General features: G+C 44.0%; 1 protein-coding gene and 1 long non-coding RNA gene across 15 annotated transcripts; one reads left to right on the forward strand and one right to left on the reverse strand.

Moving 5' to 3' along the window:
• Positions 1–20,554: 20,554 nt before the first annotated feature.
• Positions 20,555–109,956, reverse strand: Tle1 (TLE family member 1, transcriptional corepressor). 14 transcript variants are annotated; one of them, XM_087184152.1, is made up of 21 exons: positions 109,778–109,956; positions 108,947–109,047; positions 107,449–107,512; positions 107,290–107,334; positions 82,649–82,711; positions 81,246–81,350; positions 65,761–65,965; positions 65,021–65,037; positions 52,457–52,573; positions 49,119–49,172; positions 48,105–48,257; positions 46,647–46,791; positions 45,958–46,059; positions 45,445–45,635; positions 44,050–44,126; positions 29,082–29,331; positions 27,049–27,296; positions 24,128–24,275; positions 22,418–22,568; positions 21,462–21,538; positions 20,555–21,340 (listed from the first exon to the last, which is right to left on the reverse strand). In XM_087184152.1, the coding sequence occupies exons 1-21, from the start codon at positions 109,799–109,801 to the stop codon at positions 21,233–21,235; spliced, it is 2,445 nt and encodes an 814-aa protein (XP_087040278.1). In that variant the 5' UTR covers positions 109,802–109,956; the 3' UTR covers positions 20,555–21,232. The 14 variants fall into 14 exon arrangements, with proteins under 14 accessions (XP_087040278.1, XP_087040281.1, XP_012934247.1 ...); XM_087184155.1 differs by lacking the exon at positions 45,958–46,059 and having other exon boundaries at positions 45,445–45,632; positions 65,761–65,962; positions 81,276–81,350; XM_013078793.3 differs by lacking the exon at positions 45,958–46,059 and having other exon boundaries at positions 65,761–65,962; positions 81,276–81,350.
• A 1,268-nt stretch (positions 109,957–111,224) lies between these two features.
• On the forward strand, positions 111,225–117,911 carry LOC101723548 (uncharacterized). Its single transcript, XR_205999.3, has 2 exons — positions 111,225–111,462; positions 115,712–117,911. It is a non-coding gene; the product is annotated as an uncharacterized LOC101723548 (long non-coding RNA).
• The last annotated feature ends 26,268 nt before the right edge of the window (positions 117,912–144,179 follow it).

The raw sequence follows: 144,179 nt of genomic DNA on the forward strand, positions 1-144,179 counted from the left end.
TGCACATGAACTGTGGGTCAATACTTGGGCTATTATAATGCTTAGACTATCACCATGGAATTCTTCTCTAGGCTAAAGGGTGACCCAAGGCAGGGTCTCATGGTCACAACTAGCCTTGATAGATACCACTATAATGGATTGTTCCTGCTTTAGCTGATTTGATTGCATAGGAATAATCCTGACTCAGTGGACAATATTGTGCCAGTGAACCTGTCTGCCAAATCCACCATCACACACACAGGGAGAGGGACAGGAAGAATTCCCTACCTAAGAACTCAGTCTGGATTAGACTTTGAAAGAATGCTTGCGACCTGCCTGGGGGAAGTCCTGAGTCTGAGTTAGCTTCAGTATTTCAGTGGAAGGATCAGAGGAGTTACCGGGGTGTGAGCACTCAGACGCTGGCAAAGGAGCTGCTTGGGAATCACATATGCAATGTCTCATTGGAATATTTAATCTGTGCTCCCATTGGGCATCTTATAGGTTTAAGTTTCTGTATGTTTCTTGATTTAGTAATCTGGGGCTATTTTATGTTTTTAATGATTATGCTTTTAATGACTGTATGTTTTTAATGATGTGTTTATTAGGTTGTTACTTTTGTGTATTCTGCCATTGGCTCTGATTTCACAGGTGGCTAGATTCTCTCTGTCTCAGCTCCTTATCTAGCTTCTTCACCTCAAACCCCCAAAACAAGATTATTAACATATCTCTTTATTCTTTTTCCAAACACATAAGCTTCTCCTCCCAAGTCTTTAAATTCCCCATACTTAGCTCCCTCACAGCCATTCCTACCCTCTCTAGCATTAACACAGGATTGTCCGAATCATAAGCCTTTGGCTCTCCTGTGTCTTCTTAGGCAGCCTATGGTCCCCCCATCAGCAGGTTCTGACAGCCACGTGCTTTCCTCGATCACAGAGTGAACCTCTTTCTGCCATATCTTGCCCTTGAGCCCACAGATGTCTTCCGGTGGTTCAACACGAACCCTTCAACTCGACTCAAAGCATCACAGTAGAATCAGCCTCTGCATCAACCCGCATCTGCCTCTATTCCTCCTTCAAGTCTCCCTAGGGTCTAGCACTCCTCACCCAGCCAACTCCCATTCTCAACCCACCCCACCGCCTCATCACAGAACAATCACGAGCACTGAACTGTTACTGTGTGCACAGAGGGTAGACAAAGGGGGCAACCCTAACTGTAAGAACCACCGTATAGAAGTGTTGTATGATTAGCTGGGAGTGTGGCACATGCCTGTAATCCCAGCACTCAGGAGGCTGAGGCAGGAGGATCGCCATGAGTTCAAGGCCAGTCTGGGCTACACAGTGAATTCAGGGCTGGCCTGAACTACAAATGAGACCCTGTCAAAAAAAAAAAAAAAAGAAGAAGAAAGAAAGAAAGAAAAGAAAAAAGGGTTGTATGAATGCTGTTATAATTGGAAGTAATTATTTTGGCCAAACATAGGGGGGGGAGTCCAAATCACTTGAAATACATAATAGAAGGGATAAATACTAGTGCTGGACGTACAAAGCTGAAAATTATTTACAGGGAGGCAACATTCAACTAAAAATCTCCATATAAACTAGAAATTCACTTCTCTAGTCCTCAACTTATAGAACCCTCCCCCCAAAAACAAGGGGAAAATATTCACAGGAGTGGGGGGAAATAAGAAAACAGAAGATCCTTGAATTTTCCCAACACTCCCAAAGCAGATCATGGGGTCACAAAGGGAAAAGAAAACAAATACTGAATAGCAGAAATCTATGAAAAGTTCATAGAAAGGATGAAAAAATAGATGAGTTCAAATAGGAAATGAATCAGAAGTTCCCAGCAACCTCACTCAATACATCCATAGTGAATTTGGGGGAAATACATAAAAAACAAAAACAAAAACAAAAACACTGGATGAACTAACCAAAATAGTTTAAAATTTGAATGACAGATTCAACAAGGATATGGAATCCTCAAAAAGATGTCAGACAGAAATACTCAAAATAAAAAACTGTACAGAATACATAAATTGCAGAAATGACCAATACGAAGACAGTGTCAGATTTTTATTTTATTTATTTATTTTTTTTGCAGTACCGGGGATCAAACTCAGGACCTTGTGCTTGCAAGGCAGGTGTGGTCCCACTGAGCTAAATCCCTGGCCTCAGTGTCAGATATTAAAGACGAAATAGTGAATTATGATGAAGAGTTCAAATAAGTCAAAAAGAAGATAAGAGAACAACAGATTATTATCATTAACATACTCCTAGACAACCAATGAGTCACAAAAGAAAATCAAATAAGAAATTTTAAATGTTCTGAAAGTTAATGACAATGATACAACTTACTGAACCCTATGGGACACTATGAAGGCAGCTGTAAGAGGAAAATTCATCAAAATCAATGCTCACTTAGGAAAAAAAGAGTCCTGCTTTTTTTAGTTGGTAGATTCTTTATTACTATGACAGTCTCATTGCTTGTTATTGGGTTATTATGGCTGAATTCTATAAAAGCTTTAAGGATGTTATATCACCAGTGCTCCTCAAGCTCTTCAAAGAAATTGGAAGAGATGGTATGCTCCAAAATTCCTTTATGGAAACCAGTATCACCCTGACTAAAACCAGGAAAAGACTGAACTAAGAAAGAAAACTAAAGGCCAATCTCCTTAGTGCACATAGATGTAAAAATTCTCAACAAGATACTAGCAAATATAATGCAGCACATTATCAAAAAAGATTATATATCATGATCAAGTAGGTTCTGTCCCAAAGATGCAAGGATGGTTCAACATACATGAATCAACAAATGTACTACATCACATTAACAAAAGCAAGGTAAAAAACCATATGATCATATCAATAGATGCAGAAAAGGTGTTGACAAAATCTAATGCCCCTTCATAATAAAAACTCAGAAGAAAACAGATATACATGGATAAGGACCATGCCTGTATATGATAAAAGCTATTTATGACAAACCAATAGCCAGCATCATACTAAATGGGGGGAAACTAAACATTCCTCTAAAATCATGTACAAGACAAGAATGTCCACTACCACCTCTTCTATTCAACATAGGACTTGAAACATTAGCCAGAGAAATTAGGCAAGAGAAAGAAACAAAAGGGATACAACTGGTCATGAGCCAAATTAAACTTCCCTATAAAGGGCAACATTGAACCTAACTATTGAATTTGATTAGGTTTATGCTCAACTTGGTTTGCAACCAGAGTCATGGAAAGAATTAAATCAGTGAACCAAGGTACCACTGTATAGGAAAGGAAGATCTCAAATTATCATTATTTTCAGATGACATAATACATAGAAGACCCAAAGAACTCCACCAAAAAACTCTTATAATTAACCTCTTTCCAGTCCAATTAAGTACAGAATGACCAAAAATTGAGTTTTTTCATTAATTTTTATCAGACAATATAATAGGAAATAAAAATGACAGTTTTGTCAAATTTAATCAATTTTTCTGTGTATGGTATATCTTAAAATATTCAATACACAATGCAATATTACAACCTGTACAGTAGTATCTACTCTCTTTCAAAATTCTTTTTGCATCATCTTTCTTTGAACAGCACACTTTACACTGTCGTGTTGGCCTTTCCTTTCTGTGGGTTGTGTAATTTCAATAAAATGTCTGCCCACTAAATGTAATGGTAAAGACATCAGTGATGGACATTCTGGTTGGCATTTCACTATCCTGTATTTTTCAATTATTTGGTCTATTAGACCTAATTCAAATTTGAATGACTTTTGAACTCTTGTTTTGAATAAATAACAAACAAGTTACATGTTGTTTGGTCTAGAAGGTGCACAAATATTTTATAATAATATTTTTTCCTGTTTCATTACAGTATAGCTTGTTAGATATTGGTCAACTCTGCCAACACCACCCATAGAATTATTTTAAACATTGAGACTACTTTTGGAATATTTTTAGTTTTAGAATGTTTGTTTTAGTTTTGTTTCTTCTTTCAAGTTCTATCATTCCTATATTATGAGTAGTTGATGATAAGGACATGTCTTTTTTGTCTTTCCATTTTATAGCACAGACTTTTCCTGTATGACGAGCTAACATTTCTCCCTTTTCCAGTTTTTTCTGTTGTAGATGTTTTGGCACTTCCTTCCTATTCAGTCTTAGGGTTCCAAATGTGTCTGTTTTGTATTTTAAAAGAATATCACTGAGTTCTGTAGAAGTATAAAAATTGTATCTAATGTACTTATGATAAAGTTTTTATAGTCTACACCCATACCACTCCGAATGCACCCGATCTCATCTGATAGAAACTGCAAACATGTACTACTAACATTTTTAAATAAGAATTGGAAAAAAAATAAAGAAGGATTTTAAAAAGATAAGTAGCCAAAAAAGTCTGTCGTTGCTCAGAGGCACCCGGGGTCACCACATGCTCCTCTCAGTGGTTGAATGCACAGTCCTCACAGTCTTCATTTTCCCCACTGTATCTTAGGAATATTTTTTATTCCAGGTTGTGCGAGACTTAAAAGAGACTGGAAACTTCTGACTTTAAAAACGTTGAATGGGAGTCAGAGTCAGACCAAGACTTTCCTTCTAACCTGGGGGCTGAAGCCAGGGCCTTGTCCTGATAGGCAGGCGCTATGCCACTGAGCCACAGCTCAGCCAACGCCCAGCTTCCTTGCTCTTCTGGCTCCTCCTCGGTGGTCTCCAAGCAGCCTCCCATCCTCATCAGCCCTGCTTGTATCCCTTGGAGAATTCCTATTCTTCTTTTCCAGCTTCGTAGAGGACAGCACTATACTTATATTTAAGGTTTCTTCCGAGAGAAAGGGAGTAAGCGAATAAAATCAGTGATCCATACATGTGTTAGTTCATGTCAGTCTCCCTCATTGCTGAGTTAGTGGGATCCCCACTCCTGGGGCAGACAAGTAGGAACCGAAGACCCTAGCCAAGAGTCCACCCTCCAAATTCTGCAAATGCTCCAAATATTATCACCAGAGGGTTCTGTGATTAGCAGAGTGATCTTAGATTTAAACTGTTTTAATTGGAAAAACAAGTCCTTTTCAAGACGTATGCTTGTCTGCAATGATCAGGCATGCACCGTTATCCCACAAGGAAACCGGCCCAGGGCTGAGTAGTATCACAGTCACAGGACTCCATGCAGCCCAGGACTTGGTCCCTCAGCAGGCATAGACTGTGCTGCCCAATCCAACGAGAGACCCGGGGCTCCTCCCAGAACACATGAGAGGACAAACAGCAGGAGCTGCACCAAGCCTAGAAAAAAGCAGATGTTTTCTTTCAAAAGTCTATACATGTTAGAAGAGTTGTGTCTGAAACCAGCTTCTGTTTTTGCCTTTTTCAGTTACATTTTGCTTTGGAAGAAACGACCCAAAAAACTTAATACCTTCGAGCAACACTTTGCTAATTTTCACAGTTCAGGTTGATTGGCAATCTGGGTTCATGCCAGATTCAGGGCCACCATGAGGGTACGGGGAGTGAGGTATTGTCCTGGGTACAAAATTGAATGAGGCACCAGCAACTCCAGAATCAAAATACATACTATTTGATGCAATATTTTAAACAACAAAAATGAATGCAAAAAAGTCTCGGATGAACACAGCAGGAAAGTCCCAGGTAAAGGCTGATCCAACAGGACCAAGACTATGGTGAGCAGAGGGAGGTAGTGCTGTGGGGGTTCAGGGGGATCCTGGTTTTCTTTAAAATGCTGTGCTCATCATAGGTTCTTAAATAGCTTATATTTTTATAAGTTTTAGGTTCACAACAATATTGAGTGAAAAGCACAGAGTCCAGATACGCCCCCTGTCCTCCCTGGAATCCTCGTAGTCTTCCCTCCATCAACACCCTGACTCAAAGTGGTGCATTTGTCACAACCAGTGACTCCACACCGCCACAGGATGATCGCCGCAAGCCATTGTTCACACTGGCAATCGTTCCTGGTGTTGTGTATCAAATAGGCTTGGGCAGATGTATAAAGGCATGTATCCACCATTGTACTATCAGTATTTTACAGTCCTAAAAGTCCTCTACATTCTGCCTGTTCATCCCTCCCTCTTCTACTAACCACTGGTAACCACTGACCTTTTTTACTGTCTTGAGTTTTATGTTTTCCAGAGGGTCAAAAGTTAAAAACCTGCAATAAGCAGCCTTTTCAAATTGGCTTCTTTTACTTAGTAATATGCATTTAAATTTCTTTTATGTTTTTATGGCTTGATAGCTTATTTACGTTTAGTGCTTAGTAAGATTCCTTTGGATGAACCACAATCTATTTACCGACAGAATATGAGTGTATGTGTAAGGTCAGGAACATTGCAGGGCATGGGGGTCATTATGAGGACCTGGCTTCTGCAGTTGTATGGACTGAGATGTCTGAAGACCCTGTGGTTAGCAAGCTGCAACTCGGGCTGGAAAGTTGATGGCACTATTTCAGTCCAAAAGCAACACCCCGAGTATCAGAAGAGCCCACGGTGTAAATCCCAGCCTCACTCTGCGTCCAAAGGCAGGAAAAGACTAACATTCCAACCTAAAGGACAGAACAAATTCTCGCTTGTAATCATTTTGCTCAACTCAGGTCTTCAATGGATAGGATGAAGTTGATCCACATTAGGGAGAGTGCTCAGCTTTTCTCAGTCTACCAAACCAAATGTTAACCTCATCCAGAAAAAATCTGGGCATAATCAGAAAAACATCGAATCAAATACTGGGCACTTCCAGGCCCAATCAAATTGACACAGAATTATTAGCCATGAAATCCACTCATCTACTGTAGGACATTTTTGTTGTTTCTAGGTTTTGACAATTATGAGTGAAGCTGCTATACATATCCATTGCAGGTTTTGTGTAGACACAAATTCTCAACCCACCTGAGTGAACATCAATAGCATTGCTGCTGCAGCACACAGTAAGAGTATGGTTAGATTTGTAGGCAGCCACCAAACGGTCTCCCAAAGTGGTCATGGCATGTTCCATCCTACCAGCGATGAGTGGAAGCCTGGTTGTTCCATATCATTGTGTAGTTTTTGCATTAGCTTTGATATTTTAAATACTGCTCCAAACTTAGCTCCTTCAGGGCAGAAACTATTTTCTTTAAAGAACTATGGCAAGAAAAATATTTAGTAAAATGCCTGATATATATAAGCTCAATCAATGTTAATCACAGAATTATTGTCACGTTACTCAGATGGCATCTACCAGTTAATTTCACATAGCATTTGTTGAAGTAAAAGTTTTTTAGATTATTGAAGTACAGGTGCTCCTAGACTTAAATGACATTATATCCCCTGCAGCCCATCATAAGTTGCTGAAAATGTGCTGAATACATCTAACCTACCGAACACCAGAGCTAGGCCTAGCCTACCTTAAATGTACTCTGACACTTCCATTAGCCCATAGTTGGGGAAAGTCATCTAACACAAAACCTGTCTTATAATAAAGTGCTGACTATCTCATGCACACACAAAGGCAGTTTGTAGACATGATGGGATAAGAAACCAAAACACACAACATCCCTAAAACGCTGGCACACGGCACACTGGAGAGGGTCAGTTGTTTACCCTTGAGATTGCCCAGCTGATGGAGAACTGTGGCTTGCTGCCACTGCCCGGCTTCAAAAGAGAACATTGTGCTGCATAGCACTAACCTAGGAAAAAATAACAATTGAAGTACCCTTTCTATCAATCGCATATTGCTTTCACAATCATCACAAAGTTTAAAAGCCATATTGAAGCATGCATGGTAGCTGCAAACCGCCTAACTTTCTCATCTCTCACCTACTCTGAAAGCACACTGCTGTTGTTTCATCAGGCTCAGCCAATCTGTCAGTGGGGACCCTGTTCCTATCCTGTATTTACCTCCAACCCTGCAAAGGTGGCATCCAGAAAAGTCAAGTCTTAGTCGAGGTGGTGGTACACACCTGTAATTCCAGCATTCTGGGAAGCTGAAGCAGGAGGATCACACATTTGAGCCCAACTTGGGCAACTTAGCAACTTAATGAAAACCTGTCTGAAAATTTAAAAAAAAATTTTTTTGGAAAGGGATGGAAGCTGAGTGAAAAGGACCTGGGTTCAATCACCAGTGTCCCCTCCTCTCAAAGAGTCAAGTCTCGTGTTTTTGATAGCAAACGCTTCCACTGGATCCTGGATAGAGAAAAGAAAAAATTTTCTATTCAGGCTGGAAAAAGGCCAGTTTTCTTTGCCTTTCTGTGATGGCGGGTGATGAGGATTTGCATTTGCTGAGATTCTATTTAAAATAACATTATGACTCAATAAAAACAGTGCCAGGCAGCTTCTCTTTCACACGACTATAAGTCACTGTGGTTGTTTTCTATTTAAAGTTCAGAAAAATAAAGTATAATTCAGTACTGACTTTAGAGTTTGTGCCAATGTTTTTATCAGCTCTAGTTTTATTTAAAAAGATCATCATTTATTTCTTCTGTAATTTTCCTCAAATTTTTACAATCCTTGAAATGTTGATCTGAATGACTTAAAAGATTTCATGTGCTGGCAAATCACAGAATTGTAATTCTCAACACTGAAATAACCATATACCAGAGTAGCTCACAATGCAGACAGTGACGACGATCAAAGCTCAGGAGACAGCCAGTGGAAAGGCTGGGAGAAACATTCCCCATTCTAATAGGACAGTCACTGGTATTTTTGTGGCTGTGCCAAGAAGCTATTCCAGAAATTCTCACAATTTCGCAAGGCAAGCCACTTAATAACCTGCTTTTGAACAACTGTCAACTGCTGACATAAGGAACCACATTTACTACATACAATGAAATCTCTGTTCAAATCAAATCAAAGGCCTCTTTACACACATTTCAGCGTCTCCCAACCTAACTCGAAGAAATCCTATGTGCACCGGGGGGCTTGAGCCAGGCCCAGGTGGATTGCCTGGCTCATTTCTTGGTCAATCTGAGGAAAGCAAGATGACAGGGAAAAGGGGAAGTAGTGTTTCCTACCATTTAGCTTGTCGTATTAGCTAAATGGTGATTTCTCTTAATGTCTTTCTGTACTCAGAAAGGGGAGGAGAGGCCAGCATCAAATCCGTCTCAGCATTTCCCTCGTGTGAGTCATTTGGTCAGCTGTCTCTTCATCATCTTGCCCTTGGGAACCCCGTGAGTTTGGCAGGCGCAAAAGCTTGCTCAGCTCTTGGTGCTCGAAGGGACACAGCTGACCTCAAGATAGTGTGGCCATGCACGGAGCTCCTCACACCTAGGCATCCCATTAGATTCATCACACAGGCAAGCCTGGTGCTAAAGCATCAGAGTTCATATATTTTGTCCACTATTAATAGATAGCAATTGATATTTACTAAATGCAAATCATTCATTGTGGCTTAAAATGTCAACAGTGAACCTTTAACAGATTTAATTTACATGATTTAAATCTAGGATGTAGTATTAATAGAAGAGCTCAGAGAAGAGAGCATGCTTAATTGTATCTTTATTTTAACAAATGACAACTGGCAAGACTAAAATTTATGAGTGATCCACATATCTCTATAGCAAATTTGAGGATGAAACCCCCTTAAAACCCTCAGACCTTTTTGTAAAATCTGATAAACAATGTTGGATAAAAAATGATTTCCAACTATTCCATTCTGAGAGCCCTTTAAAAGTCAAACATCTACAATGGAAATAAGTTAGTAAACAATGTGATCAAATTTGGGGGGACAAAAAGATTAAAAAATAACACCACTACTGGTATTTAGCCCCTATGTACTGAAGGTCCACATCTTCCAAATCTGGAAACTTGATATAATAGTAAGTTACTGTTCAGAGTGGACGGTTACCATGCTGCTAAGTATTAGTACAAAAATGATGAAGGTAAACACAAGAAAAGGAGTATTGCATATTAGTAAAGTAGGTATCATAGAAAGCAGTAAAAAATCACCTGGCCATCAGAAATTGCACTCCCTTTGATAAAACATTAGGAAAAAGATCTTGGCTAGGTGCGTTCCATTTTATTCACTCTTCAAGCCCAGTGGTATGTCATGGCTTGTACAAATTGGCATTTGCAGATATCAAAAGGACACCTGGCACCTAGACAGACACGTGAGTTTGCTGTCAGCTGCTGGCTGTCAGTGGCCTTTCTCATCCTGTCTCCATGGAAATTGACATTAGATAGGTGGGGGAAGGGGGAATTATGGGTCATGTTATCTCATTATTTCAAATAAAATGTTGGAACCCTTTTCCTTCTTTGCACCCATCTGAAACCTGTTTCCCTGGCAACAGGATCAGGGATGAAGCCTCCAGGAGCTGAGAGCAAGAACTCTTTGCTGGCCCAGAAGAGGGCTACCACTCCTTCAATCAGCCAAAAGGTGCAAGAAAGAATTAGAAGTGGCCCGAGACTTCCTAAGAAGGCTTAAAAATACAAGGTTTTATTTCAGAATCTAGTTATTCAAGTAAAGCAAATATCCAGGTAGTGAGGTCTCCGCAGACCCTAAAAACCGCCATTAGATGGATAACTACCTAATCCCACCAGGGCCACACAACGCCTCTTGCCACAGCTCAGACCACCTGCTGGTGTATTTTCTTATGCATCATGCTCACTTTTCTTAGGGGAGAAAAAGAAAGAAGGAAATTCCAGACAAGGGCTCATTAGGTCATTTTTTCCCATAGATCATCGTTTTTTCATACTGAGTGATTTGCTTTCCAAGGGACTATAGCTGTTTTTAAAAGGATTTCACTGCAGAGGGTATGTTAAATGGAGAATGTGGTGGCACTGAAATGGCTGTCTACTAAAAAAAATAATAATATACAAGAAACCATAGGGGAAAGGAAAAAGTGGCCATTAAACTAAACTATTAAGAATGGCTACACTTTCCATTCCAAATGTGAAGTTATGTATCAGGGCTATTACAACTGCAGAGGGCTGTGCCGTGGATTCAGTAGAGTGGCCACGTAAATTGAAAAGCAAACTAATATCTCTTCAAGCTCTGGAAACCACAGGAGGAATTTGCTCCCAAGTGGAAAACTCGAATCACTCACCTGAAGAACAGGAGTTTTCTTTGTCTTTCTCATCAACTGTCTTTTATGCAGAGCAGGATATGGGTTGCTTCATACAGTATCAGAAAACTAAGGGGATATAGGCTTGGGCAGGGACCTAGCTCTGGAGCTGATTATCTGTATTTTGGGAAGGGAACCATTCATTCCCTTCTTTAATAGTGCCATATAAAACATTCTCTATAAAAGGTTATACCTGAAATGCTTGATCAAAATGAAACTCTGGATTGAGATGCTTGTATTAGGTGGAGGAAACGTATTTTACTTATGTGAAAATAAGAAAATCAACCACAGATATGAAAAATAACCTTATAATAATACACTCGCATCTCTGATCTGGCAGTATCTATTCTTTTTTTTTTTGGTACTGGGGATTGAACTTGGGACCTTGCGCTTGTGAAGCCAGCACCGGAACCACTGAGCTAAATCCCCGGCCTGCAATCTCTGTTCTTGAAAAAGTTCTATATGTGAAGATGCTTAACATAGTATCACTTATTAAAGTTAAAATGTGGTAAAAATAACCAGGCAACATCACACCACTGTCTAACAAACGATGATGTGTCATTTAATGGGGTCAACAAGAAGACCTGAAGACAGCAGAAATGGGAGATAAGGGTATATGATAACTAACGAGAAGGGCAGAATACAAAATAGAATGTATGTTGTGCCTACATATGTATGTTTGTGGAAATAAGGAAACAGAAATATTAGGATGAAAAAGGTTTTCTTTTTAAAATGTTTTGTAGCCTCATCCTTCAGTCATCTATAACACAAGGCAGTAATTCAATTTTTGGACCCACCCTGCTTTTGCAAATGGTTTTGACTGTTGACTGTTGCCAACTGCATCTATTTCAGAGCATAAAGTAACACTGGGTCATTCCACAGGTTACCTCTCTAACCAGACCTAGACTTCCAGAGCCAAGGGATGCTCAGCCCAGAGTGGACAAATCAGTCGTCAACAGACCACACAAGGCCTGAATCATGTGTGTGGCTCCCTAGTCTGGACACGCTGCAAGGCACTGCAGGGTCCTAAGGAAGGTAGCTGTGAATTCGGCTATTTCTAGGAAAAGACAGCAGTCTACAGGTCCTGGAGACTGGAGTGGAGCCTGCCCTCTCTGCAACCACCCAGGCCACTGAACAGACTGAGCAAGAGTCACTAACAGCACCAGTCCCATGATGTCCACGCTTGAGCTAACAGAGACGGCAGGGGTAGGTCCAGTGGTCACCCAACCTGGGCCTAACTGGAAACTGCTCAAAGAAATGCACATTAAATTCTCAAAATGCAGTGTCCCGTTTAACACCTTCCACAGCCCTGCGAGGCGGGCCGCGTCTCCACTTGTGCAGCCGAGGAAGCTCCTGCAAGGGGCTAAGGAGGTGCCCGGTCCACTCTGAGGCACCCCATGTGTGTCACTCCCGGGACCTGGCCCAGGCTGGCCCTGGCTCCACACACAGGCTCTTCTAACACACCAGTGCCACTGGGCAGCTTCCACCGCAAGTGAGCGCACTGCTCACCCAGCTACAGAGCTTTATTCTGATAGCACAGAGCAGTCCAGGTCCTAACCATCACATGTTAAGAAGGCTTACTCTCACTGCGGTTTCTAAATACTGTAGTTCAGGTCGAAGATCACAAGGGCCCATGTGTCAAAGGCTTGGTTCCCAGCCAGGCACTACTGGGAGATGGAAGAAACTAAGAGGTGGGGCTGAGGAGTCTGCCAGTCACTGGGGGCATGTTCTTGAGTGACAGAATAGGACCTGCCCTCCAGGGCCTCCAGGGCCTCCTGCCAGTGTGCTACATATGCATGTGTGCACACAGACATATACACACATACAAACACATACACACCCAAAGCCCTAAAAGCAGTAGGTGTGTCAGATCATCAACTCCATAACTATGAGCTGAAATAACCCTTTCCTCGTGTTACAGTAACAGAAAGTACATTAAATTACTCCTCTGAGGCAAGTAAAAGATAATCGTGGAAAATCTGTAACATATTAATTTTGAAAATAATAGGTTCTTAATACTTTAAATAGAATGCAATTGATACAACAGAAATGTGTGGAGAAAATCAGACATTCAGGTTAATTGCCTAAACTATAAAGTCTACGAAAGTTGGGTGTCACGCTACATGCCTGTAATCCCAGCACTCAGGGAGGCTGAGGCAGAAGGATCACAAGTTACAAGCATAGCCTGGGCAACTGAGACACTGTCTTGAAGTGAAAGTATTTAAGGAGGCCTGGGGTTGTAGCTAAGGGTAAAGGCCCTGGATTCAACTGCCAGTACCCCACATCTCCCCCCAAAAGAGGTCTATGAAAACATTTCCAGGAACCTTAGGACAAACACCTACTGTTCTTACAGATGGGGACAGTGAATGCGCTGACTTCTTCAAGATCCTTTAAAAGAATAAATCTCATGCAAATGAAAACGCTGATTCCACCTCACTCCAGAAAGAATGGCTGCTATCATGAAATCAACCAACAACAAATGCTGGCGGGGCTGTGGGGAAAGAGGAACCCTGCTCCACTGCTGGTGGGAGTGTAGACTGGTGCAAGCACTGTGGAAATCAGTATGGAGATACCTCAAAGAACTAGGGCTAGAGGTCCCATTTGAACCAGCTATTCCCCTGCTGGGGATCTTCCTCAAAGAATTAAAAAGAATCATACCACAGTGATATGTGTGCACCCATGTTCATAGCAGCACAGTTTATAATAGCTAAAACTTGGAAACAGCCCAAATGCCCATCAACTGGAGACTGGATCAAGAAAATGTGGTTTTTTAATAAAATGGAGTACTACTCAGCCATAAAAAATGAGAAATTTGAAACATTTATAGCTAAATGGATGCACATTGAGGCGATACTCTTAAGTGAAATAAATAGGACACACATGTATAAATACCGAATAGTTTCTCTGGTGTGAGAAACTCAAAGTGTAAATAAGGACTAAAACGTATAACAGATAATGTGAAATAGGAAGAAAAGGGGCAAAGGGGAAAGGGAAGTGGGAGGGGTAGGGGAAAGGAAAGAAGGGAATGGAATTAATATGAGAAAATGGAAAAATGGAAACAAAATCTTTGTAAATAGGGAGGGATGGAGGGGTTGAAGGGAGGGCAGGGGGATGGGGAAAAGTAAGAACCAATGGAGATTATGTAAAGGTGCAAATTTCCAATGATGAATGTCATTATATTGTATACCTAAAATGTACCAATGATTAGAATGAATAATCGATAATGTAAAATAGGAAGAAAAGGTCCAAAGGGGTAGGGGTAGTGGGAGGGGCAGGGGAAAGGAAAGAAGGGAAAGGAAAAATGATGAGAAATGGAAACAAACTCTTTGTAAATAGGGAAGGGTGGAGGGGGTGAAGGGAGGGCTAGGAATGGGGAAAAAATAAGAACCAAGATGCAGCATGTAAAGGTACAAGACCCCAGTGATGAATGTAACTGTATTGTATACCTTAAACGTACCAATAAAAGAATTAAAAAAAAAAAAAAGAATAAATCTCAGCTGGAACAAAACAAAATGGGAAGAGGAAATATCATCTATTGTTATTAATAAACGTTTTAAAGAACACTAATGAGGTGGACCTGAGAGAAGCCACCATTGTCAGGATTTGCTGAGGAAGTACATCGGGCTTGACGTTTTCAGAAGACAATTGGTATTATATAGTATCAAGGTTTGGAACCATTTTATCTTTTGACACAGTAATTCCATGTCTTGGGGTTAACCCCAAGGACAGGAACAGAAATAGAGAGAAGTGGCACATAAACATTTTCTTTTTATCTCAATATTCAAAATAGCCTAGTTTTGAACCTAATAAATCTAATAAAGGAACAATGGGAAAATTATTATATACCCAACTTTGCAAATTGTGAATAAAGAAAAATAAAGCAAGCTTATAAAACTATGTGGAGAAACGGGTGTGGTGGCACACACCTGTAATCCCAGCACTAGGGAGGCTGAGGCAAGAGGATCACAGATGAAAGAGAGCAAGAGAGAAAAGAGAGAGAAAGGGAGGGAGGGAGCAAGAAACTATGTGAACAAAGATGTAGAGCAGAAAGAATGACTTCTAACTTTGGAGTCGGACCATCTGGGTTAAAATCTGACTACCAACAAGCAGCTCTGCCACCTCAAGCCAGTTACTTAATCTGTTTGCTTCAGTTTCCTCATCTGTTAAATGCAAACCCAGTAAGTACTTCATGAGGCTTTTGTGAAGGTTCATTGAGAAAATACAAGTGCGTAACTGCCCTTGGCATGTAGTGAACACTCGAATGTTAGCATTCAGTCAGTATCCGTATTATATCTGATGTGCCTGGCATAAAAATGACAGCACGCTTTCTAGGTAGACCAATGGGTTTTTATTTTCTTCCTTGGCCTTGCTATATTCTCTAAGTTGAAAACCAGGGGTATAGAACATATTTATGACTTTTTAAAAAAAGTTATCAATTAAAGCAAATAGGAATATTTTTCTTAACACATGGGTGCATCCAAAATTTACATGCAATTATGTGAGAAAGTATGGAAGCCCTTGCCTGGCATGGTGCCTGACTGGCACACAACAGCTCTTCCGATCACTTTTAAAGGACGGTGCTGCTGAAGGCCAGTCAATGTCAAACTGGTAATTCACATCCAAGGCTGATGAGTGTGGCTCACCCGTCTCTTCCTGTTGATTTTCCCAAGCAACCTCATGCCCCAGTTCTTCCCTGCCTGCCTCACCACAGTAATTCCACCCAAGTTATTCGCCCAGAGGCTGCCTTGCTGAGGCCACATTCTCAATTCAGTCTGCATGGCTGATGGAATCTAGTACGATCATCTTTAGAGTATAAACTCCGAAGCTGGCAGCTTGGCTGGGCATAATGGTGTATGCCTGAAATCCCAGCTGCTTGGGCAACTGAGGCAGGGGGATCATAAGTTCCAGGTTAGCCTGGGCAACTTTGTGAGATCTTGTCTCAAGGTAAAAAATAAAAAGGGTTAGAGAAGTATCTCAGTGGTAGAGTGCTTACCTAGCAGGCATGAGCCCCTGAGTTTGATCCCCAGTTCTGCAAAAAATAAAAACAAAGTCGCCAGCTTTGCTATTTTGTATTCAGTCAGTATTCCGATTTTCACACAACGATTTCTAACTTTTAACTCTGCATCACCACCCATTATACCCCAGTACTGTCCACTTCAGTAGTGTGTACATTCTTGAGGGCTCCACTACATTAGGTCATAGAATGTGTATCCCAAATCTTCAAAGATTTGCAGTGCTTTGGGAGAGGCCTAAGCAAAAAGCAATTTTTAAGAGTTCAATTTTGCTTTAGACCTATTATACATCAAGTCATTTTTGAAAATTAGGACTATCAGAAGAACAGATGTCACACAACCTCAAAGCAGTAAGCTTTGCATTTTAAACCTTAGCCACGAAGCCTAAAACGTGGAAGGGTTCCAGGCTTAGAACATGAACATACTCAAATACAGTTTATTAAATCAATAGATCCACTATAGAGGTTACTAGCAGTTCTCCCAGTGTGGTCCCAGACCAGCAGCCTCATGACTACCTGAGAATTTGTTTCAGAAATGCACATTCCCAGGCCCCACTTTGACCTACAGAATCAGAAACCCTAAGACTGGGGCCCAGAAATCTGAATGTTAAGTAGTCCTCCTGGTGTTTCTGATGCAGACTAAAGGTTGTCAACATCTCTAGAAACATGAACCCAAGTAAGAACAAAACATTTACAATGGACCCTTGACGTACGAACTCAATTCATTCTCGAGGTCGGGTTGTAACCCAAGTTGGTCAATTGAAGGCTCAGGTCCCTCCTCACCTTCAAAGTCTCTTTGCTGTGTACAGGCAGATCTCAGTGTCCTTAGAGAGACATTGGCCCAGGATTTCTCAATTAACTCCACACAAGAAAGGATGTTGTAATGTTCCTTCCAGGACTCTTAATGGTTAAATCTGTATCTGAGACCATCTGGAAGCATAAGCAGCCAGCATTCGGGCCAAGTAACTCAAAACTTTGTTTCTAAGTTAAAACTAAAACTCTGGTCATAACCCAAGTTGTTTGTATGTCAAGCTGGTCATAACTCAAGGGTCCACTGTAACTGTTTTTAAGTGCTAAGATAAAATATGTAGCCAAAGAAGCTTTGGCTATCTGTATAGTTATGTTCTTTGGGGCAGAAAATGACTCTAAACCAAGTTGCATATTGCTTGAAGAAGAAACTGTGGTGATCCTAGGATTTCCTTAGACATTATTGAGAAGTAACCAACCCTAACTAACCAAACTAGAGCAGAGTTTGAAACGGCATCATTCAAGCTCCTTCCTAGGACAGTGTCGAACCTTCTTGGTGGAATCAAATGATGTGCTGAAATTAAGACTCTATAATCTATTGGGCAGCATTGGGAAAGCTGTACCACACCAATAAATTCACAGTGCGATGTTCAATATAGCTATTTGAATGTTCTTCAGCTTTGGAGCCAGCTGCTGCTTGCCAGTCCTGATGTCTGAAAGAGTTAACCATCAAAAGTCCCAGCTCTTGGGCCGGGGATTTAGCTCAGTGGTTCCGGCGCCTGCCTCGCAAGTGCAAGGTCCTAAGTTCGATCCCCGGTTCCAAAAAAAAAAGCCCCACCTCTCAGGTGCCAAAAGATTATAATTTATGTCAAACAATGACCTGATCACCTCACAAATTACAGGAATTTAATAAATGTTAATTATTGTATGTATAAAATATTTTCCTCTTATAAGTGCTAGAAATATTTAGCTATAGAAAAATACTACAGAATTATTCTCATCGTGACTGTGATTGTATTTAGCGGTCTCCATAGAAGTGCTATAGGCTAGAAACTTACACACGAAGAATGAGACAGGACAAGGAGAGGCACATGCTCCCAAAGTCTCATGTACTCAGGGGAGGGCTTGTGGAGGGTGGTTAGATTATGGGGTCCTCCAGATGACTTGCTGCTAGGAGGTGGGCCATTGAGGGTGTGATCTAGGAGGGTCTATCTTTCTCCTCAGCTACTCCCTTCCTGGCTTTCACTTGCTGCTTCCTGGGGCCATGATGTGAGCAGCTTTTCTCCTAGGCAGGCCCTTCTTGCTTTGGAAGTAGCAACTACAGACCAAACATTGAGCCAAAATAAACTTCTTTAAATTGTGGGTGTTGGGTATTCTGTCCCAGCAATGAGGAAAAGTGACTGAGACTGGATGTCATGTAATGGTAGATGCTTGCCTAGCCCATGCCAGTCTCTGGGCTGATCTCCAGCCCAGGGGTGGGGGTGCTATGGTTAGAAAAGCCAGGATATGATTTGTTAATGAAAAGAATGAGAAAAAATATTTAAGTTATCTGAGAATACAAATGTATATATACACATGTAACACTGCATAGAAGTGATACTTAAGAAAACTACACATACTGTAAATATTTAAGTGAAACGAAGAGAAAATCTGGAAACTAGAAGGAAAACAATCACAGCCCACTCATGAAATATGAATGAATACAGCGGTCACAGTAAAACCAAACTTGGTTCTATGCATTTTGAGGCCATAGAGACACAGCTTCCTTGCCTTGAATAGGGTTGATTACAACCATTTCCTGGTATTTTATAGGTGAATTTGCCTAGCACGGTTCTTAGCACATAAAAGTGAGCCACGTGTAGGTGGCGGAGCATTGCTGAGCTCTGCCTTGTAACCCCTGTTCAAGCCAAGGGGTAGCTATACAAACATATGGCTTGCCGGGTCTCAACAATCCCATGCTACCCATCTCCTGGAGAGGTGGGTGGGGACTTTAAGGTCACAGTTTAGGAAGAAACCCCTCTCCCTCAGGCCATCTCCCTCTGTCAGACAGCTGCACTCACAATGCTGCGCACAGCCATTTCTGATCCTCAAGATCATGACAGGACAGGAAGGCACAATTTTTATCATTTTCATTAGAAGTAGGAAATTCTCAATCATCTGGACACTTTCCCAAGATTCCAGACCAACCCCACCCCACCCCAGCAATGGGGTATGTGCTGCAACACCTCTTACAGAACTCTTCCCCCAAACCGGTCTCACCCCTGAAGTCAGGGCTGGAGTCGGGCTCTGCAAAGCACTTGCCCAGAATAGAAAGGAGGACTATTTCTTTAACTCAGAATTCTTTGAAATGAGTTTCCCCTTCTCTATGAGCTCCTGGCTGTACAAGGAGCCAGTCTCCCTCTTGGCCGGATGTGCCACATGACTTTGCCTCTGCCAACAGACTGGCAAGCGGGTGACCTGCTCTTCCCCACTGGTGGCTGGAGGAAATGGGCAAGAAGAGCAACCTTGGAAATTTACAGGGCCACACTGCTGGCCTGGGTCCCCGGGTCTTAGGTGGGACAGAAGCAAACCCTACTGATTTAAGCTACTGATCTTTGAACCTCTGTCACAGCAACTGAATCTCTAACCTACTACTGGAGAAAACAAGGAAGGAAGGGAAGCAGAGAGAATGGAAAAGGTAAACACATTAGTAAGCCACCAGAGCCTACTTCATTATACTAGGAAGGAAGGAGAGAGAAGTCAGCTTTAGTACTTAGTGGTTGCCATTCTCTTAGTGAAAATATTTAACAAATTCTGTATATAAACAAGTATTTTTTGGCAAAAAGTAAACAAAGCAATATTCTTAAAAATATAAAAACAAGAAAGTCTTGATGAAAAACAAAAAATATTAAGACAAACTGCCAAAAACTTGCTGTCTGGTAAGGAAACAAGAACATTAAAAATCCTTAGGTGTTATTTTTAAATAGCTAGGGGAAAAAGGCTTTAAATTATGAAGCAAGTTCTTTTCTAAAATGTAACAGTAAATAACAGGTGTACAAGGGATGTAGCCCTTGCAGGAAGAAACATGCTTGTTAACCTAAAAGCCCAGGGTTATAGATTCCATCTAACCAAATTAGTAAAAGCTTGTCCACGAAGATAAAGACCAAAGACAGATGACAGGTCGTGATGGCTGGAGCTGCTCGGACAGCCCTAATGAGGAGAGCAGGGCTGAGGGCTGGGCTGGCTGGACTATCTGAGTTAACATAATGGATTATGGGAGCACTAATGAAGACAAAACCAGCTCACTTTCACCTTTCTTTTACAAGGCAATGAACTCTCCAGCTTTCTGGACATCATAAATTATAACACCAATAAAACCAAAAGTCACCTATATTTCTTGAAATGCAAAGGTTGGAAGAGAATATAGACTTGAAAAGACTGGGCTTTCCTAGAGAAAAGAGATCCTGCCTCCTGACACATCACCAGGAAAAAGGAAAGCTTTAATTTGTGACCTGAATCACGAGAGTTTCATAACAAAGAATGAGTCTTAAAATAAATTTAGCTTCCTAGATTAAACTGTCATTAATATATCTCCAGTTACTTCCATTTTGTAGTCTTGAGTTTCTGGTAACTCAGAAGTGCTTGCTAGGTTGATTTTTTTTTTCTTTCTTTCTTTTTGTTTTCTGACACAGGGTCTGGCTCTGTAGTCCATGCTGGCCTCACTATGTAGCTCAGGCTGGCCTGGAACTTGTGGTGATCCTCCTGCCTCAGTTTCCTGAGTGCTGGAATTTCAGGCAGGCACAACCAAACCCAGCAGGTTCATGTTCCAATGTAGCATAAGTCCACAGCCAAATTTATTTATAAAATAACAAGTGCTTTTTAAAACTCTCTGAACACATGCACAGACTTTGCTTATACAACCTTCATCGATGATCCCAAAGCTGTGATATAAACAGTAAAGGAAAAGGAGAACAAAAGAGAACTACTTATTGGTACTAAACCCTTTACTGTAATAAACCAAATATATTTACAATTTATACAAATGTTTAACCTTCAACAAAAATACAAAAAAACATTTCACAAGATGCAGAATCAGGAAACAGGTTCATCAGAGATACCACTGCTCTACAAGGATGGAATTTGAGGTGAACTGGACAGAACAGAGAGCCTCACACCATCAAGGCGCGAGCAACAGGCCGGAGGGAAGGGCAGGCATGGCTCGAGTGAGCAGGTCCACTCCTCAGTCCCATGCCCTTGGCCCCTGGTCCATGCGGTCTCAGCTACTTCTGGTCTAGGTAGGCAGACAGGTGACTTTCTGTTGGCAGACTCATTGCCTCCTCTTTGTAGACATGGGGTAGTATTGTGTTCAGGTTTGGAAACAGGTATTTTGTTTTGTATGTATTTTTTTTTTTCATTTAAAGTTACAACTTCTCTATTTCTACAAATTCAAAACATTTGGCCCAATTCAACTATAAATGTTAAACCCTGTTATGTTTTCAGTAGATGACTTCATAGACTGTGGCCTTCTTGTCACCCGAGCCAGTGACAATGTACTTGTCATCCACAGAGATGTCACAGCTCAGCACAGAGGAGGACTCTTTGGACTGGAAGAGAAGAGAATAGGCATGTGTTTAAGGCAGAGCCAGGACACCAGGGCCCTGCTCCCTCCGGCACACCTACGCTCTGGTTTCAGAGGTGACAAGGCCACCACACTGCCATACTGACCTGGAAGATACTGGCTCCGTAGGGGGTCCGCCAAGCATTGAGGAGGTTGTCTTTTCCAGTACTCACAAACCACTTACCTAGAATGAGCACAGCATACACAGCTTTAGCAACACTGAAATTCCTTCTACATTAGCAACTTGGTCTCAATCAAACAGCATTTGTAATGCATAAACCATCTTGCCTAAGTAGTTAGTCTACACCCTAAGAGGAGGTTTTAAGTCTGGGCTCCCCAGTGAATGAATTATCTATGTGATCTTGAGTAGAATCCAAGGAGTATCAGCCTCACTGGTCACTGGACAGATGACCTGCAGCATCACCCAACATATGATGGTCCCTCAGACAGTGAATCAATAAAGCTCTCAGTCTCCTAATAATGAAGTAGAAGAATTAAATGTTGGCCTACATGAAATGCCAGTCATGTTCTGTGACATGCAGAATGTGCTCCGTAAGTGTACCTACCCATCCAACTGCCCACTCAGTGAAACAACAGATGGCCACCTAAACACACAAGAACAGCTCCCATAGAACTTCAAGCCTTTTTGTCTTTACTGCAGGATGAAAGAGTCTGGATGTAGCTAAATATCCTCTTTCCTGACCCTGAGTCCCCCATCCTGGTCAATTCACAACGGCATCCACAGCTTCTGTCTCATTCTTCTAAAAATTCCCACCCAGCCCTCTTCAGAGTGGTAAAAACTACCCACACCCCACTGAAACAAGTATGTGTCCAAACCTTGCATTAGGCAATTTCATTGCCTGCTGACTCTTCTCAAATTAGCAAAACAGACTGAAACAGAAATCACTACACTCCAAGGGACACAGCAAAACAATAGAATTATTGCATCCAGCTGTTTGGAGAGTGACATTTTTTCCAGATATGATCTTTTAACCATATTTTTTTAGAAGTATTTTCCATTTAGGCCATCCAGGGCCTCCAGTTTCCTTGCAGTTGAACTCACCACAATAAGCAAATTTTAGGGACAGCACACAGCTCTCGTGGAGATGCAGCTGGTACTTGTCAGGCTTGTTCACATGCAGAACCTCCACGTTGCTGCTCTCCATGCCCACAGCCAGCCACTCCCCAGTCGGGCAGTAGCCCAGCGAGAAGATCTGTGAGAAACAGAGCAGGCTCATGAATTACTCTGCTCAATAAACTTGGGTGGGGGCAAGAACAAGGGAAGAAATCAGCCAAATCCAGACTGTGGAAAAGCACACAGGACAAGCGACCCAATTCAGATGAACCAAATGTCAAAACCCTTTGTGAGGCTGGGGATGGAGCTTGCCCTGGGTTCCATCCCCTCAAACAAATACACCTTTCTGAAACAACTGGAAAAATGTCAACACTTCCATTCTATGTAATGAAATTAAGAAGTTCTTTCTTTGCAGTACTGGAGACCGAACCCAAGTGTACTTTACCACTGAACTACACTCCTAGGCCTTTTTATTTTCTGTGAGGCAGGGTCTAAGTTTCCCAGGCTGGCCTTAAACTTGTGATACTTTTACCTCAGCTTCTCAAGTAACTGGGATTATAGTTGTACCACTACATTCAGCTAGGGATTATTCTTAATACTAAGGGTATTTGTTTGTATGTTTAAAAGAAGTCCTTATCTTTTTAGAGATATTAACTGCATGTTCACAGACAAAATTATATGAAATCTAGAACTTATTTTAAAATAATCCAGTGCTCGGGGCAGGCAGTGTGTGGGGAACTGATGAGAAAGACAGGCCGGGAGCTGAGCCCTGCTGATGTCGGGTCACGGGCACCAGAACCTCTGCCCCTTCATGTATGTTTGGACACCTTCAGTATTCATATATATTTGAGAATTCCATAAGAAGTTAAAAATAAGGAGATCAAAACTACAATCCTACTCACATTAGGAAAGGGCTAAACAAGGAAGACTATAAACAAAATCAAAATGTTAACAGGGACATAAAATTCATCATTATATATAGTTGTTTCCTATTTTTGCCTATTTTTCTAATTCAAGCTGTTTTTTAGTATAAAAAAGATAAATGTCATGTAATGAAGAATAATTCTATCACCAGAATGCACTTCAAATGCAGGCACTGCCTTTCCTGAAACAAGTCTAGATCCAGACACTTGACATCTAATTGCTTGACACAATTTACAAAGTTGCTATTTTTACATTATTGCAAAACTCCATAAATCTAGTTAGCCATGAGTCCATTTTTTTAAGGGACAAGTAATAAAATGGGCATCCACTGAGATACTGATGCATTTTTCTTAAGCTCCTCGATGCAGGGGAAGTGAATTAACTTGCAAAGTTGTTGTGAATTTCCACTACTCCTCATGACAACCTGCGCATTCTTCAAATTCTATTTAAACAGGAGTCAAATCATCTCTCTCCCAGCATTGAACCGTGAGAATATACACAACAGACCAAGCTGTGTTGAAGGAAAACTGTGTGCCTCACTGTATGAATGTCTTAAACCCATACATAGATAGGGCAGCTAGGATGTCTTTAACTACAGCACTTTAGACACACCAAGTACTTCAGGGGTGTTCATTTGTGTGTTTTATTTTCCTTAAATCAGTTATCTCATGTTGAACTCTGCTGATCTGTCTGTCCAGCTACCCTTCCACTGGGGCAGGGCACGACACACAGTCTGCCCCACGGACCCCACAGCAGGCGAGGCCAGACAGTCACCTGTGAGGTGAAGTCGTGCTGCTGCAGCTGCCGCCCCTCACGCAGGTCCCAGGACCTGACGGTGTTGTCCAAGCCGCCCGTCCAGAGCTTGGTGCCGTCGTTAGAAATGTCAATACAGCTGGCTCCGTCTGTGTGGCCCTGGAACTGCCTGATAAAACAAACCAGATTGAATAATGATTTCCTGCCAGAGCTTAAGGTAAACACTGTTGTTGTTAGTTTTGGATTCCATGTGTGTTATCTTGTCAGTGTCTGCTGATGTGTAAGATCAAACTAACTTTCCCTGGGAAGACAGGAAAATGCACCTGAATAGTTGGTTTCTTTTTTTACCATCCAAGGGCTAAAGAGATAGAATGCCACTGGAGGTCACTACCCAGAAGTCAGATTTGCTGCTCTCACTTCTATGCCAAATCTGTCTAGAAGGTAAGACTCCTCCCCAGGTCTGAAAAGTGTTAAAAGAAAATAAAGGAGAAACACACAATCCCAGTGTGTCCTTCAGGAAAGATAAAGTCCTGCTCTGTGAGAAGTGGCTGTGTTCCAGAAGCATCCTCTCCCCTTGAGCAAATCAACCATTTGTGCCAAACCTTCGTGCCAACAGAGCGTGAGCTCACCTGTTTACTCAACCCTACCTTCTGAATTAGAAAGAGCCTTGTGTTAGGAAATCTGGACTTCCAGAGACAAAGGGTCACGCAGCATCCTGATTCGGTGCACTGGGCAGAGATAAAGCTAATTACTGAGGCAGATCCACGGGCAGCACCCTGCCTCCAAGCTGAGCACAGGATTTTTATTCTTAGGAGAACCTTTCTGGCCTCTGAGACAATCAGACATTGGGGACTTGTTGAGCACAGGTGCTGCTCAAGGCTGCAGGGGCCTCGATCTTGGGAGCATGCAGCAGTGGTGCCTGTCAGGGACTCAGCTCTGCCTGCTGAGAGGGAGCTGAGGAGTGGGAGAGGTCAGGAGCCACCTTCAGAATCGGGTAAGACTGAGTGAAGACCACAGGCTCAGAGTTTCTGATGTCCCGTGCCTTTTCCTTTAGGATCCCCTCCCCCCGCCCTGCTCCTTATTCCCACAGAGCTCCAAACTTCTAAAGCTGAGCTTGGAATTTATAAGAGCACATGGGAAGCGCCCGTGCTGCTCTGAATTCTGAGTTAACACTTCTCCTCCGTGAGCTAGGGCAAGCGTCCTTGCCTTGGGAAGTGACGGCAGCTCCAGCTCGGTCCTCTTCCCTAACAGGCAGGCTTGCCTCCAGGGTGTCCCTGAGGTGCTTCCTGTCTTCCTCATCACAGCTCTGAAAACCCAGTCCTCCCCGCATCCTATCACCTTGTGACTTCTCTTCACTTCTTTAATTCAGTTAATGTGTTGTCCCCTAAAAACATCCTTTCCTGCTCACACCTGACAGCGCCCCTACATCTGCCACCATCCATGTCCTGATGGCAGTGCCACTCTCCGGCTGCCAAAAGACAGAGCCATGAGTCTTCATGATGTGCTGTGTCACAAGAAACACAATGACCTGTGTCCTGCACAGAGCGGCCACTCATCACAGGTGCCACTACAGCCTGACAGAGCCTGGAAGGCACCAGCCTCTCCTGGACAACAGGCCTTCCTTGCAGGGAGCCGGCACACAGTGGAGCGCAGAGCATAGCCATGGCAGGAGGGCTGTGCAGCTCCACCATGCTGCCTTGGTGAGCAGGGTGAGCCACTCAACCTTCCCACGCCCCAGGCTGCTCTCTGTAAACATGGGATGAAGCAGATCAGACTAAATGGGATCCCAATTGAAAAGTGCTTAGGACTAATATTTTGAAGTGCTATTAAGTTACAGAAGAAACAAAAAGAAAGTAACTTTTTCTAAAGATAGAAGGGGTGTTGTAACCTGGCTCCACGAGTTCCTTCGGTTCACTCTGTGCTGTATCACCAATGTGCCTGCCTTCACAGTACTGGATTTCTGTAAGGATGTCTGAAGGAGTCGGGCTGCCATGATGACCTCTACAGCCCCACACGTGCACCCGACTGGCAGTGGGGCCTGCACCAGATAAGCCGCAGGCCTCAAATGCAGTATCAACTAAGGAAATTTCTGAACAGCAATGAAACGTGGCAAAGAGCCAAACACACCCGACTGTACCTGTGATGTTGCGTGTTTACCTCTTTCTCTTTTTGGTACTGCGAACAGACCTTGGGCCTTTGCACTGAGTTACAACCCTACTCCTTTTTGGTTAATGTTTTATTTGAGCTAGGGTCTCATTAAGTTGCTAAATTGCTGAGTTTGAATTCATGCTCTTCCTGCTTCAGCCTCCCAGAGTGCTAGGATCACAGGCAGGTCCCACCATGCACAGCTCAGTGCTTACTTCTTAAAAGACTTTCCCAGGACATCTCTGGTGTGAGCCCTGACCAAGGTAGCAGAGGCCTAACAGGAGCTGAGGTTGAGAGGATGGATTCCGGGAAGCCAGGCAGAGCACCCCATTCCTGAAAGGGGTAAACCCTGAACAGGACTCTTACGTAGTTACTGAAAAACACAGACACTGTGGGTCTGTGGGTTCAATTCATGGAATCTCTTCTAATGTCCTTTTGTTGATTTTGTGTTGTCTTTTCCTCAGCTGGCTCCTGTTTGCATAAACAAGGTTCTGACCAAAGCTCAAAACACCCAGGGCTCTTCATACTGCCGTGTAATCGACATTAACCCCACATCCCCAAGCCAGGCCTGCCCCTCAACGTGGGCTGAAGAACAGAAGCCCAAAGAAGACCATCCGGCACACTGCTTGACAGACCGTGGAGCCCCCCTGGGTGTTCCCAGCACCCAGTTCCATCCTGGCCTGGTAGCAGATGGGCCGGGAACCTAGGGGCAGCCAGAGAAGCCAAGGTGACAGGAGGCCTTCTCTCCAGGCCACCACTGCAAGAGGGGCCTCTCCTAGAGATCCACCTGTGCTCACCTCACCAGCGTCTGGTTGTGCAGGTCCCACACGGCGATGTTGCCGTCGCTGCAGCATGAGAAGCAGACCTTGGAGTCAGGGCTGATGGCCAGGGCGTAGCAGGCGGGTGCCGAGGATGTCAGCTCTGCTTTGATGCGTGGGGTTGGAGCCGCCAGATCCCAAATGGACAAAGTACTGGCTTCCCCTCCCACTATGAGAGTGCAGCCATCAGGTAGCAATTTACAAGAGCGGATGTAATTATCTCTGTTCTGTGAAATAAACATAATTCAATTGCTATAATGTAGCACCGGGCAATAATAGTGCCTCGCTGTAACTGCTGTCTTGGTTTCTGACTGAGGAGTGGCATTGTATGAACTGTATTCCAGAGGAAAGATCAGGGTCCAAATGCAATTGCTTCCTTCATAAATAGTAAACAAAACAAACTGACAGGATTGCTCTGCCGTGTGCAGAAGCTCATGGGACAGACCCTGATGCTCTGCTCCGAAGGCAGACCTGAAATTGTCTAGGTGTATGGCCAGTGTGCAGACTTGTCAACAAAGAAACACTTTTCAAAGCAAGTTTTACATCTTTTATGTTGCCCCTCTCTATTATTTACTATTTGGGAACTGCAGGCCCCCTGCATATGCTTTGGTTTGCAGGCTCTTAACTCTCTACCAAATGTTACACTGTAGTTTTCTTTAGTCAGAAGATTCTTACCTAAGAATTTCATAGAGCTGCTCTCTTAACTTGTGATTTTATTTTGCTATACTGAGGACTGAATCCAGGACCGCACACATGCTAGGTAAGTGCTCTATTACTGAGCTTCACACCCATCCCTTTTTATTTTATTTTGAGACAGCATCTCACTAAGCTGCTCAGGCTGGGCTTGAACTTAAAATCCTCCTACCTCAGCCTCCGGAGCAGCTGGGATTATGGGCTATAATGCAACTCCTGTCTCATGTAAGCCTCTCAATTCAAAGGCCAAAGAACTTGATAAAAGGTGGCATTTCCCCAGCAAAAACCCAGCACATTGAAGAAAGTAGGTGGGGTGGGACCTAATACGATTCACCTCCAGGACAGAAGTCGCTGTTGTCTTCCGTCCCAGACCCCAGTGAACAAGCTTTAACAGTGCCCTATCTTCTGAAGATCACAGGAACTTTAAGCACAAAACTTCAAAAGAGAACACTGCTACTACTATAGAACATTGGACTGAAGTCCAAGTTTCATTAAAGGAAGTATTTTTGAGTTATTTAATTTAAAGAAAAAGTACTAGTAGCTATCCCCCTAAAGTCTTCATGTCTCAAGAACAATGCCACTCTGCTTTTTGGGAACATGGCCTCTGCAACCCTCATGTCCTCCCAGACAGTGAATCTTTGTGTAGGCAGACGCCCCAGGGAAGGCGGCCAACCAGGGGTTTGTAAATCCTGGGGTTACACTTTTCAGACCTAACATGGTATGTTCTGTGCCCCTGAAAATGCAAACTGGTATTCTTAGACCTTGTATGCCTTGGGAAGGTGTTCCTTCCGTGCCTGTTGTGCTGACTGAGGCCCCACACCTTGGAAGTGTGATCTTTTAACTCTTCCTGAAATTAAGGTAGTAAAACCCAGCCAGCTCTCCCAGGTCTCCCTTAACAAAACAGACCCTGTCCATGGGGGATTTTCAAGCCTCAATATCAAATGTTTACTAGTCAACATTTATCTGCAGGCTGCCAGGAAATTAAAAATGGATTGGAACCAGAGTCCAGACCTAGCTGTGCTTTTCATCCACTAAACGGGAAACCCCCTTTGTAATACACTTCTACACATCAAGAGCTTCTAAAACACACTGTAAACTATTTTCAACAAGAAATCTATGCATGCTGGGATCCAACCACTTCCACAGCAACAAATGAAACCTCACTGCAGGAACGGAGTGGGTGGGGGAGAGAATCAGCATAGGAAACAGGTGGGCTCCTATTTCCTCCTAATGGGCATGAAACCCAGGCCCGGACAGCTATCTCCTTATTGAGTCTCCGAGGAGAAATTGCCTGTGTGCAGCAGCTCCTGCGCACTCACCAGACAGTCCAGCTGAGAGACAGGACTCTTATTGCCAGGGTGGCTGATGTCCCACACCTTGACGCAGCCCTTGCCGCCTGTGTACACGTGTCTCGTGGGGTTGCTGATGGTGACCGCGCACACCACCTCCCCGTGGTTGAGCGTGTTGATCTGGCGAGCGTGTCGGGGGATTCCGGGTCCGATGAGGGCATCGGGGGGGAAGGGGACCGGCTGCATCTGACCGTCTGCGCTAACGTGGAAGGAGTAGGCACTGTGGGAGTGAGGTCAAGGGGAGGGAGGAAAGAAACCATTATTTATCATAAAAGAATGGGTCTCAACCTCTGCTAGCTTGAGAAGACAGATGACAAAAAGCAATGCTTCCCTTGGGATGATTTCCTTCTGAAACCCAGTTTTACCAGTGGAATAAACTTAAAATAAATAATGGCTGAAATGTAGGATATACCATAGATACCTATATTGAACCCTATTTTAATATGACTTAAAAATTGTGCTTATCCACTTGGGTCCCATTATAAAACAAGGTACTTCCTAATTAACCTTGTATAATTATATGATTTCTTAGTATAACTGAAAATCATCATCATTTTCAGGGCTTAAGAACACATAAAAATTTTACATAGTAAATAGTATATACATGTCAACACTAATAAACAAAAAAGTTTTCAAAACTCACCAGTTTAAAACTTAGACTCAAACTTTCCTTTTGTTTAACAGAGAAAACAAGAGACTCTCTTACATCAAATGGGTTTGTAACAGGTTTGTTTTTTTTTCAACAGATGAAGTGTGACAGACTTTAATTCTCTTACTCAACAACTTCCCTTATGTAACCACAGCTCCAGTTTCCTCTGAGGCTGCAGTAAAGCTCCCAGGTAGGAGAAGCAGCCTTCCTAGCTCTGCTGTGGCCAGGTCTGCCATGCTCTGGCCAGCAGATGCAAGCAGAAGCTGCGAGCCAAGGGTACCTGGGTAAGGCCTTGGCTTGAAAGAAACGAGGGGAGAGAGGCCCACGTGGAGCTGCAGAGTGAGCACCTCCTGTTCAGTTTTGCAATGGTCCTACAAGTGCTCTAAAAAACAGAGTTTATCGATTTATTTAAAAGTAAAGAATCAAGAAGAAGGACACTGTTCTCTTCTTGTCTTCCTTCCCACTGCCTGAAATATAAGCAAGATGACTGGAGCTCCTGCAGCCGTTTCAGATTACAAGATGACTTTCCAGAGGGACATCAACTGCGGAGGGATGGAGGGGACAGAAAGATGCAATGCACAGACCCTGAGGAAACCACGGAGCTGGGACACTCACCCTGGGATGCTGAAGGCGAGGGTCTTTTATGGGAAACAGAAACAAACCTTGGTGTCATTTAAGCTACCGTTTCTTCTTCTGTTTAATACAAATGAATCTAACCTTGGTTGCACATTTCTATCTCTCCACCAAAATTCAATGCGTATGTTTTTCTTCCAATGAACTAAATTATTATTTAGCCTCCAAGGGCTAGTACATCACAGACATTAAAAACATGCACAGAGCAAAGCCACTGTAGAGGATGGAAGAAACAGGAGTGCTAATGCCCACATCCCAGAGCACCTACATTGAAGACCACTACTTCCTCTATCTTAGCCCAGAGACCACGAGGAAGTCTAGACGTTCACACTGTGAATAAAGTATGCACAGTTTTCTTGCTGCCACATCCTCTTAGGTCAAGTCTGGGCTCTTCCTGGGTACTGCCGTTAACACTTTACACTGAAACACCATGAATACTAACACAGAACTTAAAAGTCTCGATTTTAATACTGACTCAAGTTTTGTAAACACAGCAGGCACACAATGGAAAATTGATACAAGATACCAGACTTTCACCAGCCTGCACTTTAATACTCATGTTTTACCTTGAATATAAAATATAAGCTATTATTTTTCCTTCCATAAAAGCTAATTAAACGCATGAAAACTTTTAAACTTCCCCCCCTCCTCTTAACCAAAGGACATAATCTGAAGATACCTGTTATCTCCTGGAAAACTGCTTTTAGTTACTAATGTTAAATGCCTATTTGGCCCAAATCTTTTATATAACAAGGACCATACAGAATGTTCTGGAAACAGACACACATATACAGACAACATACCCCAAACAAAGCCTTCACATCACCAAACCACTAAGTCGATCTCTCCCCTAACCCCCTTGGCACTGAGGATCAAATCCAGGAGTGTTTAGCCACTAAGCTACATCCCTGGCCCTTTCACTTTTTTTATTCTGAGATAGGATCTTGCTATGTTGCCCATGCAGAATTCAAACTGGCAATCCTCCTGCCTCAGCCTCCCTTAGTACTGGAATTACAGGCATACACCATCATGCCTAGTTAAATCTCATTTTTTTTGCTTTGGTGTTCTCAGCAATACATAAAGCCCCTATGACACTTCAATATATGCACATTAGGGTTAGCACATAACCTACGCCACTTATGGGAGTTACATCTGGAGTTGTAATCAAATAGCACTTTGTTGCCTTTGAAGAGCAGACCACAAAACTGAGCATTTCAGTCAATTCCTGTCGTGCCAGAATTCTGAGCGTCAAAGAACTCCGTAAGATTAAGTCCTGTGGTGTTATAGCTTGTGTCTAGAGGTCCCCGCAAAGCCTCGTGCGGTCACAGGTGGGGCATTTTCAGAGGTGGCTGGATCTAGAGCGTGTGAAGCTGGGATTGATTCACGGTGCAATGTTAGGCTCAAGGGCACTAGGATGAAGGGTGTGAGTGCTGCCCGCCCTAAGTGGTCTGGATAAAAGGGGCAGAAAGATGCTGTTAAGGTTGCTTGTTTGCTTGTTTTTGCTGTCTTCTGCTTGGCATGAACTGTTTCTCCTCTGCAATACCTGTCTGCTAAACCATCCTGCCTTGGAGCCAGCTGATTATGGACTGAAACCTCCATATACTGTGAGCTAAATAACCCTTTCACCCTTTAACTTTGGGTGTCAGGCATTTTGTCTCGGGAAAGAGTGAAAAGTAGCAAGCTCTATGACCCATATATCCAGCACCATGATCTGGGCCCTAAACTGCAAATGAGTATCCAGATGATGCCAGACACAGTCACAGGCAAATTCCCAGGAAACAAAACCACCTGGGTGCTCTTATTTTCTAAGAACAACAGTTTGCCTGAGAGGAACACCACAGGTGGGGCTAAGCATCTCTGTGCACCATCAGTCCGGGTGGACACCTCCCGTGAGGCAGGGTTTCATCTGTCGCCCTCTCAGCAATCCCAGATGTGCAGGATAAGGAACCCCACATAGCACAGAGCCAAATGTACCGGATCAACAAGGAGATGCACAAAGTGCAGATGGGAGAAGTGCACACTGGTCTCTGGAAGACACCCTCTTCTTTCCCAGGTGTCTGCTTCTTCTAACTACACAGGAGGTCTGCGATCATCATACTGAGGCGATTTACAACTCACCAACAGTGCAGAGAACTGCTGCCAGAGCTGTTAACATGCATCCATCCTGGGGGAACCCACATGGCCTGGGAGGAAGCTGGCACTGTCCACTAGGCTGCCTGGTGTCATCAAGCGAGTAAACCACAACGATGCAGGGTCTCAACCAGGGATCCACAAGGGAAGGAAACAGAGGCAAATGAACCAAGAAATGGTCATGCTGTGGGCTCATCATGACAATATGGAAGAGAACTCATAAGGAAACTCTTCTCCACTGGCTGAGGATTAGTGTCGTAATCAAAAACTCATTTATAAACATACAGTGGGTACAGACAACTGCCTTCTCCATGGGGGATGACTTCCAGAATCCCAGATGTATCCTATGATAAAGTTTAACTCATTGAGTGATTTGAGAGATAAAAACAGTGATAACACAACAGAAAAACTGTAACATTATAATCAAAGTTATGTGAATGTGATCTCTCCCTCTCAAAATGTTGTACTTTCGCCTTTTCATGAAAGGAAGCCCTTTACAGCATCTCTGTAGTGTATGTGAATTGCCAGAACTATCATCTTATGCTTTGGAACCACTGTAAGTCATATAGGAGTCCCCCAAACATAAGCACTACAAATGCCATGACGGGCATCTGATCACAGACAACTACTGAGTGGCTAAAAGCCAGGTAGCATATACAGCAGGGATTTGGTGTGTAACAGCATGCCTTCCATCCCAGGCAGGAAGTAGCAAGTAAGATTTCCTCCTGCTACTCAGAATGGCCTGGGATTGAAAATTCATGAGTTGTTCAATTTTTGGACTTTTCCATGCAATATTTTCTGACTGTAGTTGAAGTAACTGCAACCACAAAGGTGAGACTGCAGATAAGGGGGAACTATTGTATTTTTAAACATCCTTCAAACCTGAATTCAAAATGAGGCCAGATATAAGACTGCACAAAGTACAGTGGCATTTATACCACAGCAACAATCGCTGGTGGTAATGAGGGTCAGGGCAGTGACTGCCCTTGAGGCCTGGCTGGGGCACAAGGGGACTTCTCGGGAGATGGTCCTGCTCTATTCCTTGCTCCCACTTTACATAGTGGGTGTCTTTGGTGAAAAGCAGCTGAGGTATACACATATGACTCATGCTCTCTTATATATATATACATCAGATTTCAATTTTTCAAGTTTACATTCATTTATTTACTCAAAATAAAGTTGAGGAAAAGCATCCTAACCAATTTACCAAATCGATGAGGTTCACAGACACTCCAGAGCCGAGCCTTTGGCATCAAGTAAACTTCAGATGCACAGCCTTCGCTTGCCAGCTGTGCCACCTGCAGTCTTAGGAACTGGCCGGCCTGTGCCTATACCGTGTCCATATCCTGACCCATGAGACGGAAATAATAACACAAGAGCTGCCAGATAATAAAATACAAGGCTGTTGTAAGGACTAAGAGATGGCACCTGCAAAATACTCCCCATAGCACTTGACACTTGGGTCTTGGGGAAAAGGCGGTGTCGCTATTAAGCCACCATGACTTCAACAAAGGGAAATTCATACATCAAGCAGGTCTAGGTGTCCTCCTCCCCGTTTTGTCCTTAGCAATGTGCATCAGGGGAGGCAGAAAGGGTGGAAGACAGGGTAGGAGTCAGGAAGGCATGAGGACAATGAAATGGCAAAGAAAATCATGAAATTCACAAGTCACTAAAGGTGAGAATGGGAGAGACATCACTTGGCAATGACTCAACCATCCACAGAGGGGACATCTGCATAGGACAGAGCAAACTGCAGAGCAGCAAAAAACAAGACCTGGAGCCCTGGGAAGGCCACCCACACCTAAGGGAGCCTCAGTGCTGTGCATGGTCCCCCCACACTGTCTGAGCCAAGCATCCACAGACCAGGATCACTTCTAACCCTAAAGTCTGGTGGCAGAATCAAAGAACTGAGAAGAAGAAAGCCTACCAGACAGTTTTAAAAACTGAATGAAACCAACAGGGATTTACCTCAGTGGTTTCGGTGTCTGCCTCACAAGTGCAAGTTCCCGAGTTCAATCCCCGGTACCAAAAAAAAACTGAATGAAACCAACACTGGTTCAGAGCAAGGTCTTTTCGTTTCGTTTACTGGGAACACAGCAGCATCATGAATGAACTCAAAGCAGAGTCCCTGATGGGACTGCAGCAGCGGTGAGTTGGAAAACAAGGCTATGCTGGGAGGAAGCAGGGTGTATTTTTCTGAGCAGACTGGCTCTTGTTAATAAAACCAGGCTATGTTCTGTAGCCAAAGGAAAACAAGTGTTTACAGAGTTGTCGGTTTGCTAGAAATAGACGGAATTGCAGTGGCAGAATCAAGTAAACAGTAATGAAGAAGTGAGCACAGACCCTGGCGGTGAGGGCTGTGGCCCAGCTCCCTGTGCCTGTGGACTTGGCACAGCCCATGTGACATCACTGCTTGTATTAACAAGTGTCACAAAATCTGGTCACATCCAAAATCCCCACTCGGTCTTCAAAGCTCTTCAGGGCTCAGGAGCTCTTCACAATTTAATGCCAAAACACTTCATAAGACCCTAAACTGCTAGCCACATGAGACAGCAAGCCAATCCCCTAAAGTGCCAAGCACAGTCACACTGCCAAGCTGCGAATTGCTCCTCCTGCACTGAATAGCACCACCTCCTTCCCAGGTTCCTGTTCCTCCCTCCCGCGCTCTGTCATGACTAACCGGGCAGGGTGATTCCTTTCCAGTGCCTTGGCTCTTTCCACAATTATCTCTATGAGAACATTTTTCACATTGAAGATTTCTGTCCTGGCCATCCCAGAGTTTTTCAGGGACAAGTGCAAGGACCCCACCAGCCTACACAGGGTGGGCACTCAGTCAGAATCAGAGACCCACATGCCATCTAGTGCTACCTGATCACCTACGAACTCAGATACGGAAGGTGGCTCTGGCGAGGAAAATATGCTAAAACCAGAAGGTGGTCACAATACACAAGCGCTCGGAAGGACTGTCCAGTAGTCATACCAAGTGCAGCCAAAGAGATGATATCCATCTTCCAGGGATAAAGCAACCCCTGGAGAGCTCATTTAGATCACAACACAAGACAAGGAGAGCAGCTACAGTAATGAAGTGAAGTCTGTGGCTTCTCCTCAGTGCAGCGAAACCAGCACAGGCTGGAGCCTCCCAAAGCCATCGGGCTCGTGGACAAGCTCCATCGCGTGTCCTGGCACTACAGAGCATAGTCCAGGAAGCAGAGGACGAGAGGTGTGGAGACCCAGGGTATAGCATCCGTGTAGTCACTGGTGAGATGGAGGGACTGTTTGGACTTCATTTTCCTGCCTGCTGAGGTGTGGAGTAAATGAAGCCACTTGGGTAAAGTACTTCAAGAACAATGTCCACTCCACCTATGGGTTCCAGGTCAGAGGAAGCAGTATACTGTCCTCTTTATTGTGAGATGAAAGAAAGGCACAGGAGGAACAAGTAACCTGCCCTCAATCACCAGCTGCTATGTGGAAGAACTGACGGATAGACTGCCCTCACCTTAAGATGGCTGCTATATATAATAGCTGTCTTCCTATTCCCATAATACCCTGCTTCCCACCTAAACCCAGTTCCAAGATGGCTCCTTTCCCGCACAAACTGGCCTTCTCCTTCCCATAATACCCTGCTCCCCACCTAAAACCCAACCTCAAGATGGCTTCTCCCACCAAAAGGCAACCTTCTTCTTCCCAACATGCCCCTTTTCCTGCCAAAAGAGTAACCTGATACTTGCTATCTTCCTAGCAACTAGTGATGTCACAGGCTCCTCCAATCCCTGGTCACGCGCCTTTCAAACCCTCCAATCCCTAACCATCCCATCCCGAGACCCCACCCTAGCTCCCATAAAAGCTCTCCCTACCCCAGACACACTGCTGCACTCCTTTGTTCAGAGACAGCCTGGCAAATTGTCCCTGCAAACTGTCCCTGCAATAAAGGCTTGTTGTGGTTCTGGTCTGGTCTTGGTTTTAGGCTCTTTTACCTGACACTGACAATCCAGGTCAGGCCAGCTCTAGACAGAGCTCCTCACCCCTGCCCTGGCTTCTACACAAGCACCTTTGACTTATGCTCTCCACAGGGATAAAATGGGACCCTTCAGGAGAGAGATGCCTGCCCTACGTGCAATGAACACCACCAGGTAAGTCACCTTAAGCAGTATGGCACATTATGGAGCTCAAAGTCAAGACACCTGGCATGGGAGACTGAGGGCTGGGGTTACCTGGCTCCTTCGCAAATGAATACATGAGAATTGTACAATGTAGGGTTTGAAGATACTCTTGGCCTGAAAACTAATGGAGATGGTGGCAGGGAAGAAGCAAGGGGATAGTGATGTGAGGGTCACAAGAAAAGTGGAGCCTGCAGGGGTAAAGTAATTTACCTGGCATGTACCAGGGTGGTTCAGTCCCCAGCACCACACGCGCGCGCGCGCACACACACACACACACACGTGCACATGCAAGCTGGGTGTGGCGGCGTGCACCTATAATCCCTGCCACTCGGGAGGCTAAAACAAGAGGATTGAGAGTTCAAGGCCAGACTGGGCTATAAAACGAGACCCTGTCTCAATGAAAACTATAAAGGGCTGGGACCAGTGCAGAGCACCCTATGTTCAGGCCTCAGCACTGCAAAACTAAACAAACGTCTTAAAAAGAATATGGAAAATATTATAAGCAGACATAGTACAGTGATACATGCATACCCATGTTCACAGTAGCACAGCTCATGACTAAGGCCATAATAGGCTTTGGAACAGCCTCTATGTCCATCAGCAGATGAATGCATAAAGAAAAAATAGTACTACTCAGCCATAAAGAACAATAAATTTGAGTCCTTTGTGGGGAAACGGATGCATTTTGAAGCCATAATATTAAGTGGAAAAAAATGAGACACAGAAATTAAATATTCCATTGTTTCTCTAACATGGGAAACTAAAGTGTAAATGATTTAAAGAGTGAAATAAAAGATAGATAATATGAAGGAGGTAGATTCTTTGCAAATAGGAAGAGAATATAGATTTAGGGGGAGGGAGGGAGGGGAGGGCAACAAGAATTAAAAAGAATTAAGATGTGTTATGTACATGTACCAAATCCCCATGATGAATGTAATCATTAAGTGTAGGAAATATGTACTAATAAACATTAAAACCAATTCTAAGCAAAGAGGACAAGAAGGGATAGCTTCCTAACAAGTAAAAAGGGATTAAACTTTCAAATCCACTAAGTAAAGCAGCTATAGAATCCAGACTTATCCAAAATTAGGGAAAAAGAGAAGTTCCTGGTCACTGGCTCATCTCCTTGGCTAGAAGCCTGGGGACAGTCTCCAGTCATTGCCGCAAAATGTGTTCTCCCGAGAGGCAATTTTACCCCAAAGGCAGTTAAGATTTTCTTTTCTCTTTAGGCTGTAAATGAAAAAGGTACTTTAAAGATTTATTTAAACACTAAGCAAGTGGGTAGAAGATTTCTGAATTACATGTCTGGCATTAAAACACAGGGTGAAAGAACCTGGAACTAATCTAAAATCTGAAGTAGAGCTATTATTTGAGTTATTACTGACCTCAAGGTACTACTATCCAAGCCAAGGAGAGACAGTCCCCGGGTATTTAGAGAGAGATAAGGAATGCTACTGGGCCAGGACAAAAAAGGTCTAACTAAACTGTTGAATTTTTCTACCAATGATCTCCACAGCACTCAGGGGAATAGATTTCCCGAAACTAAAAATGAATTCACATTGAGCTGACTGAACAATACCAATTAAATCTAGCCTTGAAGGTTTGAAAACAAAGTTATGGTTATCTCTTGTAAATCAACAATACTTATTTTTGAAGTGCAAAAAAATACGACTCTTCTTTCAAAATGGATGAATCCTAAGAGTCTTAGAGCATGTTGAACTCATCTCCCACTTATTCAATGCACTGAACATTGGGTTCCTGGGTATCTCTGCTCAAGAAGACAAAGCAACTTCAAGAACTTCAGTCCTACTGGGAGGAAGCAGACAGAAACACAACTTGCACATGTAATTCCAAAACAAAGTGTGAGTGTCCTTTGACATGCCAAAGTGCTACTGGAGAAAGATCATGTATGCGAAAGTATCCCTAAAGGCTTCTCCATGAAGGTAACTGAAATGGCCCTTGAAGGACTGGAAATACTTTGGCAGTGCTAGGGTGTATATAAGGGTCTCCAAAGGTCCAAAGACCGAACTGCCCACTGTGGCTGCCAGCTGTAGCACTACTGGAAGGTAGAGGAACCTTTAAGGGGTGAGTCCTAGGGAGAGGAAGTTAGGTCATTGGAGGTGTGTCCTTGAAGGAGGCACTGAGACCTAGTCACTTCCTGTCTCTTTGCTTCCCAACCGCCACAAGTGAGCAGTAACTGGCACCACAGCCCTCCCCACCACAATGTTCTGTCTCACCACAGGCCCAAAGCAACAGGGCCAGGCAAACGAGGACTGAAACCACAAGTCAAAATAAATCTTCCCTCCTTTTAACTGGATCACCTAGGGAATTTTGTTATATTAACAGGAAGCTGGCCAACACAAACAGGAAGAAGTGAGGACCCGCGAGCAGGGAAGGTGTTCTAGACAGCAGAGGCAGGAATCACCTGGCGATGCAGGCTCTCCCATCTGGTCAGTACAAGATGCAAAGACTTGACAGGGCGTGAGGCTGGGAAACCAGGCTGGATAATGACCTGTGGGCCCTGTCATCGCAAGGCACATCAGTTTCTCCTCAACACTGGAGGGGCTTTGAGCAGCAGATGGACCTGATAACTGCTCTCTAGTTAGAAGGAACAGTGACGTGACAGGGGCAGGAAGACAGAAGACAAAAGTCAGCTGGGCTCCTACTGAAAAAAGTACAGAAACAGAATAAACAAGGAAAGTTAAAGAAGGATCTAAGGCTGAAGTTCTGTCCAGATGTAAGCACAGAAGATGATGCCTTTAAATAAAGATGCAGAAGTTAGGAGACAATGTATGAGCAGAAAAGAGAGGGAAAAATGACCAGGCTGGTTTGAAAACTCTCGAGATTTTAGGTCATCTTAACACCAGAAACAAGAGTGAGGTATGGTGTAGTCACGTGGCTCTGTTCCACTCTGATGAAAGCATTGTGAGTCCACAGGGCTTTTGCACACACGGTCCCCACCCCACCCAAAGGTTAACACCCTGCCCCTCCTGAGTTCATGGAGCTCTGAAAACACTTCCGTAGAGATCCCACCTTGACTACCCACAAAGAATCAGCCTCTCAGTCCCATCATATGCTTTCGAAGAGCGCTGTCTCTCTGGGGTATTTCTTATGACTACTATAGCTGTATACTTACTTTTGTGACCTGAACATTATCTCCCTGAAGAAGATCAGGACGTGCCATCCTAGTACATGCCACTCTGGCATATTATTGTGAGAAACAGATGATACAGGCAGGACTTTCTGGCCTCCCTTCTACATAAAAACAGGTCATAATATTTCACATAAAATCAGGTTGCTTTCCCTGTACCTTATTTGCCAGAGTCTGGGGATCAACACTGAAATAGACCTGTACAAACAAACGTACTAAAATAACCCTTCTCTTTCACTATTTTTCCCAATATATCTCTTGGTCACTACCCCACAATTTACTGCCTCTAAACCAAATCTCTTTCTCTTGTCATTTCTTCCCAAATTTATAATTTCTTTATACAAAAGGCCATGTCCGTGTGAAATTTTAATAAAAATTGTGTATGTTCTATTAATCTTGTCTAATGCCATCTTAATTCCTAAGCCCAGCTGGAGACTCCCAAGAAGGTAGAGGAGAAATGTCTCTTCCCTATACACCACTCCCCAGAGGGTCTACTCTGTCTGCACAGGAGGGCTCAGTAAACTATGGAAGAGCGGATGGGAGGAGGCAACATGTGTAGAGCTTAGCAAGCAGATGATGTGGGAACCTGAAAAACACCCTGCAATACAGGGCTGAGGCAATTAGCAAATCTGACCAGAAGAAAAGCCTTGTGGTAAATGGAGGTTGCCACATATCTGAGGCAATGCGGAAAGGGTGAGTGATTATATGCACATTGGGCACTACGAGGTCTCAGTCATAGAAAGGACAAGAACTGATGGGTCAAAGTTCCAGAGAGACAGACTGCACCTCAAGGGCTGGAAGAGTTTTCACACAGCCACAGAAAATGCACTGCTGTGAAGAGCACCAAGTCCCCATCCCTGGACCCAAGATTCAGAGGCATGCCACCACCTGGTGAAGCCATGGAGCCGACCTGAAGCACAGGCGGACATCTGTACTAGCAGAAGTGGAAGGTCCTTCCTCTGGCCAGAACCCTCCTAGGCAGCCCTCCTCCATCTGCATGGCAGCTCCTCAAGCTTTCTCTCCCCCTGCACGACCTGTGGTGCCCCTGCACCTTGGGCCTGGTAAACTTGTTCTTTCCTTCAGGTGCCTCAGCTTGGCACATGTGCCCCACTCTAAGAAGTCATTCCCATCCTAATTTTCCTCACTTTTTACACGCTTGCTATCATACCCTGCTCTCCTCCACAGCACTGATCACAAGTTTAACCATGACGTTGGTTGCTCTTGTAATGAACCCGTCATCAGGCCCCTGCAGGCTGAGAACACAGCACTCCCCCCTTCCTAGAGCACCCCAGCATCTAGACAAAGCCCAACACCAGGCCCAGCTCTGAGCCCACGCACACACCCTCTCACTTTCCAGCCCCCACTCAAAACATTCTTTCGACTGCTACTTCTCCAAGAATTATGTCTATAATTTTACCACCTTATTACCCTGCCCGGGACATAACTGTTTATCCACATTTCTCTTATGTGCCTCAGACCAGCTCTGCACAATCTACGTCTGTAAATATTCACCACTGCCTGCTATGGATGCATACAGGAACCAAGGGTGAGCATTTAGATACCTTTACACAGCAAGTTGATGGGCAGTTTATGACTGATGATTCCAATAACCCAAAAACACAGGCCTTGGATTTTATGTCTTTTCCCACCTATTCCCTCTTATTGTATGCTTCAAAAATATCAATCTTGGGGCCAGGGATTTAGCTCAGTGGTTCCACCACCTGCCCTGCAAGCACAAGGACCTGAGTTCAATCCCTGGTACCAAAAAAACAAAAACAAAAATACCGATCTTTGTCATGCTGGAAAAATGCTTAGTCCATCATCATGACTGCTTTCAGACTGAGGCAATGCTTCTTCACTGACTATTTACAGTGGCAAATCCCTATTCTAATTAATTGACTGATATGGCAACAAGACTGCATAGCCCAGATCCCAGTAACGGTGAACTTCATTTATCCTTCTGCTATGTACTAATGCTGTCTTTCTCACGTAATATGGCTAACCTCAAATATGAAAGAGAATCTTAAAAAATGTATTTTTGGGCTGGAGATTTAGCTCAGTGGTTCTGCCGCCTGCCTCACAAGCGCAAGGTCCCGAATTCAATGCCCGGTACAAAAAAAAAAAATTATTTTTACTGTTTAAGAGAGTGTAGTAACAGCTCAGATCCAGGGACCAAGGGCCATTTTGATCAAGACGAGAAAAGCACCTTTACCCATGAGCCTCACCACTTGGCCACTGTGCCCTTGTCCCTGTCCTAAGCACATTACTCCTGGCTTACATAGATTTGAACACAAGGAAATGTATGGTGCTCACAAGCCAAAGATGGACTATTTGGCTCTAATTAGCGTGGTATCACTATTGTTGGCATCAAGTCATGGACACAAACACACACACACACACACACACACACCCCACAGAAAACTACAAAACTGTAAGGAACAGGGTCCAAATCAAGCACTCTCTGCCAGCCTTTTACCCAGCACTATACTCACAGCTCTACCTTTTGCCCATTCTGCCCCTCCTACTGCCCTCATGATGGGGTCTTCTCACAGCTGGACAGCTCTCCACCCACCTGGTTCCTGAAGCTGGCTTTTGTAAGGCTCAACCAAGCTTGGCCTTATTTGTCTATTAATTCCCCCCTAAAGATTCATCAGTTAGCATTATTATTGCTTCTCATTTGCCCTTTATCCACTCGTCAATCCAGCTGGATATTTGACTGCTATGCTCCCAGCAACCATAGGAAAATATACCCACAAGCGCCTAGAGGACACCCCAGGGTGGGAGGAGGGGCATTCCCAAGAAAACACACAGCACAGGAGTCCACTGCAGGGGTCTACCAGCTAAGTCAGCACTCCTAAGTCACATCTCCCCTCACTTCCATCCTGCTCTTTACTGGGCTAACATGCCACCTTAATTCTAAACATCTCTACTAATTTCCAGTGTAGACAAAAAGCCTTATTTCATCATGACTCAATGTACCACGAAACAGGTAACTGTAATGCATGAAAAGTGAGCAATGGGGATCTGCTTTCCTAAAAAGCCAGTGATGGGCTAAGGAATTCAATTTTTTCTCTGGTTGGTGGTTTATTTGAAGCAAGGCTTCCTTCAGGGCTGGGGATGTAGCTCAGTAGTAGAGCACTTGAAGAGCATGTGTAACATCCTGGGTTCAGTCCCTAGTACCAAAAAAAGGCTGAGTACAAAACCACACCAGATGTCTGGATGACTGAATGGGCTGTTCACAATACTGCCCTAATGTGCAAGTGATGCAAATGCTAAAGGTGACCACATGAAGATATCAGGTGACAATAATGACAAACTAGAAGTCTGAGACCTGCACATCATCAGTAGTTCTTATCTGGTATTTTTTATTTGGAAAGGCAACATTTCAAAGTGCCTCTGCTATTTCTATCGTGGGGAATGGCCGGGTATTTACTGGAAGGTAAGACAGACCCTCGTATTTCAATACTGCTTTGTACTAACCTTGAGAAACTTAAGAATCCTTTGAAACCATGCTTTCAATAAACAACATTATGGAAAGCAAGTAAATGTTTCTTTCTTTTCTGTGATCCAGAAAGAATAACCAACTGAATGTTCTCAAATTCTGAATGTTTTTGCACCCTTCCTTACGAAGCCACTTCACCTTTTGCAACTGTAGCTCGCTCTGAGTAAAGCATTCATGAGAAATGTAACCGGGGGTCGGCCTGGGAGGCTGGCATCCCAGAAAACCTGCCCTTCAACTAACTCATTCCAACTCAAATAAGGACAAAGTGGCACCAAGCCAGGTAAAGAGATGACACCTTTCTAACCTTCGATTTCCAGAGTCCGTGACAGCTTACCGCCTACTGCACAGCCCAGGCCGGGGGAACATCTCTAGCAGCTACTCTCCAACCAGACAGCAGAGCCCAGCAGCCGTCTACAGAAGGGTCAAGTGAGGAGGACCAACCACCTCCAGCTCTTTTCTCCCACCTTGCTCTCATCCTCAACAGCTTCTCTCCAGAAATAACTAAATGCATGAGCTCACCCACAGGGAGAAAACAGAGGCATGACACCTACAAGTGGCCTATATATAGAAAGTGTTAACACTCCTCAGGGAAAGACACAAGTCTCCCTGGAAACGCCCAAGCCTCCCCTCCCCTTGGAATTGCAGCCTGGCGACACCAGAGGCTGAGAAAGCACCTTGGAAGCAAACCGAAGCCATTTCTCCCAGATACTTACGGTTTCCCCCCAGGGATTCCAGCCAGGTTGGGCGGGATGGTAGGTACTCTCATGTGGGGGGGAGGATCGAACCCAACCTGGAAATGAAAAGAAGGCACGGCACACTCAGCTGAGACAGGCAGGCATTCTGTGAACACCAACTTTCCATTAGAAACTCTTGTATTTCCAAAGTGATCTAAGTGGGAACGGGGGCATGGGCTAGTATTCTTCGAAAGAAAAGGATGCCGTGACACACACGAGCCAGTCCCCATGGGAATACAGCCCAGACTCGGCTTGTTCTGTGTGGGACCCCAAGTGCAGAGCACAGTGCTGACCAAGCACAACACTACTGGTGCTGTGGGCCCAATGGCTCTTTTCTTTGTGGGCTCTGTGCTGGCTTTGTAGGACAGTCAGCAGCACCCAAGTCCTCTGCCCTTGGGTGCCAACTGCATTCCCTAGATGTGATCAGCAAGTTTCCAGGGACACACTGCTCCACTAGGTTAATGCTTAAAGATCCAAACATGGATGCCCTACACTGTGCACCACAACAGTAACACAGCTACCACCTTACTTTAAACTCTCCTGCCTCCACTGCAGCCCTCCCTAAAAATGTAACATGAAGGAAAAAGATGCTTTTTACATCCCTCCAAATTGCACGGGGCAACATAAAGGAAAGGAGAGAAAAAGCACATGATATATTCTGAACAGCCCTTAAAAAAGCTTCCAGAACTTCTGTTTGCTGCAGGTGAATTCTGGTCCCCTTCCTGATGCAGTCAGTGATGACAGTCCATTTCACCCTTCCAATCCAGGTCTGTATCTTCTAAAAGTGGGCCATCGACCAGCATTTGTTATTATTTGACTTTTTGAAGGCAGCCATTCTTTCTGGAGTGAGATGGTATCTCAGTATTGTTTTCATCTGCATTTCTCTCATGGCCACCACCGTTGAACATTTTTTCACGTATTTATTGGCCAAGAACTGTCTGTCCATTTTGGTTGCCCATTCTTTGACTGGGTCTGAAGCCAGTGCAAGAAGATGAGAGAGAGAACAGAAACGTGGTTTCACACAAGCCATGTTACTGGGGTGACAGACTATAGGGCCATAGAAAAAGAAAGCCAGGGCTTCTCAAGTATTTTTTCCTATGATTTAAAAAGGGGGAAAAACACTTAAGAGAACAAATAAAAAAGTTTTGCTTTCACTAGAGTCATTTCATCACCTTCAAATAAAAAAATCTACTTTGGTGAAAGCAAGCCAGATGCCCCCCGACCACCAAAGGAGCCAGCACATGGACGAAGGCTCTCGGGAAGTGCTGAGTGTGGCCAGGACACCCACGTCTGTCCCTGGGGTGTGCGCGGCTGCCAGCTCCTGCCATGGAGCACTGGGAGGCCCGGTGCCCCTGCTCCCCACCAGGGGCCTACCATGGGGGAGCGTCCGTAGGCCACCACGGCAGCCGCAGCAGCGGCAGCACTCATCTGGGGAGACATGTTGTGTAAGCTGGCATAGGCGGCACTGGGGCTGGTCAGCTCGCCGTTCATGCCGGCGTGGGGCACCATCCCGAAGGGCGCAGGGTACGGGCCGGGCACTGCCAGGGGTGTCCGCAAGCCGGCTGCTGAAAACAAACACAAACCACAAATGACTCTCCTGAACCACTGAGTCAAACCCTACCGGCAACTCGTGTCATTTGTTAGTGTCATTCGTCATGGGGAGGGAGAAGGGAAGGCTTCTGCAGGAGGGGAGATCACCTCCAATTTACAGTGGATCCTCCCCAAAAGCAGAGCTCCTCTCCAGGACAGAAAGGACCCCAGAAGAAGCACAACCCACACATCTCCTCACTGGGGTATGTGGCAGCACTGGGAAGGCAGAGGAATGAATCAGCATTATTGTACCCTGTTTACAAAAGGCAAACTGAGGCACAGGCATGAAGTGTTTACCTGACTGAATCTCAAAAGAAGACTTTCTTGATAAAATCCAAGATTTCTCCTTCAGTCTGAACTTTCCATTCCCTGGGACCAGTTCCAAATGAAAACCAAATCCTAGATTTATGTAAACTGAAGCAGGGATTTAGCAGGAGTATTCTGTGCCTATTTTCTTTGGACTCAAATTGTTACTTTCCTTGCCTAGCTAGGAAGATGGAGTTGAAAGTCATGAGTGTGTTTATTGGTGGGCTGGAGTCTCGGTGAAACCCTCTCCATACCCACTTTAGGAGAGCCTGCCAATTCCTGAGGGATGTACCAACAGAAAACCAGCAAACCACAGGCGGCAAGATGCACATGGGTCACAAAAACAGCCATTTCAGTCCATATTTGCAAAGTCAGACACACAATGTTAGGTAAGGAGCTTATGTCCAGAATAATTATCAGAAACTATTGAAGTGCCTAGGATTTGGATTTTTAGAAATGAAAGAAAAGCTGAATGTGAACAGTTGGAGACAACACAGGGTGCAGCTGCTGAAACACAAGACAAACACCTGTCTTTTTACTGTGCCTGTTTCAGGGACAGGAAGGGGGTGGCCCTGAGCACATTTCAGATCCATGGGGAAATTGTACCACGAGATTAACAGACAGCACACCAAGCCAGGAAAGGAGGAACAATCACAGCACAACGAGCAGTGACACTGTACCCGCTTGGTTGACGAGGGGCTCCATGGCTGGAGGCTTGCCGAGGCCTGGACGGAGTCCTGGAGTGGCGCTGGTGCCCGGTGTTGGCATGTCACTCCGAGGCGTCGGTGTGCTGGATTTTAGAACAGGCGTGCTGGCTTTTTCATGCTGGTATCATTAAACAAATTAAATGAGTATTAATTTTAATCCAAGCCATATTACACAATTTATCACAACAGCAGCTGGGACACTGGGCACCTTCTAGCTACTCCCTCATCCAATTTTCATAAATCCACACAATGTTGACAGCATTAACTTGTGAGCAAGAAATGTTGACCTTTCCTCTTCCTGCCAGAATTAAAACTCGAGCTAGAGCCGCAGAACATGATCACACTTCTTCCTCCGCAGATTTTATTTTTAAAAGAATTTTCCATCAGGCCTGTGGGTTTTGGCGCTATGCCAAGTCAGAAGGATGACCACCCAGAGAACAGGTCCCAGTCCCTCAGAAACACACACCCTGGCCTCCAAGTGCCTGTGAGGGAGACAGGCTTCCCACTCTTGCCTTAGGTAGCCCTAGGATTGACACGAATGCAGGGGACAGCAAGGCCATCAGCTCTAAGAGAAGCACACCAGCATTTCAGAGGCACCAGCCCTCGAACCAGCCTCGCCACTGTGCTGAGACAGAAACCTGCCTAAAGGGTTAGCTCTGGGAGTTAAGCATCACCACCCACTCACTACTGGAACAGCATGGTCCCCCAGTGCAGTAGGGGCTCAACAGCAGTGTTACCAGGGCATCGTCTTTTGTCTCTCCATCTTTCCTAGACACTAAAACATCATCCAAGAAGCACTATGGTGTAATAAAGAGCACAGGCTAAGGGGAGATCCCCACTCTTTCCAGCCTTGGATCGGATGGGCCTTGGCCTTGGCAAGTTCCTTGGGCTTTCTTCCCCATGGGTGACATTAGATAATATCAGGGGGACCGTGTGAGGGGTAATGAGAGCAAAGACATGACACGCTCAGCCAAGTGTGCTGAATAAATAAATGACTCCAAGAAGGGGCTCTGGTACGCCCCAACAACGCTAGTTCCTGGCCTTCCCCAGGGCCTCCTGTGTCTATTTCCGACCTGACAAGCTCCGTGATACCCAGGCATGGTCCATAACATGCCTCGACAGGACGGTCAGTCACCAGATAAATGGGCAGCTCAAAAAAATTACAACTTTCCCAAACGTTTGAGGTCTGAGCTAGTATTCGCTAACTGGCAACTTTCTCAGAGCTTTTCACGGGGAACATGGAAGCCTGTGCAACCCCCGTAATCATGGCCTGAGACACATGAGTGCCAAAGCAAGGAAGCGCTGAATGGAAACACACGCTAGGATCTCACTTGTCAACACTCTCTGCAATCTGTTTCTCATGCTCTGGACTCCTAAGGGCCACAGAGGAAAACACACTGCTCAAAGAGGAAGCACCAGTACTCCGCCTACCAAGCTCATTTCTTTGGACTTCAAAGAGGTGGAACTTCCCGAGGAGGCTGTGGATGCTGGGCTGCTAGAAGCATCTTTCTTCAGCAAGCGGTTTTTGTCAACTCCATTTTCCCGGGGTGAATGGGCAGGACTTGCACGAGGGGAAGCAGGATCCTCAACAAGCAGAATCAAAAGTTTCTATGCGTTAGCTTCTAATGGACAGTTTTTCACATTTTTTTTTTTTTTTTTTTTTTTGCAGTACTGGAGATTGAACTCAGAGCCTTCTCACTGAGATACCCCCCCCACCCCTTTTTTTACTTTATATTTTGAGACCAGGTCTTCCTAAGTTGGCCCAGCTGGGCTGAACTTTCGATCCTTTTGCCTCTGCCTCCCAGAGTGCTTGGTTCACAGGCATGCACCACCACACCAGCTAATTCTTTAAGAAATACCGAAAGTCTTTCAGAGTGGAGGTGTGTGACATATCTAGCAATGCTGTTATAATGATCAAGATGGTATTTGTAATGCATCCATAATCATACCATAAAGAAAACAATCATGCCAAAGTTCTTCTCCTAGAGGGCAACGGAAAGAAATAAGAACCAGACATTCAACTTAAAAATCCAAAATGACGGGTCAGGGATTTAGCTCAGTGGTTTCGCCACCTGCTGCACAAGGGTAAGGATCCGAGTTTGATCCCTGGTACCAAAAAAAAAAACAACAACAAAAAATCCAAAATGACTAGGGATCGAGATGTTTAGGGGGAACAGGGGGTGGGTTCTGGGATTGAACCCAGGGCCTTGCAAAGGCTGAGGCAGCCCTCTGTCATTGAGCTAAAACCTAGCTCACATTTTTTTAAAGAGGAAATGACAACTATATCAGATTATTATCGCTCATGAACAACCACTGAGTTCTTAATGCATAAAGACCCAAAAGACCAAAATACTGTGGCTCTATTTCATTCACTCACTACTGGGTTTTTCTCTCAACATTGTTCAAGTCATTCTGAAGATAAACGTCACTGAAAAGAATGATTACCTCATTAGAAACATCCACAACTAAGTTGTCATCACTTTTGTCACCATCACTGTCCTGTAAAAAGAAATTTTAATGCTGTTTGGTAAAAGCAAAGAATGCGTTTGGGCATACCTCAATTTCGTCCTATAGTTCTGGGTAGCAGGAGAGCTACAAAACTCCTCAGGACACAGCTGGTGCTCCCTTCCCAACTGGCAGCCCTTGCAATCAGCACGGCACAGCCTTTCCCTCTTCTCAATGACCTGGAGCTACACACAGCTCCAGGAGGGAATTCTGCTGCAGCAGCAAACCAGCTATCCGAGCAGAATTTGCTTACAGGATATGGCAGGCTTCAAAAACCTGGTACCCTGGCAGGGCTCAAAAGTGTTTGCAATGGTTGACTCTTTTAATCGGAAATCACCTCTTTTCATCTGAAATCTGTATGCCTATGTTTCAGTATGTTTCATTTGATTTCAAATTAAGCCCACGATTTCATATCATTGGTTTTCTATGTATTACCTTCAAGGAGACAGCCAGCTAATCAGGTACTCAGAGACTATTCATAATTATAAATTATAACAAATTTACTGAAACCATTTTCCCTTGGGGTTACTTACTGGTTTCAGCAAAAAAAAAAAAAGAAAGATCTAACCTCAGATCAGAAATAAAGCTCTTCTAGCAATCAGCTCAGAATGTTTGTAAGAGAGATGAAAGGAAGACAAGTGGCAATGTTTGGAAGGAACCACCATCCTGCAACAGGGCTTTTACTGTCTCTTCCTACAGCTGTACACTTTGCTAATCAGAGGAAACGCCAAGCCCTCACTGCGTCCGGAAAAGACTCAGAAAAGCCGTTCAATTTAATGATGTGATCACTCTTACGTCAAAGACCAGGACAGTCTGAAAAATCTATGTTCTTAGCCAGAAGGCCTTATATAGCCGTTAGTGAAGAGAAACATGATAAGCCTATTTAAAAAGGAGGGTATCTCACGGGACTGTAGTTCTTGAAAAGGAGTAGAGCCCCAGTTTAGGGTGTTAAAAAGAAAAGATCCTTTTACTGATACCACTGTCAATTAGGATGACACAAACAATGATGAGAAATATTACCTATTAGCCACAGTGAACTTCTGTTCTCCAAGTTCAGGTTAGAAAGTTTACCCTTAACTTTGCATTCAGGTCTTAAATTTTTTTTTCCAACCATACCCATACTATTACATGTGGGAGATCCAACTTATTTTCTTCAATCGTGTGTTACACGATACACTTCAGTTACTGTTACAAAAGTGTCTTGCAATTCACTAGTGGCAACAGAAAAGTTTCACAGCGTAATCCGAAATAAGAGTCTATCGAAAAACATATTTTCATAAAAAAAAGGAACAAAACTAACAATAAAATTTGTTTTCTCTTAAAGCCCACAGAAAAGCACAGGTGTTCTCAAGTATTACGGTGAAAGAACATCAATCAGAAGGTTTTCCCTTTCAGAAAAAACAAATTCTAAAAACAGCCTGATCGTATAGGTTGAAATAGCAAAAAGAAGAAAACAATTACTTTGTATTAATGGTACTTTTTAATTTTTAAAAAATTATTTTTCTTTTAAATTCACAACAAATCTACACATGTATGGGGTACATGTATATTAATTCATGAACACATGTGTAATGATGAAATTTGGATAATTAGCATTTCCATCTCCTATGACTCCTCTGTGCTTGGAATCTTTCAACTCTAGTTCCTCCTATGATACTTAACAGGTAGCCAAAAACTGTAGTCATCCGGTTGTGTCACAGAACACGAGAGCTTATTCCTATTTAACTCTTCTTTGATACCTGTTATCCAACCCCTCTCTATTTTAGCACTGGAGTATTGTTTCTAATACTGAGGTGAGTCTTCCAGTCTTCTGTAATATAAATCTCAGCTCCGTTTCGAGCCCTTCTGCAAATCTGCACATTCTCAGCACATTACAGATTTCTGGCGTTGAACATCTGCAGTCTGCGGCCTTTTCCACCAGATTTTCCAACGTATCTCATATGCCGCACACAAATATCTATCCAACCAGAAATACTGCACCTAGTACAAGCAGGTAACAAAACCATCATGCTAACCTACAGATCCTAGGTCATTCATTGTTAAATATAAGTTATATATTCAGGCCTTGCAACTCAGAACTGAAGTTCAGCAATTTCTGTAGTCCAAACTATAGACTGATTTAAGGACTTCTGGCAAAATATCAATCCTAGGAGGACTGTGTTCGAGAATCTTAATATAGTAAGAGCATATAGTGAGTAAGAGATTTCGGAGTTAAAAGTACCTTCAGGCTCGGCCTTTAACCTTCAAAAATCATGAAAAATCTACAGGCTACATTTCTTTCTGTATAAAATGGAGATGTCGGCACCCAACACATCAGGTTGTAGTCAGAATTAAATAAAATAATTCACGTAACAGCACAAGCTTCCTGACACAAACTTGAGCTGGAGTCCGAGAGATGTGCCCCATCATTAGTATCAGCTGGAGCAGGCCAGCGGGAGACAAAGGCCCAGTGTCTAAACCCTACACAGCCGGCACAGTGGATACCTCTTCCGCCAAGGGCAAGAGAATTGGCCCAATTCAGACTTCAGCCCTCAGCTGTTCCTGAGAACCCACCCACCCTAAAACAAACACTCAGAGATACCTAAGGTGGGTCCAAGTTACATACTGCTACAATGTTCACGACCCCAAGACCAGAGGCATTTGGCCTGACCTGGTTTCCTCTGAATGCAGGTTCAGCAGGATCTGAGCCCTTACTCCACCAACCAGTCAAGCAAGCTCAACTGTGGGGTGTGAATGAGATACCTCTGATGTTCCTTCCACTTAACTGTGACTCACAACAGAAGACAAAGACCTCCACCTTAAAACTAATAGGAGCCTGGGTATCTTACCAGAACATCAGAATAGCATCCAAAGGGTATTCTGTAACACCACAATTTTTACTTTATTTGAGCAGGAATAGCTACTAACTTTGCAGGGGCCAGGATAAAATGAAAATGCAGAGCTTTCATTCAAAAACTGGAATTCCAAGGTGCTGGGGCAGACCCCTTCTACAAGTAGGACTCCGCACAGCCACTGAGAACATGAGGTAGGCTCCACATTCTCACAGCCCTTCATATAACTATAGCAGAAAGTCTAAAATGGAAAATTAAGCCAAACAGAAGCATAATTTATAGCCTTAAAGGGAAAGAATAACCTATGGAACATGAGAACCTACCTCTTTTCTAGAATTATATTAAGGGGTGTGGAATTATCATGGAGATATTGGAATACACTTGAATACTGACTTAGAAGGTGAGCAGTAAGCAAACAAATCTACTCAAAATCTTTTATTTACTTACATAGTGGCTGGAATCCTTATCATCCACCTTCCTTTTTTTTATATCATTGGAAAATTCAGGTCCATTTCTTCGTTTATCGGTACCTCTTAGACTATCTGGGACCAAGAGGGAATTACTCTGCAAGACAAAGAAAAATAGTAATAGTAATAATCAAAGACTGCTTGCAAGCCCACTCTGTACATATGAAAACCCAAACTGGATGTGAGAACTGTTTTAGACAAGTGATACCCACCCAGCCTTTCATCACATTGAGTCATCTGTCCACACAGACTTTGGAGGCAAACATTCCTAAGTGCTTTTTGCACTTCGAAGGACCTTGAGACTTAACAGTAACCATCCAAATCCAAGTGGATCCTTCAGGCTCTACTCACTCAAAATGGTTCTGTTCTATTTAGTGCTGGGGAAACAGGAGTTTGCTGTTTAAATGTGGATGTGTTTTTATTCTCTCCCACTGAGACTTCCTAGTCAGGAAAATGAACGGGCTCTAAGCAACCCTGAGATTGCTCTATCAGGCATATTCTCTAACTCTAAGAGTCACTATGTACCACTCTAAAAGGACACAAAGGAAGCAGGTGGGATTAACAGCATAGCTTCCTAAAAGGCAAATCACATTTTCCACAGCAACAATGGAGAAACTTTTGAATTCTTTTATTTTATTGTTGAAAATAAGATTTGGTGTTGCTTGCCAATAGCACTGAAATTTAAGACCCCAAGGGGAAATCTCAGCCAGTGAATCTTCAATAGCAAGACCAGCTCCCCCACACAAAAGCAGGAACAAGGACTAATCTTTTCCACAAACCACACAGGATACTTTCATTGGCATATGCTGAGTGCGAACTGTTGACCCAAAGAAAACAGGCATTTTAGATATTTTGGGGTCACATGACATGATCTGACATCCCTTCAATTCCCATCTCCCCTCAGGCTAAAGCATGAGAACATGTTACAATGAGTTCTTTTAAGTGCAGGATTAGCATATGCAAGAGGCAATTTGTTCAGTGATGTGTTACTGCCTTGAACAATGCTGAATGAGCTGTGCAAAAACCTCCTTTCACAAAGCCCAGATAACCCCAATTTTGCAAAAGATGTTAGAGAACGAAAGGGGGATGGTCCCGGACCAACAAATGCTTATGATACCTTCCTCTGTCATAATTTAAAATAGCGGGCCGCAGAGGAAACTTTCAAGTTAGATCAAATCTAAGGTAATATGTACCCAAACCAAGTATTCCATGCCACATTTTTAGGACCATACGTTTCCACTCCTCACCAGCCAGTGACCAGCCAGGCACTGGCTCTCAAAGCTCCCCTGGGAAGAAGACCAACCCAGCCATGGGAGTGGGTTCCCAGCTCAACTACAGGCAGGAGGAAATCAAAACTGGGGACCAGAAGGCAACCCGAAGCCTCTTGGCCCACTTCAGGGGCTGACTCTAAAGCCAGCTGAAGTCCTTTATTCCTGACTATTCAAGCTACACAAATGCCAGGAGGCTCAGATAAAAGAAGGTGGAAGGATCCGAGCAACTCAATATGGAGAAGCGCAGAGTCATGGCTTTACCACAGTGGCTGGGGCTGGAAGGTGAGCCAGCTGGATCCCTGAATTAATTAGATTGATAAAGGTCTGCTAACAACTAAGCCCTTCCGCCCAGCCTCACAGCCTGAGGAAGGATATAAAGGAGATTTAACAGAACTTCTGTAAAGTGCTAACCAGCACTAGGAAAAGCGTTTTCATACGCCTGTCCAGCTCTAGATTATTTTAGCCTTGTGGTCTCCTCCAGACTCAGCAGATGCATCAGGGGCAGGGCAGTCTCTTGCTCAGCTTTACATCCACACAAGTGTCCAGCAAAACCTGGCCCATGGTCTGGACTGGCTAGCTTCTCCCCCTCCCCAATACGGAGGAATGAACTGAGGAGCTTCACATGGAGACACATCCCCCAGCCCTCTTCATTTGAGAGGTCTCTCTGAGTTGCTAAACTGCCCAGGCTGGGCTCCTCCTGCCTCAGCCTCCCAGAGTGTGCCACACGCCTGGCATCTGCTGGCAGTTTTCAAAGTCCCTCCACAGGGCTGTCTTCAAAGTTCTCCTGTGTATTAGCACTGGGCTTCCAAATCACTCAGCCATCCCACACTGCTTTTTACTGTCTTATTTTCAAAATGATCTGCGGTAGAATTGTGAATGTAAAAGTAAACTATACTTCTGTTAGAAAAATACAATTTCTGTTAGAAACAGTAACATTTCTGCAGACCTTAGAAGCTATTACACTTTGATGCCTCTGCTTCCATGAGTTAGAAGTTACTACTGTAATTTCCACTTGAGCAGCTCAAGTGAGGCCTGCACTGAATGGGTTTTGAAAAGCTCTGAAAGTTCCTCTAAATTTGGACTGGGCTAGTAATTAGCACCCCTGCTTATCTGAAAACTAGCCCCATTCAACTGGCAAACTTCCACAAGTTACAAGTTCTCTTCACACCACTGATGCTGTGAAAGTGATTCAGAACAAGGGAGCTGAGAGGGTGGGCCGGAAAGGCCTGGGAAAGAGCGGGAAGGCCTGGTTTGCCCACGCCCTGACAGATGGACTAGTGCTTGGCAGGCATCTACCTCAAGGCTGCTTCATCAAGAGTGGCCTCCATCCTCCCACCGCAGTCCTAGGAACTCAGGTTCTACCTGTGTGACTGAGCAACTGTCTTGTGACACCAGGTTGGTTGTTCTCAACATGAGCAAACAGCTGCAACCTAATGAGCGGCACTGGCAGCAACAGCAACCATTCTAGTGTTTTAACTTTTGCTTGGGGGGACCTCATCTTTGTGGTTCCATTTGCTCTCAGAAACCTGAAGTGACTTCGCAGGTATTGCTGCATGTCTTGAGACACCAAAAGTATTTTGCCCTCGTGCATAGTCTGCTTGTACCTCATGGCTGAAGGGTGGAAAGTAGTTGTCTTGATGGTTGTTATGACCCATTTTCACATTTCTTAGTAACTAAGAGAGAAAACTGAGTATTAAGTGAACATCCTTTGCTCTTCAAAATTTAGGCTCCAATGTTACAGAATATCATGGTCCTTATTACATAATAAACATTTAAAAAGAGACCATTTGCAAAAGAATGACACTGAGATTGTTTCTGTCATTCCAAACACAGAAGACAATTCTCAAACCTGGAAAGAAGCCAAAGCAACCTTGAAGATGTATCTTTCATCCACTAGTTTTACTGGAGTGTCCAGGGAGCAGGATAGTCGGCCTACGATCTGCAAGCTCTTCCTAAGGCTGGGAATGTGGCTCACTGGTACAGCGCTTGCCTAGCATAGACAGCACCCTAGTTTATCCCAGGCACAAATATACACACAGGACACCATTATGTCAAATTCCCTTTCAGAAGGGTGATTTCTAAGCTGTTTCTGTACACAGAATACCTGTACCGAAATACAAATCACTAACCCATACAAGCTCTTTAAACTATCATCTCTAACATTTTAACATGACATAATGTCTAATGCACGTTTTTTTCTAATCCTCCCCCCAAACCACTCAGAGTCCTTTGATTTATATGATTATAAATAAGCCTACCACACCAATCATGTGAAAACATAATTAGGTAAAAAAGTAAAGCCTACTTTAAAATGGACTGCCCAGTCTGGGCAACACAGCAAGACTGTCTGTAATAATAATCCTAACAGCAATAATAATAAAATGAAAACAGTCTGAGATTTTTGGCTTTCTGTTCATGAACGCTGTGCTAACTAGGACGTCAGTAGAGAGCCATATCATGCACTGTGCCACTGCACCCAGCACTGGCTCCCTGTGATACCAGTCCCCAGAGATAACAGTTCTACAGACCTACCTGCCACCATAGACAGCTCTTCCCAGACTCAACATTTTTAAAGATTTTAGTCTACAACATAGCATTCAACAAGCAGAATTCTTTTTACAAATATTTATCTGCCAAATAAATATTTAATCATGAATCAGTTTTTTTGATCAATATGAGAATCAGTGCTGCCATACTAACTGACAGACTCTCATTCTAGCTAAGAAACTCAAAGTTTTATTTCACCTTGCAGCTGGTAAAATTGAAGGATCTGCCAGGAATTTTCCCTACACTGTAAATGCTGGGCAGACTTTGATTATAAATGTCCCCAGAACTGGGATTTCCAGACTGTATATAAGTTTTCCTTTGTTTTAAAATTTTGTTAAGATATAAACAAAATCATCTTATTTACCTTATGTTTTCTACAGGAACTTAAAATAGGAGTTATACAACCTGTGGGAGATGTCCCAAACCTGAGCAAATCAAGACTTGAAAAGTTTTCAAAACAATCTACAATTCTAAAAACCATAATATTTTCTACACCTTATGTGTTACACACGCTTAAGAATGCAAAGCCAAGTAAAATGCTAAAGCGAGAGGCATATCTCCCAAGTCACAAATAAGGGAAAAAGGAAAAAAAAGACTCCTCAACAATGTTCAGTACTAGACCGAAAGTGGGCCCCGAAGCTGGCCTGGCTGGCCTGGCTCTCTCCATTTACAGGGAGAAACTGCAGGAGACAAATGATCCTGTCGGTGTGACAATGGAGGAGGCATCTCCACAACAGCAAGACTGCTCAGCCTTAAGCAGACCTGGGAATCTTCAAGAACATCAAACATCGGAGGACGTCTTCGCGGGCAACAGCCAAACTGTTTGGCATTGTTAATGGATGCTTTGTGGAAATCACATCTACCCGCACTAACAGTGATGACAGAACAGAACCACTGGAACGAGGAGCAAGAGGCCTAGTCAGAAGGAAAATAAGCCCATCTTCCAGCAACAGAACCTGTGTGCTCTCCCTCAAAGAGTCAGGCCACAGCACAGTTCCCTAGTGTGAAACACAAACAAGGACCCTTCCCTGCTGCGCTATGCTGGGTGCCAAGTTAGCTAGGTGGTTGGCAAAGTGTCTGGATACAGTGGGTAGGAGAGGCCAATATCTTCTCTTACAACAGTAACAACCCAGTGCAATTATAAGACTGTACCTGCATCTAAGAGCTGAACAGTGTAAACAGTGGAGTACTGACCCCACAGAGTGCCCAGCAGACTCTTCTGCTTAAACACTAAGATCTGAGCTCCATGCTTCCTTTATCACAACCACTCAGGACAACCCCATGCCCTTTCCTATCTTCTGAACATTCACTCAAGACTAAGAGTCCAAAGACCCAGGGCTTCAACATGGGTAAAGACCAGTCTCTATGGTCTTCTTCCAAGAATTATACTTTTCTTTAGTGCTTCAAGAATCATGGCTGTTCACATCTACTGAGATAGCTCTACAGGGGACTAAGAGACTGAAAGAAAGTTTGGTGAGATGTTACACTGTTAATACTCCTGAACACTAGTCACAGAGGTCTTCAAGAATCTCCAGACCTCCAACAGCTCTTCTGCCAACATGTTTAACCCTGAAGGAAACTACCAGACACAAATCTGAACAAAATACCCACTCATGGGTACAGCCAAAGCTAGACAGGTTTCCCTAATGGGAAAATAATGCACATTATTCAAATGGCTTTCGTTAGCTGCCATGCTGATTCCCCTTGGGAACTTTCTCTTCCCCGCAGGAAAAGTGTTTGTGTCAGAGGTACAGATTGGAAACTCCTGACACCTCATTTATCCTTGGTTACACTGCGGCAGTGGGAACCTAATTTGCTAGCACACTCTACACTGACAATTAACTTCTCTGTGAACATTAAAACAATTAGGTAACGACGCATCCCGTCACATCTGTGTGCCTTCTCTGTCTACACCTGGTACCAATTAAGCCATCACCCCGCACTGTACTTTTTGCAACAGTCCAACTGGTCATTCACAGATTATGTGTGACATTTTAACTAATGCACTCTTAACCCAAAGATTTATGGAATCCCTGCTTGTCAGCAACATGGAGAAATCAGAAAATGTGTCCACATGGCAAGCACATAGCATCTCAGGGGCTCAGCCACGCAGGGAGTCTGGAGTACACATTTCATAGCTTGCATGCAAAATATGGGGAAGAACTGAAGTGCTCCTACACCTTGACCTAGGACCTTGGCACTGTCAAAGGCAGGTGGGTGGCTTGGTCAGGAGGACTCACCAGATGCAGCGTGGCCCTGCAGGGACACTGAATGCAACAGCCAGTGAATCGGGGGCTGGATGGCATATTAAACACATACTACCTCCTCACTCCCATCTTGCCCTTCCACCTCTTCCAGGTAAAGCAAAACAAAAACAAATTAACTCTGGGCAGCCAATAAATACAATTATTTAAAAGTAATTTTTAAATGACCTCATGAAACCATCACTCCCCAACTCAGGATTGGGTCCCAGTAAAACCCAACCTCTATGTTAAACCTTTGAATGCATGCTTTCTACTAGGGTGCTTCTGTACTTCTCAGCTCTCTAGCCTCCGATGAGATACAGACTGATCACCCCTAGTCCAGAAATCCAAGACCCACAAATCTCTGAAATCTGAAATTTTCTGAGTGCAGGTTTGAATTCCAGAGCATTTTAGATTTTGGATTTTCAGATTAAGGATGCTCAATTAATAAAGTCCATGCTAACATTCCAAAATATGAAAAACTCAGAAATCTAAAACACACTGGGTTCCAAGGTTTTCAGATAAACAATTCTCAATCTGTATTTTCTAATACAAGAAAAGGCCTTAAAACTAGAAAGCATCAGATCAGGACTTGAGTCATTTAGATATGAGTACTTCTGTCCACATCTCCTCATTTCAAAGACGGAGATGCCAAGTGTCCTATTTTCTATAGAGAATGATAAAAATGATCATGAGGTCAAAAGGGGGAAAAGTTTTTAAAAACTCACTCAAGATGCTGGGCCTAGAGGTTTCTAATTATAGAACATAAACTGAAGGCCAAGATGGTTGGGAGTAAAACATTCTTTCTATCAGTTCTGCTGTGTTTCATTAGCACAAGACACTTCTTTTCACTGTGGTCATAGCAAGTGGGCTGGGGATGTTTTCCAGTCGCACGCAGGCCAAACATCTCCTTGGTGAGTAGCTGTGGCCATAGTAAATGGCTGCCTCCATGCTGTACAAGAGAGATCACCGTCCGAGCCTGGAAATCACCCGGCCTTTCCTTTCTTTGGGGTTCACAGCAATGACACAAGTTTCCATAAAGAGAACCCAGTTTTTTAAACACACTGTTTTAAATTTTGCCAAAAGGAAATCTGCAGAGGCAATTGCTAGAGAACACTTATGTGTTTTCCACCTTACTTAAAATCTAAAATTTTCACATCTCCGTTTTAGTCTTCATTTCCAGGCCATTTCTCAGCATATCAGGTCAAGATTAACTCATATTTAGGTGAGACTGACCTTGCTCATCCCTGGTTATCTTTGACAGCACTGAGTGTTACAGAAAAGGATCAAGTCAGGGTGAGCAGGGAACCGTTTCCTGGTGCTAACACTCTGAGAATGATCCCCAGCATCTACCGTGGCCTGTGGCTCCTCACTTCCATAGCTGCCTGATGCAGTTTGTCTTACAAGACATCACAAGTGACCGGGCTGAGAGTAACTAATATAGTCACTGTCTGCTATTCTGCACAGGAATTCCTGAGGCACCTGCTCTACCGTCAGGCGCCTTCCCGCTTGAGGTTCCCTAACCCTCCCCCTCCGTGAGGCACCCTATTCTCACCCTACTGCAAAGTCTTGCCCATGCAGCCAGCATCCCACCCTCAGCTGCCTTTGTCCAAAACTCAGGTTCTTTCTGCCACTCACCAATGCTGTATGAATCCAAATTTCTTCAGAAAGAGACCACAGTATCCTCAAAGCAAAGCAAGTCTTAATCTCCTCCTTGTACTCTATAAGGTTTAGTGTCATTTTGAGAAAAAAATCAAGCAATGGGTAGTCCTGAACTTGGACCCGGTCCTACCTCTGCCAATTAATTAGTCAAGAAGAGGTAAGAAAATAAAAAATAATCATCTTCTACTAAATAAAGCAATGACTGCCCTAGTTACCTTTGAGTAAGTTCAAAATATGGACACTGATGATTTTAGAAGTCAGTCAAGGAGTCAAGGAGCGACAAAGTGCTCCCTCAGACATCACCTCAAAACTCTTTATCTAAATCACTACTTGACAGAAGCCCTTGGTCTCTAGGACACTGCTATCTCATTGATAAAATGATGGGCTGTGTTCTATGACAGGTAGTGTAGGTGAGTGAGGCATAAGACTTCTGGATCAGGAACCCTTTTTGAGTTTTTGTTATGCAAAAAAGCACCAACCCACCTCACTCTGTACACAACTTTAGCAAGTCCTCTGTTCTGGTGGCTCCCCCAGACACACCAGAGACCCCTCCCTTTCCAAGTAGCAATCACACGAGTTAGGTATTTTAGTATTACTATATTCAACATATATTTACATATAACATTAAAAGAGATGCGTGCAAAGCAGCACCAAGAACATGCACTGCCTCAAACAGCACTTAGCATATAGCTAAGTGCTCGGTAAATGTTTGTAAAATGAGTAAAATATTTGTATGCAATGTTCTATAATTTTTTAAAGCTATGTAACCCTGTCAATTCTCTAATTCAAGTCTTTCAAGCAGGTTATTTAAATGATAGCTCCTTCAGCCAAAATTTAATGTAATTTATCTTTATCAAAATAAAAGGTTTTTTATTACTACTCTGTATTATCACTTTTTATTACTACTGTATATAAACTACTTTAAGTCATTTCCTATTTCTCTGCTCAACAGCTGCACTCGTATAACTAGACTTATTTTTTAAAAAAGATTGAGAATTAGAAAAATCAAATTTAAAACCAACCAAACAAAAAACACAGCAAGTCACTAAAAAGTTCCTAGTTTTATATTCACCCCTTTCAGAAACAAGAACTTAAAAGTGTTCATATTTTTATTTTGTTCTTATTGCTTTTGTTTTCCAGGTTTTACATTAAAACAAATTGCTTATATTAAAGCTCATTTGTTTCCCTGCCATAAAAGCTTAAACTAGAAAATTGAATAATTTTGTCATTAAGAATAAACAGGAAGTACCTACCAAGCAGCTTTAGGCTCACAGCTATAACTCTATAGACATCTAAGTTACCTTTGGATCTACAGAAGTATCTAATTTTTTTGTACTTGATTTGAACCCAGTGCTGTCTCAGTCCATGAAATTAATTCTTTCCACAATTCTGGTCACCTAATTCGTTCCGCAATTCTGATTGCAGCCAAACTGCAAGCATATCTGTACTGCATGTACTAACTGCAGGCATGTTGGAAGCATGTATGGACTACGCTTGCAATATGGCTGCAACCAGAATCGTGGAAAGAATTAAGTTTGTGAAGCGAGGTACCACTCTAGTACATTCAATATAGAAAGAAGGGCAGGAAAAGGTAACGATGGAGAGTTCTGGTTTTACTGGTCTGGAGGTTCTCTGAGTCTCTGTGATCTAGATAGCAGATTTTCTTCCAGAATGTCAACCGTAACAATTGTACCACAACAGATCGAATACAGAAGCTGATGAGAAACGAGCTTTCAAGCCAAGCATTAAAGACATTTAAAAACATGCACAAGAATGCCAATTCAGGGGCTGGGGACAGAGGTCAGGGGTAAAGTGTGTATCTAGTATGTGTATGGCCTCGGGTCAATCCCCAACACCATCTTAAAAAAAAGCCTACTCATCCCACTAACACTTTTCTTTTCAGAATATGATTTTTCACTAATAATGTCATTTACGATAACAAAGTGAAAATAGCTCTTTATTCAACTGATTTTGAAATGCCTTTTTTTGCGTACTGAGGATTGAATCCAGAGCTTCATGGATGCTAAAGTTCTACCAATAAACTACACAACCAGCAGTTTTCTAATCCAGTAAATGTCAAAGTACGTAACCAAGAGAAATAGCTTCTTAGGGGTCCCTAATAATTTTAATTCTAAGGAAGAAACAGTAAGATCTTGAGGCCATAAAGTTTAAAGCCATTGGCTTGTGGCAATGGCCCTTAACCCCACTGAGTGACTTTATCAACCAAGTAGAACTAGACTTCGCAGTTCAAGCCACTGTATTAAACACACGAGCATGGTAGTATTTTAGGTGTTAATAGCACACATCATCTTATTACTCATTGCTGCTCATATTCAATTTTACACTGTTTTGAGAGCTACTTAATTTTGTGTGATTGCAACAAAATCCCACTTACGTGGACAGTGAACAACTTAACTCTGCTTTGAAGACTTAAATGTTTAGGTTACAATTAGTGTAGTCTTCCCCTTTTATATCATCACCACCCTAGAGTCTGCTGAAATAATTCGGCAGTAAACACAATATATGCATTTCTGAAAACATTAAAAGACCTTTAAAATTTGTCAAAAATTTAGCAGGAAGAAGGATACAAGCCATAATATGTAAGTCACCCTTTTCTTTTACATTACTGTACTTTTTAGATGGGGCTATGAAATGCGTCCACTGCATTTTTTACCAGAAAGTTCACTGACTGCTAACTGTAACATATGGACTTAGAAACAATCACAGTTGCCTAAAATTCAGGAACTGTTTTATATCTCTTTAAGGATACAACTAATCAATCATCCTCCCTCCAATCACCTCTCACTCCCCTGATGAACTCAATACTTGTATACATTTTTCAGCCTTTTAATAAGGTTACTGGACACAATCAGAAGTACAGGCACAGAGGAATGACAGATGCCTCTTGCTTAACTATCAAACTGATTCACGTCCACAGTATTTCAAAGCCCACACTCCGTGTGCGATACCACTGTGTTACACAACTTTTGCTCACTTTGTCACATGTCTCCTAATGTTGTCACCTCTCCCTGGCCTTCTGAGAAAGCTTGTGCTGCTGGTTACATACTTCAAATTGTAGATGTGTGTCCCACACTGCCTGACATGTAGTGAGCACCCAATGAATACAGGCATTTAGGGTGACACCGTAGTACTGAGGGGGAAAATACTAAATCAGAAATAAAGTCCCAAAGAGTTCAATAAATCAAAAACATGCAAGATGGTCTTCCCCACACACCTTCACCATTGTGTATTCAGGTCTAGTGTTGAGGTTTTAATGTGATACTCTACTGAATGGACATGGCAGAAAAGGGGATCTGTGGGGACAATGAAGTGCAAAACGTAAAGATTCTATCCATTAAGTCAAGGCTAGTTTACTCACATTTGTACTTTGTATATTTATTTCTACACTTCTATTTCCTAGTCATAATTTTGTGTCCCTTCTCTTCCCCCTCAATATTTTCCAAAGAAAATTTACAGCCCAAGAAGTTTCCTTTAGCCATTACCCACTCTTCCAGACACATCCCGACACAAAGCACACTAAGATCTATCTTAGAGAATTTTTAAAGTAACTACTCTCCACACAGAAGGGAGGAGGACCTAAACTCTTCAAACTGGAAAAACTTATGTAACTTTTCCCTAAAGTCCTAAGAGAAAAGTATCAAAATGGGAGGGGGGATGGCTCAGCTCAGCGGTAGAACGCTGTCTAGCATATGCAAGGCCCTTGGTTCAACACACAAACACACACACACATTACCATTAAAAATTCAAAGTCCCATTTTTCTCCATGTTAAAGATGGTCAAAATATTGCTATGTTCAGAAACAAAAGAGAAGAGGCAAAAATTACAGGATATTCTAGCTGAGTAGGAACTAAATTCTTACCCTCTATTTGCTCCAACAATATTTGAGAGATGCATTTTGGACACAGCTGTCCCCACAGCTACCTGGCAGATCCATGCACAGTAAAATGTACATCATACAATACAGATATAGCTTGGTAAAAAGGTAAACTCTATAAGCACATTGCCAAGTTCAATGAATTTCTTTGTCTTTAAGCATTTTTTTGTATGACCAGTGTAAGGCCTAAAATAAATTTAAGCCCAAGCTCACACTCCAAGAACAATTATGCAGAGGGCATGGTGGCACATGGCTGTGCTCCCAGCACTTGGGAGGCTAAACTGGGAGGTAGGAGGCTCGCCTTAAATTCGAGGCCAGCCTGAGCTACATGCTGAGTTCAAGGTCAGCCTAGGCTACACAGCAAGACCCTGCCTTAAAAAACAAACAAAGAAAAAGAACAATTATGCAAAGAAAACTAGATATAGAAACCTAGCAACTAAGATGCATTCAGAAGGCAGTGAATGTTTCAGGTAGAGGTAACACAAGACCACCCAATTCCACACACGGTTGATCTCTTATCTGTAAACCCCACATAAGATGAAGATAAAAATGAATGTTGTTCTAAAAGCTACATGCAACCAGGACTCAGAATGCAACAATGAACATTTTTAAAGTAGGTCTGAGCTCTAGATCAAAGTGTATTTCCAGGTGAGTAATTACAGCAAACAGCCTCAATTCCAAATGATACCCCTTCTTGTCTAACACGTTTTATTCAAAAAAAAAAAAAAAAAAAAAAAAAGAGGGGAACCTATTGGATATCAAAAAAATAACCTTACACAAGAAAAAGGAAAAGGAAAAAGCCAGGTTACTGAAAGAGACGGGGGCGGGGGGGGCGGTATGTTTGTGCCCCAGTGTATGAAGAAGGGACGTACGCGGCCGCGCAGTGGAGGGCTGTGTTTGTGTGTGGCGGGTGTGGGGGTACTTACTGTGCCCGGCTCTCTGTCTGCTCCCGAGGTTACCAAGAAACGCACAGACATGCCCGTTCAGACACAGAGGCAAGAACAGAAATAAAAAAAAGGGGGGAATAATTAGAACACAAGCCCCAAACAGTTTTAAAAATGGCTTTTATTTATATAAGTCATTGCACATTCCTAATACAGTGATTTCCTGAAAATTACAGTATTTTGTAAACATAAGATTTACAGTTTAACCATACACAAAGCCTATTTTTTTATTTCTTGACAGAATAAATTACTTTTCTTCAAAAATTAGTCAAGTGCAATTCTGCCCAATATTTAATGCATACTAGAATTAAAGCCTATGAAACTAAGTAGTAACAGATGCAATTATCAAACCTTTCATTTGAACACATTCACTTTCAAATTTAACTTATTTCGCCCCATTTAACAACATTACTTTCTTTGAAAATTACCCAATTAAGCAGTTAACAGTTTTCCATAATACGTACAGGCCACTGGCATTAACGAGGCAGTTGCCAAGATGTCAAGATGCCTGCAATCTAACCAGACTGAGAAATCTACAGATGCCCACGGAAAGCCCTGCAAATGAGCAGGGCAGAATGGGTGTCCGTGGAAAGCTCTGCGACAGTTCCTCTTAGCTCACTGTTTGCTCTGTATAGGATGGGGCTCTTGTTAGCGATGCACACGTTTGCAGCACTGTCTGAGTATGAGGGCAAAGCCCTAATCCGGCTTGCCCGGCCTCTCACCTCTGTGGTGCTCTGCATCATGGTGCTTCTTGTCATCTTTCATTGTCAAGTGAGACTGCCCACTCAGAGCACTAGACAGCGCGAGAAGGCTGGCACTGCCTCCCAGGGGCGGGATGCCAGGAGGCTGGAGTCCCGAAGGGTGAGGCGTCAGGGGCACTGGGGGTCCGTGGCCGTGCGAGAGATGCTGAGCTTGCAACTGCTGCTGCTGTTGGAGGTGGTGAGAGGGGGGGAGAGGGAGGGGAGCAGGTGAGGTGGTCACAGTGAGGGAGGCAGCATCCAGGGGAAAACAGAATCGGGGGTGCAAGAAACAGAACAGGGAGAGGGACAGGGACACGGGGAGGAAAGGGGGAAAATGAGATTAGCGCTTTCCATTCACCACAAGCTTTTACCTCCTTAGCCCCTTCTCCCCACCACGTCTAACCCTCAGGCGTGCACTGACACCTCCCGGCATCACTCACCCTCTGACGGGGGTGGTGCGCATTGCTAAGCAAGTCTGGCAGAGTTAGAAAGGACCTACAGTTAGTTCCATTTCTAAGGGTCTCCAGGGAGGAAATCCAGTTGCCCCTGAATCTAAGATGCTGCAGGATTTCAGGACTCCTCTGGATTTCAGAGCCGCGAGGCTGGGGGAAGGGGTGTGCACTGCACAACGCAGTAAGCACACCCCAACCAGTGCCAGTTACAAGACGACTGCATCTCACCCAACCTTCCTGCATTCGTTTACCCCAATGGTCTAAGCAGACAAAACCAAAACGCACCAAGAAGAACAGGCATCCTGGGCCTCGACCCTTGTGTGTTACTCTGTCACCAAGTCCTCTCAAAACGTAACAACTATTGATATTCCTGTTTCTCAGAGGGAACCAGGGCTCAAAAGCTCTGGGAAATTGCTGAAGTCTCCCACTCAGCAGGAGGAGCTTCAGTCAATGGCCCTCACTGCTGCGTTCTTTCCTGTCCTAGCCTGCAGAGCTGGGCTCAGGGAGCTGGGCTTGTAAGAACCGGAAACCACAAGACGAAACAGTCTCCCCATTCCTTCCTCAAGTCCCCCACCCAAAGCCACCACTTCCATGAACAGATGAAAACACAGAGACCCAGAGAGATTAAGAAGCTTGACGAAGAAAGCAGTTTCCACTAGTCACGTGGGACTCAGACCAAGGTGACCCAAGTCCCTGTTCCCAATGCCTTTTCCACCACACCTCTTTGCCTCAGTCTACCACTCAACACACCCAGACCTTATAAAGCTGTTCCCATTAGCATGTTCACAACAGGGCTGTAATTCTTATCTTGCTGCCAGGCAGGTACCTGTGGGACATGCACGGCTGTCGCATTGGGTAGTTTTGTATTCATTTTATTAGTAAAAACTTCAAGGAAAGTGATTAGGTCCATTTGTCCCACCACTGGTACAAGGTGCCTGATGGGCCAGTCGTGCATATACCAGCAGTGGTTCAAATCCTCGGGGATGTGTTAGACAGAACCACAGCTCGCATATATTGCATTTACAAGCACGTTGCACGTAATGAGAAGGGAATCTAAGAAACGGCCCCCGCCTCATCCATCTGGACATGTCTCAGCCGTCCAGAGAAAACTGGCGTTTGATGAGACAGTAAACTGACTGACGCTCACTTTCTACGATGAACTTCAGAACATGCTCAAAGATTCTAATCCACACTCACTTCGCTGGGACTTAATTACTTGTTCCACTTATTACCCGCTTACATGAAATAAATATATTGACTCTTCAAGCCAGACCTTCAGTCATGTCCAGCCAGGCCACAGATTTCTACTTGAAACCCAAACACACCTCCCACCCAAGAGTGAGAGAAAGCAGCATCTTAAGTCATAACCGGCATCTACTGCTATTCTGCGGTACATGGTCCACCATTCCCAGCACCTTTAGAAAGTCCCGGGGAGTCGGCCTCCTTTTCAAAGTTCCTTTCAAAGATTGCCTTCTAATTAGAGGGAGAAACAGAACAGGGGCTGGGGTCACCATGGGCAACATTAATAGTATCCTTGAAAAGTATTTAGAAACCACTCATTCACCATTTGAGATCATAGTAACAATTTCTTTTACGCATAAAATCAACTTCCTGTCATCCAAAGACACTAATTCTTGCTGTCACCTTTTAAGAGCCCAGCAATGGTGAGACATAAAGCTGAAGACACTGGCAGCGTTGTCACAGTCCACTGGGCATGCTCGTTAGCACTTAATTAGCAATGAGACACCTGCCATGAGAAATGTGTGCAGAGGAGGATGTGGAGCAGGTCTGCCCCACCAGCAATTACTACCACTACGGAGAGTGTGAGCTGTGTCCAGCTTCTGGGGGAAATGCAGCGATGCATACACAAGCGAACTTGGTGGGGTAATTAAGCACAGCACTGATTAAGGGAAGATGAGAGGCTAAGCAGAGGGAAGGGATTTAACACAGGGTGGAAGACACTTCTCCCTCACCCCTCCTTGCATCTTCAGCTCCCTCCAAAATCCAGACTGGAACCACCACAAGAGTAACTATGGAGGTGGATTTTGGGTTCGAGCAAACACATACTAGGTGGTATCTGTGTAGTTTTTCTTTCAGAATCCCAATCAGCTTTCAGAAAGATGAGCTGGAAAGCTGACACTGAAATATTACTGACAAGAGGGGCTAGCTTATGCAACAATGGGCCTTCTCATAGCTGTGAAGTGGAGGTGTGTGGTTAAACCCAGCAGTTAGGCTAATAACTACCAAAGAAGACATTCAACAGCCTGACTGCCCAGAGCAACAACCCTTTCCACCCTGCTCTGGCTCTCTAGATCTCTTGAAGAAAGCTCACTATCCGTCATTCCAAGGAACTAGGTTCTGGGTTCTGCCTTTCCTAGCTCAGTCATCTTGAGAGCTGCTTGTTTAAAACAAAAGCAATACCTTGTCAAAGCACTACATAGCAATTAGATGGGACACAGCTGCTGAAGGCGCTGTGGTTCCAGGAAATGCGGATCCACTCCTGCACACTGACCTCTTGGTCCTGCGAAGCACTGTGTGTTCACATCCACTACCCCATGGGAACTTGCACACCCGAAGTGAAGACGTAGGTAGTGGGCTCCCACTTCAGGATGACACCCACTCAAAGCTAAAAAGCGGTCCCCAGGGCTCAGCACCAGAGTGGGGACTACACAGCATGGTGCTTCCCAGGGCAGCATTTCTCCTGTAATCACAGCAGTCCAGTCCCATTCCTAGCACAGGAAGGAGCCAAGCAATTCCCTTTTCCTCTGAAGCCTTAACATTTCTCTCCCTGCCCAGTATCGAGAGCAATTCTTTATATCCAGGAACAAGCACACCTCCACACCATCCAGCCTTAACAGCAGCAACACAAACTGGTTCGCAGTCAGCTCTCTTGATCCTGGTCCTACATCTGAAAAGGAGAACTTCATGTGCTCCCAGGCCTCTTCCAGAGAGGCTAGTAAAGAATCAAGCTTCCTTCGCAGATGAAACCTGTTTCTAAGATAAAACACATTTCTTTAAATAACAGAAGGTCAGTACCTGAAGAGTGAGACGGGAGCTGCAGAACAGGGCTGCTGGCACACTTCAGCCCCAGCTGCCTCTGGAGAACATTTTCTCTCAATAAGGTTTACCTGAAGCCATATAGAACCCACCATCCTCACCAAAAGAAAAGTGCATAAAATCCACCTACAGAAGACATTTCAGAACAAGAGTGACACTGCCACGGCTATACGGCCAAAACCTGTATGTTACATCTGCCCTCTACTGACTAAAACCTGCACCGAACATTTGGAAAACTACATGTCTTCGCAATATGGCAGCAAGGAAAATTCACACTTCTGTGGAAATCGTTACTTTGTAATAATTAGGAAGCATTTTTAAAAGTTAGTGCTTATATTTGCAATAGCTAAAACTTGGAAGCAGCCCAAATGCCCATCAACTGGAGACTGGATCAAGAAAATGTGGGGTTTTTTATAAAATGGAGTACTACTCAGCCATAAAAAATGAGAAATTAGAGACATTTATAGCTAAGTGGATGCACATTGAGGCAATACTCTCAAGTGAAATAAATAGGGCACACATGTATAAATACCGAATAGTTTCTCTGGTGTGAGAAACTGAAAGTGTAATAAGGACTAAATGGATAATAGGTAATGTGAAATAGGAAGAAAAGGGGTAAAGGGGAAGGGGAAGTGGGAGGGCTAGGGGAAAGGATAGAAGGGAATGGGATTAATATGAGAAAATGAAAAACTGGAAACAAAGTCTTTGTAGATTGGGAGTGTTGGGGGTTGAAGGGAGGGCTGGGCAAGGGGGAAAATAAGAACCAAGAGAGATTATGTAAAGGTGCAAATTTCCCATGATAAATGTCATTATATTGTATACCTAAAATGTACCAATAAAATAAAGTTAAAAAAAAAACCAACAAGTCAGTGCTTCTGAGCTGGGCGTGGTGTGCACCGCTGCAATCCCAGCACTCTGTGGAACTGAAGAGGGCTCCAAGTTCAAGGCCAACCTGGATAATCTGGCAACTTAGTAAGACCCGGTCTAAAATTAAACATGAAAAGGGCTTGGGATGTAGTTCAGTATATGACCCTGTCAGTTCACAGTACTTTAAAAAAAAATGTTTACAAAGAATACTAAGGCAAAACAGTCTGTAAAACTCTTAGAAGAGACATGTCTGATGAGTGATGACAGTGTTTAGGGTTACAGCTGGCTTCTCAGGCTTTCAAACTACTACAGACCAGCGGTTCTCAAACAGAGCAATTTTACACCCGCCCCTCCCTGAGCCGGGGACATCTGGCACCATCTGTAAACGCTTCTGGTGTTGTAGCTGGGGCTGGGGAGTGAAATGCTACTGCACCCAGTGGCCAGAGGCCAAGGATGCTGGTAAAAATTGGGCTGAATCCCCAGTACCAAAATACTGATAATAATAATGATAATGATAATAATAATAATAATAAATCCTACACTGCACAGATAGTGCTCTATCACACAGAGATTCATGAAGCCAAAAATGTCACCAGCACTGAGGCTAAGGAAACCCAGTCAAGATCTAAGCGGAAATTCTGTCCTTACCTTCCTGTTTTGTATGCCACGTGACTCATCAAACTGTGGTTTACAATACACGACTTTTCAACATCCAAGCACTGACTGTACCTTCATCACCACCCGAGTCCCCTGTCACCACTCAAAAAATGAACATCTGCTTTCTAAAGTGGATTCCATTAACAACCTGGGGAAGAGGGGCTTCTATATTTTACAAACAATTTGGGAAAGACCTACCCTGGGAATTTTCAGAATGGTACTCTGGTGCCTCAGAAAATCATGGAAAAGGTTTGGGCTTGAGGATAGAGGGAAATGCACTTGCTCTAACCAAAACAATCTGAACAGACTGAGAGACAAGAAAAACGCACACCAAACCCCAAGATAATGATACTGAAAACACACAGGGAATAAAGTAACCTCATCTGTGTCAAACAACAGCCAAGCATTTAAAATTTTAATACACATTTTACTTAGTGCAGCTTGGGAAAATTATGTTACTATAATGAAACTGACTTTGTTGTTTACATTCAGAACTATAATGTAATGGGGTGTAGTGGTTTCCACATTGTTGTTTCTAAAACACGGGTGCAGCACTTGCTTTACTACCACACAGCTGCCCACACAATGAAGCAGGATACCCAGGGTAACAATAAAGGTCGATGGCCACCTTCTCCTCACTAGAATGCTAAGCTCTGTACCACTTACCACTGAATCAAATTTAATGTTGGAAATTTCACCCACCTTACAACTCTAGGAACAACTCTGTCATCAAAATTTAACCCAGTGAGGTCGAAAGCCATGCCCCTAGATGGCATCTCAAATGCTAAGAGTGACAGTAGTGGCATTTACAGTACAAAGTATGGAAACGTTTTTGAAAGGGGAAAAAAATGTGAAAAGGAGCATTTGTTGACAGTTCTCTCCCAATCATTCTTCCTTGATTTCTGCTATTTTTCCTGTTCTTTAACACACTCAGTTATCTGGGGGCATTGCAGAAAAAAGAAAATTGGTGTGCTATGTAAACAAGTGGGAAGGGCTGTCTGACAGCAGCAACATCAAGAATGCTATTATAGGAGGTACTGGAAAATCTCCCTTTATGTGAATGGCCTCTCTCATGAAGAGGGGGCAAAGATGATAAACAGGTGGAAACTACTGATGGGGCCAAGAATTCTCCAGGCACTTGAAGACAATAGTAAAAAAATAAGTAACAATGCACTTAAAGGCCCATCTCAGTGCAGGTGCACCCAGAAAATAACACACTGACTATTACCTAAGGAATGGGAGAGAATATTTGCAAACCACTGAACTCAAACAATTCAGCAAGGGGGGGAAGCTCCAATATAATCCAATTAAAAAGGCAAAGGATGGAAACTGACATTTCTCAGTAGATATACAAAAAATGGTCACAGATACATGAAAAATTCTCGACATCAGTAGTCATCAGGGTAATGCAAATCAAAACCACAGTGACACACACTATATCACCTCACACCTGTTAAGATGGTGATTAACAAAAGAAAGAAATTCTGGCAAGAGTATGGAGAAAAGAGAATAATTACACAGAATTTCTGGGAATGTAAATTGGTGATGTCTTTATGGTAAACAGTATGGAGGTTCCTCAAAACACTAACAATAAAAACAATCAGTTGCCTTGAGTCTTTGGGTTCATAAAAAAACAAAACAAAACAAAACAAAACACTAACAATAGAAGCCCGGTGTGGTGGCAGTATGTCTAGAATCCTAGCTACTCTGGGAGGATGAGGCAGGAGAATCATAAATTCAAGGCCAGCCTGGGCAACTCACTGAGTTTCAAAATAAGTACAGTACAAAAAAGGTTAGGGTTGTAGCTCCTTGGTAGAACACGCCTGGGTTCAATATCCAGTACCAAAGAAAAAAAACAAAAGAAAAAAAAAATTTGTATGATCCAGCAATCCTCCTTCTGTGTATATCTGGTATTCAAAAGAAAGGAAACATCTCAAAGAGATACCACCTGTACTCCCATGTTCACTTTAGCATTCATTATTCTTTTATTTCGTACTGGGGATCGAACTTGGGACCTTGTGCTTGCAAGGCAGGCGGAAGAACCACTGAGCTAAATCCCTGGCCCTAGCATTCATTATTCTTAAGAGCCAGGAGATGGATAAAACCCAAAAATCCGGGTAAATGAACGGATAAAAAAATGTTACGGGCTGGGGATTTAGCTCAGTGGCACCATGCCTGCTTCACAAGCATAAGAATCTGAGTTCGATCCCTGGTACTAAAAAAAAAGAAAAAGAAAGAAAGAAAAAAAGAAAATATTATGTATGTACAATAGAACACTATCCAGGCTTTCAAAAGCAGGAAGTACTCCCATTTGTGACAGCATGGGGGAACATGGAGGACATAAATAAGCCAGGTTCAGAAAGACAAAACACCCATGATCTCATTTTTACGTGGAACCTAAGAGTTGAATGCACAGAAGCAGCAAGTAGAATGGTGACCAGAGACTGGGGAACTGCTGCTGAAAGGGCACAAAGTCTCAGATCTTACAGAATGAATGAATCCCAAAACTCTAATCGGCAGCATGGTGACCACAGGTAATGCTATTGTGCTTGAAATCTGCTAAGACTTTGTGAGAGTAGATATTAAGTGTCTTTGCACCATACACCCGCACAGTAAGGGTGGGAGGTGATGGATATGTTAACAAGCTTGGCTGTGGTAATCATTCCACAATGTGTATGTGTATCAAAAGGTCAAACTGTACACTAAAATACAAACAATTTCTATTTGACAATGATATTCACCCAAAGCTTGAAAAAAGCAAGAGAAAATGGCACCAGAGGCAAAACTGATAACCATGCGTGTAGGCAGGCACCAGGAGGAATCAAACTCATCTTCACAGGCCGGGGATTTAGCTCAGTGGTTCTGGCGCCTGCCTTGCAAGAGCAAGGTTCCAAGTTCAATCCCCAGTACCAAAAAAAGAAAAGCAAGCAAGAAAGAAAGAGGAGAGAGAGAAGAGAGAGAGAGAGAGAAGAGAGAGAAAGAAAGAACGAACAAACGAACTCATCTTCACTCTACTTCAGTTCTACTTCAAAAGCTACATGATCTATGCTGTGCTTATCCCACCTTCCCTGCATAAATCTTACAGTTAGGAAAATAAGATCAGAGTCCTCAGACTTACAGGCCTGAATCAGAATGCATTTTAAGGTTGTTTCTGATTTGCGCTTTTTTTTTTTGGCAACGCTTTAAAAGGTAATGTTTGGATAGATCCACCTCAAAAACCATACAGGTATTAGGTAAAAAGATGCTTGGCATCATTAGTCAACAAGGAAATGTAAATTAGAGCCACATGGAAATGCCAGTTTACGCCTACTAGGAAGGCTGGAAGCAAAAAGATGGGCAGACAAAGTGCTGGGCAAGATGGAGAGAAACTAGAACTTCACCCACTGCTGTGGAGATGTAAACTGGTACAGCCACTTTAGAAAACAGTCTGGCCGTCGCTCAAACACTTAAAATAAAGTTACCATATGACCTACTGGCTGTACTTCTAGGTACAGGATTAAGAGAAAAAGAAAAATAAAAAAAGAGAAAAGGAAACATACATAATACTTGTACACAATATTCAAGGCTGGAATCTTCACAAGAGGAAACAATCTAAATGTTCGTTAGCTTATGTTTGGACAAACATAGGTTACGGTATGCTGATACAATGGAATATTCCTCACTGATAAAAGGACTGGTACCTGCCAGAGCACAGATATATCTTGAAAACATTATGCTATATAAATGGTATCAGACACAAAGGGCTACATATTATATGAAATGTGCAAAACAGGTAAATCCACAGCATTAGAAAGGCACTGGGCTGCCAAGGATTGGAGAGGACACATCGGAAGTAAATGCTAGTGGATTAGGTATGTTTTGGGGAAGATGAAATGTTCTCGAATTAGACAGTGATGGTGCACACCTCTGTGACTATACAAAAAATACTGAGTTGTGATGAGGTAAATCTGATGTAAGTAAATTGTTTCTTAAAAAAATAAACATACAGGGCTGGGGATCTAGCTCAGTGGTCCCCCCTCCCCCCGCCCCCTGCCTTGCAAGCGCAAAGACCCAAGTTCGATCCCCGGTACCAGAAAAATAAACAAACCTACAAACAGGCACAATTCATAAAACGGGGCCCTCTACTTTCCATTCAGGAGCTCTTTTCTCCCTCTAAAAAAAGAGAAAATATAAAATGGTGTGTACCAAGGAACCAAGTAGAAATCACAGGACAGTATGTGGGTGATTAAGAAGAAGTATCACCTTTGTTAATGCCTAAAAACCACAACGACACAGAAGAATCAGGATACTAAGGCCTAGATTACCTTGAATTCCCAAAGTTCACAGGTACTGCTACGGGAAACTGCCTTTTTTGGAAGGTGGTGATATTTTGAGGACTGAACTCAGGCCAAATGAGGCTAAACCTCACGTTTGTCAAAAGACACCTCATTTTACTGTTAAAAAAAAATTTAACCTAACCAAAGGAGAAACAGGATGCATAAAAGACTTCCTTGTAATACTGCTCCTTCCCTTTGGAAATGCAGTAAAAGGCCTAGGCTGGTGTTTAAATGGAAGGTGTACCGTTAAATATATGTCAGTAGAGCTAGAAGAGCCATGTTTGTTGTGTTATTTAGTCTTCTCTTGGTAACAGGATATGCATTATTCTCATAGGGTGAATTTGTTTTATAAAGAAACTTACAGCGGGGTTATTGTGGGGCTTTCTAGGGATTAGCTGCATACTCATAAGAATAAGAGGCTAACCTCATCCTCTTAAACTTCACACACTACAATCCCACGGATAGCTAACAGCTACAGCCAAAGGAGAAAAATAATCCAACATTTTGCTAATCCTTACACCAATCGCCTCATGCAACAGTGGAGAGCCCTTTAGGTCTACAGCTCAATCTCTCAGGGGCACAGTCTCAGGGACAAGCTTTTATTCATGGCCATCCCCTGCACAAACACACACAGCCAGACACCACACAATACCTCACACTTTTACTTCATAAGAAATTGTTTTAAAGCACAGAGTTTTAAATCTGTCTATGAAGCAGGAATATACAAATCTAACCAATAACTGGAGCTACTATAGGGCTTGACAGAAGTTATATTATGGAAAATAAATCATATAGCAAGGAAATAAGACAGAAAAAAATGCCTACATTAACATTACATTTCTTGAATTCCCAAAGTTCACAGGCATTGCTACAGGAAACTGCTGGGGGTGGGGGTGGGGGCTAATACTTGAGAGACTGAACTCAGGGCCTTCTCAATGAGTTGCCTCTCTACCGCCTTCTATGTTTTGAGACAGGGTCTCAGTAAGTTTCTCAGGGTGACCTTGAACTTGAAATCATCTGGCTTCAGCTTCCCCAGGAAGCTAGGATTACAAGCATGACCTAACACACCCAACTCAAAATTTTCTTACACCTTAACAGTCAGTATTGAGGTCACTATCAGAAACTTGGCCTTTTGTGGGTAGGAAGGACAATCTCTGCTGGTCACATGTCCATCTCTTCTATTTCTCTCTCCTTGCAATTGTATCAGAGGAGTCCCTGTAACTGTCTGCAGATGGCTTTGTTCTCTTTTTATGTTAGGTAAAGAAGTCAAAAGTGTTCTGTTCTCACATTTGTGCCTTCAACTCTACGTCCTTCTGGGAGGTTTTGTCCGTTTGTTTTTTGTTTTTTGAGACAGGGTCTCGCTATGCAGTTCAGGCTGGCCTCAAACTTGTGGTGATCCTTCTACCTCAGGTTCCTGATACTGAGATTGCAGGTATAAACTACTATGCCCGGCTCTATCTGCTCCTAAAACTTTTTCCTCTTGGGTGTGAACTTTTAAGTTTATTCATTAAAACCTAAGTGGTAGTGTTTTTTCACTGTGCTCTTATTAAAAGGCATACATGCATGACAACTTTATGGCAAGCGCTGGATCTAACCTCAAATATCTACATCCACGAAACCATTAGAAAAGGAACGGTGATGTGCTGCTCAGAGCGACTGTCTCAACAGGGGTGTGGCCAACTTGACACACAAATGGTTACAAGGACTTAAGAGAAACCAGGCACACAAAATTTCAACCAGGGAGTTGGGAGCACAAAGATTGAGAATGCCAGGGTCTGACCTCCAGAAAAGCCATGTGCAGTGTTATCCATCAACAGAGGGGGACACTGGGAAAGGCGAACTGACTCTACGAGGTCAAGAAGCAATGAGTGACACTCAACATCCTACCCAAGCCTGTCTGATCCTGGGCCATGCACACACGATCCGAGGGAATATATATACCCACAAACATTACCAGGTAGGGCAACAGGGGGTTAGAAATGAAATATACAACTATGTGATTGTTTGCTTTAAAAAAGAAAATTAAGGCCAAGCATAGCAGTACATGCCTATAATCCTAGCACTTGGGAGGCTGAGACAGAAGGATCAGCATTTCAAGGTCAGCCTGGACTACATAGTGAGACTATGTCTCAAACTACAGTATTACCCACCCCATCCTGCAACTGCAGTCAGCTAGTATTGACTGACTGATTACTTTTCAATCAAAAAGCAACTAACTTCATTTGAGGGTGGGGAAAACTGACTCAGAAGTACAGGGAACCTGCTGCAGTGACAGAACATCTCATGCAGTATGGGCCCTGGGAGTGTGCAAATGTCAAAAGTGATCAAGCTATACATGTAAATTCTGTGTACTTCACTATATAGAAATTTTACATAAAATGAAAAAAAGTCCCAGTATAAGCACAGAAATGTATTTCCTTATGTATTTATCTATACAGGCAGATCTATAGTAATTATCTGTGATATAAACTTTTTTAAAGGAAAATATTATTTGAAATCCCAATCAACTACAATCAATTAGTATTCATCAGGGCAGGTAAAAGAAAGCAAAGTGAGCCTGAAGAGTCAATTTTCCCTGCATTTAGATAGCATTCACTGATTCCACAAATAAGACTTTATAGCATGTAAAAACCAACATCATTTTCATCATTCTTAATACAACTCCAAATTGAAAAAAAAAAAAAAAAGTCTGAAGAATGTTGCTGTAATTTTTTTTTGGTACCGGGGATCAAACTCAGGACCTTGCACTTGCCAGGCAGGCGGCGGAACCACTGAGCTCTCCAGCCCCATTGTTGCTCTAAGTTTGAAAATGACTCTGATCTAGAAACTCAAGGTCTCCAATGAATGAGTCTGTTTTCCCTCAACTTGTTTTCTAAGCCATGAGGTGTGTCAAACCAAACAAGTCCTGTGCCTATTAATTATCCTTTTTATTGCTACAAGAATGCAACACACTGAGTGGGAAAGTTTATGAGAAGCACAATTCAGAACAGAGTTACAGTTACTACTCTGGCAGTCATCAAATTTGCTCAGTGGAAGCTATTTTTAAAAGTCCAGGGCCGCAGATTTAGTTCAGTGGTGTCATACCTGCCGCCTAAACGCAAGGTCCTGAATTTGATCCCTGGTACCAGAAAGAAGAAAAAAAAAAAAGTCCAGCAAAAATATTCCAGTAATTTGTTCAAATATCAACTATGTAAGATGCTCATCCTTCTTAAATATCAGTACTTGACACAAGTTGAAGGCAAGTAGAAAAGAATTAAAATGCAGTAGATTTTGTCACACAAGAGCTAAGATTTCTAGACTGGCAAGGACTGGGCACCATCCCTAACTCAACAAGGATACAAAGACAGAAAAGAAAACAATTCTTCATCTGCAAAAGCAGCCACAGGCCCGGACACAGCCTGAGCTCACCGAGAAGCCTGGTGTCTTAAGAAGACTTTTAACTGTTTCCAGGCTTGCTAAAGAGAAATATCTTAGCCCTGTCAAGCAAGTAGCAAGCTCCTTGATTGTACCTTAAAGGGAATGAGAATGTTTTGGCTCATTTGCATTTTAAAGGCTACTCTTTCATGATCTTTCACACTTGTAATAGATGTCTAAACCGTTAAATTACTATTTCTTTTCTTAGCTTGAAAGTTGGTGCAGACTAAGAGTGATGCAGACTTAGAGCATGGCCTTGCCTATTGTTCTTCACCGTAAGTCGTCCCTGAACAATGCTGACAGCTGCGATCAAACTAGGCTGCGTTTACTCTGTGCGCAGCTGCTGCTTGTAAGACAGACCGCCTCCTGGTGCCTCCTCCCTGGGGGAAGACAGGCTGACACACTGCATGTTCAATGACCGGGTGTGAAGGTCTGCTGAACTGTCAACCCAATTTTAGGCTACTTCACTTTTCCAGGATGCACACAATTCCTTTCAAGTAAAAATCAAACATATGCCAGAGCATGAAACTTATGTTGCAGGACAATTATTGATCACTGAAAACTTTAAAGAAGCTTCTGACATAAATTAATATACTGGTCCAAAAATTTCAGTGACAGTGACCGCACATCCCAGGGTACTAAGGACATGCAAGGGGCCTAAATCACATGCTAGGCCCAATCATCAATCTGACTTAATGGTGCTACACTATCAAAAGCTAAACTCAGGCCAGGGATTTAGCTCAGTGGTTTCACCACCGCCTGCTGCGCAAACATAAGGACCCAAGTTCAATCCCCGGTACTAAAAAAAAAAAAGCTAAACTACCTTTATAATCTCAACAACATCTTTCCTGAACTAAAGCCATTCCTAAAATTAGCCATTCACATGCCCTTCAAAAACAGCCTATTTTTATTTTTTTATTTCTCTCAAAGGACATCACTGTAAACACCTGGTTAATAAAATTGCTTCGTCTCTAAAGTGTAGATTCAAGAGAATCACAGGGGTTGGGTAGTGCCTCTCAGGAGTTAAATGCAACACTTTTACCACTGAAAACTTACATGTAAAAATCTACAGCTTATTAGAAAACAAACATGTTCCATGAAGTTTAGCTGGGTACTTCAGAATTGCTTTGCATATGTTTTCCTTTAATCAAAACAGGCTTTTCCATCCTCATTCATTTAGGTTAAAAAATTCCATGCTTAAGCTACAAGTACAATTCACTATTACTCTTTGTTAATCAAACACGGTACATGCAAAAGTACCAGTGAATATTTGATTTGATCTCTGAAATAAAGCAATTCTTTACACTAGAAAAGGGTAGAGAAGGCAGCAGACAAATGCAGATGTAATTGTGTTTTTTGTTGAATGTGATTAGAGCCCACTAAGTAACAGTCAAAAATGTGATCCTGAAGGGGAAGAAAGGCAGCGCCTAGATCTAGGGAAGAGGAGGGGGAATTGTTTATGCAGAGCTAAGCTGTCAAGTGTAATAAAGCAGCTTGAATAAAATTTAAGCTGAAAATCCACTGAAGCTCCCCATTTCAGGGAGGAAAAAGCTATTAAAAGGAAATGAAGGTCAGTCTCCCAGTTTATTTCACCTAATTGACTGCCAATAGCTTACCACAGGCAACCCCACTGCAGATCTGCAATTGGGAAACTGATGAAAGGAGCGTTTTCAAGCTGAGGCTCATTCTTTAATCCTCTTTGGCTCTTATGTTTTTTCTCCATCTCCAGTTGGGATGTAATTTTAAGCCCTGATGGATTAACTGGTTCCATTGTTTGTGGCCATCACTGGACTATGGCACTCCTAATCCATAAAGCAGCATGTCTAATTATCATCACAAAGTGTCTTAGGGAACTAGAAAGACCAGCAGGGCATCTTCTCACAAGCAATTAACATAAATTGATAAATGAGTGATTTGAATCAGTTCAAGGCACTCACATATGAATAAAATCAGAAAGGACCCTCCCTTGTCTCAGCTCCTTCTTGAGCTTAGTCTGGAAGGGGCAGAGCACATGAGAACCATCCAGGGTCCTGCAGAGGCTGGGGGATGAACTCAAGCAGGGGTGGAACACACAGTTCACCGGGTTCCTTAATGCCGGGCAGACGACTTGTGATTAACAAGCAGTGGCTGGCCCGGGGCAGACCGTACTCAACAGGGGAGGGCAGGAACCTGATGAAAAGGCTAGAGAGCACTAGGGCAAACAATTAACACTTCTTCAAGCGAAAGGGCTCCCTTCATTGGTGTGCCACTTAAAAATTCATGAACAAGGCACAAGAAAAAGAAGGAGCAAACAGACAGGTTCAAATACCCAGGAAAGCAAAAGGCAAAAGCAAAGAGAACCCTGAGAAATGACAGCTCAGAGACTTGTCTGGACCTCTCTACAGTCAAACATTCTAAGACAGAAGTGAGGCAAGTATTTACAGCTCTCACTGAAAGCTCTTACTCAACTGATGGAGTTAGGCATCAAGGGATAGACTGCACTTATTTTCTCATTTAAAAGTAGATTTGCTTTTCCTGCCCTCCTAAAATGTTTCTCCTGTCATCCCTCTAATGCTAATCCCTGTTCCCACGAACATCTCAGCATAGCCCAAACCCTTTCAATGCCCCCACCAAACAAGTCAACATTAGGGTACAGAAAATTACATACATATACATATAAATTAAGCCATCACACTATTAAGAAATGAAAGCTGGTTATACACACTGTAGGAGGTAGACCTGGTAGGCCACGTACCCCGATGATGGCATTCAACTCTGCCATGGTCACCTGTTTGGCACGTTCCACAGCCTGGGCCACCTGTTGCTGATGCTTTGAAAACAAGGAGAAGAGAACGTGTTAACAATAGCCAAGAACGCCCCGCCTTTTTTTTTTTTTGGTACCGGGGATCAAACTTGGGTCCTTGTGGTTGCACAGCAGGCGACGAAACCACTGAGTTAAATCCCCAGCCCTTCCCTATATATTTGAACAACAGAAAGACACACGCTGTATGTCCTATAGGTCAAAATATGGGGTCTAAACAGCCGCTTCTCAAGCACACATTACTTCACACGACACGGTAATTGGGAATGGCAAAACATCTATTGTGATGCTTGATATACACCCTAGGTCTGTGATCACTTCTCTTTAACAGACGCTGATCCGTCCAGCTCTGGCACTTCTGGAAATTCCTCTCTTCATTTAGCCTTTTGAGTCTTCGCTCAAAAGGAAGGTGCTACCTTCAGGAAGGAAAATCACCCTGCACCCTTTCCAACCCCACCCAAAAATAGAAAAGGAGTTTTGGGGGATTTGAGACCAGTGGAGATCAAAGTTACTACAGTCTAAACAACTAGATTCAAAAATAAATCAATCAGCATGGAACAGCAGAAGCTAACTAGAACCAAAGCCCAGTATTCTTACTCCAAGTCCAACAGGCTTTTCATCCTGCCCCAAGATACATTCATCCTGTACCCACTGAAGACACACTGCAGCATTTATTAGATTTATCTAAAAGGAGGGTAGACCTTTCAAAGCAAAACTAAACAGTCAATTTCACAGATTTCCCCCTCAAAATATTATGGTTAAACCTCGCGATGACTTTGTAACCAAATAAAATGGCTTTTCTATGTCCATGATTCACTAAATCAACATAATGTAAATATTTATTTTATCTTTGTGATTTATTATCCACTGCCTCCATAGATAGCACTGTCAAATGACTTGATGCACAAGTACATATGAGGTATCTGTGTCCATGGTGATCAAGCCCATGGAACCATTTTTAAGTTGGCACAAGAAAAGTTCTCTACCTAGAAGATAAAAAGAGCACCTGAGTCATCAGTACCTACCTATCAGGCTTATATTACTTACAGAAAACAAAAGCTTTATGCTTGATAATCATTTTGCCGTTTCCCATAGAAAAAAATTAATTTGGGGTTGAACTATTGTCACCACTTCTACAGTGTGCCCTCAGATGTGTTAGACAGAATGGCAGGGGGTTTACACACTTCAGCTGTAACAGATGTTCTTCACAGTTGCTCCTTGTGATAAAACTAACGTCTTAAAACTAGCTAATTTGCAAACAGAGAGGCAACATAATTGCACTTTAACAGTTGAACAGTTTTACTTACTTCCTGAGACAGAAATGGGATGACTTGTGCACAAATTGTATTCAATCTCTTGGCGATTTCAGTCTGTAAAGACAAAGTCATACAAATGTTCAGAATACTTTGCAGTTGGTTCTGAAAGTAGAAGCTTCATAACTTCAGCACCTGGGTCCTTCTCTCCTCTCACTCTGGAAGGCATGAAATTGTTTCCCCAGGTTATGTTACCAATATTTATCTGATAAACAGTAGATACCAGTCCCCATTGCCAAAGTAAGGCACAATGGCACACTTCATTGGTCACTTAATCAAAGATAATGAGGAGTCTGAATTGGAAAATCTATATGGTTTATTAGGCCAATGATGACAAACCTTTTAGAACTTACAATGATAACAAATAGCCGGCTGCAGCACATGTGCCTTAGGTTCACCACCAGTTGTTTAGGCTATCCAACTGTTTGTATCTGGAGACTAGAAGCCTCATAATGCACTTTTCCAGTAACGGCATAACATGATGCACATATGCAGTACATTCAAATTGGTGTGCGAAGCCATAATGTCAACACAGCCCAGGTTCCAAAGATGTGACCTGGTATGGTTGTGTCAAGATGTTTCCCCCAAAGCCTCATGCACACATAGATGGCTGAATCTAGAGTGTGTGATGCTGGGACTAAGGGCGTGTGATTACTAAACCACTACATACTGACTGGTTTGGCACCACCCTAGTCCTGGCAGTCTGGGTAAGATTTAAAAAAAGGGGCAGGAAGACGCTGTTAAGGTTCCCTTGTTGCTTTTGCTACCATGTGGGCACCATGAACTATTTCTCCTGTGACACCTTTCTGCCATGTGCCTCTCTGCCTTGGATCCAGCCAATTATGGACTGAAACTTCTACAGACTGTGAGCTAAATCAATTCTTTCCCCTTTAACTTTGAGTGTCGGGTATTTTGTCTCAGCAATGAGACAAAAGAAATTAACAAATCACCTAAGATGAAGAACAAGAAAAAGGACCCCACTGACCCATATCCCAAACTTTCGTACAATGAAAAGGATTTTAATGTTAGTATCTTTCACTGTCACAGAAAATTCAAACCAAAAACACATCACTGAACACAGAACTTAGGGTCTAGACTGATGGTTGAGTCACAACTGTCTGGGTATTTGGAAAACGTCACTAACAGGGCTCACAGTTCAGCTGACCATATGTCCTGAGTGTTCGGCCCTGGCTGTTCTAACAGAGAAAAGTCCTTCCACATCCACAGCAGTCCCTCTGCTCCAGGACAAAACACCCAGGGAGTGGGGGATACTTTGCTGCCAGCCTAGGCAGGGAAGGATCCACCTGCACACCTTGACACCCTATGGAAATACAAAGCAGTTCTGCTTTCTTGTAACAATAAAGAACCAGTTCTGCTTAAAAAAAGAAAAGGTCTTCTATAAAGAGGCCCAGCAATGACCTTATTTATGTCATCATTTTCTGTCCATGCTTACTAAATGCCACCTCTATTACTGAATTAGGCAATGAAAAGGAACAAGAGAAGAAAATTACAAAGCGAGCAGGCTATGCCCTTGGGAAACAGAATACAGTAAGATAGTGGAAAACCCAGGAACTTTAATCAAGTACATAAAAGAGAGTCGCCTTTTGTCCTCCGAGAGGATTCCAGTTAAATGAGCAGCAAAGTCTTTGGTTTTATGGGATTGGATTTAGGCCAACCCAACCCCTATTCCCCCTTACCACCATGTAAAAGAAATGTACTAGGAGGGGAACTGAGTGGTGCAGAGAGCAAAGCCATGACTTGGCTTTAGCTAGCGGAACAAACATATATGCAAAAAAGGGTGCAGCTGTACCAGGTGCAAACCTAGAACTGGGTCAGCCCCACTCGGTTCATTTGATCACAGCCGCCCACTCAAGCTACCTCAAGGTCATGGCTCTCCTCAAAAGCATGCACATAATGCCTTTCTTTTAGAACAGAGCTGTGTTCACCCTATCGATCTACCTATCTATCTAAATTAGCACATCAGCACATCCCACTATAGAAGCATACCAATATTGAAGCACTCCTGACACCAGAAGCTATTTACATTCTGTCTAATTTTCTACAATCACAAACTGTCAAATAACCCTCCACACAGATCTCTAAAGGCATCCCTGGAAAGGAAACTTCTGGGTCGAAGTGCATACATATTTTAAGTTGTATGCATGCTGCCAAACTGCCTAGCAGAAAAGCTGAACCAATTCACATTGCTGTCTGTCTACAAAGGTGCTTGCTCTCGCACCCAGTGTCAATATTGGGTTTTGTTGGCCTTTTTAAGAAATCTGTATTCATCTAATAGATTTTAAAATGACCTCATTTTTATTTGCATTACTTGGATCCTTCCTGAAGTCAAACATCTTTTTATACATTTACTGGTCCACAGTATTTTTCCTTTCTCCATTTTCTGTCAAGTGTTTAATCTTGCTGCCTTTTGTAGCTGTTCTTGACATAAAATATTAACCCTTCATCATACTTTGCCCAACTTGCTATTTGTCTTTCAACCTCACCTAAAATGCATGCTTTACTGTATAGAACGTAAGTTGTTATACAGCCAAATTAAAGGATTTCTCTTCCTACACTTCTGGGCTTTGGACAAGAAACTGGAAAATACAAAGATTATAGGAGCCATTCTTTGTTTTTAGTTCTATTTGGCTATACTTTCTACACTCAATTACTTGATCCAGGTGGAATTTACTTTGGGTTAGGAAGAAAAGATGTCATCTTTAATCAATGAAAATATGTACGTGTTGTTATGTAGAATGGCTTCAAAGTAGAGTTGGACATGGTCAAAGGATTAAGATCCACTCCAAATGAAGTTGTACTGTAAACCTTTACTAATGAAGTGATCAAAAAGTAAACAAAAGAAGTACAGATTAAAGCAAAGACAACATAAACTGGGTTAGCCTAGGTAAGAGGGAAGCAGGAGGAAAACAGCTCAAAGCTTGAACTGATGGGAAACCATCAAAAGCCATGCCACACGTCCTCACAGCTCCAAGCAACGGTCTGCAGAAGAAACAGGAGTAAGTGCAACGGGGAAGGATCTCATCCAAACAGTCTTCCCCCTCCCCCGGTCTCTAAACCTGATCTTAAGAGATGTTGACCAGTGAACTTGATTTCTGAACCTGAAACTTCAATTCAAGCCTTGGCTTTTCTCCTTACAAGGTGATACACACTGGACAAGGAAGGCACTGAAATGCTCTGACTGTGCAGGCTCCTCAGCCTAGATGACAGAGAGGAGGAGGGGAGCCCTCGTGCTGGCAGCCCAGGGATGCTGTCTGTACGCGCCAGTGCTTTCTGAGTGGTAAGTACAGCACCGCTGTCTCCTCGGGGGCATCTCACAAAGGCTGCCCCCTTGGTTCAAACAGCCTCAATGGCAAGAGTGTAGAAGTCAACAATAGTTCTTAGTATCATCTCCCACTTCAACACAAGAGCATTCTGATATTCCTAATTGAGCACAAACAAACAGGTAGTAATGGTTTGCACCCCCGATTCTATTCCAGGTCACAGAACCTGCTAAGAGGTTCACGGGGATAGTGCACCCACTTAACAAATATTCAGATACTTCTGAGTGCTAGACAACTCCCATGAAAAAAATGCACTAGCTCTATTTTCCACCTAGATATCATTTTTGACTCAAAGCTGAAGACATACTTGCTAGGTCACAGTGTTTATAAATAAACTTTCCCTGAACCTGTAGTTCTGACTTTGTATAAGCCAACACTAAACCAGCATTGCAGAGTTATCCCCAACCAAATCTGCAAGGACCCCCGACACACACACACACACAAATTTAAGGAGCTATGTGAAGGTCCTAGAATCCAGCTTGACTTCACAGACAGCTTCCACCCCAAGGTAGCAAGAGACAGGGGGTGCAAATTACCTCCCCACAGCAATCTTTCATGGCCCCTGCCCATGCCAACTGCCCTCACTGATTTGCACCTCACAGCTCACACTACAATCCAAACATTTAGCAAACCAGTGCCAGGGGTCCTGAGCAGTTACACCTGCTCCTGGGTCCCAGGGAACATCACTAATCCACTTCAGAGTGTCATCAAAATGAAGTGAGCTAATAAATAAGCTCCATGTATTATGCCAAAGTGCTATACAGACCAAGAGAGAGTCCCAACCTCAGACCTCCCTACAGTCCACTTAGAAGCTGCCTTTGCCCACAGCACCGATAAACACACTCTTCTCTAGGCCTTTAAGACCCTCCGTGGCACTTACTATCATTTGATAAACTAAACCTATGTGCTGAAATGTCACATATTGCACAAAGCTCCCAGCTTCCTGCAACAAGTTTTCTCAACACAAGATGGGGCAGCATTAGGAACAAGGCCCTTATTAACTACTTAAGACTTATTTCCTTACCAAACCTCTCCCACTAAAACTGATCCACATGTACACTACTCATACTTTCAAAGTCAAGTTTTACTTCCTATAAAACCAAATCTCTGTGCGGCCCTGAACTCAATGACCAAGAGGCAGCAGATAAACCATTACTAAACTGTGCTGGGGTAAGGCTACTTAGAAAAGTAAGTCACATGTAGTAGGTATAAGAGCCATGGACATGGGGGCTGGGAGGTATAGCTCAGAGGCAGAACATGGGGTCAGCATGTGCAAGACCCTGGGTTAAATTCCCAGCACCACACCAAAAGGGGAGAGGGGATTCATGTACATGTATATTTTAACTGAGCTAAAATATGACCCAATAATGTACCTCGAAGATCCACAATGAATCAAAAGCTCGCATGTCCTGCAGAGCTTTTAAACTGAAGATATGTTCTGGGCATCTCAGCTGAAGTTTTAGGGTTCAGTTCCTGAAAGCTCAGGCTGGGGAGCACAAGGACCCGAGTTCGATCTCCAGTAAAAAAAAAAAAAAGAGACACCACAGAGAAAGCTCAGCTTGCCATCTTTGTGTACCCCTCACACCCTAAGTACAAGACTAGCAAGCCTCCTCCTCAGCATCCACACGTTCTCCCTCACACAGGGTAACATTGCTGTTTAAGCTCAAAGCAGGGCAAGGGCTACGTAAGAGTTATTGTCCATGGCCTCAGAGCAAGCCAAGGGCACCATGCCTGAAGCCAGCTAAAATTGCAAATTGATGGATCATAAAAATGGTGCTTAAACGGACGACTGGCACATTCATCTTTTGGTTTCCCTGAACCAAGCAGGAAGTGAGAGAAAAACATAGTGGAGCACTGGTAAGAAGGGTCTGGCAATAGATAAACAGGCAAGAACACAAAAGCAAAGCACGAAAAGGAAATAAGCGGACACTTAATCCCTTCTGGTCAGAAGTTTCTGAGTGTATAAAATGACCTTAGAAGGCAGGCATGGTGGTGCACACCTGAAGTCCCATCACTGGGGAGGCTGACTCAGGAGAAATGAATTCAAGGCCACCCTGGACTACACAGCAAGCCCTTGTCTCAAAAAAAAAACCAAAACATAAATAAACAAATAAATAAACGTGACAACCTTAAACACAGAAAATACCTTCAGCCTCACCAGCAAACAAACAAAATGGAAATTTTAATTTTGTTTTACTTTTTTGAGACGGGGTCTCACTATGTAGGCCACATTGGCCTGGATCCTGTCTCTGCCTCCTGAGTTCTGGGATTACAAAGGTGTATCACTACACCTGGCCTAAATGGAAATTTTAAGTAAGGTAGGTCATTTGGAACCAGTTAAAATAGTTAAAAAAGAAAAATTAAAATCCTATGGTGATGTGTGCTGAGGAAAACTGGAACAATCATACATTACCAACCCATGGAAATAAACTGGTATAGTTAGTTGCCTTAGAAAGCACTGGGCAATGTGTTTCAAAAGCATGAAATTATTCAAACCCTTTGGAAAGGCTTCCCACAGCTAAGAATTTATCCTAAGGAAATAGTTCAAATGAAAAGCATTCCATGCATGAAGCTGTTCACTATAGCACTAGTTTCAAAGCAAAAGAAAAAAGGTCAGGTAAAGATAGAACAGCAGTTCAATACATCACAACCATTTGCAGTTTTTCAAAAACTTAACATTTGCCCTCCTAATAAATCAGTGGTTTAATACTAAGGGAATGGTTAAACACACTACCCCAACCCACAGACGTAACAAGTAACCATTAAAGTCATATTTCAGATAAGGATGCTAAAATAGCCATTATGTTTACTAGATGGGGCAGGCGAAGAACAAAAACATAGTGTGCGAGCGTGTGCGTGCACACGCGCGCGCTTGTGTGTGTGTGTGTGTGTTTAAATGCATGCATGTGGCCAGGCACTATAAAATGATACCCAAAATAGAAAGTGATCATGCTGTGGTTGGTTACTGGTAACTTTTTCTTCCTCCATTGATTCTGCAAACACTGCCCTTAATTTATTGCTTAAATGTATTATTAAACTGGTGAGGTAGATAAGAATGGTTAGACCTACCACCAACCAGAAGCAAAAATGCTAACAATGGCAAAGCCTGAAACCACTTGGCACCTGACCTCTTACAATCCTCAAATCACCAAAGGAGAAAACAACATTTAAGGAAATGATTTGCTCAAGACCATAATCCAAGATTAGGAGCCACATATCCTGCCCAATCCTGTCTCCAGGAAGTAGAAGAGGGATACTGGGGCACACTCAAGACCAGGGACAGAGGTGTTAAACTTGGCCTTGTTTGCAAAACAAGACAGCTGGGTGGCCACACAGTCCAAGCAGAAGTCCAGCACTGCACAAGGCCATGGGCCTGTCATTCCCCTCTGGTACCACAAGCAGCAGCTCGTGTCTGTCCATCAAGGACCTTGCTGTGCGCTGCAGCCCTGACAGAGGGGCTCTGCACAAGAGAATCGGCATTCCATAAGGGACTTCGGTTATAAATTGCAAAATTTAAGTCAGTAATGGACAAGTCCACTTTAGTATTCCCCTTCACATGCTGAAAAAATTATGTACCAGGGGCGGGGATTTAGCTCAGTGGTTCCGCCACCTGCCTCAAAAGCACAAGGACCCGAGTTCGATCCCTGGCACCAAGAAAAAGAAAAAAAAAAGTATGTATCAAAACATCATCAGACAGGGCCGGGGATTTAGCCCAGTGGTTTCGTCACCTGCTGTGCAAGCGCAAGGAGCTGAGTTCAATCCCCGGTACCAAAAACAAAAACAAAACATCATCAGACAATCTTGCTACCAGTGTTGCAAATTCCAGAAAGATCTCTAGTTCCTAAAGGTGACATCCCATACACCGAAATTCAGGATGCTATGCATAAAACCTGTGGGCCTGGGATTTAGCTCAGCGGTTCTGCCACCTGCCTTGAAAGTGCAAGGTACGGAGTTCAATACCTGGTACCAAAAAAAACCCAATTAAAACCTGTGTACCAAAAATGATATGCACAAAACTGCAAACAATCATTCAACATTCTCTCCCCTTGCGTAGAAAAGATTCTCTTGCTGAGAGGTAGGCTCAGTGTCCTCATTTAGCAGTACACTCATGAAAAAGTAAGTTTATCTTAAATTCTAATGCAACCAAGTAGATTTCTGCTTAAAATACAACTACATCCATGAAATCAATATTAAAAGAATATGGGGGATGGTTTTTGTTGTTTAGGTGTATGTGGTTTGTTTTGTTCTGCAGTGCTGGGGATCGAATTCACGGCCTTGTGCATGCTGAGCACATGCTCTGCCACTGAACAGTACAGGTTATAATGTGCATGAGACTACAGTTGGTTTCTAAACTTGTGTGTACATACATCAGTGTCACCTGAAGGGCTTATGTGAGCACAGATGGCTGAGCCTCAGCCCTGAGCCGAGACTGAGAAGGGCTGAGCCTTAGAATCTGCATTTCTTTTTTCTAACAAGTCCCCAGGTGACCCTTCCGCTGTTGGAACCACTGCCATCTATTAACCGCACACAACAGCAGCAGCATCTGGCTGCTTGGCTCCTGCCAGGCCTTCTGACATTTCTCAAATCCGCAGGACACAGGGTCCCCCGTGACGGGGGACTAAAGGTTAAAATAACTTGCCTAATGTCAGAACAAGCTGTGCACAGATCCAGCATGCCTCTCCCCGAAGCACTGCCACAACATAAGGGCCACCATCTCTACACACTTTCACAGAGCAAGAGCAAGGCCAGAACACAAACCTGGGGAGCAGGAACACATGTGCCTCCTGTGGGAAACCTGGAACAATGTGCATTTAAATTACTCCACCCATGCCAATGTAATCTCACCCCTCTGCAAACCTATGATTAAAACAAAACGAAGGGTACGAGTGACAGAAACCTTTTACTAGCTCAACTCATCAGAACATAAGTCACCAATTACTGGCAGATAATAACTCTGATGTCCCATCTCTCGCTCATTTGGGAGCTCCAACAGCATTCTAAATCTGAGTCTTTTTCCAGTTGGGCCCAGTCTTCTATCTATCCTTCACTGCTCAACTTTCACACTCTTGCTTCTCTGAAAATGAGGAGGGGTAAAAGAAGGGGTAGGGGCATGCTCAGCACTGCAGAGATAGCAACACTAATTGCTCCCATTCTCTGACTCCTGAGGCAGACTGCAGGGGCCTTCATCTCCAGAGAAAGCTCTCCTATCTTTGCAGCAGCTCTCAGCAGAGCAACTCAAGTGCCCTTAATTGTTTATGTTCTTAATGCACAGCCTCTTGAATGCATTCATTTTTAATAGCAGGCTTGAGTGTGGGGCCCATCAAAGAATGACAAAGCAACTCTATTCATGGGTTCCCCTTCCTGCAATGATGGTCTTTTGATTTATTTGCAAATGACAAGCTTGCCAGGCCCCACTTGAGGGCTGCCCTCATTTTTTTTCCGCCAAAGAATTCAGTTGCATATTCCAGGATGAGTTGAGTCTGCAATGCTGTGTATTTGTGTGAATTTCCCCCCTTCAGTTCCTTCTAATTAATGACTTAAATGTTTTGACCTAACTGTTGCCAAGCAGAGCATTTGGGCTTTAATTTGTCATTTTGGTAAGGATGCATCTTTGACAAAAGCATCACAGCTGTTTCAGTTCCCAACTAGCCCATTTCCATTATTGAGAGTTCAGAAGGGGCCTGTTCACAGGAAACGGTATTGACTTGTCTTAGGATAGAAAAGGGGCAGCTTTTGGTGGCCCTGAAGGAAAATGCACTCTCTGGCACCAGCAGGCTTTCAAGACACACTGTGTAGGCAAATCAGGGAATAGCTCTATGAAGTCATCCCAACTGTTCTCAGCTTCAAAGAGCAGCCTCCCCCTAACACACCCCAAAGCAAGCCCTCACCTTTACCTCTCCTCACAGGTCCTAGCCATTAGGAAGCACAAGAGAAAGGAGGTAATATCATGCTATAACAGCAGGATTCCTGGGAGGAAAAGCCAACTATATCGTCACTGGATGAAGGTTAAAACTTCAACTGTGAAATGAAAATAGGCAAAGACTGAACAGCAAAAATGTAAAAATCAAGTTAAGGCTGAAAACTGGGTTTATGGCTTTTCCACAAAATTGTGACCATGTTTATCTTTCAATAAGAGCTAAAGCTTTCCTTTTAAACTATAGCTACTATTTAGGCCTTGATTGGTACTGCCCTCCAAAACAGGATTGCTATTTCCACGCCTTCCATCGGGACAAAGCAGACACCCAGTGCACCCAACCACAAAGTACTCATCTATGCCACTGCCGCACATCTTCTTTGGAGAGCCCCTGGAGAAGCAGTTTGGCGTGCATGTTTCCATAACACACTGAAATCTTTAGCCAATCTAGACAGTAGAGAGGACCTGCCTGCACAAGGTGACCATGGGACAGCCGCTCCCTAATTTTATAAGCAAGCTATGGCTGGAGGACTCATGCACAGCAAGGGGAGCTGCCACTACTTTTCCTGAGAAACTTCTCAGAGAAGACAGCCACTCCCCAGGGAGAGCCAGCCCAACAACACTGTGTGGCACAGTGGCAGGACAGCTGCAAGTGTGGGATGTGTCAGGTCCCAAGGCAGTCATCCCCAGAGTGCCAAACTTAGTGCTAAGATTTCAGCTGAGAAGTCCCAAGTCCTGAGCAGAATATTCTCAGTGGCCACAGGCTGAGTTGTCAGCCAACAGCGATCCTCTGGAAAGGAAGACAAGGTTCCTAGCCTTCCCCATTGGAAGGTGGGATTCTCTTTTCCACCAACATCCTATGACAAGACACCAGCAAAGCTCCAGAACTGACTGTCAGAATAGCCAGCAGAAGTATTTGTGAGGGAGGGGGGCTGTATCTCAAAAATGGTACCAGTGTCTGCCATAGTAACCTAGCAGTGCTACAGTATCCAGCGAACTGGGGGTGGAGGTGGGGAGCCACGGAGGCAGAGAAAGAACTTTATGAACAGTTAATGCAACGTCAAGAAGAATTTTATTTTCTCAAAAGCACTTTAGACCATGATTAAAATGAAATCTGGATGCTAGCTAAAATTTTCAAAGCAAAACCCTTGGGAAAGGTTATGTTAAGCATTTAGAAGATGGTAGGAAAGGATATCCTTGATGACAGACTTTGCAGTGCACAGACTCACTTGGTATTGACTCTGCTACACATGTGGGGGCAAACAAGGATAACATTTTAAACAAATTATTCTGCAAAGAAAAAAAAAAAGTCTCCATCATTGCATTATAATTTGCAGAAAATTCCAAGGTGCAATCTCCCCCCTGCCCCAGGCCATCACCTTTCTTCCAAGATAACAACCTACTTTTAGGAGGAAAAAAGTGCGCTTTAGGAGAAAAAATTCTATTCCTAGTTACATGGACTGATCAAAAATACACATAATTAAAGCATACCCAAAAAAAAGGCACAAGTCCCCTTACGTCTAGTCATGTTAATTTATAATTTCAAAATTACACTGTGTCAGAATATTATCTTCAGATATACTGGAAAAGCATGAAATTAAAAAGGGGGAAGCAAGGAAGGTAATGGAAGTGTGAACAGAACAATTTATAAGCCAGGGGCTACCCTAAGTTACCACACAGATTATTTTATAAGTGAACAAATCAATTCATGTGCTCCTGTGTGTTTTTAGAAAACATCCAGGATATTCTTCCATTAATTATGTGGGTTCCAGGACATGTCATTTCTCATGTCCCAGAGCACCAGAAACCAAATTTAACCCATGTATTCTGTTACACTGGTCGGCACTTGTGTGGTTCCCACAGGGCTGGGCTGGTTCAATAACGGCACGCTCCTTCTGGAAGATCAGAACAGACTTCCTGCCATTTGGACTGTGAAACACAGTAATCCACCAGGGAACAGAGGTCAATGTTGCACTTTTGTCATTACTGAATCATTTGAGATGATCTGTGGTGAAGATGAGAGGAAAATCGAAGGCTGTGAGAACGTTGCAAATGCCTTGACCTCAGACCAATTTCCATCTCCATCTGTCTAATAGACATGTGGATAAAAAGCCCTCCCTCCTCCTGGGCCACTCGGCCGTTTTCAAATCCGAGGTCCAAGCCAGGAACCAGTTAAACAATATATTAAAAGGCGGAAATAACCTTCTAAGCCTCAGACCCATGCGTATTCAGGTTTTAGGTCATCAGCTAAAGTTCGGAATGCAATTTTCCAGTCTGCAAGCAGCACTGTGAAGTAGAAATTTTAACTAATACAGAAAAATTGCCTGCAGTGCAGGGGCTTGTGCCAAAAATCTCCTTACTTGTACATGCAAATATATGCATGCTTACACCTCCATCCCCTACCCAAAGACATCCACAGGATTGCTAATACATCTGCTAACACACACGCAAGAGGATGGCAGTTCTGAAAACTGCATGTTGCTATTAAATAAATCTTTTTTTTTCCTTCCAAATGTCCAATTAAAGAAGCTTCATCATTATTATGGTATTTCAATCCTTAAACACAAAACATTCTTAGGAACACAGGGCCCAATTATCATTTAAGCCATGAAATAAATGTTAATATCCCTTGACTTTATACCAATATTCCCCTTCACGGGTCTGGCTGAGCTACTTTTTAAAGATAATGTTGTGCCATATATAAGTTTAGACCTCACAGTATATCAATGTCAAACAACATCGTGTCAAGCTAAGATTCAATTCAGGTAAGTGCCACTGCCAAATTTTCTTGTTCCCAGACGGGCTTTAAGATTATTTTATTGCTTAAAATTTAATTTGTTCCAACTCGTGTCTCCATGACAACGTTGGCTAACCCTGCAAATCATTTGAGTAATTGGATATCTTATCTTTCTATTGCTCTCAAATCGAATGATTCTGCTAGAATTGTAACAGCCAATCAAATTTACAGTCCTCCTGAGTAATAGACTTGGAAAAGTAGCCACATTCATCTCCCCTTTACAGCCATATTAACCAGCATGCGACAAACAGTAGAATCTGGTCTTCCAACTATACTCCATGTTATAGATAGTGTCAATACCAATATTCTCACAGTGCCAAGTCTATTCGAAAGGCCCTTCTCTTTTATGTTGCTTTGAGAAGCAACAATTGTCACTCGTTCCATAAAAACTTATCATAATTTCAGCATTCTAAAGCAAATAAGAGTAATCCCAGAAAATATCTGAAAACATAATTTTTTTAAAATTTATTTTAAAAATATTTGCCCTTGTGACAAAATAATGACCAAAATACTGGCTGTAGAAGATTACTGAAATGTACTGGGCATTGATGTGTTTGGAGCTCTTTTGGTAAGCAAGTCATACTTGATAAGTTAGTCAAGAAATGAGAGTAAGTATCAATTTAACCACCAATTTAAAACTCCGTACCCTTAGGAAAACCTACAGATTCAAAATTCAACACCTCCTTGTGCTTCATTTAACTAACTCAATGATATCAAGCATCCCGAATAGTCAATTATGAAACACACATTTCTTATAAGCTTCAAAGGTCAGCAGTTCCACTCTTAAATTAGCAGTATGACTTTGGCCTTTGGTCAGCTAAAAAGCGCAGAAGCTAGATTCATTTCAGTGGTCCAACTCCATGCTTCTTGGGAGCTATGAAAAGACACCGGCTCACAAGAGCTCAGGGCCCATGCACTGTGAAAAGAGCCAGCCTGCCTACACATGGAAAAGGCTCCACACACGGGCCAACTGGCAGGCCCAGGGCTTGTCAACAACAGTGCTTCGCCTGCAGACACTGGAGATGTCTGGGCTGCTTCTGAGGCTCAAGAGAAACTTTAACAGGCAGCTTCTCAACACAGCACATCAGCAGGTGGCTGAGCTTTTAAGCTCCCAAGAAGAACAGGTATTGAATTTGAATTGGATTGCAACTTGACTGAGCTGCATCCTTCTTCATCCCACTCACTCACTACAAAGACACACAATAAGTAGTTTCTACACCACCGCACTTGGCAGTAGGAGTCAAAAGCTAACCTTCAGTATATCCTCTCTCAATGGCTCTGCTTTTCTCCCTGGTGAGAGGTTTGTTTGGTTGTTGGTTTTGCTTCGCCAAATATTAGCACATAAGCAACAGCTGTGAATGTGACAATCAACAAATCTCAAGCCCATGGAGTAGATGGAAAATTATCAACACAACTATTCTACCCAAACCTTTGCACAGCCCTTCACAGATTTCATAACAAAAACACAACTACACACTCACCACATACACTTCACCGAGGCTTGAAATTTCTCCTTCAACGACCTGACTTTCCAGTTCCACATACAATGCCACTTACTTTCAGGTAGGCAAATTCTTCAAATTGAGTTAGTTTTCCAGGTGACACTAAAAAAAATCTGAAACACACCTCCTATCCTTATTTTCCCAAACCCACTTCAATAAAATAAACCAAATCCTCTTTGTTGCTCATCCATTCCCTTCAAGAAAAAAAATTCCAACTCTACTTTCCTATCCCTGGTATTTACATTAATTACCTAAAGTCATCATCTTCCAAGGATACATTCTGCTGTTTGGCTGGAGTTGAGTATTTCAGTTCCTCTGGACTCTTCAGTCAATAGAGATTCCCAACAGGGACTATATTTTTCAAAGGAAAAAGAAAAGTTTTAACTTTCCTTTTGAGCCTAAAAATAAATGTTTGTCTTTAAAACTGAGGGGAGAAAAATGAACTAATTCCAATGCAGAAAAGAAGCTAGGCTTGGAAAAACAAGACAGGAAATATAAATAAATGGAGCAAAGCCTACAAGTTTAAATAAAGCAGGAGTGGAGTTTTAAAGAGACTGCTTTAAATGGATTCCGATAATAGATTTCAGTAACAGCTCTGTGCCCCATGCCAGGAACCTGTATATCTGTTCTTTTAACCTCTGGTAACTAACTTCATCTGAGTAACTATTTTATGTGGTGGGTGCCATGGTCACCTGCTAGCCCTACTCATCTGTTTTCTAAGTTAGAATAACACCCACAGAAAGGGAAACTGGGAAGCCTGACAGAAAACTACTGCAGAACAATTCCCAGTTGCTCCATGGATGGGACTGGGCCTATGACTACTCACTTTCAAATGTCCAAAAAGAGCTTCCTCCACAATAACTGAGCAAGGCTGGGAAAGACAATTGTGTGAGGCTGCGGGAGCACCTACGGCTACAGCCAGCATGAGGACAACAGGTGCCCCTTCCCATCCTGTGTTGTCCCCATCCCAGAAAGATGCAGATCAAAGCTAAGACCCCTCTTCCTAAACCCAAAGCAACCTTTTTATTTTCACTCACTCATCCAAAGAAACGTTTCAAATGGCACAAATAAAGGTGGCTGCATTTTGCTCTCTAAATCAATTTTCTCCCCAGACATCAACTTGATGTTCCTGCACAGAGAAAGAACAGCCCTTCCCTTCTAATTCAAAAATCCATACTGCCATTGCCCTTGCAAACTGCTAAACAAGCACTATCGGCAAGTCACTTGTGTTCTGTCATGTCTTTACTGCACACCCCACAGGCTCACCTCCTGACGCGGTTTTCCACTGTGTCTGAGTGTGTCGATACACTGCCGCTCCTGAACTGTGCGCAACTTGGACCGGCTGTCTGCTCAGGGCATCAAGAAGGCACAGAGCAGAAACAAAGGCCGTGCTCCAGAGATGGGGCTCCCTGGAGGACACACACGGCACTGAGGAGACTGGCTCTGCACAACGGGGTCCCCAGGGGCTTTTGCCTTCTCCACTTCACACCCCTGGATCACCCACAACTGAAATTCTCCACCAGGACAGAAGTTCAGAATCTGACTGCTTTCCAAAAACTGATTTCCCAGGTTCCTACCTGTCAACACCATTTCCCCTGGCAAACGTGCTGGCTGGTCAGCACTCACAGGTGCATTACAGTTCAAGCTGATTAAAGAGTCACAAGGAAGGCAGACAAGACAAGTAGTCTCGGGAGGGGGGTGACTTTTCCGTTTAAGCACAAATCTGTTTCAGATGACAGTAATGTTGGGTGGCCAAATACAATCATGCCCAAAACACAAGGCACAGGTCTAGCAAAGAAGATTTATGAAAACGGTCAAGCTGGAATTCTTTTTTTTTTGGTACCACGGATCAAACTCAGGACTTTGCAATTGCCAGGCAGGCGCCGTGCTGTTGAGCTACAGCCCTGGCCCTGGAATTCTTAAAATACACAGGAAAATCTCTCCTTCACATAAGGTCTAAACTGAGCTCAGTAGTTAAAAGTCTAATCCTCTACTGAGACCTTCCAAGTTCTCCAGACTGGGGGTGGAAGAGTCCCAGATAAGGTGTATATTATGGGTCCGGGGATTTAGCTCAGTGGTTCCACTGCCTGCCTCGAAAGCACAAGGACCAGAGTTCAATCCCCGGTACCAAAAAAAAAAGATATACATAATATGCAAGGATAATACAAGTGGCTGTAAGGTGGGTGTTCACTATACCTTTCACTCCCATTTTCCTGAAATCTGAAATTTTTCATAATAAAATGTTTGGGAGAGTGGATATGCTATAATCCCAGCATTCTGGGAGGCTGAGGCAGATGGATCACAAGTTTGAGCCCATCCTGGGCAACTTGGCAAGACCTTGGTCTAAAAATAATAAAAAGGGCTGGGGATGCAGCCCTTTTCAATCCCAAGTAACACACACACACACACACACACACACACACACACACACACAATTAGAAAGGTGGGTGGGGACAGGATATTAAAGGCTCTAACTAAATAATCAATGGTTATAATCATTAAGAAAGCTAGTGATTAAGTCATGTCTAATGCCTCAAGAGAAGCTTGCAATACAATTTATCCACAACCCTATTTAGCAGCTGTAGTTGTCCTTAAGCAATAAGCAGTGGTTCCAAAACAGTAAACCATGCACAGGCTCAATGCACCTGAAACCCAGGCCTCAGCACCATGCTACATGTTTCCTCTCTTCTTTAAGCGCAAATCCAAACGTATTACTATAATTAAACTACTCATTAAGAAGCCTGTGTATGTTCTGCCTGCAAATCACTTTTCCAAAATAAAAAGAACAAAGAAGGGATTAGATGAGATTATCAGAACTAAAGTGAACAGATTTCACTTTTAATTTTAGCACAAGGACCCATCTTGGTATTCTTGACACAAGTTTTTAATCTGGGTTCCATCTTTGCTGAAGGATCTTGAAATGTACACAAACAAAACTGTTGGGCAGAGCTATCTTGTATAGCTTTGTGTAAAAATGTGTACAACTGTTTCTTGGCAAAGTAGCTTTCCCTTGACTTTCAAATGTTCAGTACCCAAAATAAATGTAACTATTACTGTGCATGAGGAGCACAGTGAACATACTAAGCACCCATAATTGAGCTTCAGCAGCATGCAACCTAGCTAGAGTAATGAAAACAGACCTTGTGACACCACAGCAAATGGTGCTAGGGCGGCCTGCTGGTACACGCAACTGGAAGGCTCAAAGCACAAAGCTGGTATATCTGAATTTGGCCTCGAGGGAGGCTGAGGAAGGCCAAATGAAGACTGACAACAACAAAGACCTGGACATTTTTATAAAGGAAATTCAGCAAGAAACCCAGCTGGATCAAGGGACTACAGGGAAGAGAAAGTGGGGGATGCCAAGGAAGAACGGAGGGGACAGGCACAGGGGCAGACCCTGAAGGCCATGGCAGACAAGAGGTCAAGGTGCCAGCAGCCCTGAGGATGGTGTGTGTGCATCCCCACCTAACGGAGCTCCCTTTTCAGGGTCAGCATTGCCAAGCGTGCCAATGGGTCTGAAAGGCAGGCAGAGTGGGTGCCCCCAGGGGTCACAGTCAGCCAGCCAAGGGTGACTAAGATAAGAACACTTTATTTTAACACCTCATTCAGCTAGGTGCAGTGGCACAAACTATAATCCCAGGAATTGGGAGGTGGAAGTAGGAGGACCCCAAGTTCAACGCTCGCCTGGCAAGTTAGAGACTCCCTGTCTCAAAATAAAAAAATAAAAAGGGCAGAGGATGTAGCTCAGTACGAAGGCCCTGGGTTCAATCTCCAGTACCATTACCACCACCAAAAAAAAGAAAAAAATCATTATAAATGTATACAATACATGAATATGGCAATACACATATATAATTACAAGTAAACTTTAATTCCAGTGATTCATTCGCAAACATCTTTATGACAGTTGCAAAAAATACCACAGGCTGAGAACCTAGATGCTTGAATAATGGTGCTAATACCAAACTCAAGTCTGACTGTACCAGTACTTCAATAATTTTAGCAAATTATATGATTTGCATGTGCAAATTCACATGCACCTACATCCTCAAAGACTAATTCCACCTCATCTACTGGACAACAAATACCTGGGAACAGATTTCTGGGATGTTCAGCAGTTTACATACAACTCTCCCTTCCCACAGAGTTACTGATGCCAAAAATGACCTATATGTCACCCCTTTTCTGCTAACATGTTTTGTGGTTGAAAAATGACAAAGTAGGGCTAGGGAATGTATCTCAATGTAGAATGGGTGCCTAGCATGCCTGAGACTCTCAGACGGATCCCCAGCACTGGGTTTAACAACAAAAAAAACACAACAAAGCAGTATATAATCTGCAAAAACCTAAGGAAATTATACTTTATACTTAGTATGAGAGCTTGAAGGGGGCAGTACACAATTGTGTCCAAAGTTATGATTCTAAATGATTCAAAAGCAGGAAAACAGAATGGAACAGCAAATATTAAAAATTTAAATGTTAAATAATTAAATATATTTAGATCCCCAGCACCAAAAAAAATTTTTAAATATATAATAGTGCTAAAGTGCAGGTTATTTGATAAAGCCATGTACCAACATTTCAAAAAACATGGGGTTATGTCCAAAGGTGAGCAACTTTGAAAATATACTTTTGCAAACAATTTCACCTATCATTTTTTAATCCCTGCCCTCTCCCCATACCAGGGATCGAACTTGCCAGGCCACTGAGCTCAATCCCTGGCCCTACCAATCATTTTTTGTTACATCAAGTGAACAGCAGCCCATGAAAACCCTAATCCATGTTAAAATTTCAGTGCAAATTTATTTCATTTTTCACATCAAACCATAGCTCAAAAGACAGTCTCCACCTCCACCCACACCTACCAATATACAAGCATGCACACGTGCGCGCGCGCGTACACACACACACACACACACACATTCACGCAAAACATCAAGTTGGTAGCTGATGTAATGATGTATACCTGTAATCCCAGTACTCAGGAAACTGAGGCAGGAGGATCATGAGTTTTAAGCCACCTTCGATATTCAGCAAGTTTGTGGCCAGCCTGAATTACATAACAAGACTCTTAACCAAAAAAAAAAGGCTGGAGATGTAGCTCAGTGGATAGCCCCTGCCAGGTATACCCAGCCCTTGCCTGGGTTCCAGTCCCAACACTGCAAATATATATTTCACAGAACCATGTTACTATGGGATGCTTACTACTACACAGAACTACAGAACTCTCCAGTACTGCTAATGAGGGCCAATTTGCAGGTATAAATGCCCAATCTTGACAAAGAAGCCAAATGACCAAAACGGTTGTCTATAATTTGTTTTGTTTTGGTACTGGGGATCGAACTCGGGTCCTTCTGCTTCCGAGGCGGGCACTAGAACCACTGAGCTACTTCTCTGGCCCAATTTGTTTTGTTTTTTAAGACAGGGACTTGCTAGGTAGCCCAGACTGGCCCTGAACTTGAAATCCTCCTCCTCAGGCTGCCCAAGGGCTGGAATTACAAGCATGTTCACATGCATCACAACCTGCTCTAAAATTTATTTTAAAAGCACTATACCAAATATCCTACATTAAATGTTAGTATCTTTAGCTGCTAAAACTGTGATAAAAAGAAAAAAAGCTGAGGCAAGAGTAAGCAAGGGGGTGGAGGGATGGAGAACAGTCAGTTCAGTAAAAGCCAAGTTTTTCAGCTTCCTCCTATTTAATCCACTCTGAAGACCACAGATTTAATAATAAAAAAGCAAAAAAATGTGGCTGTACAGAAATGTAAAATGGTTCCATGAGGCAGTAACTGAATGTATCTTTAGTTTAACTACCACTTAAAATGATTTATTTAAGTATTTACAAAACATTTTCTTTTCTGTTTCTGAATAAACACTCTTTGGAAGAACATCTTATGCCCTCTGGCAAAGGACTCACCTCAAATCACACATACAACATGCTGGCTTGAGGGAAACAGAGGCCCTGGGAACTTGCTCATGATATGCCCAGTCCCTAGTTATGTGACCTCAAAGGAACCAAGGCAAATCCTGCAGATCACAGCCCCTCCCAGCAGGACATTCCGGGGTGGTAAGGGAGGCTCTCAGTTGTGCCTGACCCAACTCTGGCCTACAATGTCACCAAGGCAGGTGGGTCATGTCCTTAGTGTAGATTTGAGGGCATCAAATCGGATTTTTAAAATATGAATATGATTATGATTACTCAATTTTCTGATGTCTTGCTTAAATTTCATGTCCATGACCCCACTACAGAGGCAACTGTTAAGTAGTGAGAAATCAGCCCTGCCTGTTGATATAAAAACACAAGCTAATCTTGCACCTCAGGCAGCATCTAGGCTTTAAATACACTGGAAGCTTTATCTCTTTCAACTGTGCTTGTAAAGGAGAGGCCTGGCTAATGAAAATGAAGGTGGGGCCACTCCAATCTTGATGACAGCTACCCTCTTTGTATTACAAGGCGACCAACATCTGGCAGAGCTTGACTCTAAGTGCCTATACTCCAGCTAGTCATTTCCAGGTCTGAGACTGTGACCTAGGGAAAAAACAAAAACAGAACAAAAAATTTAAAAACTTAGGTGGGGGTGGAGTATAGCTCAATAGACCTTGTGCTTGGTGTGTGTGGCCCTGGGGGTCTGATTTCCACCAACCAAAGGGAAAAAATTTTTTAAAAACCTCAAAGGGAGGGGCAGGGATTTAGTTCAGTGGTTCTGCCACCTGCCTCCCAAGTGCAAGGACCGGAGTTCGATCCCCGGTACCAAAAAAAAAAAAAAAACAACTCAAAGTGAAAAATGCACACACTTACAAAAAGGAAGAGAGGTAAAACATACTGCAAATGTCACATCTAGGGAATTAACCCTCAGGAGACTCCCTAACAATTTCACCTTTAAAAAAAAAAAATCCCACTAAACCACGCCCCCTGCATGTAGCCTGTGCCAGCTTTAAACTCAATTTGTAGCCAGGGCTGGACTCAAATTTGAAATCCTCCTACCTCAGCCTACCCCATGGTAGATAGGCGTGTGTCACCATGCCTGGCCAATTTATTTTTCTAAGGGAAACTTTAAAGTACACATCAAAATCATGAAAGCAATGGAAAAGACCTAACCCAGCGTAGGGCAAACTCTCTACCAATGAACTTTCCCAGCCCTCACTCCAAACTTTGCATCTGAGACATTGTGCTTGCCAAAACATCATGGAGCTTGGAAATGTTCAACTGTTTCTTCTCACCCAAGCAAAACTAGGACTGCAGCATGGATCATCTTTCCCTTCCTTGCAGAGGTAGCCCTTTAATTTATGTTTAAATTCATCACAGCTTTGCAGCTTGCCAGCCACTCATCCTACCCACTCACCCTTACAGAACACAGGCAGAGAGCAATCACATTGCCTCCATCGCTGAGTCTCTACCAGGGTTCCTGACACGTTTCTTTTGTTCTCAAACATATTTTAACCCAAGAACAGTATTACTCAGTGGGATTCAACTTCCTACGTACCCCTGGCTTGTGATCCCCCCACCCAGACCTCCTGTCACAGAAATCAGCACCACTGATTTTCCTAACTTTGTGAACATGCGCCTAGCCCTCATGGGTCCATAAATTGTGAAGTCGATTTGGGGCAGGGAACCTCTGAGCAGCTGCATGGGCATGACACATAGGCCCAGAGGGAGATTCTGGTGTGGCGGGAAGCAGCACTGGTGACCTGGGGCCACCAACCCCATCCACAGCTCCCACAGGTGCTGGGCTCTGAGCACGCCCAATGCTGAGCACATGCCACAGCTGCGGGCCAGGCAATCACCTACCCATGCTGGTTTGCCAGGTGCCTACAGAGGTTATGGGGAATCAATCACTACTGAAAACTGTAAAACTGAAGCCACCAATGACAACTTACAGCCTGGATTTATCAGCACACAACAAAGATACACAACCAGGGCAGGTAGTCATATCTAATGGGCTAATACCAAGCCACAGCACAGAAAACAAATTTAAGATCGACCTGCCACACATGCTGGGGCACAGTCCTTGAAACAACCAAACTCAGAGCAGCTTGCAGTTTGTCAGTGTGAGAAGTGCTTCATTCTTTAAAAAAAAAAAAAAATCTCCATCTCTCTCTTGCTTAAAAAGAACTAAAAGTTTATCATCTACATGGACAGAGATGGACTGGCAGGGATCTATTAAAAAGCCCAAAGGGGGAAAATTGTCTTAAGGCTACACAGTAACAATAGACTGAGGCATCTATCCCATCCCAGTTCCCCTGTCTTTTCAGTAATCAACCACAAACGGGAGCAGAGACAGTAAGGGGAGGGCCTATCGGGAAGGGAAGCGTTGACACAACGTGCACAGGACCGCGCAGGCACCTCATCAAATTAGGAAACCACAACTATTCCATTCTTGATCTGGAAGCTGCCACTTCACAGCTCCCAGACAAAAGTCAGCAGAGCGACCTGACAGGGGCCTCTCTGGACTCCCTCCTCCAGACAAGCCTGATTGCTGAAAGGTGGGAAAAGAACTTGCTGCACTGGAAACGGATCTTAACAGCATTAGCGCTCTCTCCCTCTCCGTGGAAAGTTTCCCCATCACTGCATTTTTTTCAGTAACAAAGATGTTGGCAGGAATGACAATTTTTTGTGTCCCCTGATGATGTCTTGCTAGCATTTGGTTATAAGCCATAAAGCAGGAATAATTTCAGCCTGTCAGGAGTCTCGGTGATGCCCAGTTTCCCCCCAGAGAGAATTCCTGTCAAATCTAATGAGAGCTCCAAAGGCCCTCTCTACAATATAATGAGCACTTAGGCCATGCTGGTGATCAGGCGGCAAAAAGCATCAATTTGAGCCTGGCTACACCCTGGGGGCCAGACGTCACCAGTTTTAATAAGAATTATGATTACTAGCTACACCAAATGCCTCCTCAGAACTTATCATTAATGTGTGACATTCAGAAGGATGTTTTTCAAATGTAAGACCACTTTAAACTGAATTATAGCACTCCTTTGCACACTACTCTAGTTAAGGGTCTGTCAGCATTTACAATATAAACCAAATTTGAGGGGGTTTAATATCTACCATGAGGAACTTGTTTATCTCTCAGCTTTTCCCATTTTTCAAATTACTGAGCCAATTATACACAGTGTATTATTGGGTTTTTTTGGGGGGGGTACTGGGGATCGAACTCAGGTCCTTACGCTTGCGAGGCAGGCAGCAGAACCACTGAGTTAAATCCCTAGCCCTACACAGTGTATTATTAATGCACAAGGGCTCATGGACAGAGAGTATATACCCACAAATGCCCAATGCAGTATAAAACTCATTAGAAAACCATTTTCACATCGTAAGGGCTTCTGCCCCTTCTTCCTTCTTTCTATATGATAAAGAAAAGGTCGCCACACCATGTAACCAACAGGAACCCAGAAGAATCACACACCTCTTTCAGTTCCTCCAGTAATGGCACCAGTACACAACATCACACCAACAGAGTACTCCCTTGTAAGAGGTGATGAGGTTATTAAATCCTCCAAGTTTATGGGGTTAAGAAAAAGCTCAGTCTCCTCTTACTCTTTCAGAATTTGTCACCAAAAACATGTCCTTCAGGATAATTTTAAGAGTGGCAGGTGAGAGTTCCTAGGCCAAATTTATTTGCATAATTAATTTAGAAGGCCATAAACCATTGCCATTGATTTTCTAGGGCTAGGCCATTTACTATCAACGTTACAATTGCCTCAATAAGGCACTAGCCACTGAAACACACAAAAGCAAAGGCACAAACCCAGCATAAACAAGGCTACCAACTTTGCAAATCAAAGTGAAATCAGCAGCTTTTTAAAAGGCCTGTTTTACTAATGAACGGCCATCTTAGCTATCTTTCCAAACAAATCTGAGAAAACACCTAATGTACATGGTAACATTATGAAATCTAGGAGGAATTAAAAATCAAAGAGTGAGGAGTTACAAAAGCAGAATTCAACTCTGAAACACACTTGCTTAATGAAAGTCTCTGAATATAAGGAAGATCTGAAGGCTGAACTAATCAATTTCTCCACTGTGCCCCAGCCGGTCAGCCATGCTCTTTAATTTAATGAAACAAGGGTTTGAGATGAAATAGCACATATACATCAAGTAAGAATTGTATTGTTGCACTCTGAAATGTGTCCAGCTGTGCAACTTCATCTGATGATAATTTTTAAGAGGCAATCGATTTCTAAAAGACTTATTGTACCAGCGTCTTGATGAAAAAGTGAATGTCAGCATATCTCCAGAATACTTACACCCTGCCATTAATGCTTTCTTTGGCAGACAATGACTACTCAATCGAGGGTCCTTTGGGCTGAGCAATCATTTAGCTTTTCTTCTCTTATGAGGTCCTTAGTGCCTTGTTCCAGCTCAATACTCTTTTTATACACCATTATAGTAGCCGTAAGTGTGAATTTTATGGGAACTTGCAAACTCACAGTCATAGCTAAAGCTTTCCAGTCACTAATCTTTTCATGCTTTTAAAACCACTAGGACTGAAGCAACTCTCAACATATGCTGTGGCAATAAAAGGATCCTTTTTTCATATCCAAACCTGCATCAACTAAGTAAGAAACTTTCAAAAAGATGTTTGCTAATAAACCACTAATCCTGACTGTCACTTTATGCAACCCCAAACCATAAAAAAATACTCCAGTTACTCATTTACCTTGTTCAATCTGATTAAAGAAACTCCTAATTATCCTTCTTTCCCCACAGGTCCCTATTTCCTTCTGAAACAGCACTAACTAAACTACAGTAAACTTCAGCAACTCTACAACATACCCCAGGGGAGAATAAATCTATGGAGGTGGGAAAGTAAACGCTGAGTCTCAGAGTTCCTGTCTACTTTAAACAAGCTAGTTTACATTTCCAAAGCACCTCTCACCTAGTCATTTACATGCCAAGTAATTTTCAAGAAGCAACCACTGCTGCAGAATATCATCACCATTAAGCAGGAAGGGAAACCAAGGCAGGAAAAAGGCATACAAATGCCCACCCCTCCATCCCGCAACTGAGGACAAAGCCAGTATTATAAAATCGTATGAACTGATTTCTCCTTTCAACGTGAGATTTAACCAAAGCTTACCTGTTTATGCATTTCAATGTTTAATCCATATGACATTTCATAATACTGTGGAGAGAAAAGAGAATCAACCATTTTACTAACTCACACTGTTGCAATGCTAAGAACACATATTTGCTAATATTATACAAAAAGGAAAAAGATCCAGTCTTTGCTACCTACCATCACATAGTGCCTCTGCATTTCTGTCTTTTCACTTGCCAGTTTCTCACATTCCAGTTTAAGGCTATGAAAACAAAACAGGCAACTTAATGTAAACATTACTTCACTTGTTTTAACATCTGCCTCACATATTTGCACTTCAAGTAAAAACAAAGACCAATTTGGAAAAGCCATAAACTATCTATATAAACACCCAAAAGCTTTGTCCTTGCATTTAATAGGAAAAAGGAATAAGATGAACAGTCAGGGTATCCATTCAACTATCTTTTTCTTCTTGATGCCTACCTGCCCAGATGCCATTAATGAAAAAATCTGTCAAAACAGACTCTTCCTCACGGTTATGTGTTCCCTACTTTCTTGCATCAAAGACTGCTTCTGTGGACTGTACCAAAATCTGGCCCTTGCACAATCTTCAGTCTTCAGCATGGGCTGTGCCACCTCTGCCAGCTTAAAAAGTCCGTAGGTTTGAAAATCTTCTCTGCAAAGTTACTTCTATAACGGCTGCTCCCTTTCAAAACCTTTGGTTCTTACATCCTTGCCAAAATATGTCAAGCTGCTACTGCAATGAAGTGGGCTGAAGTTCTCCCTGCTTGGTAAACACACGGTGTGTGCAAGTGCAAGGATACCTCGAGCTCTGGAAATGCTATCTACAAGTAGACAAAACGTCAATAATCAGAAAGCCCCTGACAAGTAAGGAAAAAACTCACACTCAAGCCACTTAGTCTCATTTGTGTTTCTTCTCAAGTGCAACAAAAGTAGAAATTGTCATTACAGTTATTTCTTCGCTCTAGCCAGCCATAACCTCACAGGAGCACGGGAAATAAACTAACCACCCTGGGTAATTCACTATGGACACAGCACTTTACAAATACCTTTCATTTATAATCGCGTTGATGGGAGGTATCACTAAAGGAAGAAACTAAGGTTGACATGAACACAAATGTAACCCGCTCCAAATCCACCCAGAATGAGGTTCGAGCAGTGAGGGTTCCCACACTATCTATCTTCTCCCCACCGAGGGTGCAGTGGGCACAGCTGAAAATACCCAGCCTTCCCTAATGGACTTTGTCTCAGGCGACCCAATTTTCTAGTATGGCAAACAGACATTTCAACATGGCTTTGCTCCTCTGAAACACACTCCAGGGCCGAAGCATCGATTGAACCAATGTTTCAGCTCAGCCTGTTGCAAAATAAATAAATGAAGTGCAAATATTGACGGTTCTCATGCAACTCCTAAATACACGAATAAGGACTCCCAGGAACAGCAGTAAACGGGCAAAAGGGAAACAATGGGAGGAGGAGGAGACATGAAAAGAGGCGGCCCGGGAAGAGCCAGGAAAGGGGGGAACACGAATGACAGGTCTTAACTGCGACTGCACACGCCCCCGCCTGGACGCAAGCATTAAGTACAGCAGCAGCCGCCGCCGCCTCAGGGCTGGGTGACGAGGGGCACCGGGAAACATGGGCGACCACTGGCCCGTCACAGCCGGACACACACCTGTGATACTGCGCTTGCAGGAACTGAAATTCCTCTTTAATCCGGTCCAAGGACTCCGGGATTGTGAACTTGAAGGGCTGGCCTGCAGCCTGGTGCGGCGTCTGGGGGGGGGACCAACGAGGGTCACCGAGGAACGAGGACGAGGGCAGATGGATAAATCAGCAAGTGGCGGAGTTGGGACAAGAAACGGGTGGGACACACACACACAAAAACAAAGTTAGAAGTGTTGGTAAACAAGCCTTCAACTCTAGTTTGCAGTTCACTTTGGAGAGGTAAAAGTGGACCTTCCCCGGCCCCTGGGTTCTAAGAGGCTCCGGAAGCGCCCCAGACCCCAGGGCAGATCGTGCCAAGAGCGTCCCGTCCCGGTCACCTGCCTGAGGGCAGGGGCTGTGGAGGCCCGGGCCAGCCCAGCCCAGCCCTTCGGGGTCACCACCGCCTCCCCCTTGGGAACAATGACCCCAGGGAGAAGAAAAACAGCTCCTAACGGACCCCCTTCCTAGAGTCGCCGGGGCCACTTCCGGGCGCGCACCGCCAAGGGTGCCACAATGACAAGTAAATAAGGGAGACGAGAAACGGGGGACGTAGGGCGCCCCGGGAGGATGTGGCTGCGGAGAGAAACCCCAGCTCCCACGTCCGCCCAGTCTAGACGTCAGTCAAGCAAGAGGGCGTCCGGAGGGAAGGGGAAGTGGAGCTTCGGCAACAACCCAACCCCAGGCAGGAGGGCGCAGTGGCTCCCAGGCTGGGACCGCTGAGGGCCGGGGGCCGCGCACGGGCCACGCGCCTCGCCGACCCGGGTCGGGCCCCCCACCGCCCCGGGGGACCGCAGCTCACCGGGTGCCGGCTCTGCGGGAACATTGCTCTGGCGGTGGCCGAAGCTCTGTTCCCGGACAGCTCAATTCTCCGCGCAATTTCCAACTTTAATCCCGCCGAGGTTAATTAAGCCAAGAAAGCAGACGCGGGGAGCGCTGGGGGCGCGCGCGGCGGGGCGCACCGGCCGGGTCGGCGCCGGGGCTGCTCCTGCTCTGGCCGAGGCGGGCTTCGGCCCTCAGGGCCACATCGCAGCCCGGGTGGCCCGAGAACGTGCGCGGCGACGCAGGCGCGCTCCCAAACGTGTGTGCCTCGGCTGCCGGCGGGAAGGTGGGGCGCGGCGGTCTGGGTGCGCTCCCCTCGGAATCCGACAGATCCGGGCGGCTCGCACCGCTCGGTTCCCGGGCCGCTCCTCTCCGGCTTTCCCCGCAGGTGGCGCGACGGCTCCGGGAGCTCCACAGCAACAAGCCCGGTGGCGTTCCGGGCCAACTCCCGCGGGTCTGCACTGAGTCTTCGGCTGGGCGCTCACTGGCTCCGGCGAGGCCGCGAAGTAGGGCTGGGGTCGGAGCACAGGCTCCGCGCCCCACGGTCCGAAGCCTCACCCCGGCCAGGGACCGAAGAATGCGAAGTGCGCAGGACGCCCGGGTGACTAAGCTCTCCGGTGGCACCGGCTACTCCGCGCGGGCGAGTCCGGGCGCCCAAGGCTGCTCCTCCCCGGGGCGCATCGGGACGCCGCGCCCCCGAGCACCGCCGCTCCGGACCCGTGCGAGCCCGGGCCTCCGGGTCCTCCTCCTCGCCTGCTGGGTTCCCTCTCCGCCCGGGGCTCTCCGGCCCGCCGCGAAGTTCTCTCACGCCCGAGGGGCCGACATCCACCGACGCCCGGGGACGGCGGGCGTGCGCCCCGCGCGCGGCCCCGCTCCCGCCGGCAAACTCCGCGGGCGAGTCCGGATCAGTCCCCCAGCCGAGGGATCGCCGAGGTCCCGCCCGGCTCGACGCGGGTGGGGCTGGCACCGTGGGCAGCCTCGGGGACGCGGGGGGCACCGGTGCCGCCGGCGCTGCCGATCCTGCAGCCGCCCGCTCCGCCGCCGCCGCCGCCCGCGCCTCTCGCGCCGCTTACATTAACACGCGGTTTCACACTCTCGAGCTAACATCGCCGGCCCCGCCCAGCCCGGCGCGGGCGGGGGCCGCGAGCCCCGAGCCGCCTCAGCCAATCGCGTATGCTCAAACCAACGTGGGGTGCTGACGTCACTGAAGCCCTCAGCCAATGGCCGCGCCGCACCGGCCGGTCAGCCCCGCGGACCCCTCCCGCTTGGGCAGTCTCCCCGGCTCCCCGTCCCACCCCGCCCTTCCCCCGCCCGGCGCGTCCTCCCGGCTCGGGGAGGCGCAGCTCCGGAGGGGCCGCGGGACGCCGCCGGCAGCCAATGGGAAGCGGCGAGACGCGCAGCTTGGCGCGGAGGATTGGAAGGTCGGTGGGAAGGAGAGCGGTGCGGCCGGGCTGTCAATCAAAGTAACGTGGGGCGCCGAGACGCGGGCGCGCGCGGGGGGAGTGTGGCGGCGTGCGGCGCGGGGCTGCTGGCTGGAGTGCACCGGATCCACTTGTTCACTTTTCCCTGCGAGGAAAACCATTCGATCGCAGCGAAAGTAACTCCGACGCCCGCGTGGGTTGGGCCGGGGGCACTTCTCAGTGATTTCCACCTCAGCGCGGCTCTGTGAGTGGGGTGACGTCCCAAGGTCTCGGGCATGTTTCTCCCCGAGCAGCCGCTTCCCGCTGCGCGAGGCATGGGCTATGCCGGGTGGGAGTGCGTGAGAGAGCGGCGCTGCGGCTGCCACGCGGACCCCGGCCGCCCCGCCGCCCCGCCTTGGGGCTGGTGTCGTGGAAGAGTCTAGCGGCTGAGCGGAAAGCTCGGCCTGCCCTGCGTGGGCGGAGAGGGGCCCCACGGCGCCGCCGGTGGTGGGTACGCGCGTCCCCGGCCCGCGCGGAGAAGACGCCGGCCACGCGAGAAGCCGGGTCCTCGTCCCAAGAGTCTGGCCGAACGCTTGAGCCTCTCAACGGCCAGACCGGAGCCTCTTCCCACTTCCTGGGAACAAAGAGACCACGGGAGACCTGAAGGGCTGCCCCACCCTCCCGGCCGTGGTTTAGGACGCGCTCTTAGCCGGCTGCGCGCTGGGTCAGTGGCGCTCCGGGTTGCTGTTTACTGGGAATTGAGTTAAAAGGAGTTTTGAGGCCTCCATGGAAGACACATGTTGTACAACTCAAGGTTGAGGGTCTCTGGTTTTGTCTGTTTCTCAGAATCCACTCCTGGGAATCGCCCCGTGTGTACTTTGCTTTAAAGAACACTTTTAGGGGAGCTGTTTTTACTAAAGCGGGGACTGAATGTTAACGTGGTACCCAAATGTTGGTTACTTCTTGCGGAAAAGAGGCACATCTTCCACAGATGTTCATCTTACGTGGGAACCTAATTAACAACTGTTTGGTATTGATAATAACCCCCATTCCCATTATTTTCCTTCCGAGACTTTTGGGAAGGTTTGTTTTGATTGGAGTTTTTTTGGGGGGGGTAGTTTTGTTTAGTTTTCTCTGTTGGGGATTGAACCAGGGCCTAGCCCATACTTGGCAAGCACTGCACCTCTGAGCTACGCCGCCCCCCCCGTCAGGTTTTATTCAAAGTTATGCTTTCACAAAAATTTTTTCTTTGAAATATTAAAAGAATCATTTTAGATAATACAGTTCTCTACTGGAGTTTTAAAATATGTATGATATTGATTTGTCTATAATTGCATCAAGCGCAGATATCAATTATAGATGAAAAATAAAAGAGCGATTTTAGCCAGTCTGAAGGCCATAGTAAGTTCTTAAACAAGTTCGACATGGTAGCTTTGGGGTGTTTTCATTAAGTGGAATTGAAAAAGGGGTTTTGCTACACCAGAACTAGAAAGGAGCTGCCCCTTGTCTTGGTTAAATTTGGTGATGGTGGGCGCAGGTTGCACACTCAGGTCGTTTTGGAATCCCATGATCCACTGGCACAGAGCTCTGTCCTTGGGAGACCTGTGCTCTTGAGGTCACTGTGCAGAGACAGGCCACCGTTGCCATCTGTGGGCGTGGTCCGCTCAGCTCCACACTTCGAAGAAAGTGTGCGCGCCTTGGGAGTGCACACCCTGACACCGCTCCACCAGCCGGGACTTCCCCCTGGCTTTCCAAAGCTAATTCAGTGGTAGGTGTACCCTGACTTACAGGCACACGCTGGCACTTAAACAGGATGTTTGGGAACAGGAGCAAAAGCGTCCGAGTGAGTTTTAACACAGTTTCTTTATTCCCTAATAACTTCACAGAAAATATGTTCACTCAACCGTATTTCCCAGTTTGCTATGAGTAAAACTTAGAAATACTCTTTTAACTCGTGCTTCCTTACCAGTAGAGTTCAAAACCAGGCCAAGCCTTTTGATTTCCTTAAAATGCAATGTGTGGAAGCCTGGTGAGGTAACAAACACCTGTAATCTCAGCATTCTTAGAAGCGGAGGCAGGAGGATCACAACTTGGAGCCCAGCCTAGGAATTTAGCCATACCCTGTCTCAAAATAAAAAACCGAGGGAAAAAAAGTGTTGGGGACATAACTCTAAAGAGCCTGAGTTCAGTCTCCAGTACCGCCGAAAGAAAAAAGTACTATGGAAAAAAGAAGGCACATAAAGATTTCACCACGTGGCCCTCTAATTATATATTTAAAGAGGGGTGGTTTTTGAAGGTGTCATTCATTCTCATTTGAATATCCTTGAGAGTGGGGGAAGGCTCAGTCCTTTGTCAAGGTCATACTTTTGGTGATTGTCATGCTGTAATAATTACACTACAAAACTCATCAAACTGTATTACAAATGAGGTGTTTAAACAATCAAGCAGCTTTAATCTTAATTTTAAATAAATAATATATGTGCAGATTGCCTACAGCCTATTTTTAAAAAATAGTCCTACTCATGAAATCTATAATTTTGGTAACCATATTCTTCTTTAGCTTTAACAAATTCACATGCCAGTGATGTTTGTACAGGAAATAATATTAAGTACACTGCTTCCATAGGAAATAGTCTTGAGCAAAAAAGAAAAAGAAGAAAGTATCCTTTTTCTGCAAAAGAAACAAAGACTTTTTTTGAGACAGGGTCTCACTATCTGTGTGTCCAGAGCTGCCCTTGAACTCAACACCCTCCTGCTTCAACCTTCCCAGGACTAACATTACAGTTATATATCACCATGCCTGCCTTTGTTTATTTTATCTTGGTATATATACATGTATATTTACATATTTGTTAGTGATTATCAAATTTTTAACTTAACAAGTAATTACGAAACTAAATGCTACATAGTATAGGTACTAGACATAATAAGAAAATACATGAATGCTGATCATAGAAATTATGCCTTTTAGCCAGGCATGGTAGTAGACACCTATAATCCCAGCCCTTTAGGAGGCTGTGAGACAGGTGGATTGCAGATTGGAGCCCGCCCTGGCCAATTTAGCAACTTAGTAGAAGCCTGTCTCTAAATAATTATTTCAAAAAAAAAGGACTGGGGATATAGCTCACTGCAAATGCCCTGGGTTCAACCCCAGTACCAAAATTTTTTTTTAAAGAAATTATGCATCTTTTAATTCTATTTTTTAAATAATTATAGAAATTTTTTAAAGACCAGTTTTGTCATTTTCTCTTTTGAGTTAGCGCTCAAACATTTCCTCATTTGAGTGGGGGGTTTTTTTGGAGTGTTTTTTTTTTTTTTAAACTGAGTTTTCTTTCTCTGGGTTTATTTTACTTTGTTTCACTTTTTGTTTTGGGGAGTTTTGTTTTTGTTTTTGAAATGGGCTCACTGCATAGTTCAAACTGGCCTTGAACTCACTATGTAGCCCAGGCTCTAGGGATCCTCCTGTCTCAGCCTGCCAGTTGGTAGGGTTACAGGCATGCACCACCAAGCCTGGCAAAACTTGAGATTTCTTCAGCCTAAGAGTGTAGGGCCCAAAAGAAATGCTCGTAGCATTGCTTTATAGCCATTTCCTCCTTCACTCCATTACCCCAAAAACCCAATGAGATGAACTTGAGTGGAGGTGAGGAGGGTAGAGAGAGAAGGCAGAGAAGGAAAAACAATCAGTAGCAGATCCATGCAGCAGTAAAACCTCAAATAAAATCACATCCAAAGAATCTCTTGTGGTTTCACACAATATGGTAAAATTAGAGATTGCAGGAAACCGGCTAAATTAAACTGGGAGCATTTGAAGAGAAACTAGCAGACTGTATGAAAATGACACGTTGACTGACCAGTGTGTTTTTGTAGCAACAATTTCTTTGTTAAGACACAGATCAAAGGAACCTGCATATGTTTTCATTTTATTCTAACTAGAAAATTACATCCAGATGTTTAATAGGCATTTGGTTGGTTTTTCAGCATTGATTAGATGTGTGGGTTCTGTTTGCTTACAAGTGTAGCTGGATCATTAGCTAATGCAAAGAAATGTTTGCTGTGAGTTGCTAATTAGGGCTTTTGGAAACTCTCCCTGCTCAAGAACAGTTTGTACAGCGGCCAGAAGAACTTGTGGGACTTGGAGAAGTTGTTTTCCCTTCCCTGGCTGTGTGGAAAGAGCAGAGCGTTGGTTCGCTAATCCCTCCCTTTGCCTAGAGGGCTTTCTAAGGGTTCCCCAAGGACTGGAGTGCAGATAAATGAGGAGACCACACAGGCGTTCCAGACTCAGAGATGAACGTGCTTTTTCTGGAACCATCACTGGGGTGTCTTCCAGGGTGAGGGGCAACGTCTACAGTGCTGCACATTAGCATATCTGAGATGCTTGCTGCTAATGTTATCAAATACACGGCATTTTTAAGTATACTTTAGAGGCAGATGGGAAGGCCCTTTATGATAAATGAGTGTACTTGAATTTATTACTGTAGTACTTATAATTAAAAATGTCTCCTTTGCAATTGCAGCACTTTACAGGGTACAAGAGACCAAGCTTGGAAACCAGAAGCTGGAGATCAGGAAAGGAGGGAAGGAGAAACGGATGGGTCTGGGAGGAAATACATTGTTTACATTCACAGCCTACCCATTTGCTTACCTTCTTAAAGCCCCAAAACTTGTAGGAGATTAGCCATTTACTTGGTATTCAAATAAACTGTGTAAGAATTTGAGGCACTAAGTGGATAAACTTGCTAGCTGGTCAATCATGTTTTTAAAAACTGTGTCTGGCATACAGAACCACCTCACCCAGGGCTAAACTTGTGTTTATTTAACTCTGTATTTCCAGGGATGTATCAGCCCCAAGTAGCATGTGTTTATAAGTAGTCACAGAACCATAGATATAAACCAGGTGTACAGGCATAGGCCTGTCATCCAAGCCCCTGGGAGGCTGAGGCAGGTGCCAGGAGTTTGAGGCCAGCCTACATTGTGGTTCCAGGCCACTCAGAACTACATAGGGAGACCCTGTCTCAAAAAACAAAGCAAAACAAAAAGTGCAGATATAAATGTCCTTGTCCTATGTTCTTTTCCACCTAACACCTAAGGATGGCACACTCCTCTGTGTTGAAGTACTCTAATTAATGTGGGTTTTTCACACCAGTAAAACAGATTCATGGTGAGTTCCTTGAAATAGTTCAGGTTCTGCTTAGACCCTGCAAGGTGACCTGGAACAGCACAGTCCCTGTTTGGGGACCTGACCCAGTACTGCCTAGAGTTGTGACCATGATAATGGGTCTTCTGCGTGCACACACACTCCAACCTTCAACCCATTCTAAGGTCTGATAAAAGCTGGGATAATCCACTCTTATTCTTCCAGGTTAGCATTTAACAGGACAGAAACTAAAGGGTGTTCAATAGACATCCAGGGAAGGTCATTACAGGAAGCTCCTTCCGGGCTCCTTACTGCACATTCATTTGAGAAGAGCAGACCAGAGATCTCTGAGCCCTCCCAGTGCCCCACCTCTGCTGCAAGCTAAGGGATTGCCAAGGAAATCACAGCACTCTGGACAACTTTCCTCACACCTTAAATCTCATAAACGATGCTTCTTCCTGTAGCTGGCAAGGTCTTAGCAGGGTTAAAACCTGGGCTCAACAACTCAGTGATCCCAGGGTGTTTCTCTAGTTGAAGGCAGATGAGGCATGAGGTGGGAAGGGCACTAGCAGGTAAGTGTATTCCAGATACCTTCGTGTTACTAAAACAGAACATTTGGGCGTAGACAAGGTAAGTGGCATAAATACAGAATGTTGGGACACTACAGGAGACAAGTATCTGGGTGCTTTCAAAGGCATTGTCAGCTGATAGAGCTCAGCAGCAGAGCACTTATCTAGCATGCAGAAGGCTCGGTTTGATTCCCAGCACTGCCAAAAAACAACCAAACAATGTAATGTGAAAGAGAAAAATGAAAAAAGTTGCTGGGCGTGGTGGTGTATATCTGTAATGCCAGCACTCAGGGAGGCTGAGGCAGGAGGGTGGGTAGCTCTGAGTTTGAGGCCAACCAGGACTACAAAGTGACATCAAGGCCAGCCTGAATGACATAGTGAGACCATGTCTCAAAAACGAAAAGTAAAGAAAGATTATCCTTAAAAACAAAGCAATAGGATTTAAATGCAATGTGTGAGTCCTGCTGGCTCCTGGATCAAAAAAACTATGGAGCTGGCATGGTGATGAACACCTGCAATCCCAGCACCTTGAGAGGCTGGGGCCGGAATACCGCTGGGAGTTCAAAGCCTTAAAGAGGCCACTTTGGACTGCAGAGTGAGTCCTAAAACCATGGAGCCTGTTACTCGACAGTTTTGCTCTGGACCGGTTACAAGGTGATGAGGAATTACAGTGCTGTTTTTGGTTTGGGTTTTTTGACACAGGGATCTCCTTGTTCGGCCCAGGCGGGCCTTGAAAGTGCCGAGATTACAGGATGCGACATCACACCAGGTTGTGGTGCTCCTTGGATGTGAAAAGGCTGGGCAGTTCTGTTCTGAGACAGTGAATGATAAAGGATGAGACGGGTGACTCCTATCACTGCAAATAAACAATGCATCTCATGGGAGAATGAGAACGCAAATTGGACAGTGTGTCTACACCTCTAAGATTTGGGGATAGTTTATAGCTATTTGTTTTATTGTTTATTCTGTTTGAAATTTTCACAATAAAACGTTTTGGGAAAACAATTCAAACTTCATTGTCTGCATAATCTCATGTGTTAAATGGAATTTGCTTCATGAGTTAAAAAATGATTTATAGGGCCAGGGATTTAGCTCAGTGGTTCCTCTGCCTGCGTCGAAAGAGCAAGGTCCTGAGTTCGATCTCCGGTGACAAAAAAAGAAAAAACATCTAGAAAAAATGATTTACGATGTTTCTAGTAAAAAAAGAAAAAAAAAGTATGAAGCTGGGCATGACAACACATGTCCATAATCCCAGTACTCTGGGGGGCTGAGGCAGGAGGATTGCAAGTTTGAGCCCAGCCTGAGCAATTTAGCAATTTAGTGAGGCCTTGTCTCAAAATAAAAAATAAAGGGCTGGAGATGTAACTCAACATAAAGGCCCTGGGTTGAATCTCCAGTTTCACTAAAAAGAAAAAAAAAAAATTGAAGCTCAGAATAACCAGAAAATCTATAAAATAAAGGCAGAACTGTTTCTTTGTTAAGAATAAGGCATGGGCCAGGGATTTAGCTCAGTGGTTCCAACACCTGCCTCACAAATGCAAGGTCTCGAATTCAATCCCTGGTACCAAAAAAAAAAAAGGCAGTAGCAAATAAATTTAATTTTTAAATTTTTATGCATACTTGTTCTGCTAGCCTTTTTAATACTTGAGCCCAGCAGTGATGCATAAATTATTAGTTTGATTTTTAAATTTTCTTAATATTTTGAAATATGATGCTCATAACAGATTATTGTGCTGTGTGCTAAGGTTTAAATATTAATCTTGAAAAGAAGTAAAAATAGCACTAAATCTTGAACACTGATGTCCTCCTCACCTGAATTACCCAGGCACACAAACCCAAGGGGATGGTTCCTAAGGCCCTGTTAGGTACCAGCATCCACAAAGGCTCTGGTCCCTGTATAAAATGGCACGGCTTTCAGAGGGAACGAACTCGCATTCTCCTGTCAGAATCCCATCTCCAGCCCTTTTTTACTTTATTATTACTTTGGCAGAGGCAGTTTGAGACAAGGCTCACAATTTAGCCCAGGCTGGCCTTGAACTCTTGAAGATCCTTCTGTCTCAGCCCCTGCAGTGCTGGGATTGCAGGCATGCACCACCAGGACCTGGTGCAGGTTTGCTTCTGTCATTGCTGCTTTTACTATTTCTAATCCACAATTGGTTGAATCCTTGAATTAAAATACAAGCAGATATAAAGGGTCTAACCAAGGGCAGGAGATTTAGCTCAGTGGTGCGGCCGCCTGCCTTGAAAGTGCAAGGTTCCGAGTTCGACCCCCCCCCCAAAAGGGGTCTACCCTATTTATTATGGGATAATAAATTCTTGGGAAGCACTGCGAAAAGGAAAGAAGGCAGGTGGAACACCCCAGCCATCAATTATTTCCTTCAGTCACACTTAGTTTGCTTTTGTTTTTCTTATCACCATTTTGTGTATTGGAGGGAAAACTGTGTCCCTCAGGTAAGCAGATTCTAGCTTGTGTGTGAACAAATTAAATCCACAATTTCTAGAGAAAAACTTGATTGCCTGAAAGGAAGGCAAATATGGAAACACAGGGAAAGCCAGACTTCTCACTCACGCACTAATCAGTTCTCCCTCCGAGTAACTAATGATTATGTAAAAGGAAAATGATAGAAAGAGCTCCAGCTTCACCAGGACAGAAATAGCCCGGAGGGAACAGAGTTCCCGTTCTAGTTTTCCTCCGCACTTCAGAAGAACTGGCAAGCTACAATTGGCACTTGAAAGAGTGTTACAAAACATTGAGAAGTATTAGAGAAATGTTGATTAATGTAAACAGCCTGCCTCAAGGAATAATACCTTTCTTAAGAAAACTGGTTTTCCAATTAGCATTTCTGTGGAGGCACTATCTTCAAGGAACTCCAGCGAATGTTTTAGAAAGAGTCCCTGTTTGCCTCGCTGGAGAAGGTAGAGGTCAGCATATTTACATCTTAAATTCCTAAAACTTTGGGGAAAAATTGTTAGGTTAAAAAGCAAACAGGTCTTAAAAAGAAAGAAAATTCTGACACATGCTACAGCATGGAGGACCCTTGAGGATGTCATGGTGAGTGGATAAGCCCGTCACAGAAACACAGATGGTGGCTCATGCCTGTAATCTCAGCACTCACTCGGAGGCTGAGGCAGGGGATCAAAAGGTCAAGCCTAGCCTGGGCAATTTAGTGATTTAGTGAGACCCTGTCTCAAATTTTTTAAAAATAAAAGGCTGGGAATGTAGCTCAATGCAAAAGTTTTGAATTCAATCCCCATCACATCAAAAAAAAAAAAAAAAAAAAAAGCATAACTCCACTTACATGAGGAACCTAAAGTAGTCAAAACCAGAGACAGAAAGCAGGGTGAGGCTGGAAGAAAGGAGCAATGGGTGACTGTCCTTGTTAAGCAGGTGTAGAATACCTGTTACTGCTCCATAAGTTGTTGTGTAATTGGTGCGGACCCTTCCTCTTGGAGGATGAAACAGTTCTGTGGATGTGTGTTGGTAATGGTATGGAACAGATGAGTATGCACGATGCAGTGTACTTAAAAATGGCTAAAATGGGGCCGGGGATTTAGCTCAGTGGTTTCGCTGCCTGCTGTGGAAGCTCAAGGACCCGAGTTCGATCCCTGGTACCATTAAAAAAAAAAAAAGGTTAAAATGGCAGTTTCTTTTCCAGTGATGAGGGCCTAACCCATGGCCTCACGTGTGCTAGGCAAGTGCTTTACCACTGAATTTTATTCCCATGCCACCACATTTTTTTAAAAAGTCAGTAGACATCCTTCTTTCAGGCCCCAGGCTTTTGTTTATTTTTGAGGTTGCTTTGGCTTTGTTCTCAGCCCTGGGGTCCCAACGCTGGGGACTCTACCGCTGAGCTACATCCCCACCATCTCTATTGCTTTAAGACGAGGTCTTGCTAAATTGCCCAAGGTAGCCTTGAGCTTTGAATCCGCCTGCCTCAGCTGCCCAAGCGGCTAGGGTTACAGCCTGGCCATGCACCAGCTTCACTTTGCACATTCTTCCCACTCATCTCCTGAGCTTGTGCAGACTGTATTTTGTGCTGAGTGCTTAGCAGTGCTCCTGGGTGGCTCCCGTTATCCCTGCCTTACTGAGCAGGCCTGCAAGGCCCCAGGCTCTCCCGGAGGCCCATGTGCTAGCGCCAGTTTCTGTCTAGGTACTCCACACAGCTCAGGAGCCCACTGGCCACAGGCCACAGCTGAGTCACCCCACCAGGGCCCCTCCTCCTGTCCTCACACCCCAGATCCACAGTAGAAGGAGAAAGGAAAAAAAAATGTGTATGTGTGTGTGTGCCTCCCAAAGTTTGATATATTTGAGGTGAAGTGGTCCTTTAAGAGTTTATGTTCCTGCACCAGCTGCCGCGGGACCAGAATTGTGTCTGCTGATGGGAAAATGCAAACACCTCCAGTTGTGTGCTTTCTGGGAGCTCCTTATCTGCAGTTGAGCAGATATTTACCTTTTATACACATGCATGTGTATGTATTTCTGTGATTAATAATGTTTTGGGATGATCCTGGTAGCAGTAGCAGTAGCCATGGCATTTGGAAACTTTTGGCCTGTTGAATGGGAAAAGATGTGCTTCTGGCCTTCAAAGCCCTCTTGAAATCAGTGGCTTTCAAACAAACTTTGATCATAAACCACATTAAGAAATGCTTCTCTTTTTTGAAACAGGGTCTTGCTATGTAGGTCAGGCTAGCCTTGAACTATGGAGCCCCAAGCTGGCCTCAAATTGGAGGTGATCTTCCTGCCTCCACCTCCCCAGTGCTGAGATTCCAGGCGGGCCACCACTCCAGGCAAGAAATACATTTCTAAAAATCTGAACCCAGCTCTCTGTCTCTCTCCTCCCAACACACACACCCATGTCGAGTGTATTCATTTGTTCTGTATACACACGCAGGTCACATACACAGGTTGCAACATATTTAAAAACATTGCTTTATCTGGGTTAGATGGTGCATGCCTGTAATCCCAGCTGTTCAAGAGGCTGCAGATTTGGGGCCTGCCTGGACAATTTAGTGAGACCCTGTCTCAGAATCTCAGAAAAGAAAAAAGGGTGAGGATGTAGGTTAGTGGTAGAGTGCTTGCCTGGCATACACGAGGCCCTGGGTTCAACCCCTAGTGTTAGGGGGAAATGTTACTATAGAATTTTTTTCAATTTGATTTGTAAAACTTTTACTATTTTAATTTTTGTGGTGTTAGGGATCAAACTCCTGCCTCAGCCTCCTGAGTGTTGGTGTTACAGGTGTGGGCCACCAAACCCAGCCCTCGATGTGATTATTAATCTTCCAGTTTATAGAAAGCAGTTGTCCCCATACTGTCTCCTACCTTCCTTCCTTCCTTCCTTCCTTCCTTCCTTCCTTCCTTCCTTCCTACCTTCCTTCCTTCCTTTTCTTTTTTATTTGTTTGTTTGTTTTTTGCTTTTTGTTTTTGGATACAGGGTCTCACCATAGTTCAGGTAGGCCTTGAATTCACTATTTAGCCCAGGCTGGTCAGGAGCTTGTGATTTTTCTGCCTCAGCCTGTACATTGCTGGGATTGAAGGTATGCACCACCACACCTAGCTTTTCCTTCCTTCTCTTCCCTCCCTCGCTCATCACCTTCCTTTCCTTGTTCTCTTTTGTTGCATGATACTGGGCATTAAACCCAGGGTCTTACACATGCAAGGAAGCCCACTATCACTAATCTACTCCTCTGCCCTTTTTCAATTTTGATTTTTTTAAAGACAAAGTCTTGCTAAATTGTCTAGGTGGGACTTGAATTTGCAGTATTACTGCCTCAGCCTCCTAAGTGCTGGGATTACAGGCAAGCACCACCATGCCAGGCTCAAAATCATATTGTCATGAAAAATGGTGATACAAATCTGATCAATAACTTTAAGACAGATGACAGATTTTTCTTTACACTGCTTTGTAACAAGAAATCATAATCTTGCCTTTCTTTCAAAGTTAATCTTCACTCCCAATCAATAGGATCCAAGCTCATCTGAGAATCTCCTGGACAGTTCTGCAGCTGTTCCCTTCCCTGCTGGCTCTTTTCTGCCTCAGTTTCCTTCTCCCTACTCAGCTTCCCTGCCCTGTCCCCCATCTCCCATGGGACCCCACATCCACCTCTCTGCCCATCCACACCCAAGCCTAGAGCGACAATACAGAATTGTAAAACTCAAAAGATCAATGCAGGGTTGTGGTAGTGCGTGCCTATGTGGCCAGCCCTCTGGGCTGCTGAGTCACAAGGACTGCCAAGGTTCAAGCTCAGCCTGCACAGCTTAGTGACTTAGTGAGGCCTTATGTCAAAATAAAAAATAAAAGTCTGCGGCTGTACCTCAATGTCTAGGTCCTCAGTTCAATCCCTAGTACTAGAAAAAAATAAATAAATATATTTGTGTGTGTATATATATATATATATTATATGTGTATATATATATTATATATATATATTTATATGTGTGTATATATATATATTTATATATATATATATTTCAATTTGGATGTAAATATATGTGTTGTCCCCCCCCCCCTTAAAGAACCAGGTAGAGAGACCTGCAGGGACTCCCTTCCTACTTCTAATTCTGTAGATGACCTTGAGCAGACTGATTCTGTCAGGGCTCCTTTTTCTTGCCTTAAAATGAGGATAATAACAGATTTCTTGAGGTGGTTGCTTAGATTGAAAGTGATTAACTGTGTAACACAGTTCTTGTCCTCTGTGACCTTGTTTACTTCCCCTTTCTTGCCTAGGGTGAGTGAAGCCCCTTCCCTAGGTTGGCCAGAGCGGGGGAAACACCACTGCCGAAAATGCTTCCTGCAATGTGATTGGATTCCAGGAGTGTGTTCTGTGGACACCCGGTCTCCTCATTCGTGGTCCAGGGTCCTGGAGCCCAGGAAAGATGACATCCTGGCTCCTTAGGGCCAGAATAAAGGGATGGCAAGGCCAGAGCAGTGACCTTGGAGTTTTCCTCGTTTACAGTCTGTTTCATACTTAGGAAACAACACTAGTGCTCACATCCTTGTGGAACTAGGAAGGCCGACTTCTAGACTCTGAGTGAGAGGGATGTGAAAACAGATAATGAGCAATACACAGCCACTGTTTTGGTGGCTTAAATGCCTTGAATTGCCAGTTTAGATAAATACACTAAGAAAAAAAGGTGGCCAGCCAGTGAGAGGTTAATGGGATTTGGTCTCAAATATACTACCCTTGAATGTCAGGCCTCACCTCATGAAGAGGAAGCTGTGTGTTGGAAAGACCTTGAGAAGCATTCAGAAATGGAGAAGTCAATTGGCAGATGGACTCTTTTTAGGAATGTGATCTAGTCTAGGATGGATTTGTTGTTGTTTTTAAGGAGACTTTTGAACGGGGAACTTCCGTTTTCCTCCTGGAGACTGTCCTTTCCCATCTCATCTATCAGCAGTGGCTGCGGTCTCTCGAGTCTGGAATAAGGGTTAGTGAGAACTGATGAGCCCAGGTTAAACACAAACCCTAGTGGCCTGATGTGGTAGCAATCAAACTCAGTTACCTTTTAATTCAGCAATTCTCGGTCTACCAAGAGACCTTCTTAGGAGCTCTTCACTGTGTCGTTCTTCATTTGAGAACATTCCGTTCAAGCTTACTTTAGAAAGGTTAAGGAAAATTGAAATACGAAACCTTCATTTATGAGATCCTTAATAGGGAAAGGGAGAGGGAATGTTTTTCTCTCTAGATTTAGCTTTTTCTAGTTAGGAAATATTAAATCATCAGGTAAACAGTATTGGCTATTCAACTCAGAATTTTAAAAAATAAGCCCTCTGTGATTTATAAAACAAGCTGGGGTGTAGCTCAGTAGCAGTGGGGGGTTTGATCCCCCCAGCATTGCAAGAATAAATGAAACGTGGTATGTTTAGTGCTGCTGTATACATAGACCAATTTTGTCAGCTCCTACATCACTGTTCCTCTCCTGCCTCGCTGCAGCCATTTCCGAAGAAATTCTATTTGGGAGGACAGAATGAAGCCTGTTTTTATGTGATGAGCAGTGCCGAGCTCTCAGGGTTGGATGAGAAGAGAAGGAATGATGAAGCGACAGTGGTGATACTCAGCACCCTTTCTGTCCAGATGGAGTGGCAGCGCTGGATGATAGTCTGTCAGCGATTACCCAGTGTGGTCACGTAAATCCCCTGAAATACATTCCTTTCTCATCTGCATGCAGGCCCAGACTTGAGCGGGGAGCCTCTTACCTGAGGGTGTCTGCTCCTTTCTGGTGCACTCCTGAGTGGAGCACAGCTGCAAATCTGTGCTTTCGCGAGGAGGGAGGCATCAGTAGCGCGGGAGTCCAAGATGGCACTTTTTAGTTCCATTGCACAAACAGCCTGAGCGTCCCTTTGTCCATCCTGTCACTACATTTCCTGACCAAGTCTGCTAGGGTCCTGCCTGGCTCCCCAGTCAGTCTCCGCTGATACCCAGTAAGAATCCCGAGCTGGATTAGTTTCACTGCTTCAGCTGAGATGTCTGCCTAGGTAGATAATAGCAGCAACAGTTCTTCCACATGTAGAAGAGAAGGCCAAGGATGCAGCTTCTTCAGAAGTTGGCTTTGGAACCCAAAAGGTGCAAATAGTTTGCATTTTGCTAGTGATGGCCTCTAGCAGACCTTAATGGATGGAATAGGATTTATCTCTCCCCTTAATGAGCCTCACCACTGGCAACTCATTCAGGGGCTAATGCCCTGTTCATAAAGCTCCAGTCATAGACCTCTCCCCATCCTTCTAGTGCAGCCTGTGCTGTCTATACCCCATCTGGAGGAAGGGCTGCACTGGTGGAAATTGGAGGTTTAAAGCGTAATCTATTCCAGATAACAAGTTATTTAGATTGATCAAAAACAGTTCTGTTGTAGATATTAAGGATGGAAGGATCTGTATAAAAATTACTTCCTCAGAGTATAGCTGAGCAACCAACACTTACACTTTAAAGCCAGGCACAGAGGCTGAGACAGGAGCATCACTTGAGTCCAGGAGTTCCAGGGTAGCCTGGGCATCAGAGCAACACTCTGTCACACACACAAAAAAATTAAATGATGAGCAATAATTAAACACTGTGAGAGTGTACAGTCATCCCACAGTCTCTTCTGGGAATTTGTTCTAGGACCCCTGGAGATAGCAGTGTGTAGATGTTCCAGTTGCTTATATAAAATGATGTAATGTTTGTATATAACCTACACACATCCTCCTAGAGTATGTTCTACCACTGAGCTACACTTTCAGCCCCTCTGCCATATGCTTCATCTCCCTACCCTGCCTTTTTTTTTTTTTTTTTTTTTTTGAGATTGAACCCAGGGCCTTCACACTGAGCTGCAACCACAGCTCAGACTTTGAGACAAAGTCTTCCTGAATTGCCCAGGTGGGACTCAAATTTGAGATCCTCCTGGCTCAGCCTCCCAAATACTGGAATCACAGGCATGTGCCACACCCACTGCCTAAACCTAAAACCTCTTCTCTAGATTATATTTAATACCTGATACGATGTAAATGCTATGTCCATAGCTGTACTAGAACATTGTTTAGGAAGTAGGCATGAAGCAAAAGCCTGCACACACTGTGTGGACACAGTATTTCCCTGAAGAGCTCCTACCTGGGGGTGGTTGGATCTGCAGGTGCACAGGTGTGGAGGGCCCACTGGATGTGTTAAGTGGCCAGAAAATGCTGCTGCCCAGGGAGCCCTGTGCAAGGTAGCGGGGCCAAGGGACTGGGAGTGGGGTCATGAAGGCCTCTGCCGGCTCCCTAGGGAGTCAAGTCTGTCCCTTCACACCCTGTGCTGGTATATTTCACCCTGTCACAGTCATGCTGATAAAGGCTGCTTCTACCAGCACAGAGTTGCTGTCTCGTCTATGTCACCCACAGTGAAAGCCATGAGGACATCTTCAGGAAAACCGCTGAGTTGGGCCTCAGCAACCATTTCCGAGGTTTCCTTATAATCCTGGCTTTCGATGTATGCATTCCTTCCAACATTCATTAACTGTGAAGATATCAAAACTTATGGGATGTGAGCTAGGCGCAGTAGTGCACACCTGGAATTCCAGCACTCTGGGAGGCTGAGGCAAGATGATCGCAAGTTTGAGCCCAGCCTGGGCAGCTTAGCGGGACCCTAGTTGATTCAAGTAGAGATGCAGAATCAGCCAGGGTGTCCACAGTCTGCTGAGTAAGAAAGGAGGTACAGGTTCACGGTGAAGTATGGCTCGGCCATCAAAGGGAAATCCGGTCATTTCCAGGGGCCTGGATGGAGCTGGGGACTTTAAATGACATGTCAGATACAGAAAGAGAAATTCCTGGAAACCAGGAGAATCGCAGGAAGCTGGACACTGACTTAGAGAAGTCCCAGCCGCCTTTGTCCAGCCTGACCTGTCCAGAGGGCAAGGCAGCTGGAGACCAGCAGTGCACTGGGTTTCCTGGGTTGGTCCCTGGAGGAATCACTGCCGGCCTTCTGTGAGGCAACCCCGCTATGCAGACCATGTGCTTCCTGATGTGTCTGAGAATTTATTTGATTATTTGGGTTTTTTCTTTTGTTTTGTTGGTTTTTTGAGACAGGGTCTACTTATGTAGCTCTGCCTACAAACTTACTGTGACCCCCCACCCCAGCCTCCTCAGTGTTGGGATCCCAGGCATGTGCCACCATACCCAGCTTGAGTTTTGTTTGAAACAGAAGACTCTTGTCTCCCATTTGTACATAAACACTAACTCTTCTTTTGCACAGCCAAATATTTGCAATTCCAAAGTTTTTTGTCCTGTTTAGATGCTGGGGGATTGATCCGAGTTTTGCAAGACTGTTTCAGTATTTAACTTTATTTATTTTGTATCCAATATTAAAAGGTTTTAAAAAATTGAAAATAGGGGTAGGGGTGGCAGGAGGGGAAGGAGAGAGATCAGAGTTACAGGCTGGAATATGGAAAGATCCATATATAGATTGTGTTTAAAACTCTAGGAACAGATGTAGATAGAGACTAGGCTGGAGCTCATCAGTGGGTTGGGAAGGAAGAGTCACTGAGATCAAAGGAGAGGAGGGTTTGTTTCCAGAAGAAGCACATACAACTATGTACAGTACACAGTACTCGATAGTGTGATAAATGACTGTTACTGTTTTAGGTATTTATCATAATATGCTGTGCTTTTCATCCTTTAGAGCATAATCCTACTTATATAAAAGAGTTTACTGTAAAACAGTGTGCTGCTATGCCAGTGGTAGCCTCATGTATCTCGGGTTTAACTGCGTATTTGGATAATATCAAGGGGCAGTCACAGATGATCGACGTATACCTTTTCAGTTTGCACTTAGAAGTTGGCACTCTGTGTGGTACTTTGCGATACACACGGATGAAATTGCCTAATAACATATTTCTCAGATTATATTTCCATCACGCGTCACATGACTGTATTGAAATTAAAATTTTTAAAAATGGCCTATGTGGAGTCTACTAGTTAATTAGAATTTTTTTCCAGACCACTATTTGTTCAATATTAGTTTTGAAAATCTTTCTAAAACAAATCACATCTTCTGATGTCTTGTTAATGCTTGAGACTTTTTTTTAATTATATGGAAAAATGTTTAAGTATTTTTCAGTTTTGCTTTGGTTGAGTTCTATTATATTTGAATATTATTATAGTTTTTTCCCTTGCATTGCTTTTCTTTGAATAATTTTAATATTTGTTGGGATTTTTTGGGGGGGTTTTTTTTTTTTTTGGCACGGGGGATCGAACTCGGGTCCTTGCGCTTTCGAAGCAGGCGGTGAAACCACTGAGCTAAATCCCTGGCCCAAGTTTTTCTTTTTTTTTTTTGGTACCAGGGATCAAACTCGGGTCCTTGCGCTTGCGCAGCAGGCGGCAAAAGCACTGAGGTAAATCCCTGGCCCTCTGGCCCAAGTTTTAATTTTTGTATATGTGTGTATTTAGTGAATGATAATAAAGTTATACATTTAAAAAATAAAATTTTAAAAAATTGAAAATAAAATAATAAATAAAATGGGCAAAGATATACTACACAAATAGCAACCCACAAAAACTTCCTATGGTAATATTATCACTAAAATAACTTAGGGGAATAAGTGCTCACAGTTATAAAAGATTTAATTCACCAGGAACATATGATTTTACATAACAATTAAAAATACGTAATGCAAGCTGGACATGGTGGTGTACACTTGTAATCCCAGTTTCTCTGGAGGTTGATATGACAGGATTGCTAGTTTGAGGCCAGCATAGGCAACTTCACAAGAACTTATTTCAAACTAAGAGGTCATTGTGGGGCATGGTGGTGCATGCCTGTAATCCTAGCACTTGGGAGGCTGAGGCAGGAGGATTGCCACAAGTTCAAGGGCACCTTGGACTATGTAGCGAGACCCTGTCTCAACAAAACAAAATAAAACAAAACAAAGAGGTCAGGGATGTAGCTAAGTAGCAGAGCACTTACCTGGCATGTATGAGGGGGCCCTGGGTTCAATCCCCAGTACCACAATAATATTAATAATAAAGTTTTAAAAATAAAAAGATGCAACACAGCCAGGGTTTATGATGGTGTACTGGAATAAGAAATTTCATACTTTCTTTTTAAACCTCTTTAGAGTTCAATGTGTGACCATACTTACACTTCTGGGTGTTTCTGTCCTAGTGAAACAGTCAAATGCCCAAAAGTCCTTGTGTAAGGATTTCTGTGCAGCTTTCCAGTGACCACTGTATTCACTTGGAGTCTGTCTTCCAGCCCGGCGGACAGGGAATGCCAGATGGCACAGCCATGCTGAGAAACCCCACGTGGATGTTAGGCGTCATGACATGGCCAGGCCTGGTGGCAGTGCCTGCTGGCTTTTGGCCACCTTGTGCTTGCTGCCTCTGCCAGTAAGCTTGTGGAAGTGAGGCCCAGTGAGAGTTTCCCAGTGCTGAGTTTTGGAAAGCACTTACTCATTGTGATGGATGGTAGACAGTGGTACAGACAGCTGTACTGACTACACCAGCAGTTGAAGCAGTTTAGACTGCAAACTATCCTTCAGTTGCTGGATTTCCTTATGAAGACAGTTATGAAGAGCTGCTGTCCACACCAGTACCTGGCAGTCTTAAACACCGATAAGCTGGCTCTTCCCCGTAGCTGGAGAGCAGCCACCCGTTCACACTCTGAAAGTTAGGCCGAAGAATGTCACGATGAAAATGGAGTTAGGAAGCTTCACAGACTCCTATAGCAAAATGGATTGATTATAATTGTGGAGGGGGCTGAGGGGAGAGCAAGGAAGAAAAGAATGTGTTGGCTTTGTGTTTCAGTGATTTGAGCAGAGGATGATTTTTTTCAATGAAAAGTGGGATGGGAATAGGCATTCAAAGTCGGCTTAGGTGACCTCTGAAAGCTCCCTTGTCCAACAGAACCCAAGAGAGGGGCCCATTGTTTTCTAAATCTGAAGTTACCACTCTTCCTTTTATCCTTTCTTTTGGACCTTTTAGTGTTTGCTTAATCAGAATATTTTAATCCCCAGTGTGGTGACTTGATGTGATGTATCTCACTAAGCCTCTCCCATTTTCTTCTGTTTACATGACTAATATTATTGTGTTTTATAGAGCCTATTCCAACAAGCTGGGCCTTTGTCCCATTGTTTCAGCTGTGGGGCCAAAAATCAACAAGTGAAGTTTTATCTTTCCAATCTTGGACCTCACCTACTTGTCGTGCAGTTTGTATAGATTTGTGTGAAGAGCATGTTCCTTTGAAAACAAAGCAAGGGTTCATTTTTATGACCTAAAAACAAACAGTTACCTTTCTGGAAAGGGCCTGATCATCTCTTTTTATGAGCCTGGGCTGGTAAAGACCCACCTTAAGAAAGAGAAAAAGTATATACTTCCTGGTGGGCTGAAAGCCCACAGTCCCTTATCAATAACACTCAGTACTCTAACTTTCAGAGCACGTAAATGTCCTAGAAGCAGCCCTGGGGGCACCTGGTGAAGTTATCCCTTCCCAACCCTAGCCCTTGAGCAGAACCCTGCCCAGGCCAGACAGAGACTGACGGAAGAGAATCAGTCTCGTTTTCCTATACAAAGTTGAGCCTTCTTTGAAAATCAACTATTTGAAATTCCATGTCAGAGAAATCTTTTCTAGGGATTGAAGTGTAGCTGGGTGATAGAGCATTTGCCTAGCATGGGCAAAACCTGGCTTCCATCCCCAGAACCAAAGGGGAAAAAATTGTTTTCTAAAACTACAACCCCATCAAAGGTTTACTTGTCATTTCCTAAATTGCTTTCTTCTTTTTCAGGTTGAAAATAACCCATTGCCACCCTCAGGGAACCAACAAGGATTTAATGAGCAATAATTTCCTGTAAGGCAGCAGCTAGCAGACACAGCTAGTGTGCATGATGACCGCCTGACCAGCTGAGGGAAACACAGGGTGCTGGGTCCTGGTCGAGTTCCCGGAGGCAGGGGTCAGAGGGTTGTGGAGAATTTGCACTGCTGCTAGGTTCCAAGTGATGCTTGGGAGCCCACTTTGAGAACTGATAGAAAGCCCTGTGGTAGAAACTTTGAAAGACAGGAATAGAAGGGCACTTAAAAGGCAGAACAAGCAGAGTGAAGGACAGGTGGGGCAAACTGAGTTAACTTCCATATGGAAAATGCTTCTCGGGTCAGTCCCCAAGCTGAGGGTCCAGTCACAGAGGCTGACCAGAAACGGAGGTGGTTGCAGAAGGACCCAGGAGGGAGGCTGGGTGAGAGAGACCAGAGAAGGCTTCATGCGACGGGAAGCTAGGAGTCACCCTGACCAGAGCATCTTCTCGAAGGGAAGGTGCCCAGACAAAGAGGCAGGGTTAGCGTGTGCTGCTCCAGCAGAAGGAACATCGTGGAATTAAAGAAGGCATATGGAGCTCCATCCCTTCCTGGGGAGGCTGACCCAGGAGGATCACAAGTTCAAGGCCAGCCTAGGCAACGTAGCGAGACTGGGGGAGGGGGGAGCACTGTGGTGTAGCCCAGCACTCCCTGGGTTTAATCCTTAGTACACATGGGGCTGTCAGGGTCCAACAGTCCAGCCGATTTTCCCAAAGGAGAGGGGCAAAGGAGGCAGTGATGGCCAAGGTGGCCAGGGAGGCGCCCAAATGGACAGGGAGTGTCAGGCGGACAGGCAGACAGGGCCAGAGCACTTTCTGGTTTGATCCTCAGCATTGAGGGAAAAGGAGAATGCCAAAGCTCTTTAAAGTGCCTAGGTACAAATATAGTAACCAAGAGTTAGAAGCCAGGATTTTAAAAAAGATAAACGGTCTCCCCAGCTTGCTCAGGCAGAGACTAGATCACGGCCCCAGCTGTGCCTCTAGGGAGGACTCCACTCCTCCAGCCTTCTGCCCTCCCCCCGCCCCCCTCCAGATGGGCATTTCCTGGCTTCTGTGCAGGGGGAGGGCAGACAGCTGCCCTCCCGGTTTGGCCAAGTTGTGGATAAACTAGTTTTTCCATTCCTATGGGCCGGTAACAGTATGGACACTATTATTTGGCATAGAGAATAAGAAAGATTGAAGAAGACTCCTCATAATGGGACTTCAGGATGAGAGCAGCTGTCCCCAAGCCCGGGACGTCCTCACTACAGGTCTTTCCCACCAGATGTACCCTGGTTTCCACTGATAGCAGGGCCCTGCTGGCCTAAGTGTAGACAGATTCCTTTCCTTTTAATTTAGTGGATCAATTTGGGAGTTTTATAAAGGGAGATCGGTAAAGCCATTAAGCAAATATAAAACCAAAATGAACAGAGAATACAGAAATTGGGCCTGGGGCTAAACAGGCAAGGCTTCTAGCTCCATCCTTGAGTGGCTGTAAGACCTCGAGCATGTCACTGTGCCATTATTTCAGTATGAGAGACTCGGTTCCCTGCAAGGCCTTAGAGCAGCCCTACCTCCCTTTCTAACCTCAGCTTCTATTTGCTGACTCTTTGTCTTTCTGCTCCAACTTCATAACCCTTTCCAGCTGTGTTGTGTTTCTTCTGCCACAGAGCCTTTGCATGTGTGGTTTCCTCTCTGTTTCCAGTGGTGACTCCCTCTTCACTCATTAACCACTGCATTTAAGTCTGTGACTTCCTGAGGAGGTAAAAATCCCTTCTTTTGGTGTCCGAAGTGTAGCAGTTGTTATCTGTACAAGTATTTGCCTAATGTTTGTCTACTGTACTATTGTACTAGAACAGGGGCCAGAGACCTACAGCTGACTTGGAGCCAGGCGTGGCAGTGCACACCCCTGTAATCCCACCACTTGGGAGGCTGAGGTGCGTGCAAAGCTGCGAGTGCAAGGCCAGCCTGAACTACACAGTGAGACCCTGTCTCAAAAAACCGGCAAAACAGAACAATTACAGCCAGCTTTGGCTTGAAGCCAGTGTTTGTAAATAAAGTTTTACTGGAACACAGCCACACTCACCCCTTTACCTATCTTCTGTGGCTGTATTGTAGTACAGTGGAGAGTTGAGTAGTTACAGCAAAGATTTTATTGAACAAAACCTAAAATACTTACCATCTTTTGACATATGTTTTATTTTGAGACAGGCTCTTAATAAGTTGCCCAGTCTGGGCTCCAACTTGCCCTCCTCCACCGCACGCGTCCGTCCTTGTGCAGTCACAGAAGAGCAGGCACGGGTCTGTTTTGATTTTTCTTCACTTTGCTTTTTTTTGAGACAAGGTCTCACCTTGTAATGCAGGCTGGCCTTGAACTCACTATGTAGCCAAGGTTGGCGTCAAACTCGAGGGGCCCCTCCAGCTTCGGCCTCCCCAGTGCTGGGGTTATAGTAACATGCCACCATGCCTGGGTCTGCTTTGATTTCTTGTCTTCACACATAGCACAAATCTGCCACACAGAAGAGGCAGAGTGGTTTTCCCTTGGTGCTGAGGATTGAGGCCAGAGTCTGGAAAATAATAGATAAGCATCTACCACTGATCTGCACCACCGTTGCCCCAATAAATACAGCATTTTTAAAAAATGAATTTGAGGGGCTGGGGATTTAGCTCTGTGGTTCCGGCGCCTGCCTTGCAAGCGCAAGGTCCCAAGTTCGATCCCTGGTACCAAAAAAAAAAAAAAAAATGAATTTGAGGAGTTTTTTGTTACAATCACTAAGTCACCCAAGCTGGCCTCAAACTTGTGATTCTCCTGCCTCAGCCTCCTGAGTACTGGGATTACAGGTGTGTGCCACCACACCTTGCTCCAGGAGATCTTTGAAATGTCTGCTTTCCCATGGTATGTACTATTTTTAAAGCCCAGCAACACAGTGCCCAAAACTTACCAAGTAGTTAACAAGTGCTAGCAGTTGCTGTTACTGCCCGAATTTCCCCAGTCATGCTTTTCTATCTTCTCTCTGAACCTAGGTCCAAGCTACACTTCTGTCCTCTGCCCGGGTCTTCTCTTTTGGCCTTGGCTCCTGGAGGACACAGGCATCCCTGCCTGGCAACAGGATCCCTCCTGGGGTCTCTTCGAAGTGCCCTCCACACCCTCCCTTTTCCTGTTATCCAGCTTTGCCTCCACCTTCAGGAGAGGGCCTCTGTGTCCGGGCTCAGCTTACCGTGCTCATGGACTGATGGCTGCTGTGGTATTCCATAGCGGCTTCCTGCAGGGACAGTAGTCACTGTTCTGTGTTCAGCAGAAGCAGCAAGGCTGGAGGAGTGTCCTGATGGAGAGCAAAGAGTTGGAGCTCACACAGATGCCCATGGGGTTTCGTGGGGAGAGGACTACAGTCTCATGCATGCAAAGCAAGTGTTCTACCACTGAGCTGTAGCTCCAGCTTTTTAATGTTTTGTTCTGAGACAGGATCTTGCTAAATTGCCCAGGCTGGCCTTGAACGTGGAATCTTCCTGCCTCAGCTTTCGAGGTGTATAGCTGGGATTACCAGCATTGACAAAGAATGGTCTGTTTATGTATTTCTTTTTTTGTAGTGCTGGAGTCAAACACAGGGCCTTACACATTGTAGCCAAGTGCTCTACCACTGAGCTATACCCACAGCCCATTTTTAACCTCTTTTAAATGATCAAAGAAAAACAAAATGAGTATTTTTTTAGCATGTAAAAATGATAGCAAACTCAAGCTGGGCATGGTGGCACACACTTGTAATCTCAGCATTCTGAGAGGCTGAGGCAGGAGGACCTGGAGTTCAAGCCCAGCTTGGGCAATTTAGCAAGGGCCTTGTCTCAAAAAAGTAACCACAGGGCTGGAGATGTAGTGCAGTATGAAGGCCTTGGGTACTCTGCCAAGTGCCCCTCCCCAATTATAGCAAATTCAGATTTCAGCATCCATAAATAATAATATTTCATTGGAACACAGCCAAGCTCGTTCATTTGTGTCTGTAGCTGCATTTATGTTAAAACAGTAGAGTCAAGTGGTTGGCAAAAGAGGGCCTACGGCCTATAAAGCCTAAGATATTTACTTTCTGGCCATTTAGAGAAGAAGTTTGCCAACCCCCAAGTGACACAGCCCAGGCTGTGACAGGGATTTTTATCCAGGCCTGCAACACCTTCTATGTTCAAGGTTGCATGGCCCCTGACCCCAAGCTCCCACCTGAGGGTGTGGCAGGGAGTGGAAGGGATAACTGGGGGATGAGAGGAGTCATTCCTCTAAGGGTGCAGGGAAGAGATAACACAGCAGAGCTGTTTAGACCTTGAGCTCTGACGCAAGTGCTGGAGAGTCTTAATTAATTTCTCTCAGACCGGCAGTTCCTGTCTTGTAAAATGCAGATAAAGTAGGAGGCCCTGGGTTTGATCCTCAGCACCAAAAATAAATGACTAAATAAATAGGTAAATAAATAAGTAAATATTAAAACCCAAATCATTCTACATGATATGAAGTCAGATATGCACTGTCATCGCAAGGAGTGCGTCTGCTGAGGCATGCACAGTGCCTTGAATCCAGTAGCTCCTCGGGGAAGACTGTGTGTGACCACTTCCTGTGGAGGGATGGAGTCCCCCTGGGGAAAGCTGCCTCAGAAAAAACCAGCCCCATGTAGGGTGTGGAACAGAGCTCAGCAACAGGCACTGGAGGTGAACTTCTGTTTGTTCACTGTGCTGTGTGACCTTAGTACACCTGGCTTCTCGGAGCCTCAGTTTCCTCTTTCTTGGGTAACTCGGGCGTCAAGGGGCCCTTCTTACTTTGGAATTTAGGAAACATTGTTTTTGCAAGTGCTCCACCCCTGAGCTACATCTCAGCCTGGAAACATACTTCCTGTATGGTACCACCTGCCTCCAAGGCGAAACTCATGCCACTTCTCTCTCACTCTGTGCCTGCAAGCCCATTCAGAAAATCCTCCTTCAACAAGTGGTTTTTTTCTTTTTGTTTGTTGTTTACACAGAGTCTCACTGTGTAGCTCAGGCTGGCCTTGAACTCCTGCATGGCCTCCCAGGTGCTGGGATGGCAGCCATGGGCTGTGGCACCTGGCTTTTTCAGCAAGCCTTTTATGGGTATCATTCATTCATTCCATGTCTTAAGTTATGTTTTTGAGGGTGGCGTTTTACGCTGCACAAAATCTTTTCTAAAGCTGCTGCTCTCTTCTCACCTCTACCCATCCCCAACTCCCACACCAGCGTCCAGAGAGACCAGTCAGGCCATTTTCCTACAAAGATGGATCTCCCCCAGGAAGAACATTCGCACCCACTGCTAACAGAGTGTCATCTCCTCCGTTCTCTACCAAGCAAGACAGATGAGTGTGCCCACCGCACTGAGCACAGTGTCTTCACGGGTTAAATGAGGTAATGTACCCGCTGGCTTGTGGCAGGTAGGAGCCACTCAAGAGGTGTGAGTTTACTCCTCCCTGGACTCTTCCTTTGTGATGTGAAGGAACAAAGAGAGATGCCAAGATATTTTACAGGGAGGATCAGGGCAGAGAAAGCAGCCAGGAAGGGCATCTCCTTGACCACCCCCACCAGGGAAGTGGAAGAGTTGGAGGGGTTCATTGTGGAACCCAGTCCAGTCTGGTTTATCCTGGCACTCACCGGCAAGGGTTTGGTTATTGAAACAGCAGTTCCTCCATGTAAATCCTTCAGGTCTTAAAAAATATGATAAAATCACTCCTGCATCACAAATAACCCTCATTTGATTACTGTTGTGTCTGTAGCCTAGGTGTGACTTGGGCAAGATCCCCTCTCACTCTGAATCCTGGCCGGACACGGAGCTGAAGGAAGGGGGACTGAGGCAAGGGCCTGTGGGTGTCTCGGCAGGGTGGCGCTCCGGCCTGTGGTGTACACTGGTGCACCCGCAGTGTTCTAAGCCCTTTCAAATTCAGTTTCCTCTAAGCGATCTTTCCTTAGGTGCAGAACTGGACTGGGAGTTTTATTAGCAAGGTTCTGCATGCCAAGGCATGGGGATTTGGGGATTCTGTTACTTGTCTATCTTTGTCTGATACATTGTTTGTGTTAGTTATCTTTTTTCTTTTTTTAACCTCAGAAAAATTTTTTAAGCTCCTTCCAAAAGAGCTGATGGATGACTGCTTCCATCCTGCTGTGGGCCAAAGATGTTACTCCCCGACGTTATGAAAACAAATGGCTGTGATTAGTCAGTGCTAAATTGTATCCTAGACCTTTATTGAAGAGGCTCTTATCTTCCACAACTGCCCCATCCATATCTATCTTCATTTTTTTTAAACTGAGAGCATTCTCATAGCTTTTCTTTCCAGAACAAATGTAAATCACAGAGCAGCAACACCTGTCTTTTTTGTTTTTTTTTCTCTAGTTGTGTAATGTTTATTTTTTCATTTAAAAAAAAAATATATATATATTGGTACATCACCTGTCTTTGTTATATGGGATCATCCTGGGCTCAAAATAAAACAAAAAAGTGAGATGTTTTGTAAATATGGGTTCAAATCCTAGTTCCTGTTAGTCCTTTTTGTGTTTTTGTTTCTTTGTTTGAATGTTTTCGTTTTCTGACTTAATGATTTCCCCAAATATAAAAATTGTTTGTGTTCATCTGTAAGATGGAGAAGGCACCAAAAACACATAAGGAAATGTAAATAAAAACCATGGGGAAGTCCCTGTACCGTGGAAAGGCCGCTGTTAACATCTTGATGTGTTTCTCTGGAGAGCTTTTGCTCGGAAATGTGCTTACATAGTTACCAAATGTGATCCAATTGTACACACAGGTTTGAAGCCTGCTTTTCTACTTACCTTTATTTCATGAGCATTTCCTAGATAGTTAAAATTCTTCAAAAGTGCCATGTGTATTAATGGCTACAAAATACTTACTGATCTCAGATTTTTCCACAGTTAGCATGGGCTGTGTGCAGTGTTTCACCCTATAAATTATGCTGGTTACTTCATTATTATTATTTTATCTTTTGCATATCTGAAGATTCCCTTAGAAGGAATTTCTGGAAGTAGGACTACTGGTAAAATCCAGCACTGGATGCTCCCTTTAGCCCTGCACTGTTAAACCAGGGCGATATGTTTCATGCTGGATCATATAACAGAGCGTTCAGTAGCTAAAATAACAAAAAGACTTGGTAATTTTTGCCTGGCACGCAGCGGGAGGACAGTATAACATCGTGTGGTTGCACTGTAATTACAATTTGGGATATTCCGAAGTGATGATGATGGCAGCAGCGTTTATTGAGTGGTTGGTGTGTGCTAGACCTGCTTTCAGGGTGACTAGCTCCATTTTACAGATGTGGCCACTAAGGCCACCCCCAACCCCTCACGTGCACCCAGCCTAGATGAGCCTGTCCCTTCCAGGAAACACCAAGCGGGTGGAGCCCTCATCCTCCTCAGATGGAGGGTGTGTCACAGGGTGCTTCTTGATTCACAGGTGCTGCCTCTGCCTGTAGCTGAGGGCGGGCGTACCTTCCTCCTGCCAGGGAATGGACATGACAGAAACCAGTTCTGTATCTGAAAGGGAAGAGAGATGTACAGCAGCCTGTTCTCAGGAAGCTCCTTAACCAAAGAGGGCAGACGACACTGAAAAAGCACACTGCTTTGAGGGCTTGGAGTTTGGTGTTCCCTTCTGACAATTGTGAGAGCATCAGGCTTGCCTCATTAGAGGTAATGTGTCCTTTGCATTTCTCACAAATTTTGTGTCAGGGTGTTCTATGCTCATCTGTTGATGCAGTGCTTGATGTGAGCTGTAAAATGGGAGGTTCTAGAGATGAGGTTGGTTGTGAATTGTGGAGTGGTCACTCATTATTTTGGGTGCCGTCCACTGCAGAGTTCCTCAGTTATAAGTGGCTCCAAATAGCTGTTTGGCATGGGTGGTTTGGTGGCCCCTTGTGTGTAGTGGGCACCTTGTAGTGTAGGGCTGAGGTTCTGACTGATGGCCATCATCTGGGTCCCTCTACCTAAAAACGTACTGGTGTTACAGAGGACTACACAGAGTGTTCAGGTCACACAGACAGGTGCCGTGGTGAGGCCCAGCTCAGCCCCTGCAGCAGAACAAAATTGCCGGCTTCACCTTCAACCTCTCCAGGTTCCTCTCAGGAAAACCCAGCCCAGGCATTGGCTCTGCTGACAGACTTGCCCGGGGATGAAAGCTGTGCCACACCAGGCAGGGCACGTGGCAGCCGCAGGGAGACGTGGACCCCAGGATCTCTGGGGCTGCTGCGAGCACGGCCCACTCCTGCTCCAGGGCAGGGTCTCTGTGGAGGGCAGCACTGGGACCACAGGACGCTCTGCAGGTGCCCCCCTGCCCACCCTGGAGCCTCGAACTCAGCACGGGGCTCATCATGCTGAAGAGAACTGAGTTCTGTGGAGTGAAGCAGATGGGATGGTAAAAGGTAGAAATGAAGGCGCTTTCTTGTTTTGTTCTGAGATAGTCTAATAAAGATGATGGTTAGGACTTATGAAGTGTTCACTGTGAGCCAGGTCCTGTTTTCAAGCACTTTACATGCATTGTTTCCTTTAATTCTTATAACATTCTTGTGAGGTACAGTAGTTTGTTTGTTTGTTTTTAAAGAACATATTGATTAGCTGGGCATGGTGGTGCACACCTGTAATCCCAGCCTTCAGGAGGCTGAGGCAAGAGGATCACCATGAGTTTGAGACCAGCCTGGACTACAGAGTGAGTTCAAGACCAGCCTGAACTATATAGTGAGACCCTGTCTCAAAAAACTAAAGAAAAGGGCTGGGGATTTAGCTCAGTGGTTCTGGCGCCTGTCTCATAAGCACAAGGTCCTGAGTTTGATCCCCGGTACCAAAGAACTGAAGAAAAAAGAACACTGATTATACAGATCAGTGGGTTTCACTGTGACGTCTTCACACATGGGCCTAGCACACTTTGATGGCATCAGTGACTTTCAGCATCTCTTACCCTCCTTTCCGTTTTCTTCTCGTTGCCTTCCTCTTGTCTAACAGCGTGCTTGTACTTTTGTGTCGTCCCTCGCCTTTCATCACAGATTCCACACATGAGGAAAAACACACGACATTTGCTTTTCTGAGTCGGGCTTATTTGGCCTGACATGATTGTCTCCAGTTCCATTCATTTTCCTGTAAATGAGGTTGATTTTATTCTTCATTTTATGACTGAATAATGCTCCTTTGTGTATAAATACATTTTCTTTATCCATTCCTCCATTGACAGGCACCTAAGCCCAAAATCGTGCCTCAGCAAACGTGGGTATGCAGGTACCTGCCTTTGATTCTTTTAGGTATGTACCAAGAAGCAATATAGAGGGTCCTGTGGTCATTTTGTTTTTAGGGTTTTGAGGAACTTCCATACTGATTTCCAAGAAACAATGGAGGTCAGTATTTTTAATATTTCCACTTTACAGATAAGGAAACAGGTTAAATAACTTTCCTGTGGTCATAAAGCTAACACATAGTAGGATTAGAATCCAGACAGTCTTGACTATATGGCCATTCAAACTGAATATCTTAGGAACCTAATTTTCTATGAGAGATACTTCTCTGTAACACCCTAAAGAATTGTTAGCATGCATTTTGAACCACCTTACACATATGTATTAATGGACGATGTTATCTCTATCAGTAAGTCATATGTATATGTATATTATACCTATATCTACTTTTCTGTAGACTAATCAGCAACATGCGGTAGTGAGGCTAGTTTGAGCACCCTGCCTGTATCTATCTGTCTACCGAATTTATTTATATATGGAAGTGCTGGGGATTGAACCCTGGGCCTTGTACATGCTGTGCAATTGCTTTACCACTGAGCTGTATCCCTAGCTCAATGAAACACAGAGAAAATATACATTCTAAGGTATGATTTGGATCTTAAATGTCCCCCAGTGGTGCATGTGTCGAAGGTGTTTGATCCCTGCCTGTGGCGTCGTTATAGGTAGTGGAGTCCTTGAGAGGTCGTTCCCGGTAGAAGGGTTTTAGGTAATTGGGAGTCACTGAAAGGGACCTTTGGACCCTGGCCGCTCCCCTCGCTTCCGCTTTTCTCTCCCTGTATACCATGAGTCACGCAGCTTTGCTCCATCACATACTTCCTGCCATGATGTTCTCCCCCACCTCAAGCCCAAAAGCAATGGCCAGCCAACCATGGACTAAAATCTCTGGAATGATGAGCCAAAATGCATCTTTCCTTCCTAAATTGATTTTCTCAGGTATTTCATCACAGGGGTGGAAAGCTGATAACACAGCATGTGCAGAGCTTCTCCAGTTTTCCCAAACTGTATTGAGAACACAGTCCTGTATCTGCCTCCCAGAACAAGAGCCCTTGCCTAGCCTCTCACTCCCTAGGGTGGTCTCTATCCTGGCCTCTGACCTGCGGATTACTGAGCAAAGGGAAGTGTTTTAACTTGGGGAAATTACCCAAGTTCGTCAAGAAGCATCGCCTTCCCTAAGTTCCTCTGTAATCTCTATTTGACTTAACAGCTAAAAGGTAGAAGAGTAGGGAGCCAGCTTTCCATGAGAAGATAAACCTCAGAAAATCAAAGATTAATCGCTGAGTTGGGTCTCCATGAGGTCATATCAGTTCAGCTAATGCCCTGCCTGCACTGAGCCCCAGAAGCACCTTCAGACATTGTGACCACGGGATGAGCCTGGTCTGGGGATTGCCATGCACTTATCCAAGCCTATTTGTACACAAAGCAACAAGCAATTTAATGAGCAATCTATGAAGTTTTATGTATGGATAAAAATATCCAGAATTCCTTCTAGTAGTCAAGCATTAGGCATTTGGTAGCGATGTTTGTTTGGAAGTCTCTGAGTTCTCCTTCTACCGTTTCTCACAGGGAATTGGGGAGTGGGAGTGGCAGCTATATTGTTACAAGGTGGTCCTGCCTGCTTGTTATCTGACTGGACTCATCGCAGACATCTGACTCAAGGCAGGCCAGTTGCACCCTCCCTTCTAGAAACTTGTTATTAGGAGGAAGGGGTACTGGTGGTCTCTTAAACAAAGGGCATAGGAATAGCTGAGTGGTGGTGTTGCATCATAGGCAAGGAAAAGTGCAGGGCCATAAAGAGAAGGAAAGAATAGGTACGCTGACAGAGAAATTAGGGTCATGAAGTAAGAGACCAGAAAAGATGGTGGAGAGAAAAAGAGGAGGGTGCTGGAGCCACATAGCTGACTAGCCTTCTGCTGGTTTTCTTAGTTCCTGTTCAACCCCTTATGAGACCCAGCTGTGCCTCTTCTTCTTGGGTTGCATTAGCATATACTTGAAGCTTTGCTACCATTTTGATAATCCTAGCTTGAAGGACTTTGTGTTGTTCACCTTTTCATTGCTTGGACCAAAATACCTGACATACACAACCTAAAAGAATAGATTTAATTCAGCTCACAGTTTCAGATGATTCAGTCGATGGTTGGCTGGCTTCAAGGCAGGAACGTCATGGCAGAAGGGCTCAGCAGAGGAATGTTGCTCACCTCACAGTGGCTGGGAAACAGCAGGAAACAGTGTCAGAGAAGGGAGGCCAGGGGACAGATATAGTACTGAAGGCCACCCTCTCGTGACCCACCCAGATTCACCCAGAAGTATGCTTTATTAATCTAGGTGGCTCTCAGGCCACTCAAGTTGACGATCCAATTTAACTGTCACAGGTTTCTCTTGTTATGTCTGAAATAACTGAGTAATGAATTACCCCAAAAGTGAGTGGCTTCAAACAAGAACACTTATTTTCTTATGGACCTGCAGTCTGAGCAAAGCTTAGCATGGACGACTTTCCACTCAAACTTTGTTTTAGTTTGGTGGTAGGGGTGGGGTGGACTGAATTTTTATCAACTCTCATATATGCCTGGTTCCTGGGCTAGGAAGAGTCAAGTGGTCAGGGCCTGAAAGAGTTGGAGCTCCCTGACTCTGGGGCACAGCAATGTTAGGGCTGCATGGAACCCTCTTGACTTCTTTATTTGCTTTTTCCATGAAGGCTCAGGGCTCCAAAGGCACAGGGCTCAAGGAGATCAGCCAGAGGCTATATGGCCTTTTGGGTCTCAGCCTCACCCTACCTGTGGAGCAGTGACAAAGGTCTACCAGGTTCAAGGGGACCTCTCTGTGAAAAAATACTAGCATCACATTGCAACAAGATCATGTGGGAAGAAGAGATATTAGGCGACTTTATTTAGAAAATAAAATTGCTGGGCCAGGGATTTAGCTCAGTGGTTCTTCCCCCTGCCTCAAAAGTACAAGGTCCTGAGTTCGATCCCTGGTACCCTCCCCCCCAAAAAAAGAAAGAAAGAAAAGAAAATAGATTCATGGGTATAATAAGAATTCTCTTTCTTTCTTTCTTTCTTTTTTTGTTTGGTACCAGGGACCAAACTTGGGTCCTTGGGCTTGTGAACCAGGCGGTAGAACCACTGAGCTAAATCCCCAGCCCAAGAATTCTCTTTTTCTTCTGACGCCAAGTTGATGAGTAGCAAATTTATTCATAGGAAGTCTCTTGGGTTCTATTCAACAAGCAGCATGTTTGTTTAGTTGGTTGGTTGGTTAGTTGGTTTTTCAAGACGGTCTCACTGTGTACTCCACGCTGGCCTTGAACTCTCTATGTAGCCCAAGCTGTTCTTGGACTACCAACAATCCTCCTGCCTCGATGCCCCGAATGCTGGGATCACAGACGTTCACCACCATCTCTAGCTAGGAAGCAGCATGTTAAAGATAACTGATCTCCTAGGTTCTGGAGCTATCTTATGTTTTATTTTACCATACAATTTGGTGCAGATCAAGTTCAATCTCTTATTGTTGCAAAAAGTTTCTGAATGTCTCATTTTCAAATGTCGTTTGTAAGCATTCCTTTCTTGCTTGGTAAATGAGATTTTCCTTCCCATGGGACCTTCTCATTCTCAGTAAATAATCCAGATTTTCAGAGTGTCTAGTTGCAGAGCAGCCACTGCTGAATGATGTATTAACTCCTTCAATCCTCTTAAGTGGTATGTAAAATGTTATTGCTTCACATCTTACAACAGAAGCATAAGGCCTTTGTCTTGATG

The sequence above is a fragment of the Heterocephalus glaber genome, unplaced genomic scaffold (assembly GCF_053883595.1).
Source record: "Heterocephalus glaber isolate CG9 unplaced genomic scaffold, H.glaber_assembly_v1.0 deba00001481, whole genome shotgun sequence".
NCBI lineage: Eukaryota > Metazoa > Chordata > Mammalia > Rodentia > Bathyergidae > Heterocephalus > Heterocephalus glaber.

Excerpts from the sequence above, each read along its gene's own strand:
- Tle1 (XM_087184152.1), bottom strand. The coding sequence starts at position 109,801 with ATGTTCCCGCAGAGCCGGCACCCG. Across the intron at positions 48,258-49,118 it reads TTGTGGATGTTTCTAATGAG|GATCCTGCTTCCCCTCGTGC; the intron begins GTAATCATTCTT and ends CTGCTTGTTGAG. Across the intron at positions 29,332-44,049 it reads GGAATCCCTGGGGGGAAACC|TGCCTACTCCTTCCACGTTA; the intron begins GTAAGTATCTGG and ends TCACTCCCACAG.